This window comes from Lissotriton vulgaris, chromosome 10 (genome assembly GCF_964263255.1).
Source record: "Lissotriton vulgaris chromosome 10, aLisVul1.2, whole genome shotgun sequence".
Taxonomy (NCBI): Eukaryota; Metazoa; Chordata; class Amphibia; order Caudata; family Salamandridae; genus Lissotriton; species Lissotriton vulgaris.
In genome coordinates this window covers 1,048,975,362-1,049,119,540 of record NC_141698.1, presented here as the reverse complement: position 1 = coordinate 1,049,119,540, position 144,179 = coordinate 1,048,975,362, and the positions used below count along the sequence as shown (strand labels likewise).

The window sequence follows — 144,179 nt, the reverse complement described above, 5'->3', positions numbered from 1 at the left end:
GTGACTTTGTCATTGTCACCTCCTAGAATTCAGTGTTCTCATCATCAATATTACATTTTGCATACCCGCCCCTTGGGTTCACGTTCCCAGGCATAGGAATATAGAAGACAATGCAAGTGCACAGTATATAGCAACAATGTAGCGCGGTCAAGGTAGACTGCAGCATCTTCGAGATGGGTTCCCGGGCGCATCGTGCTTCCGGAGCCAGCTGGCTTGTTTTAGCTTTTGCGCAGTGGGGTTTCTCCCATGTCCCGTGACAGGGTTCAAAAGAGCTTCAAGTATGGCGTAGCTCCCGTTCCCCCCGGCCCACAGATACGCGGTACATGAAAAGTAAGCGAAAACAAATTAGAATCATACGTAAAAAAATGATCACACTGTATACCGTTATAGACTTCACTGCACCCCTTACTTTATAATATCTATAGCATTAAAGTTTAGTGCAAAAAGTCAGATAGGCAGAAGCAGCGGTGGCAAGCAAAGAGCGTGGTGAGAGACAAGCGGCCATGTTTGCAACAGTGCGCATGAGCAACAAAATCCCTCCAGAATGCGAGTGCGTCACATCACGTGAGTATGACCGATGCATGCGCAGACTGGATTTCTGCAAAGCAGCCATTTCCGTAGTGCAAGCATTGTTATGATGAAAAGACACACAGGCAAGCCTCCTGGGGACACCCGCGTGTTGGGGAAATTGCTAAATAAATGACGGACAGGTTGAATTAATATGATTACAAGTTAGGCGAGGTTCTTGAATCAGAGCAAGTCGCTTTACGTGCGAATCCTTGCTCCATCAATCCCCTCTTTGATGATATTTACTATCATCACTATAAAGGAAACAGATGCCAACTTTCATTCTTCCATATCATGCATTTCGATTTCAACAAACTTATTGTTGAGTTTTCTTTCGGCTTCTCTATGAGAGTGGTGATTCTTTGCCTTTTTGTAGATTTGATTCCTCAATTCTTCTAATTCTAACTCATCAATATTTCTCTTCACTCCTCTCTTATTCACAGAGTACTTTTTGCATTTTTGACATTTACAGCAGATGAATATGATTAGTGCAACCACACCTATTCCAGCTATTGGCATCAGTATTTTCCACAGAAGACTTTTACCTAAGTTAGAAAACCAACTACCTATAGAGGAGAGACCTCCAGTCAGTCTCGTCCAGGCACTGTCAACCTCTAATGGTTTGAGCTCCTTTTCCAAATTAGTTATATTTTTTACATATCTCTTAAGTTCGATACTTTTGTCAGGTATGTAGGTGCAACAATGTTGCGCCTTCAGCATTCTACAGACTCCGCCCTCTTTTGCCAATAAGGTGTCAAGAGCAAGGCGATTCTGCAAAACCATTGATCTGATCGCAACCATCTCAGTATTGACCAGCAGGAATCCAGCAGCAGTGTCAGTTGATAACCGGTCCACTACTGTAGACAATTTGCAGATTCTGTGAGTATTCAGAACTACCCCCATTCCAGGTATCAGTGCACTAAAAATATCACCTATAATTTCGCCTACGCTTTCACGTTTTCTACGCGCTAAGCCATTAGTCTCTTCATTGCTTCCAGCAGCATTATTCACATGGTATACTTTCGGGAAAACAATGCCAAAGTAGCAGCTTCCATACCAGTGATCTGGCAATTTGAAATAAGCCTTGTTCCCACATATATAATAAATTCCAGGAAACACAGGTTCTGACCCATTTTTGAAACCCCAACCTCCAATTACCTTGTAATTATGTTCACACTCGCTGGAACCAATGAATACATTGTTATAATATTCTGTCCTTTCTCTATGGAGACAAAGTTTCCCTTTCCGCTCAAAATCCAGCAACAAAGCAGGAGTAGCTTCGCTTTGCGAGGTGTTGTCCATGTGTTCTGCCCACCTAGGGACTCTATCTTTTTCGTCATTTGCCTTTTTCTGAAACTTTTCCCTCCTTCTGTCTGCCATTTTTATAAACATCTTTTCCTGCTCTTGTAAGGAACAGGTCAGATTAGCTTGTCTTGCTTCATTTAAGTCTATGTCACCTATTGTCAGGAAATATTCTCCCATATAACGGGTTACCTCGCTTCTAACATGTACAAGGTTCAGGTGTCCTCTAATAGGAAGTTCAGAAAAGATTACGTCAGCATTTGAATAGTAGTACTGTAAAGAGCTTCTATAAAACAAGCTTGCCAATATACTACAGGAAATTCCGTAGGTTAGGGGTAAATGGTGATATGTCACACCTTCAGCTACAGAAGTGGGTAGCTTCATGCAGACATAACAATCTTCTATTTCCATAGCCTCTACATAATGCACTAAAAGGTTAGCGAAAACATTTAAATGTGTCCGGTTTCTCATCTTGTGAAAATGTAGTCCACCCTCATCTGATGCTTCTAATTTTGGTCGTGTGTGTCTCAGACTAACTGTATTGTCACGTCGTTCTAAACTTCGTGGTGTTTCTACAGTTTGTACAACGTCTGTGTCTAGCGTTTCAGGTTCTGTAGGGGACAAGTTAGGATCTTTACTTATCATAAAAGGTATAAAGACTGTTAATCCTATCCATATCACTATCAACATAGCTATACTACATAAGCATATTTTACAGCAAGTTTTGCAACACCTAAATCTGGATCTTCCAGTTACGCTTGAATCAGACATTATAGCTTACAGGTGGCTTTTGCAACCCCTCTTTGTCTTCTTACACCAAGGGTTCACTCGGTTTGGTCTCAAGGAGGGTCTTCGTCAGAACTCTGATCAGCACTGGACTCTTCGTCACTATTGCCACTGTGGTTGGGCTCATCAATTTCTTCCAACACCAAGTATGTCCACTCAGGGCTCCGATACAGCCTGTTCTGTTTCTTTACTCTGTCGCTCTTTCTCAGAGACTTGCCTCGGGCTGCTTTTCTTTCACTTTCAGCCCTTTTTCGGTCTTTTAGGTTTTTTTCAACTGTCTTTATTCGGAGTCTCAGCCTTTTGACGTATCGGGGTTCACCCTTGCCTCTGTGGCTTTCAGTGGTCGAGGAAACTTGGCCTTCCTCGTGCCCTCTTTTTATTTCACTTTGTTTTTGTTCTTTGGGTTTGACAGTGTCTATTTCCCTTCCTGTCTGACTAGTTCCAGGTCTTTCATCTATTTCTTCTGCCTGGTTTCTAGGCTGGCCTTGTTCAGGTTGGCTTTGTATGTGTTCTTTGCTTTCAGGTGATCTGGATTCTGTCTCCTGAACACGTTCATCTATCTCTATCTGCTCCTGTTCATGCACTTCATTCCCTTCTTTTTCTTCTGCATGAACTTCAACTTTGACCACTATCTGTCCCTTTCCAGACTCCGGAGTTTCAGGAGGAGTGTTGATGGCTTGATCTGTCCCTATTTGGCCTACTCCCTGATCAGGTGTGATGTGAGTCTCGCTGACCTGACCTTCGTCCTCTAGTTCTGTCTCACCTGGACTATCCCACTCACTGTCTAGGTAGGAATATTTTCTGGTTCGTATTGGATCAAGAACCTGGTTGTCGGCAGGGAACCAATCAACGTCTCGACTTGTGCTCGGCAGTTCGATGTCAGCGAGATCCGGACCCTCTTCGGGAGTCTCCTCAGCTGGGCTGCCTTCAGCTTCAGTCGCGTTTTCTCCAGTTACCCGCTTCGTGTGGCTGGCATGGATCCACTTCGGTACACCAGCACACTTTACAGCAGTCGTAGTGACAAGGATCACTTGTCTTGGCTTTCCCCACTTTGGTCCAAGGCAACTCTTCCGGGTGTGTTTCTTTAACACCACCCAATCACCTGGTTGCAGTTTATGTGCTGGAGTCTTGGGCCAGTCGTCCGCTGTCTCTCCAATCTGGTGAGAGATAGAACGCACTTGGTCACCCAGCTGCTTGCAGTATTCTAGTACCAAATCATCAGAAATACTTAGCAGTTTGTGTCCAGGTACCCATGCCTGTCGCATCACTCTCCCCATTAGCACTTCATGGGGGCTCAGGCCTGTTTTTCGATTCGGAATACTTCTCAAACTCATCAGCACAGGGGGCAAAGCTTCTATCCAATTCATTTTTGTGGAATCACACATCTTCGCCAGTCTGGACTTGATCGTGCCATTTATCTGCTCAACTACCCCAGAAGCCTCTGGATGGTACGCACAGTGCAGCCTTTGCTTCATCTTAAAGGCTGTACAGAGTTCGTCTAAGACATCGTTGGCAAAATGCCCACCTTGGTCTGTTTCAATCGTCTCAGGAATTCCATACCTAGGTATCAACTCCCTGAGCAACAGTTTGGCTACGGTTAGGGCATCATTTTTCTTTGCTGGGTAGGCCTCCACCCACCTGGAAAACAGGCAAACTATGACCAGGACATATCTATATCCTTTGCACCTGGGCATAGTTATAAAGTCCGCCTGCATCCTGACAAAGGGACCTACTGCCTTTCCAATGGTACTCTGTTCTACTACAGTCCTCTTTCCTGCATTGAATTGCTGACACACTAGGCACCTTTGGCAAAGCCTTTCCGCTTGGTTCCTGAACTTTGAATTATAGAACACTTTGTCAAATACACAACACATTGCGTCCCTTCCCATATGTGTTGGTTCATGTATCATCCTGACCATGGGATCTATCAGGCTGTCGGGCAGTACAGGCACCCCAGTTGAGTTTACCACCACACCATCATTCCTCATTCTGCATTCATTCGCCTTCCATCTGCCTTTTTGTTCCCTGTCTGTTGCCTGTTGTAAGTCTCTCAATTCTTCCCACGTTGACATATTTTCAAACAACATCAGTTGGCAGCTGTTTCCACCACCCCATAACCCAATTTGGAGGGACATTTGGTGTCGGGCACAAAACTGGGCGATTTGGTCAGCGTATCTGTTTCCGGCTGTCACATCATCATTTCCGGATCTGTGAGCCGCACACTTGACCACAGCCAATTCTTTGGGCAATTGAATAGCGTCCAGTAAGTCTTGTACCACCTTTCCATTCCTGATAGGGGTACCTGAGGAAGTCATGAATTCTCTTTGTAACCATAGTTGGCCGAAGTCATGAACAACCCCATAACAGTACTGGCTGTCGGTATAAACAGTTATTCTTTTGTTTTTACCCCTCTTACATGCTCTTGTCAACGCGATGAGTTCTGCTACTTGCGCAGATTTCACTTCGCATAGGTAAGATGCTTCCAGGGTGTTCGTCAATGTGACTACAGCATAGGCAGCACACAGACCTCCACTCTCATGTCTCAAACACGAGCCATCCACAAAGATTGTAAGATCCCCATCAAGTAAAGCTATTTCTCGGATGTCAGGACGGGGCTTAGTGCTGAACTCTGTTAAATCGATGCAGTTATGCTCCATTTCATCCTCGGCTTCTACATCCAGAGGAACAGGTAATAGTGTTGCAGGGTTTAAGACATTGCACCGGGAAATTATTACATTTTCAGCCCCAATTAAAATTCTCTCATACTTAGTCAGCCGACTAGGTGTGAGATACTGGGTCTTGGTTCTCGTCAGTAGGATTACAACAGAATGTGGAACATATACGGTGACAGGATGTCCCATGACAATATTCTCACTCTGTTCTAGACTGATGCAAGTGGCAGCCACTGCCTTCAGGCATCCGGGTAATCCAGCAGCCACTGGATCTAAAGTGGCCGAAAAATAGGCCACGGGACGCCTGACCAGCCCATGCTCCTGGGTCAGGACTGAGAGTGCACAATTTTCTCTTGTGTCACAGAACAGTTCGAAGTTCTTGGAATAGTCAGGCATACCTAATGCAGGAGCAGTACATAAACAATTTCGCAATTTTACCCAAGCGGACATGCTTTCACTGTCCCAACTGACTGGGTCTTCTACTCCTTTCTTGGTCATTTTTATCAAAGGTTTGGCTAGAGCTGCGAATCCTACAATCCACTGCCTGCAGTAACCCACAACTCCTAGGAACATTCTTACCTCTTTCTGAGTTCGGGGTAGGTCCATTGTTTTAATTATCTTGATCCTCTCTGTAGTCACCTTTCGGATCCCTTTCTCTATCTGGTGCCCCAGATATTTTACTGAGTTTCTGCAGAATTGTAATTTGTCTGGTGATACTTTATGTCCTCCCTTTCCTAGGTGATTCAGTAGGGCAATGGTGTCTGTGACACAGTCTGTTTGAGTTTTAGATGCCACTAACAGGTCATCTATGTACTGCACCAAAACGGACTCTCTTGGCAGTACTAAAGATTCAAGGCATTTCTTTAGGATCTGGTTGAAAATCGATGGACTTTCAGTGTACCCTTGAGGGACACGATTCCAGACATAGACATGGCTGTCAAATTCAAAACTAAAAAGGAACTTGCTTTCTGGATGCAATGGGATGGAAAAGAATGCATGGCACAGGTCAATGACAGTGAACCATTCCGCATTCCAAGGAATTTGATATAGTATCACTGCAGGGTTGGGCACAATAGGACAGCAAGGTACAACAATTTGGTTTACCTTGCGTAGGTCCTGCACTACCCGGTACTTTCCACTAGGCTTTTTAATCCCAATGATGGGCGAATTGCAGGGACTGCTCATTACTTCCTGTATAATGTCTGCTTCGAGCAACCTGTTAATTTCAATTGCGACTCCTGCTTTTACTTCTGCACTCATTTTGTATTGTCTTGTTCTGGGGTATACGGCATTTGTTTTTATTGCTATTTTAACCGGGTCTACATTTGCCATTAAGCCTACATCTTTTCCCGTGAAATCCCATACTTCGGGTACCACTCTTAACTGGAGCTCTTCAGGTAAGTCTTCAACAGACAAGGGTCTAATATCAGTGTCAGGTCTCACTAACATCAGTTTGTACAAACCATCTTCATCGGGGGTCTGAATTTCGACACCTTTTGGTGTGCAAAAGATGGTGCAGTTCATTTTGCACAACAAATCGCGTCCTAACAGGTTCACAGGACTGGAATCACAGACCACAAATCTGTGCATTTCTTTAAAATTTCCTATAGAGATTTCCATGGGTTCAGTTACGGGCGTACTGATTATTTGATTGGAGACACCCACTACTTGGATTGCTTCTCCCGAGAGGGGTAGGTTAGGAACTGTGGAAAATTAGAGAAATTGATGTACATAGACAGCGTTCATTTCCCTTTTTCCCACTCCCCTCTCTGTAAGCACCATGAATACCATAAAATATTGACCGCATCACTCCGCCAGTAAAAGCCCGTACCCATATGTACATGACAGCCATTCTAGGCACCATGGCCTTTTTGCCCATTGGAATCCCTGGCTTCCCTCCTGCGCGTATCTTAAACCCCCTCCCACATGCATAGACCATGCAACCCTCTCCCTCTGCGCGACCCTGCTATGAAAAGCAATCCTCTTGCTTGACCCACGCAAAGTCCCCCATTTCCTCTTGAAAAAGCATCCCTCGCCTCGGCTGACATAACCCCCCCCAGCTGTATCTGACTGCCCCCGTTCTCTCATGTGCAGGGCACAAGACCTCTCTCTCTGTGCGACTCTGTCCCTGTGAGCACCCTGGCTCTCCCCTCCTCCCTCACATGGGCAAGTCATAAACCTCCTTCTTCTGCAAGACCCCGTCCTTGGGAGTCACAGCCGCACCTGACCAGCACCTCCTTTCCTTTCATGAATAACCCCTCTGTTAGTAAGCCCTCCCTCCGCGATGAACTGTCCACACATGTCCGAGGCCATCGCCTAAGCCGGAAGATACTGTTTATTGCCCCCTTATTGTATGGAGTCACTCCTCTTCAAAGAACCCACTATTGATCCTGGCTTCCCCACCCCTTGGGATACGATCAGGCGCACATACCCTAATAATTAGCAGAACACCCAGCTGCGTCACGGCCACTTCTCTTATCGACAGTCCAAGGGTCTTTATTGTAAGCATATGTGGGGTAGGATTGACACGAGGATTATGGGGATGTCTTTTCTTTGTGTCACAATGTCCTGATTGTAATGCCAAGTGTTTTGTAAGGTATAAAAGATGAAGTCTCAGCTCACTTGTTAGAGCACCTCCTGACAGACACTGTGTTTCGTGTCCGAAATGACAGGCTCTCCTCATGAGTAATAAATCCTGTTCTTGTGATTCCTACTTCCAGCGCCCGTCTCTTTATTTGGTAACTATTCAGAATGGGAACTAAGAGGCGGCCTGCGCCAGCAGCCCGGGCATCGATAGTAATGCGGGCCCACCTTTTACAATTGGCGCCCCACGTGGGGCCCATCAGTGACATAAGGTCCAGTAAGAGAGATCCAGACGAAGAAGTGAACATCGAAATGATTGGAGTATACCTGCCTTGAGAGGGCCCTCGTCCGGCTGCCGATCTAAAGAACTTCACCGATTCTGAACGGACCTCTCTCGAGTGACCTATTGTCCTGACTGGAATCCCACAGGAATGCTACACGGAGTAAGAGCCGGTCCGGGTAAGATTAAGTAGGGCGTTTTCACGCCTGATTGGTAGGATGGTTTTATCCATCTGATTGTTTGATTGATTATATTGGAATCGGTATTTGAATACTGATATTGTTTGGTTATTGGTTCATTTAGCTTTGGATGCTACTTGAAATATTGGTTCTCTTCTTGAGAACGAGACATTCTCTGTTTGCAAACAGCGGCGAATAGGAACGTTCGTCTCTCTTTGCAGATAGAGAAGGGTAGGTAATGCAGACTTTTGTCCCCGTTGTAATCCGTCATGCCTACCTTTCTCCCCACTGATTGTTTGAAATCGATTAATAATCGATTGTTGCTCTTTGAGATCTTCCCTGTCCGCAAACAGAGACGAATAGAAATATTCTGTCTCCCTTTACCGATAGCGAAGGGCAGGTAATGCAGACGTTTGTCCCCGTTGTAATCCGTCATGCCTGTTTTTCTCCCCACTGATTGATTGATTGACTGGACATTGTTGTTCCAGGAATTGTTTGTTTGAGGTATTTTCTGTTTGCAAACAACGTGGAATAGAAATATTCTGTCTAGTCTTTGCAGATAGAAAAGGGTAGGTGATGCAGACTTTTGTCCCCGTTGTAATCCGTCAGTCCTACCCACTCCCCACTGATTGTGGGGTAGCTCACCTGGTCCGTCCAGGAGGCTACCCTTATGGAGGACACATGCCCCCACTTGTTGGCCATTTATTGGAAGTAACCCATCTGGTCCGTCCAGGAAGCTACCCTAGTAAGTGGAGGTACATCATTTGGTCCGACCAGGATGATACCCTAACGAAGGATATGTGTTCCCCTCTGATTGATAATCTAGTTCCAACCCGGACCATTTATTGGAGGTAACTCACCTGGTCCGTCCAGGAGTACCCCTAGTGAAAGGACATATAAAAATGAAGTGATCACCGTACCCTACTAACAGAAAACTTTAGCTCGAAACGCGCTAAGGAAAAGAGGAAAAATAAAAAGAAATCGGGCTAAGTCAGTAACCCCCTGATGAGCTTTCGACTTCACTAAAAATAAGAAACATTAGAAACAGTTCGTAATAAGAAATATAAAATGGCGAAAAGTTTGACAGCAAAAATAGCCACGAGGTAGCTAGGCTCCGCTGCCTATTCCTGCTCCCAACATGTCTGCCTCATTGTTTGCCACACCCAAATAACGGTAACATGAAATAGATACAAATCAATAAGACACCTACCCCCATTCCGGAAACTCCCGAAGTGCAACAGGTCCGCGGTTACGCCCATCCGGAAGGCGAGGCCTCGATGCGCGCAGGGCTCGGCTGTAGGGCGGACGGCCCGAGGAATCATGAAGGTCTCCCCTTTCCCTCTTCTGCTGTCCTGCAGGCCACGGGGGGGGGGGAGCTGTCTTGCCTCAGCCACCGACCACTCCCCACCCCCTCTCTTGCCTGATCTGGCCATCGACGAGGATCGGAGCCAAGGCGATGTCGGACAACCCTGAGAGTTGCAGATAGTCCCGCCACATGTCAACGCCTGAGAGTGACAGGTAGTCCAGCCACACGGCAACGCCTGGACAGTTGCAGGTAGTCCCGCCACATGTCAAAAGGGGGGGATGTCTTGCCTCAGCCACCGACCCCCCCCCCATCTTCATCAGCCGGCACGGCCAATACCGAAGTGCTGGAGCCGAAGAACGGCGCGGGGTCGCTGGAAGGGGGAGGCGGCGCGAACGACCCTCCCCCACCTCCCTCCAGGTGGAGGCTTCCAGCGACACCCCAACGCTCTTGCTTAAAGAGGGTCAACATCGAAAAACGGTCTTTTGCCCAGGACGGGCACACGCCCCATGCCTTCTCTCCTCAACTTTGAAGATTCTATGAGAGCCGGGGGGCACCCCGATCCCTCCGCATGGGCGCCCCCGTCCCCCTCACTGGGAACCGCGACATCGGCGCACTCCTGCCAGTGCCAGCCTCAGTTTGGAAATGGCTAAAATACAGCCAAGGCACAGACTTGTTCAGTTCCGGAGGAACACCAGAATGACCCGGTAGGAAAAATTGTTACCGCCCTCCCCACTCTTTGACTGATGGTCCATATTGCTAAACTGTTAACCCATTGCGAAAAACTTTTGAAACCACCAACGGAAGGTTCTGGTCCTACTACGAGTCAGTGGAGGCAATCTGACTATGCAGGGACTTGCCTGACCTCGCTCAAAATGGCGCCGACACAAAATGAAACTTTTTAAATAAACCTTGTTGCACCCTGATTGCGCAGCTTTGATGCCCCGAGATATGTATGCAGTTTTTGGACAATGAAAGTAGATAAGAAGGATATTGAGTATGTGCTTGGAACAGAAAGCGATATAAGATGGATATTGATTATGTGCTGGGACGATGAACTGATTTAGAGTCGGTACTAATTATGTGTTGGAAGAAATGAACTTGTATGAAATAGGCACTGATCGGGCATTTGAACAATGAATTGATATCCGTTAGGTATTGAGTAAATAGTAGAATAATGAGATGATATTATTGAACGCTTGACACGCATTATACTTGCCGCTTAAGAAAGTTCGATATGATTTTCATTGTACTGCTGCACTTTATGAAATAAATGGCCACCGACTTCGCTCCTCATGCCCAGTTCCAGTCTGCTCCGTAGCCGGCCCACTGGGTTGTAGGCCCGTATTTGTGCGCCAACCTTTTCATTAAAGTTTTTTAACATGCAAATATTATCGTAGCGTTTGTATTTATGAATGTTATTGAAATGTATGGCTACAGTCACCGACATAAAATACGTGCAGTATGGCTGAGGTTGAAGGTTAAAGGGGCCCGGTGCTTAGCAACAACATTCTGTGTCATAGACAGCCGGAAAAGTGTTTCAGACGCCCTTAAAACGATACCGAAGAAATGCCCCCCTGACCACCACCCTTGCACATGACCTAAAAAGCCACGATCAGGTGATTCATGTAGAAACGCAGACCATCAACAATTATCTATCTGACGCTACTGGTCCCTCTGGGCTTAAACGCCAAGATGGTAGAGAATGCACCCTGTGGAGATAGGTCGAGTATGTGGTAGGTAAAAATATTTTCGGATTTATGCAAGTTGATGTATTTTGAATGCTGCCCCCACCCCCTTCTTCTCCTCCCTTCTGCAGGTCGCGTCGGAACGTCGGCTGAAGAATGGAAGAGCGATGATCGAACGACCGACGATAAAGGAAGGAGGAGCTTTTGAACATAGTACTGATGCTAGACTTAGATATGACTGTTCCTCCATTAGAGCATAGCGACTCGGAGAATGGACTGACATGGAAAATTGACGGGTACTGTATGACGGAAATTGACTCGAAATTAGCACATTAGGACAACTGGGAGGATGGACTGACGTAGAAACTTGACGGGTACTGTATGACGGAAATTGACTCGAAATTAGCACGCTAGACAACGCGATTATGACGTTTAATTAGATAGGGAAAGGACTGGGAAAAAGTCCTGAGGTAAGGGTACCCAGGCATCACCCGTCTGGGAAGGTAGGAATGTTGCTGATGTTCGAAATGTACCACCTCCTTCTCACCCTCTTATAGATATAACGAAATTGCCCGACTGTTCTCCTGATCAATACCCTCTGTTGCCTCAGCCTGGAGAACATCCAACCAAAGGAAGAAAATCAAAAGGGGTTTAAGATCCACCTATGGACAATAGCCTGACCAGGTTAATTTCTGACCGGCTGCACGAGGTGAAAGTATTGGCAATTGGGGGGCGCTCGCAAAAGTAGTAAACGAGAAGAAAAGGAGGAAAGCTAAAAAGAACTCAGCCCATGGATAAATAGGATATTAAAAATGCGCAGCATGCGCAAGGAGATTTTTGTTTGGCCAACAACTGTTTTATGTTTTGTCGTGAATGTCCTCTATATTAAGCATGGGTGGAAAATCCGTTTCGCTCGCGGATTTTGCGGATTTTCGGGAAATTCGCAATCCGCGAGATTCGCGAATCTCCCGCAAAATCCGCAAATCCGCGAGCAGCGGATTTTGCTCGCACTGCTCGCACTGTTCGCGTGAGTTCGCGGCTTCCCAGTACAACTTCGCGCCCCGCGAATAAGTGCTAAATTGCAGAAATACGATCTTAGCAAAACTGAAACTACTTACCAGGTTCAAAAGTTCAGGCTTATCATTAGTAGCCATTTCCTGTAGTGCTTCCTGAGGGGCCCCTCCAGAGTTCAGTTGCCAGTTGCAACTATTATGTGACCCTGCTCTGAACCTCAGAATAGTTACACATATGCCACAAAGGTCCTGAATTACAGCTAAGGGAGACAAGCAGGAGCCAGGCTGGAAGTTAAAATCCATTAATCAGCCCCTAATTCATTATTGTCAGTTGGGGCAGGGCAGGTGTTGTAACTAATTTTGCAACAATGAAAGCACTTAGCAAGTGCAAAAGATCACTAATCAGGGCGCACTAAGGAAGCAGGTGCCAGCTAAAAAAATATTCAGTGACACATTAATCAGCCCCAAATTAATTCAGGTCACTTGAGGCAGGGAAGGTGTGCTTTGCTTTGCCGAAAATAATGTACACTGGACAACCAGAGGGTGTGGTGATGAAACAGAGGGTGGCATGGGTGGGCCAGAGGGTGGCATGAGTAGTCAGAGAGTGGCAGTGGTGACAGAGAGTGGCAGTGATGAAGAAGAGTGTCCCAAACAGGCTGGACACGTAGAAACAACAAGTTCGCAAAACTTGCGACCCGACAGGTAAGTTCGCAAATTGCGAAATTGTAAAAACCCTCGCGAACTGGCAGAAACACGGGCGAACACAAAAAAATCCGCAAATTCGCGGGAATTCGCGGATTTTGCGGATTGCGAGTTCGCAAATCCGCAAAATTCGCGAACGCGAGATTCGCAAAATTCGCCCATGCTTACTCTATATGTAATACATGAACTGTCTTCCTTTGTCGGAGTTTGTGTGTGTGTACTGTAGGGATTTATGTCCTCCCTCTGTTTGCGTCTCTCCGTTACCTGACCCCCCTGCTGTTCTGTGTTGTGAGCGCACTAAATGACCTATTTTCGTACACGTCTCTCTCTCTCTCTCTCTCTCTCTCTCTCTCTCTCTCTCTCTACATGTCATACGTGTACCGAATGGCTCGTTTGGATTGCGGACGACTCTCACTCTCTATGAGAGTCTCCCTATTTCCTCTCCCTCTTTGTGGTAAAATTGTGCCCCACCAGCACCAGTCTGATTGGATATTTATTGAACGCGAAGGTGTTCAGCGAAATTGACCGAAACTAAAATGATCGTATCTCGCCATATTACTACCTCTCCTTTCTGCAAAATGAATGAACTCGAATTGGCTGAGAAGGAAAGGACAGGTAAGACGACTAAAGTCCCCCAATCTGGCCTTTTATAGGGGAACTGTATGTCAATGGCACCTTATTTTTTTGCTCATCAGAGACGAACGCCAACGTCTAGGTTGACCTCCAATGCCCAGATTGCCTCACCCCCTTTTGCACCCAAGCGCGAATGCCCGAAGCGTCCCCGCCCCACTTGATTGACCCCAGCTGCTGTCCCGGATAAACATGATGACCATGAGTAACTGTCGTCCCTCGAGAAAAACCTGCTTTACCCTGACTCTCGATGATAGCGCCCCCGCCCAGTTTGAAAAGGTTAAGCCAGCCTTGAAGGGAAACGTTAGACTGTTAAGGCTCAGGTTAGAAAGACGAGTCTCCCTGGAGGTTCCGAAATGTTGAGTTTGATGAAATGCGCAGTTGATAAAGAGTCTGACTTTCCTCCATATGTGACATGTGTAGACGATGAATAAAACTTGGCATGAACTCAGTAGGAATGCTGACATATGCACTGCTTGGTAATGAACCTCTGACTGTGACCAATGAGCGTATCTCCCAAGTGCGTAGGATTGAGGGAAGAATTCACGTGCATAAATGTCTTCCCCTGACCAGTTCTCTAAAGCTTGTTTTTTACCTATTTCAAAGATATACGATCACCGGAGGAGGAGGGTCGGACGTGACACACAGCCTGGCCGCAGATCATGGGACACATGTGACACCGACCAAAGGTGGAGCCCCAGCACGACAGGAATACGGGACGAGACAGCACTCTCCAATGTGGGAAAACGAAAGGATGAAGGGCTGTCCTGAAGCCTTTTGTCCGCCTACCCACACGTGCCTGAAGCTTCCGTCCCCCTCTTCAAGCCCGGTTGATGGGCTTGCTTGCTTGTTATCATTTGCTCCCTTGGTCCCTTTGGTGTGTCCCAGGAAAATCTGCCCCCACTCCGCCCTCTCACTCCCATCGACTATCGAAACCACACACCCTCTTTTCCACATGACTTCTTGTCGAAAGGAAAAACAGCATCCAGGTGGAAATGGGGTACGCCGCAGGAATATGGGTGCCGAGCATAAGGCGCCACTAAAAGGATTGGTTAGGGAACAGGACTGTGGTCTAACAGCAGAGGACTGACCGCACCCTGCAACGCGTAAGGATGGACCCGAGCTGGACCTATAGCTCCACCGCCGGTGCTCAACAGCGCCAACGAAAGGACACGGACTAGAGCCTACCAGTGATGGCTCACTGCTAAAAAGACACTGTGACGAAGAGATCTTGTGTATTGAACTGAATTCCGCCCTCAACTACTTGGTCAAAATGTTCATTGGTCACATTTTTAAGTCAGAAGCATTTATGCTATGTAGTGCTTTTGAAACAATAGGAACTCGACAACTGCAATTTCCTATGTGCTGCCTTCTGCCCATCACATCAACTGTCCATGATTATATGCCAAATGTTAGTATCGACAAGTGCTAATTCTTCAACCACGCCTGTTTATTTGTACCCCCATCAAGTACAAAAATGAACTCTGTAATGTAAAAAGGGGCGACTGTGGAAAATTAGAGAAATTGATGTACATAGACAGCGTTCATTTCCCTTTTTCCCACTCCCCTCTCTGTAAGCACCATGAATACCATAAAATATTGACCGCATCACTCCGCCAGTAAAAGCCCGTACCCATATGTACATGACAGCCATTCTAGGCACCATGGCCTTTTTGCCCATTGGAATCCCTGGCTTCCCTCCTGCGCGTATCTTAAACCCCCTCCCACATGCATAGACCATGCAACCCTCTCCCTCTGCGCGACCCTGCTATGAAAAGCAATCCTCTTGCTTGACCCACGCAAAGTCCCCCATTTCCTCTTGAAAAAGCATCCCTCGCCTCGGCTGACATAACCCCCCCCAGCTGTATCTGACTGCCCCCGTTCTCTCATGTGCAGGGCACAAGACCTCTCTCTCTGTGCGACTCTGTCCCTGTGAGCACCCTGGCTCTCCCCTCCTCCCTCACATGGGCAAGTCATAAACCTCCTTCTTCTGCAAGACCCCGTCCTTGGGAGTCACAGCCGCACCTGACCAGCACCTCCTTTCCTTTCATGAATAACCCCTCTGTTAGTAAACCCTCCCTCCGCGATGAACTGTCCACACATGTCCGAGGCCATCGCCTAAGCCGGAAGATACTGTTTATTGCCCCCTTATTGTATGGAGTCACTCCTCTTCAAAGAACCCACTATTGATCCTGGCTTCCCCACCCCTTGGGATACGATCAGGCGCACATACCCTAATAATTAGCAGAACACCCAGCTGCGTCACGGCCACTTCTCTTATCGACAGTCCAAGGGTCTCTATTGTAAGCATATGTGGGGTAGGATTGACACGAGGATTATGGGGATGTCTTTTCTTTGTGTCACAATGTCCTGATTGTAATGCCAAGTGTTTTGTAAGGTATAAAAGACGAAGTCTCAGCTCACTTGTTAGAGCACCTCCTGACAGACACTGTGTTTCGTGTCCGAAATGACAGGCTCTCCTCATGAGTAATAAATCCTGTTCTTGTGATTCCTACTTCCAGCGCCCGTCTCTTTATTTGGTAACTATTCAGAATGGGAACTAAGAGGCGGCCTGCGCCAGCAGCCCGGGCATCGATAGTAATGCGGGCCCACCTTTTACAGAACATCCACTGTTCTCACAGTGGACCGGGTAGCACCAGTGTCCAACAGAAAGGTGACGTCTTTTCCCTCAACCTTTCCTTCAATGTATGGTCCAGTCTGGTCTACCGGTAAGGAGGCGCCAAGCACGCACTCCTTGTCCTCCCCCCTCAGGCCCCGTCAATCTTGATCATCACAGAGGAAGGAATCTTTTAACAAGTACTGTGGAATTGCTGCATTTCTCTCATTCTCTCCTTCCCATACCTCGGCCCTTTCATTCTGCTGACCCTGATTCTTATAATTCTGTCTAGGAGCGCGAGGTACTGGAGGTAGCTTTACCTGTTGCTGGTTCTTTCTTGTCCCCTCTTTCTGCACCTGTGGATTTAAACCATTTATAGGGGCATTACCGGCCTGTAGGTGTGGACACTCGTCTCTCCAATGCCCTATCTGGCCGCACCCGTGGCAGGGGAACTTCTTCATAGCCTCTTCCCGACTCATTTTTACCCGGGGCTTTCCTCCTCCCCCAGCATTGGTATTCTGGGCATTATTATTAGAATTCAATTTACTTAACTGTTTTTCTTGCTGTTCAGCCACTTTCACTTGTGCCCACATAACTTTCTCCTTGAGGGCTTTCTTTTTATTTTCTATTTCATCCTCGCAGTACTTGGCGTACTTAAGGACATCGTCTATGGGCTTTCCCTGCCAACTTATTTTATTGTCTCGAATCCATTGGGATATTTCAGGCCTTAATCCTAGCATGAATCTGTAACTGAAATGGGTCATGTCCTTCATGTCCACATTATCGATTCCACTGTAAGTTTTGAATACTTGCAGCAACCTTTCATAAAAGGAGTGGACAGTTTCATCACGCTCTTGGGTAGTTCTATCTATCCGGGTCCAATCGGTTTCTTTTGCGGGCACCTTTTTCTTGAGGTATTGTATGACTTGATCATACTTCCTCATTACTTCGGGTGAGGGAGCCCCGGTTCTGGGGTCTCTCGCATACTCGTCATTGGGCCAATCAATTTCAATTTTGCACTCGGTCCACAAATCTACCGGTACTACAATGTCGAAAAACCCATCCAGGTCTTTTAGGAGACATTTCTGAACCTTTATGAAGCGTTCGACCTGTCGGTACCAGTCGACTGGTTTCTCCCGTAATTTTGGAAAGTCATTTGTAAATGACACAATATCCTGTCGAGACCAAGGAACATGGACGTATTTTCCCCCCGGGACTTCTCTCATGGGACACAATTTCTCTGCGGGACCTACTTCTTTAAGCACGTATTCTGAAGCTTGGGATTTTTCCCTGCTGTCTTCCTTTTTCTTTGCCCACCGGGTTCTCCATTTTCCTACATCCCCCCATTTCTGTAAGAGTTTCAGTAATTCTTTTATCTGGATCTGTTTTCCTACCACATTCAAGCTCTCTAAGTCTTTGTCTGAAAAATCTACTCTGTAGGGTTTCTGAAGGATTTTGGAGCGACTGACATCGATTCCCATTTCTGCGGCAGTGTCCATCAATCTCTCATGGAGTAATCTAGCGTTCCGGGTAAGGTTTTTGCTGATGAACAGTAACTCTTCTTCGCTAAAGGAGTTTAATCGGTCTAATCCTACATTTCCAGCCATTAGCTCCTCTATTTCTATCCTTAATTTATAGATTTCTAAGTGTTTGGGTTGGGGTGTGGTCTCTTTTTCTAACTCTTTGGTCCATCTGTCCAATTCTTCTGGAGATACTACTGTGGCACTCCTAACCCCTGAGGTGCTTTCAATCAGAACTTCTTTTGCCCTACTCTGACTTCTTGCCCCTGGCATGCTTGTTCTAGGTTCCCTAATGGGCATATCCATTAAGACCACTGATTCGCATTCGCTTTCTTGATCATCATCTATGAGCACTTCTTTTCTCAGGAGTGGAATGCTAGGAGTTGGCATATTTGGGGTCATAACAGGAGGTCGTGGACTAGCCAGTCTATCTCCGTAAAGAGGTATAGCCGGGCCAATAGTTACTGGGATAGTCAGTGAATCTGGATGGGGATGTATCTGGGCTATGGCCCGAACTAAATCATCCCGCTGTCTAGCTAGAGCTTCCTTCTCTCGCTCTCGTAAAGCCTTTTCTGCAGAATTGTCATGCAACACTTGGGGTACCAAGGGAGGGTAAATACTTGGGGCTGTCGGAGTAACCAACCGAGGTGGGTCTTCTCCAAACGGGCGGTAATTCGGGACCGTAGAACTAGGTTTGCAAAACCCATCCCCATCACTGGTTTTACTATCCGTTCCCGTTCCATCTGTCTCACTATCCCTCCGACATCTAGGATATCTGGAAAACGGGTTTGGTGAACTCAGAGGCTCTGACTCTGCAACATAGGGAGGGGGGTTTTTCATCAACAAATCCTCTAGGTGTTCATCTTCAGAGTCCCCCACAGCCATTAAGTGATGGGTCTTCTCTTTACATTTCCCTTTCCTTTGTTCTAGTACCCCCATCATTGGAAACAATCCCTCTACCATCATATTTTGTCTCCACTGTTTCATTTTCTGCTCTTTGGTTTCTCTATGGACCCTCGGATACCATTTGCTTACCCCCTTGTCCATCCGGGGTCTATCTCTTTCCAGAGCCTCAATTTCCCATTCTTCTAGGGCTTCGTACTGGGTTAATCTAGGTCTGGGATGTAATTCGTTCATGTGGGTCCTTAAGTTAAACAGGATCCTGCCATTAAACGTACCATCAATAGGAAATGCTAGAACTCCGTCATTTGCAGTATACTTTGCCCAATTCTCTAGCCATACACAGGTATGATACCCTTTTTCAAACATCATGAAAGATGCAGGAGTATTTGGTGGAGGAATGATCACACCCTCCCTTGTTTTAATGGGCTTGTCCGTTTTAAAAAAGTTCTTTATTTTATCGGCAAATGACATTTTTCTTTTTACTCCATACATTATGTGCGGTCTACCTCGTAAAATCTGTTCCTTATAGAAGCCTAAGTTTTGTGGATTAGGTAAGAACTCAGGATATCACATACACCTTTCCAGACCCCTCTCAAACTCCTGTTGATTAATTTTGTTTACCTTTGTGCTTCCAATGCTAATGCGACTTTTATTTCGTGCAACCAATCAACACTGGGATTACAAAAATCCTTGTCCAATGGGTGCGCGGCCCTTTCGCGAGACGAGGTCTCACGCTCTGGCGCTCACCCCTCCCTTGCAATTTCAGCTTCACTACACACCCGCTGTCTCGACCAATACCAGCGCGGCACGGAGTGACGTCAGAGCAGTCTTCCGACCGACTCCCTCCTTCACAAGGTAACGGAAACTTTTAACTTTTCCTAAAGTGCGAGTGCAAATTTTAGTCAACAACACGCAACGTTTGCCACTGTGTCTGAGTGTTCTAAACAGATAGAAAAATGTCTTCTCACTACAAGTAAACCACTTCTGCCTACTTTTCATTCACTCCGGATAGACTTCTCTGCCTAACCTCCCACTCGAGCAATATAGAACCTGTTACTCCTCTGACTCATCCACTTCTTTCCGGGATATATACTAAGTCAGAATTTCACCAGCGGACTATTCTACTTACCATTCAAGCCTCGGAGACCCTACTACTCCTTCCGTATGTGACCCTTACTAGGTGATATCACAATGGAAGTTTTATACAAAAGGACTCGTAGCTATCATTTATTCAGATGCAAGAAGATCCTAATTAGTGCTTCCAGGTATTCCTAACCCTGCACTAATGACTCACGACAAGTGACCTTACCAGCTAACCGGATTCTGCTCACCTGTTAGCTATATACTTCCCCGGGGATTCGGACTACACTGAACACTTACAAACAATTTCTGTTAATGTAACATGTAACACTTATAGCAGCAATGCAAAATCATATACATATACATATAAATCCTTTAAACAATTGCGCAATATTTGAAACAAATGCAATCAATATAGCAGCATAAAAACTTCAGCAGCACATTTTATTTTCACGGTTTGTTTATCAACTACCCTGTCTACCTATCTTAACTAGTCCTAACCATAACTCTGCTACCAGAAAATTACTGATAGAGCGCGCAGGTCACCTGGGTCACTGAGTTTACCAAATCTCCACGCACTGGGCCCTGGCGTGACTTGTGATGACAAATGACTTGCATGAACCGGGTGAAATCCTTAGCACGCTACTATGAGTAATTCGGGGGGTGACTTTTACACCACTTACTGTTCATGTACCTGACTTACCACAGGCACATTACTCCTGACGGATCAGGAGCTAGCAGTGGATAGGTGACAAGATTCCTAAAGGGAGTAGAACGCTTATATACCAAGTACATTTATCCACACTTTATACTGTAAATGACCACAGACACCTGATGAGTTTTAAAGATTTATCAAGAAATTTCAGAATGAATATGCCAAGATAATGAGGCAAATACAAATCAACACATCAATTATTAAAACCAATGCCACAATGTGACTATGGATTAGGGCAAGTACCATTAGAGTAATTGAGAACACTACAAGGTAATGAGCTATTCACCACAAGTTTAAGCTAGGGCATGGGACATGAACGGGACCTAAAATGAGTACTTAAACTAGGCTACTCATGCTATTCTTACTAAATTCACTGCAACCCTGCTAAAGGGAAGGGGAAAAATGGAACACACTAGTATAATATGACAATTCAATAATATCCTACAGGTAGGGAGAGAAGTGGAACATTTCTAATAAACAATTGCATATAATTTGCTTTCAAAAGGTGATAGGGCAATATCACAGGCAAGAGTGCTTTATTAAGAAGAGAAGAAAGAGAGATAGGAAGACGTAAACCCACAGTTTAATAATTACCTAGATAGGAATGAGGACTAACCCTGGCCACGGGTCAGTTTGGAAAGACGGGGACAAGGACCCTCAAGGATTGGAATACCAAGCAGGTACAGCTCATGGACAGTCAGGACAGGATACCCCTCAGGATTTGGGTCAGGACTGGGCTCACCAAGGTACGACCAACACCCACAGCTTCGGATGCCACGCCTGCGTTACCCCTCTCTGCAAGTAATCCGCCAGTAACCCCGATTGGGTTTTCGAATTTCCCCAGCAAAGTGCTTCGCCAGCGCTTAGGACTATTTCCACCCCTAGGAGTTTGTGGAAAGTATGGACAGAGTGCTCCGCAGCACTCTAGATTGATCACCTATATAGTTCGTAGGGTCAGTGACAAGTCTGCTACTCGGACAAGTCGGACAATTTCTCTAAGCTACACTAGGCCAGTTATACGGTTTTGGGGACCCTTAGACCACCCACAAATGTTGCAAGTGACAGTTTCCCACATTATGATTGGTCAGGAGAGGTGACTTTGTCATTGTCACCTCCTAGAATTCAGTGTTCTCATCATCAATATTAAATTTTGCATACCCGCCCCTTGGGTTCACGTTCCCAGGCATAGGAATATAGAAGACAATGCAAGTGCACAGTATATAGCAACAATGTAGCGCGGTCAAGGTAGACTGCAGCATCTTCGAGATGGGTTCCCAGGCGCATCGTGCTTCCGGAGCCAGCTGGCTTGTTTTAGCTTTTGCGCAGTGGGGTTTCTCCCATGTCACGTGACAGGGTTCAGAAGAGCTTCAAGTATGGCGCAGCTCCCGTTCCCCCGGCCCACAGATACGCTGTACATGAAAAGTAAGCGAAAACAAATTAGAATCATACGTAAAAAAATGATCACACTGTATACCGTTATAGACTTCACTGCACCCCTTACTTTATAATATCTATAGCATTAAAGTTTAGTGCAAAAAGTCAGATAGGCAGAAGCAGCGGTGGCAAGCAGAGAGCGTGGTGAGAGACAAGCGGCCATGTTTGCAACAGTGCGCATGAGCAACAAAATCCCTCCAGAATGCGAGTGCGTCAGATCACGTGAGTATGACCGACGCATGCGCAGACTGGATTTCTGCAAAGTCAAGTCAAGTCAAGTCAAAGAATTTATATAGCGCGCTACATACCCAGAGGGTCTCAAGGCGCTTGAGGAGGGGTGGGAAATTACTTGTCAAATATCCACGTTTTAAGTTGTTTTCTGAATGCTAGGTGGTTCTGGGTAAGGCGAAGGTAAGTGGGAAGTGAGTTCCAGGTTTTAGCTGCCAGAAGGATCTGCCTCCCATGGTGGTTTTGTTGATGCGAGGTACCGTGGCGAGGGCTTGGTTGGATGATCGTAGCTGGCGGGAGGGGGTGTATAAGGACAGTCGTGTGTTGAGGCATTCTGGTCCGATTTCGTAGAGTGATTTGTGTGCGTGGGTTAGGAGTCGGAAAGTGATCCTCTTATTGACGGGAAGCCAGTGGAGGTTTTTCAGGTGACCAGAGATATGTTCTTTGCGTGGGATGTCTAATATGAGCCTGGCTGAGGCGTTCTGGATTCGTTGGAGTTTTTTCATGAGTTTAGCGGTAGTACCGGCGTAGAGGGTGTTTCCATAGTCCAGTCGGCTCGTGACCAGAGCGTGGGTGACCGTTTTCCTGGTTTCGGTGGGGATCCAACGAAATGTTTTTTTGAGCATGCGAAGAATGTTGAAGCAGGATGAGGAGACGGCATTGACTTGTCTGTTCATCGAAAGTGAGGAATCCAGGATGACGCCCAGGTTCCGTGCGTGGTCTGTCGGGATGGGTGCTTTTCCAAGGGCTTCTGGCCACCACGAGTCGTCCCATGCAGAGGGGGAAGTACCTAAGATGAGGACTTCTGTTTTATCTGAGTTCAGTTTCAGACGGCTGTGTTTCATCCATTCGGCTACTTCTTTCATTCCTTCATGTAGGTTAGTTTTGGCGGTGCTAGGGTCATTGGTGAGTGAGAGGATCAGTTGAGTGTCAACCGCGTAGGAGATGATGTTGAGGTTGTGTTGGCGTGCGATGGCCGCGAGGGGGCTCATGTATACGTTGAAAAGGGTGGGGCTGAGTGAAGATCCTTGTGGTACGCCGCAGATGACTTCAGTGGCCTCTGACTTGAATGGTGGAAGGCGGACTCTCTGGGTTCTTCCGGTGAGGAACGAGGTGATCCATTCTAGTGCTTTTCCTTGGATTCCGATGTTTCTGAGACGCCGTAGGAGGGTACTATGGCAGACTGTGTCGAAGGCTGCGGAGAGGTCGAGGAGGATGAGGGCGACTGTGTCTCCATTGTCCAGTAGAGTTCGAATGTCGTCTGTTGCTGCGATGAGTGCGGTCTCAGTGCTGTGTTTTGCTCGGAAGCCGGACTGTGAGGAGTCGAGGGATTTGTTGGCTTCGAGGAAGGCAGCGAGCTGGTTGTTGACAGCTTTCTCGATGACTTTGGCCGGGAATGGAAGGAGCGAGATGGGACGGTAGTTTTTGAGTTCGGTGGGGTCCGCTGTGGGTTTTTTCAGAAGGGCGCTGAGTTCAGCGTGTTTCCAGCTTTCCGGGAAGGTGGCGAAGTTGAGGGAGCAGTTGATGCCATTTCCGTAGTGCAAGCATTGTTATGATGAAAAGACACACAGGCAAGCCTCCTGGGGACACCCGCGTGTTGGGGAAATTGCCAAATAAATGACGGACAGGTTGAATTAATATGATTACAAGTTAGGCGAGGTTCTTGAATCAGAGCAAGTCGCTTTACGTGCGAATCCTTGCTCCATCATTTGCTCTTACAGACCTTAAACATGGCAGGAGCTGAGGTCCAGAAGGGAAGAATAATATGATATAGGATTTTACTGGGGGAAACAACATTTACATCGCAGTCATTACATCGCACTACACTTACAAGGCAGTCATTACACCGCAACATCCATTACAACGCATATCACTACAACGCAGCCATTACAACGCATACTATTACAACGCATGACTCTACATCGCATGTCACTACAACGCAGACATTACAATGCATACCATTACAACGCATACCATTACAATGCATAGTACCCCTATCCAACACTTACCCTACTGTTGCACCCCCTGGAGTTAGAATAGTAATTTTTAACCCCTACACTATCCAACACTTACCCTACTGTTGCACCCCCTGGAGTTAGAATAGTAATTTTTACCCCTATACTATCCAATACTTACCTTAAATGCAATGTAATTGTATGCATTTTTAATAGTATGCGTTGTAAAGGTAGTATGTGATATAATGGAATGCGTTGTAAAGGTAGTTTTTTTAAATGCGATGTAGGGTCATGCGATGTAATGGAGTGCGTTGTAGAGGATGTTGCGATGTAAAAACTGCGTTGTAAGTGCATGTGTTGTAAATGTATACGTTGTAACGTCATACATTCTTTTCTGGGACCCATGACTAGGTACTAACATTCGAAGTGCAAATCCATTACGTTCATGAAAATATAAAGTGAAAGGTGTGGCATAATCAGGGAGTCCTAATGCAGGTGTGGAGGCTAGTGCCTGCTTAGTTTTCACAAATGCATTTTCGGCTTAAATGGACCACTGCAAGGATTCAGGTGTGCTTGTATGACAGAAGCCAGCAGGCTCCACTTTTTCAGCATAGTCGAGGATCCATTATCTGCAAACCCAACCATGCCAAGGTAGGTAGGCTCCTGGACGACAATTACATCTAGATGCCAAAAGCAAGTTGTTGACATATTGGGTGAAAATGGTACCAAGGGGAGAAATCAACATATCTAGATTAATCTGAAACGACCTGGGAAATGTCTGAAGTAGACCCTGTAAATCCTTGAGGAATTCGGGTCCATGAAATGTGAGACACATGGAATGTGAACGAGAAGAGATACTTGTTCACTTCATGTGTTGAGAAGGGCAAGAGGAGGGGAGGGAAGGAGAGTTGAGCTGAGTTGAGTTGAGTCTAAATGTGTTTCCTGCTGATCCAGAGGCCTAAAGGAATCATGGTTAGTCAAGTGACTTGCTCCATTGGAGCTTCCCTGTTGTGAAGCTGAGGACAAAAGGTAATGAGAGAGTTTCCTGCCTGAACTAATTCCCAGGGGCCAACTGGAACAATCTCACCTTGCTAGCCCTTTATAAATTCACTCCTGTAGAAGGAAGCATCCTTTTGCGCCAGAAGATCCAGAGAACATAGAAAGCATGGCCTGTGTGGTGGAATACTAGTGGAACAGTTGGATATGGGCTTTTTCTTGTGGACCTGAAAGCAGAGATGTGGGAGGCCTGCTGCAAGTTGGAAGTTTGAACTGGGATTTGAGGAATCAGTATTAAATATCAGAAGATTTTTCTTCATGGTCGCAGTGTTACCTGAACTTGCACAAAATGTGTAATCATACAAAAATGTTCAACTCTGAAGTCCTAGAACAACCTGTCAAATAGGACATAAAGAGACTCCATTTCAGCCCTTTTTTTAATCCGAGGGATGCTAATTTTCTTGATGGTGTAGCGTTCTGCGGCTGTACCACTAACAAAACTCTGTTCACTAATTCCAGGCTCATAATCTGAGCCTTAATCAGGAAAAGTGTATTTTTTGTAGAAGGTTTTCATCGCTAAGTGAACATCCTATTCACAAAGGTATTTTGTAGTACAAAAAGCAACACTTCTGAAGTACTGCTTAAATTACTTTCAGAAGCTTTCATAAATTGGTCCTAAAACATCTAAAATTGGAATCAAATGACTCAATTCAATTCAAATGATCTTTATTCGGATTTAATACATCCATAAAAGTACATACAGAATGAAACATTTAAGAACATTTTAAAAACACGCATTTAAAAAGTTAAAAACAAATTATGCAAGTTGGTTAAGCAGCATGTATGGCTTAAAGTGCATGATATATAAAGTGCAAAAATGCATAATACATAATACAGGTGTAGCATTAGTCCGTTGATGTCCATAGTTTCAAAATATAGTTGTATTCTCCCACAAGGATTGGTTCAAACGAAACACATGTGCAATGGAATCACTATTTAGTAACTGGTACAATGGTAAAGTACATAAAATATAGGATGACATAGTACTACTGTCCATTAGCCGTGTTCCATACTTGCCCTCGATTTCACACAGGCTTTTATAAAACAACTAACAGAATAAATGACATCATCAGTATGCAACATTTGCAAAAATTGCAGAGCGAGAATGGAGTCTCGTAATTTATATTTGCGAAGGATTGGTCTTAAATATTGACAGGTGTACAATTTATAATGGCCGCAAAAGAAGAAATAGTGTAATAAATTTTGTTTTCCACCTTGAAAACAGGGGCAATCCAGTTCTTCTAATTTTTTGTTGTAGCCAATAGGAAAGCTAAGCAAATAGACTATGCTTCCCTCTCGGAACCTGAATAAGAGACTTCGATTCCATCTTCCTATAGGCATAGATAAGTATCTTATAGAGTTATAGGAATTATCAACACCTAAATCAATAGTGCGCAGATATATACTGACCACTGGTTTAATAGATTCTGATCTCATCCTTTCCTCAGTATATAGGTCCATGAATGCCCGTTTAATACTATTCTTGTGAGCGGGTACAATAGAATCAGGGGAGCTAAATAGAGATCCTTGTCCCACACACTGCAGACTGTTTTTAACTGCATTTAGCCAGGGTATATGATGAGATCTATCACTAGACAAACAGTCAGATATGATACTGCGCGTTAATGTTGCTGCTGGATTTAGCCATATTTTAATCCAAAAAAGGGCAGGCCTCGACTTAATAAAATCGACAATATATGGCAGCCTTAGTTAATTGTGGCAAATCAGAGTGGGAGCACAAGGAACTCCCCCTAGCACCCTCCTACAGAATCTATTTTCCTCCACCTAGAGGGCCGAGCTGTTACAATAGCCCCATACTTCAGCTCCATAAGTCCCAGTTGGTCGGCATTGGGTACGATAGATAGTAAGAAGGGGGGTGACGACGTCAGCCAATTTTGGTTGACGAAGGGATAAGATCGAATTAATTGACTAGCCAATTTTGTTACTCGCAAGGGCAGCATGTTGCTGCCATGAGCCTGAGTCAGAAAATAACAACGCTAGATAAGGGAAAGTGCTGGTGCATTTTAGCGTGTTGTTGCCAGATTTAATGGATGTGATGTTATACTTCTTTGGTCCGCAATTCATTATAAAAGATTTTTTTAAATTGGTATTTAGACCAAGGTCTGACATGAAGGTAACAAACCCGGAAATTAAAATGCGTAAAGCATTCGGTGTGCGCCCCATTAATACAGCGTCATCCGCATAGAGTAGGGTAGTAATGGGGGAACCGTTTATTATTGGAACATCCTTAATGATCTCACCCAAAGTGCTACTTAACCTATTGATTTATAAAATAAAAAGCAGTGGGGCGAGTACGCAGCCCTGTCTAACTCCTCTGCTAATAGGGATATCGTCAGATAAATCGCCATCATTATTAATTCGCACTTGCGCTTTTAAATCCCTGTGTAAATAAGAAAGAAATAACACCAGTGAGTCGTCTAAACCATAATCAAGCAAAAGTGACCACAACCTAGAACGGTTAACAAAATCAAACGCAGAACTCAAGTCCATAAAACCTAAATAAAGAGGGGATTTTTTGACAATGATATATTTAGCCATAATCAGATTTAAATTTAAACATTGTTCAACAGTACCTACTTTACTTCTGAATCCCAGTTGACTACAATGGAGGACGTTGTTATCTTCAGCCCAGTTCCTTATCCGTTTAAAAATTATCCTTCCCAGGACTTTTAATGTATTATCGATCAGTGAGATCGGACGGTAACAGGCGGGATCAGACCTGTCACCTTTCTTAAATATAGGGACGATGACACTGTTCGACCAGGATTCGGGGATTGAGCTGTCATTCAGGTTATTAAATAGGTTGCATAATAGAGGGGCCCAGAAATTAATTTCTGATTTTATCTGATCAATAGAAAGACCATCGGGGCCTGGGGCTTTATTACTAGCACTATCAATGATTGCATCCTCGACCTCAGATAATGAAAAAGTCAAAGGTTCAGCACTATAGGGTAGAGAGACAGTATCTAGAGGGGTAGCTGATATGGCGTAGATTTGGGAGAAATGCTCTACCCACGCCTCGCCTGTTATATTACTATTAATTGGGTTGATGTTAGAACCAAATGATCTTAGGGACTTAACTTCTTTCCAGAAACCCATTGTGTCCTTCAGTTTAGCGGTACGCGTAAGGGATTCCCAGTGATTAATTACTAGGGCTTCAGGTCTAATTCGTAAGGCATTTTTATATTTTGATCTTAATACTCTCACAAGTTGAGAGTCCCTTGGGTTGGTGTTAAGTGCTGCCCTCAAATCCCTATTGGCCCTAGAGCAAGAGGAATCAAACCAGCGGGGTCCCTGGGAGATGTTCTGCCTAGCGGGTTTGGAAGATTCAGTTTTAATGGCCCTGCATAAGTCACCAAAAGCGACAACCATCTCATTACTAGGACTTGTATAAGACAGGCAAATCTCGACTGTCTAGGGATGTTTTTTAATTACTCTGGAGAGAATCCCTTTGTTATCAGCTCCCTTCCATACTAATCTCAATCTGTCCGTTGATAATGCTAGATTTTGAGGCCCTACCTCTTGCTTCACTGCAGCCCTTGAGGTCTGGGGATTGTGTAAATTAATTCTAAGCGGGTAGTGGTCGCTATAAGCGGAACAGACGACTTCTGCTTTTAGGCTTATTTCACCTAATTTTGGGCATGTGAAAATATAGTCTATCGTGGAAGCACAGCCCTGACCTATGAAAGTGGGGGTTGTTATATTATTTGCACTTGTACCTGCAATCTCCATAGCATTAACCAGGTCACAGGAAGCTATATGATTTTTCAGTTCTTCCCCATTTTTACATATTGGACTTTGGCGATACATATGTGCATTAAAATCCCCTCCGATGCAAATACCATCAAAGGGTCCGTACTTTTGCCCCCCCCCCATGATTTCATCTATAAAATTAAACAATAATGTAAAATTACCATTTGGGCGGCTAACAAAATCATTATTATAAAAATTAATAATACATAATTTCAATCTGTTAATGTACTTCATAGCCATAAAACAACAATTACCCGGTGTAGGGATCAACTTAGTATGAACCCCGCATTTTATTTTGGACCAAATAGATAAACCCCCGCTAGGTCGACCCATATGAGACGGGGAAGCCTTAAGATTATAACAGCAGAAACCCTCAATTGTTGGTGACGTTGTACTCCACGTTTCTTGTAGCAACAATATATCACAGTTATTATCGACCCAATTGAGCCACTCTATGATTTTCAGTTTAGATTTTAAGCCTGCTATATTCCAGCTAACAAGAGACAGTTCTGAGTCCAAAGGCAAATGAGTAAGGGTCTGAGGAGGTTCACTCAGGGTACTTTGAGGCAAGGATTCAGGAACAGTCAGGAATTCAGATATCGGAGTCAAAGATAGTTCGACAGAGGTGGTTGAAGATGGTCAGTCTTGCATATCCAGATCCGAAAGAGGTGCAAATCTATTATACGTTTGGAATGGGAAATAAGGTTGTTGAAATTGCATAGGTGGTGGCCGAAAATGCATAGGTGGTGGTGGTTGGAAATGCATAGGTGGTGGTTGGAAATGCATTGATGGCAATGGGAATTGCATAAATGGTGGGCGAGGTTGAGTGGCCATTTGTCTATAAAAGTAACTCAAGGGCAACATAGTTGCAACAGTAGAAATGGTTGAATAGTTGTAGTTTCTGTTGAGGAGGTTTCTTACGGTACCCGGGTTTTTAAAGTTAAGAACTATACAGTCACCTTCCTTGTTCTTGAGTAAAGGGCCGACCCACGATACCCTACGTGCAGATATAATCTCTCTTGAGATGTCAAATCCAACACCTTTGTGTTTGGTCAGCCAGTCTATGCTCTTATTTCGCAATTGCACCCATGATTCCCCCTGGTCCTCCCTCAATGGCGGAACACCTGCTAGAACCAAAACAAAAGGACAAGCATCCGGTGGCAAATGTAGGGCTGGACCTTGGTGTTTAAAAGGCTTAATAGACCCTTGAGAGCCCGTTCCCACGTTGTTATTGTCAGCAGTCGGTTTTGGAACTGCAGTTGGTTTAATTAGGCCATTATTGCTGTTTGGAACAGGAATGTTAGAAGTAGATGGAATAACAACTTTCCTGGGAGCAGGTATGGGAGTCGGTTTTATGGATAGGTTAACTTTATTCGTAGTTGGCCCTTTTTTAGTAGTTGTGGGTTTGGTTATTGGTGGCACAGTAGATGGAGATGATGTCCTGTTTCTTTGATGACAGTATATTGTTTCCAGTTTCCAATTCCTTCAAGAGGCGATCTGCTCTAAGTTGGTCCAAGATAATTGACCCCTTCCTTTTTGTTTCTCCAGTCTTGACCAGGTTGTCTAATCTATCCAGTCTTTTAAAAACGTTATTAAACTGACTGATCATTTGCTTTTCAATCCGGTTAAAAATAGTATCGACTATGGTTTCTATTATGTTCCCATTCTGTCTGGATAGATTGTAATTATCACCCATTAATGCAGTTTGGGTCCACATGGTTTTAGAATTCCCGCAAAGGTGGGTGGTAGATGTATCGGAAATACTGTCCATATCAGCGGAGTCTTTATCCTCTGTAAGGACAATTTGTGCCCCCGAAGATTTATTTTTATTCCACAAACTTTGCGGTGTGGGCTGATTTTTGTGGAATAGGGGCTGTTTCCTTTTGTTTGCACTTTGCTTAGTTATGCCTCTTTTACGTTTTTCCCTTCCCGGTTTGTTACTACTAGAATCAGTAATGTCCAGATTAATGACATCATCCTGCGAGGCAGTTGTAATTGTACAAACACTCTCTGTCTGGGGGGATACTGGGGATGTCACTGTCAGTGTTGGCTTAGGCATTACTGCCGCTGATGTTGTAGAAGCGGAATCTTGTGCAATGTAGGTGACAGTATTTTCATCATCCAAAATAGCGGGCACGTCAACAAAGGGATGTGACGATTTTACCACAATTATTTCCGGGTTTATGTGTACATCTCCGTTGGCACAGCTTGTACTACTTGTACGAGTCATTTTATTGTTAATGGAAAGGGAACCCATAGAAAACCTTCTCTCAGTCTCCACTATTTCATTAAAAGCGGAGTCTATCATTGACTCAAAGGAAGTGATGAGGGAGACAGAAGTGTCAACAGCCTTGTTTTCGACATCAATGTTATTGCTGTCACCCATTTTGTACTCCAAAGTAAGTGCTCACCTTTGATACAGATGTTAGAGGGGTGGCCCGCCCGTCCACTGCAGTCCACTGACGGCCAAAGACGGCCCGCCCTTTGCCCGGGCTTTGCCCCGGGCGTCCCGCGACGCGGGGGTTCCCGATCTTTATGGCAGCGTTGGCGCTCTCTGGGCGCGAGCCGCGTCACTCAGCACGCGCCGCCGCGAGGCCTGCCGGGATTTGTAGTCTCCCGGAGCGGCGGCGCGGAGTCCGGTGCCTTTGGACTCTTGGCGGTGGCGGCGATGTTCGCTGGAGCTCCCTGGTGCTCCCTGGTGCAGTGTCAGCCCTCGTCTGACTCTCGGCGGTGGCGGCAAAGGTCAGTGCTTCCCCCCGCTCTGCCGGGGTTCCCGATCTTTATGGCAGCGTTGGCGCTCTCTGGGCGCGAGCCGCGTCACTCAGCACGCGCCGCCGCGAGGCCTGCCGGGATTTGTAGTCTCCCGGAGCGGTGGCGCAGAGTCCGGTGCCTTTGGACTCTTGGCGGTGGCGGCGATGTTCGCTGGAGCTCCCTGGTGCTCCCTGGTGCAGTGTCAGCCCTCGTCTGACTCTCGGCGGTGGCGGCAAAGGTCAGTGCTTCCCCAATCAAATGACTCATTTATTTTTATTTTCATGAAGAAAGACAGATGAGATGGACAGATATTGGTCTACGTCGCTTTTCCTATATGTCATAGTTAATATGCTGGCAAGTTTGAAGACTTGTATTGTTCAATGGGAAGAGTTGTTGCCATACATTTTATTTTTAACTGTAATGTTTGTTGTACATCAGCCTTTTGTTTGTATAGAAGATGGTTAAAATCATGTGCTTCATTTCTTTTAAATAATTAATCTCCTGATGAAGGGCCGCAAGCGGTCTGAAACTAATTGGAATTGAGATTGATACATGATGAGATTTATATATGATGTCAACAAAGTTTGACGCTATCAAAAAGAATAAAGAAATTGCTAAGTTTATTGGAAATTTCTGACTTTCATTGGAAGGACAAATATTATAGGCTTGAGAGATTCTTGACTACGGGATAAGCTTCATGATAGCCACAATGTGATTTTTATCAAGTTCATGTACAGGGGAACCCCTTATTTGAGGGAACATTTGTAGTGCAGAGAGAGACACTACTGACGAGGACAGCGCAGTTCTTACATATTCATTCACACCCAAGATCAGGAGGTGGTACCTGTTTGCACACATAGCCCTCAACAAAGATTTGAATTAATCATTGTGAAAAAGGAGTGCGATGCCATTTACATTATTGTGGCTGTAGGTGTGTGCCAGTTGTTGTGTTATGTATCTGGATACAATAAGATAAAGTTTACAGAGGAAAGAAAATACTGTTCGCGCGACGCACTATGGGAGTCACGGAAATTAGTTTGCATGTTTACGCCACACTCTTAATTACATAGGCCACACCCCTTTTAAAGATCCCTTGTTTTATTCATCCCACTTAAAGCCTTTTGTATCCGTACTGATTACTGATAGTCCTTGTGATCTCTTTTCCAGGGTTGCGTTCACACATGGTGTAAAACAACGGGTGCAGGTCTCCTTGAGTTCCCTCTTGTGCACAAGACCTGTTTTAGGGAAGTGCAACTGGTGCAGCCACACCAGACGCTGAGCGCAGGGCGCTGTACTTAGAAATAACTTGAGGGTTTAAAAGAACCTGCGGCAGAGTTCCTTGTGTGTCCAGCAGTTTTCAGGCATCAGCACAAATGTCAAGATAACTCTGGTGATTAAAGTTCCTGCTGGAGGGGAGATTGGTCTAGTGGCAGTTCTGACTCATCATGAAGTAGTGCAGTGGGTTAATATGCCTGCTGCAAAGAACGTGTACCATACAGATCACAGAACGGTTTTTTATGTGGATAGCTCAGTTGGTTACTGCTTTTGTCAGAGATTGTTTTTCTACTTGCAATTCTCAAGTGAGGACCCTAATATAGCACAGTGACCTATGAACTGTCATCAAAAAGCTGCATGCAAACTGCATGGTATAGGTTCAGGGGCGTAACAAAGGCCCCCCGCAGCCCCTGCTGTGCGGGCGGAGGTGGGGTGGGGGGGTGGGCAGGCTTACGCTTACTGGAGGGGCCCCCTCAGCCCTGAGGGGTCCCATTCTGCATATCTTGCTGGGGGACCCCTCATTTTTTTGTTACATCACTGTATAGGTTGAAACATTATGTTTATTCCTCCAGCTCTTCATTAACCTAATGTTGGTAAAAAAGAGTTTGTTTGTATAGAAATACATAATTAGTAAAGCCAACCCCAACCTCTGTGGTACCTTTTAAATCCTGACTTAGTGCTTCTCCACTCTTAAAATATACGACTTATTTATATGGATGACGTGATTCCTACACCTTGTCATTCTCATTGCCTGAGTAATATTTCCTATAGACTGATTTATTATACAGGAATTATTTATTGTCTCTGTGTAATGCATGTGATGTAAAGTACTCTGACACCCTACACTGGTATGAACAGTACTATAAAGCAAATGAAATGCGTGTGAGAGATGGCGTTGGGGAGACGAGGGCACTGGTGGAGGGTGGTAGTGAGGGAATCCGTGGGGGACGGAAGTCATTGGTGGGGCGTCCAAAAAGATTTTCGCACCGACCGCCACCAGTGCTAAAGACGGCCCTGCGAGTGCCTGGGTGTGCAAATGAACTATTGGATATGAGAGGGGGGTCAAGGTGTGCTTCCACAGTCGGTCTGGATGGGACACTTGCCCAATACGTTGGACCAACAAAAAGACGCTGAGGCGTGTGTATTTGAGGTGAGGGCGTGGGGGCATCCGGTCGTCCTGCCCCTCGGGCGGCGTCTGCGTCATGTGAATTGAGAGGGAACACGAAGGAAGGGCTTTCGTGGGTCGTCTGACCCCAATCCACATCTGACACAGGTACTTCTCCAGACCACCGACCCCTCCCAACTCACTCCCCTCACTGTCACAACAATATGCACCATTGTGCCGCCTTTTCCAAAGCATTTTAAGACAAAATGTCGGCGCTTTTTCAGTATTACGCAGTAGCGCTTCGAAGTCCAGAGTAAGTGGATTTTGTAAATAATATCCAGTTCGTTATGTTTATTACGATATTTTTTTGTGCGCAAACTTGAACCCAAAAGACATCGATTGCACCACGTGCACGTGTACAGGAAATCGCAAGCTCATTGGCATTAATTGGGCATCCAAGTGACACTACAAAGAAATTCCAGAACTCAGATGGCACACAGTGACGTCTCGAAAAAGAAGTTTTTCATGGTGAGATGGGAGTCTTTTCATTCCAGATAGATGTACAGATCGTGATGGATTTCCTTATGGGTAGAGTTGTGGAATGTGGGTGACTATCAGGAAAAGTCTAGCTAACCTTGTGAATACAGGCCTCGAGGCTAACCTTGTGAATACAGGCCTCGAGGCTAACCTTGTGAATACAGGCCTCGAGGCTAACCTTGTGAATACAGGCCTCCAGACAACAAGTCAATCATAATACTATTACAGATCATTGATCCCGCCCCTTTAACTGTATCATCTAGATTGGTGGTGAACAGTGGAGGGTTAGTAGAATGGTGTTCACGTGATCAGCCTCAGAAGGATTAAATGCCAAGTGTCACCTGCAGTACTATTTTTATCGACCTCGGAAAGATGGCATGCCAGATTTGAATTATGATATGTATTATCGCCTCGGCTACTCGAATGACGCAAAAAGGGAGGACCAAAAGAAGGCAAATAATGCAGTATGATGAGGCACAATTTTTCTAATGTTGTTGGCTCATTCTTTTGAGTTTTTACACTTGCCAACACTTTCTGAGCAAAGATTTTAACTCATTGGTGCCATTTTAACAACCACATATGGTCATAAACAACTGTAGGATGACCAAACTTTGCGGATGGCATTCCATTGCGCGGAAACAGGTGTCGCCACATATTCAGTAACTTTTGATCCGATTTAGCTAGACACATGTTTTGGTTATAATCTGCAGATACAGCAGATGATGGATTAAGTGGCAAAACGTTATAATTAAGCGGAAAACGCTGCGGCTGCAGAATCGTATAATTCAATTGGCCCTGATTATATCGACCTTCGAAGGATAACAGGTTGAGTTTCACATAGGGCTGTAAATATATCGACCTCGTAAGGATTGCGGCCTGTATCTGCCCAATCAGGACAGCCTGGGTTTAACGGTACTCTTTGCAGTAGGGTCCCAACACACTGAGCTGTCTTCAGCAGGTTGACCTATAGCGCCTTGCCCAGCACACGAGGGCACTGTGGGAGGTGCCAAGACTTGCAGGTTGGCCACCGCAGCGCCTCATGAATAAGGCACGTCCTCCCAGCCTGGCAGAGTCTGGCGGCTCTTAAATTGCATCAGACGCTTGTTAGCAAACAATAGAGCGCACGAGGGGCCGGGAGGGGCCGCGGGGGGGGGGGGGGGGGGGTGGAAATGGCGCTGTAATTGGATAGGGCGGATGCACTGTACTTAAAGGTAGGGGGGAGGATCCGTGTCAAGCACCGGTCCTGTGCCATAGCAGAGAGCTTAACTGCAGGGGAAGAAGGGGGCACCTGTGGCACCCCACACACTCACCTCGCCCTCCCAGCCGGACCCGCGAGGAGCGGGCAGTGCCCCCGGGGGTGCCAGGGCACCGCGCCCACTCTCCAGAGGACCCTTCGTTTGCCACCCGCTGCCGCTGAGGGTGCACAGAGGAGGCAAGGGCGCACTAGGAGAGGCGCGGGAGGGACCGACCCTGGGACCTCCTTTTTGCAGCTCTGCCCGCACCGAGGACATCCCGGGGTGCGGGGGACCCCGACAGTGCGGCCCCAGTGCAGGAGGGTGCAGGCATGCAGTCTTCCAAGATAAGGCTTAATACTGGAGCATAGACCTTTCCGGGGAATCCGCAACTTTGTACCAGGAGTTAAAGTGGTTTGCGCAAGATCACACGCTTGGTGCCAAGTGGAGAAACCAGGATCTAAACGTGTTATTGTTTGTGACTTGAGCTGGAAACGTAAACATCGGATCACACCTCGCCACAAGCTCCAGGTTGCAGTGACTGTAAGACCTGCCAGTGACCTCCCAGGCTTCTCAGAGTCTGCTCCCGGGTAGGGGGCGCTGTGAACACCCCCAGGAACTCATAGCGCACTGCCCTGCAGCGCGGACTCTGGACACCGTGCAGTGTGAGCGTCTCTCTAGTGCTTGAGGCCAGTGGCCCCCTGCAGCGCCACTGCTTCATCGCCCACTTACACCTGCCGCAAGACGAGAATGGGGGACCCGGAACAGCCGCGCCCCAACACCGTGAGCACCACGTCCAGCACCCCGAGTGACAGCTTCTCCACCACCGCCAGCCTCGCTTACGACCGGGGCTTCTTGAAGACGCCCCAGGGCATCCTCCTGATCGCCGAAATAGTGAGTACCACACACACCGCTCCTGCACGCGCCTGTCTTTATAGCGCTGCGACGAGAACTTCTGTTACAGTGCTTGCAAACCATGTCGCTTCGTACCGTTGTAAAAAGCATGTGTGTGTTCCCAGTCCGAAAGGGAAGATGAAAGGAGGAGTCAACCTGCCGGGTTTGAATTGTGACTTGTTGATTACACACTGATGTTTGCAGCAGCTGCACCAGTTATAGAGCTTTGAAGCCTGACATCACAGGCACAAACACACTGAAAGACGCGCGCGCGCGCACACACACACACACACACACACACACACACACATATATATATATATATATATATATATATATATATATATATATATATATATATATAGATAGATAGATAGATAGATAGTTATATCTATATGTAGATAGATCGATAGATAGATTTTTGCGCACAAGCTTAATTTGGGTAAAACACGAGGGAGAGGGGTTCTCTAAAAGGTGCGTGTAATTAAGGGCATGGTTTAAACATGTAAACTATATTTCTGTGATTGCAATGCAGCGTCACCACCCAGTATTTTTGTTCCTCTCTGAGCTTTCCATTATCACATCAAGCTATAAAACACATCTGGAATATACCTAACACCTGATAGGACTATTTGCTTTGTCAGTGGCTGCTAACTGTTTCAGAGAAATGAGTAGCAACAAGGATTTTGCTGTAAATCATATTGAACATGTTTAAATTGTGATTTTGAGACTGTGACCTAAAAACGAGTGAGGCCTGTGGAAGGGAGAGTGGTCTTCAGAGTATCTCAGTCACTCCCTCCTGTTATGATCACTCTGTGTCAGACATGTAAGCCCTGCTCTCCTCACATCTCATCCACATATCTTGCAACACACCTCTTTCCTTTTTTGGCCTCTCTTTTCAGTCTCTCCTGAATGCACTTCCTCGCATCCCCTCTTACACCACCACCAAACACACAACACACCCACTCACCTGTAAACACATTTTCTTCGACTTTTACCTTGTCAATATTTTGACACTGTGTACCCCCTTAACACACATTTTATCAGAATCCCAAATGCAACCGGAATAATTGACTATTGCTCTATAGACGGGCCCAGGATTGAATGACCATCTAGTCTGAAACCCTTTATGACCCACTCACAGGCACGGGGAGAACCTCGCACTGCCTTTGGGCATGACTCGAGAGCCCTTCATTGCGGCCCGTTATAAGCACCAGGGGCCATTTTACATATAGGCAGGGCCGCTGCAATTATGCGATGGTGGGCCGCAGCGATTTTCGCATAGTTATGGATTTGCCACATAATCCATCATCTGCTGCATTATCTGCAGATTTTAACAAAAAAAATGTTTTCTAGCTCAAACAGTTCACTGTTACTAAGCAAAGCTTGACTGGTCACCTTTCTGTTGCTTATTGTTATATTTGGGTGTTAAACTGGTACTAATGAGGTGCACCCAATACCCAGACAGCAGGGCCGCCTTTAGCGCTGGTGCCGCCCTATGCGACCATTTTTGTTGGTGCCACCCCCCCCCCCCCCCCCCCCCCCCCCATGACCACCACTGCCACGGATTCCCTCACTACCGCCCTTTGACAGTGCCTCTCAAGTCTCTATATCCACTGGGTCTCAGATTCATTTAGTTTTATAGCGCCACTCATACCAGTGTGAGGTGTCAGAGCACTTTACATCACACACACATTGCACAGAGACAACCATGGGTGTGTAAATCAGTGTATAGGAAATGTTACATCAAACAGGACTGCAAGGTGTAGTGTAGGAGTAACATGCCATCGACACTAGTAGGCAATATAGTTTAAGAGACCTTATTCTGGGAAAGCACAAATTCAGAATTTAAAATATAACACCATTGTTAGGGGTTCTCTTTAATAACAAGAATTGTTTTCCACCCAAATGAACACTTTTGGCAAGATTAGGATAATGGAAGCCTGGGATAAAAAATATAGCTCTAACATATACCTTGCAGTTTACACACAGCTCTTTTTAATGACACTAAATAGCTCAATGTTTTATATTACGATTTTGACTTAGAAATGACAAGTAACAAAAGGACCTCTCTTACAGAACCAATAACCCACTGACCTATTTACATTACATGCACTTTGTTATCTGCATGGTACACGCTCTTAGCAACAGGCATTTTAACCCTCTGTGCTACCTTAGGATGAGTCAAAACTTCCACTAGACCACAGGTACTCACAAACATTTTCCCAGGGGCCCCAAAGTATGGTCTGCTGTGTGACTGAAGGCCGCAATGATGCCGGCAGGGTGGTGGTAGGGGGTCTGGGTGGGTCAGGGATTGTGTAAGGAGGTCTAAAACATGTTAAATAAAAGGGCAAGCATTTATTTGCAGTTTAATAAATGCTTGTCCATTTATTTAACATTTTCTTCTGAATATTAGTGCTCAGCAGCTATTGCTGCTGTTCACCAGGGGGACCGCATGTAGAGGTCAAGATGGCCGCAAGCGCCCCCCCCCCCCCCGGCCATGCTTTGAGTATCACTGCACTAGACAAACCTCCAGTCTCTTTCCAGATACACAATAAATCACCTGAGTTATCATGACGTTTTAATTAATGCCTGCAAAAATTTCCAGAGGTCAGGAACGCACCAGCAGGTTGGTGCTTTTAAAATAATAATATTACTTGTAAAAATGACGCCCCCCATCCCAAGTCAGCTCCCGCTGCGGTGGCACCGATCGCACCGCCCTAGAGCCGGCCCTGCCAGACGTGTTCACAAATGCGAAAAGTACAAAGTAATGAAGCAATACTTTAAAAAAATGAGCCACATTACGCCGCATAATTTGGCTTTTCTTGACACATAATTTACTCAACCCTGCCACATAATTTGGTTCTCCCCTGCCACATAATTCCAATGGCCCTGCATATAGGACCCACAGTCCATTGCATCAATGGGGCACTATGTGCAATACGGCCCTTAGAGGTAAAATAAATGCCCTCCTTCTGCAATCAGAAGCCTTTCCCTCCGCCTGGAAGGAAGCGATTGTTACTTGACTGCTGAAAAAACTGAATGCGGACCCGGAGGATCGTAAAAACTTCCGTCCTATTTCCTGTCTTCCTTCATCGGACAAGATTCTTGAAAAATGTGTTACCCAAGAACTTGTCAAACTCACTGAGGTTCATGATATACTCATTCCTTCCAGAATGGCTTCAGGAGCGGCCACAGGCTCTTCTAATGGCTGCCGACAGCACTCGTGAGCAGGTAGATCGGAGTGGGGCGGCCATTCATGTGCTGCTTGATTAATCAGCAGTATTCGATACCGTTTCTCCCTTACGGGTGATTGAACGGCTGCAGCAAATCACCGTTGACGCCGGGTCTGCTCTCAAGCTCCTCCACTCTTTTCTCACCAACAGAGTTCAACTGGTTGGCTTGCTGTGGAGGCTTCAAGGCGGAGCTTTCAGCCTCCCTTGCTGAGTCCCTCAGGACTCATCCCTGCGTCTGACTCTGTTTACTCTTTATATTGACCCTTTGGCTGATTTGGTGCGCTCTTTTGGGTTCCAAGTGCTATCGGTCGTGGATGACACCCAGATCATCGTGTCTAAACTCCTCCCAGGGGGCGAGTCACCCCCCCCCCCTCCCTTGCTTCCAAAACTGAGTCTCTAATGTCCCTCAAATCAAACCACTGACAACGTGCTCTGGTGCCTTAAAAGGTCGCAGTTTATTCAACATAACATGTTTATACATTTGCAAAATCATGGTTATCCTATTGCTCTCTTAATATCCATGCCAACATCATTCATTGCCTTTGCAATTATTTTTTGTGGCTGTGTGGACCCAGTCTTCTCAATTTCCAGGGAAGGGAGGGGCCTCTGATTTACCAGTCAAGGCTTCAACTTGCTTCTGATTTGGAAGGTGTCCGTCGGGACCTACCTGGGGTGCAAGTGCCGCCCGTTTGCCCTGGGCCCTTTCATGGGCCCTCCCTGCTCCCAGGGGTCCTTGCCGTGTGGCATCCCAAGGACCTTGCTTGAGCATCTACTCTGTCTATCCTGAGGCTGAGTCCTTCCATTTTTGCTCCCTCGGTACCCCTGCCGTGAGGCATCCCAAGGGTCCTGTGGGAGCATCACATCTACTCTTTCTATGGCGTTGAGCCGACCATGGCTCTCTCAGTGCCCCTGCTGTGAGCCTTCCATCTACCTTTTAGTAATTCTCTCTTTTTTCTACCTTTCTTGTGTTCCTTTTGCCTCACCTCTACCCTCGTGGCTGTGAAGCCTGTTCCTTCTGGTGTGGGTGGGTGGGATTCCTTCTTCTTCACTACGAGGGGGAGGGGTTGTGCCTAATTGGGCCTGTTGTCCCTAATTTATCCCCCCTAGCTTTCTCAGCTCGCCCCCGGATTGGGGAGGTTCGAGCTTGCCCTTGGGCGACCAATCCTGGCACTCAGGAGTCTGTTTTGTCTAACATCTGGTGGCCAAAGGATTGTGGACCACTTCCCACCCCGGTCAAATCCTCCAAAAACCTGGGTGTCTTGTCTGCCATTACCCTGAGCTTTAAGTCTCAGCTCAGTCGTACCACGAGTACTTGCATTCTCATTATAAGGGCTCTGAGAAAGATTTTCCCCTACATTCCAATGGACTTGCGCCAATCAGCCATTATCGCACTTATCACCTTGCGATTGGATTATTCCAACTCTTTGTATCTCCATATCAATGTTTATTGTGTAAACAAACTGCAAGTTGCTCAGAACGATGTAGTCTGACTTATCTCGGACATTGAGTGGCAGCATTCGATAAGAGAAGGGATTCAGTCCAATCACTAGCTTCCAGTTAAAAAAAATGGGGAACATCACTTACAATGCATTTTTTACAACGCACTACCATTACATCGCAACCATTACAACGCATACCATTACAACGCATTGCGCTGGGGGGCGCTCTAGGATAGGGAATAGATTTAATTTACTATCCAACACCTTCCCTGCTATCCACGGGGACTGGAGTTGGAATAGTAAATTAAATAATTCACTATCCAGCGCCTAAAAGCATTATGCGTTGTAATGGACTGCGTGGTAAAAACCGCGTTGTAAAGGCATGCGATGTAAAAGCATGCGTTGTAGTGACACCAATCCAAAAAAAATGGATTATGTTTAAGTGTCTCAGTGTTTTTTTTGTTTGTTTTATATAGCGCAAACTAGACCCAAAGGTATCAGAGCGCTTTACATGCGCACCAGTTGCATTACAGACGGATACATTCATCTTGTTAGGCATGGGAGATTCCATGATTTGCCCAGAACCACAGGATGTTGAGCATCCCTGCTGAGACTCGAATCCTGTTCCCCAGCTTCGAGGTCGACCGCTCTAGCCGTTAGGCCACATCTTCTCACTTTGCATCAGAAAGGCTCTTGCCAGCTTAATTCCCTTTTTCAGTGGTATTCCCAGAGTAGGTTTCTCAGACCTTCCTCTCGCAGGCAGGTGCTTCTTCCCAGTTCCACAAGGCCTGATGGGGAGGTTAGTCCTTCTGAGGGGCTGCTGCTGCCAAAACTGTGGAATACCCTGCCCACCTACATCCCAGAAGCTCATATTTTTGTCGCATTTAAAAAACTGCTGAAAACTTGGCTTGTCTCTCTCCATCTTCCTTAGTCATGGGTGCTTTTCTTACAGTTTGGTACTGGGTGCTCTCCGCTAGCGCGTTGACACCTTAGGGTATAGGGCGCTCTATAAGTGCCCATAACATAACAAATGCACTAAATAAGAGTAGTATACTATACGGGGAAAAACACAAAACACAGCATCCTGAAAATAGTGAGCGCTCTTAGCGAATGCAAGAATAAATAAAACGTGAAATAGGATCAGGAACTAAATTGCTGACACAGATTAATTTAACTTATGTTTTACATTCATTGCTCAGAAATCGATCAGTGTTTTTTGACAGTAGAGTTAAGCACATGCATAAAGGGCCCAATGGAGACCCGTTTCATTGTCCATTTTCAAGTTACTACCCAGTCTGACATCCGGGGAGGGCGGCCCTCTTTAAGCACTATGGGCCTCATTTATGAGGCCTTGCGTCATTTTTGCCTTTCCGATGTGTCACTTTTTGTGACGCATCGGCGGCGTAAAACATGCCTCCTGTTGCTCACTATTTACAAAGTGACGCATCTAAGCAGATGCGTCACTTTGTAAACCCCTGCGCTACATTATACCTGCCTCAGGTATGATGTACGATTCAGAAAAGGGGGTGGTGATGAACAGAGTGTCTGAATTAAGCAGACCACTCTTACCCAGTCCAAAGATCAGGGCTTGATCCATCACCGTTATTTATCTCACTGCACCACCCCAGCTCAGAACCTGGCTATATCCAAATCAGTCTGTCCCTGGCCCAGTGCATCATGGGAACAGGGCAGACTAAACTACCAAGCCAATTCTTCACCAGAAAGGAGACAAGCTACCGGGGGCCGGTTTCTGGCATTTCAGCCGTCTTCGGCCCGGCTTGCTTGAATCCTGATGGTGCAGTGAGAAAGGGACTCATGTCTGAGTATACCCTGCCACACCTATAGTGGCCAAAAACGATTCAGAAAAGGGGATATGATGTATGCAGGGTGGGCGTTCCCCCGCAAAAAGCCTCGTAGAAGTGACGCAGTGAAATCTATGAGATTTCACTGTGTCACTTCTAGGATGCCGTTGTGTCAAAATCTTGCACCTGACTCATAGCAGGCGTAAGACTGGCGCAGACCCTTTCACCTGGGGCTTGCCCCAGGTGAAAGGATGCATTGCTGGAATTGCGTCACTTTTGTGACACACTCAAGCAATGCGTCACTTTTGCGCTAACAGATCCGTCAGAAATTCTGATGTATCTGTAACTCCTTGTGACATGATGCGTCATACATTAAATATGACGCATCAGGTATGTCACAAGGAGTGCGCACTGAAAAGTGACGCATCGCTGCTTCCACGCAGCGATGCGTCATTTCTCATAAATGAGGCCCTATATTCAAAGTCGGGTTTAGCAACTTTTTAGTTAAGGGCACCACTATTCTACAGAATGATGACTAGGACCAGGCAGACGGATAGCCAGACAGACGGTCGGTGAGACAGATGGACACATAACAGTCCACACGCTGGTAAAATATTAGCAGCAGGTCTAGGGAGAGCCATACAACACTTGTGTAAACGTTGTTTGGGGCAAAACTGTTCTTGTGTAAATCTTGCCCAGTGAAAAGTGGAGGAAAAGTGTCTGCTGTGAGTGTGCAAAGCTGGCTCACTTCATTAATGGGACACTGAGGTGTGCCTTGTAGCTCTTGCACCGTTTAAAAGCAGGGGAGGAGTTGGTGTGCAAACACTGCCCTGTGTGCAGGCGGAACATGCTGATGTGTTTGTTGTTCGTCGGCTTCTTACGAAGGCTAGTTGGGTAAACAGAGCACTGTTTGCACACACCTAAGAAGTTAAAAAGGGGGGCTGTCTTTGGCTCCTCTGCCCTGCGTTCTAACAGGTATTTAAAATGTTCTGCATCAGCTCAATGAGGTATAAATGTGAATGAGTGTGATAGCGGGTGTGTGAGTGTGTGTTGGCTCCTGGAGTGTGGGTGAGAGAGTATGTAGACTATGTGGGTGAGTGCATACGTGGACTGTGTGGGACAGTGGGCTCGTGGAGTGTAGGTCAATGGGTGTGTGGGCTCGTGGGTTTGTGGACTGTGTGGGTGACACAGTACGTCGAATGTGTGGGCTCGTGGGTTTGTGGACTGTGTGGGTGACACAGTACGTCGAATGTGTGGGCTCGTGGGTTTGTGGACTGTGTGGGTGACACAGTACGTCGAATGTGTGGGTGAGTGGGTTTGTGGACTGTGTGGGTGAGAGAGAACTTGACTGTGTGGGTCAGAGGGCTTGTGGAGTATGTGAGTGAGAGAGTATGTGGGCTGTGTGGGCTCGCGGAGTTCCCGCACTTGGAGACCGATTCCGAAGCTGGAGTAAGCTTCTACACGGGCTGAACACGGCCTGATTACCACTATTTGGATACTTGCAATTTTGATACTTATCAATTAAGCATTTGCTGACGGCAACCGGACATACCAACTGGTGCCGTTTTTCTTTTGAACGCGAATATACCACCCGATAAGGACCGGGTTGGAATTATCACCGGTTCCCCGACCAAGCGCCTCGATCTTTTAGATCAGCCCTGAAGATTCACAGCCACATGCTGTGATGAAACACGTGTAGGCTAAAGTGATAAGCACAGTGACTCCCAAGTGGGGAACGCTGATGACAATAAAAAACTTTTTGAAAATAACACATTTGGGTGATCTATCCTAAAGGAATGAAGAGTTGAACATATGATCGATATCTAATTGTGTATAGTGTGCTCTGGATCCTTGCCCAGGGCTCGCGGAGTGTGCAGGTGAGAGGGTATGTGGACAGTGTGGGTGAGTGGGCTCACGGAGTATGCAGGTGAGAGGGTACGTGGACAGTGTGGGCGAGTGGGCTCATGGAGTGTGCGGTTGAGAGGGTACGTGGACAGTGTGGGTGAGTGAGCTCATGGAGTATGCGGTTGAGAGGGTATGTGGACAGTGTGGGTGAGTGGGCTCATGGAGTGTGCGGGTGAGAGGGTGCGTGGACAGTGTGGGTGAGTGGGCTCATGGAGTAGGCGGGTGAAAGGGTGCGTTCACAGTGTGGGTGAGTGGGCTCATGGAGTGTGTGGGTGAGAGGGTACGTGGACAGTGTGGGTGAGTGGGCTCATGGAGTGTGCGGGTGAGAGGGTACGTGGACAGTGTGGGTGAGTGGGCTCATGGAGTGTGTGGGTGAAAGGGTATGTTCACAGTGTGGGTGAGTGGACTCATGGAGTGTGCGGGTGAGAGGGTACGTGGACAGTGTGGGTGAGTGGGCTCATGGAGTGTGCGGGTGAGAGGGTACGTGGACAGTGTGGGTGAGTGGGTGCATGGAGTGTGCGGGTGAGAGGGTACGTGGACAGTGTGGGTGAGTGGACTCATGGAGTGTGCGGGTGAGAGGGTACGTGGACAGTGTGGGTGAGTGGGCTCATGGAGTGTGCGGTTGAGAGGGTACGTGGACAGTGTGGGTCAGTGGGCTCATGGAGTGTGCGGTTAAGAGGGTACGTGGACAGTGTGGGTGAGTGGGCTCATGGAGTGTGCAGTTGAGAGGGTACGTGGACAGTGTGGGTCAGTGGGCTCATGGAGTGTGCGGTTAAGAGGGTACGTGGACAGTGTGGGTGAGTGGGCTCATGGAGTGTGCGGTTAAGAGGGTACGTGGACAGTGTGGGTGAGTGGGCTCATGGAGTGTGCAGTTGAGAGGGTAGGTGGACAGTGTGGGTGAGTGGGCTCATGAAGTGTGTGGGTGAGAGGGTGCGTGGACAGTGTGGGTGAGTGGGCTCATGGAGTGTGCGGGTGAGAGGGTGCGTGGACAGTGTGGGTGAGTGGGGTCATGGAGTGTGCGGTTGAGAGGGTACGTGGACAGTGTGGGTGAGTGGGCTCATGGAGGGTGTGGGTGAGTGGCTTTGTGAAATGTGTTGGGTGATACATGGCATGTATGAGTGAAGGAGTTACATGGAGTGTGTGACTGAAGGGTACATGTGGGGTGAGTGAGTCAATATGTTTTCTGTGTGAGCGGGTGAGTGAAAATCCTCTTAAAACTAACCATCATCCTTCCCAAATCCCCAATTTAATAATAATCCTCAAAGTAGCCCAAATGCAACTCTACCTCTGATTCTAAGCATATTCATGACCGAACTCTGACCCTAACCCGCCCCATACGATAAGAATAAACCTAACATTCAAACTAGCACAGCCAGCCTAAGGCTAACCCTAAATATAGTCATGGCCCTAACGCACAAACTAACAGACCCGTAATCCTTTAATGTAAATATAACCCTTAACACAAACTGAGCACAAACTCTAATTGTAAGACCCACAAACTAACGTAAACTTAACATTAACTCAGACCAAATGCATACCTATGACCATAAACCTACCCAAACCCCAACCCTAACCTGGAGGTAACACAAACTTAATACTAACACTGACCCGAAACCTAATCACAAAGCTATGCGCAAACCTAACTCTGATGCTGAGCCCAACCCTACATGAACCTCAACTTTCAGCATAACCCTAACAGACAAACAAAACCTTAAATTTAAGCATAACCTAAGCGCAAAGTTAAAACTAACTCTCACTCCAGATGAAATCATGACCCTAAAAGGCTAAATCAAACCCTAACTTTACAGGTAACACTAAGCACAAACTTCAATGTCGCCCTAATCCTACACTGAAAACAACCTAAGCACTTTGAAATACTAACTCTTAATGAAAATAAAAGCCTAAATACAATCCTAATTCTAAATCCAACTTTAAATAAAATACAAAGCACAAGTCTAACTCTAAAGCTAAACGTAAACAATACACCAAACACACACATAACACTAACCTTAAGCTCATGCATAACGATAATGCTTAAACTTAACCCTAAACTCATGCATATCACCAATACTAGTTGTAAATATACCCTAGGGGAAAGCAGAATGCTAATGCTGGCCTAAATTAAGCCATCAACGCAAGCCTAACACTACCTTTATCTCTAAAGATAACCTTAAACTTAATGCTAAACACAAGCCTAAATCTAACTCAACCCCTATCTTTAATTTTGGTACTAAACTAAAGCCTAATACAAACTCTAACCCTACACTTAAGCACAAGCCTAAACCTAATCCCAACTTTAAAGATGTCACTGGGCACAAACTCAGTGCTAACTTCAACCTTAGTGCTAAATGTAAACATAACCCTAAATACACTTCTGATGGAAACTATATCTGAACATTTGAGCAAACCCATAACAGTAATCCCAGAGTGCTGTGATACCAGTGGTAGAAGGGTACAATACAAGCATCAAGCTACTTAATATAACATAATGTGGAAAAATGCAATCATTTCAAGTAAGCATCTCATTGGTCTTATATGACAAGTTAGCACAGCCTTGCCAGCTCCCTAACTTATTGCAGTTTTCCTTAAGCCCAGTTAGCACTTTGTCAAATTCCCTTGGATCCAATATTTATAATTTCTCTTCCCCTTTCTCCATTGTTGTACTTCACTCCTTTTCCAGCCATCGACTCTCATCTCTTCACTCCTCTGAGGCTTGTGAGATTGTGTCTGATCACCTGGAGACAGAAGAGTGCCCACACAGCAGTAATCAGACTTTTGTGTGCAACCCATCAGCTTTGCCAATGAAGACCTAGGTCTTTTTGCTGAAGCTGTTCACCATCAGCAAAAAAGTGAGAGACATATGTACCATCGTGCATGCACACGTGTGCTACGACACTAGTGCCCATTGTAGTTCCTAAGGAGGAAGTTTACTACACCACTGAGTGATAGTTCTGGCCTCACAAAGCTATCACCGCCTGTTGCTCCGAGTCAGCTGAAAGATCACTGGAGCTTACAGAACAGGGCGCAGCTTGGCAGCCATTTCTCTTTGGTGCGCACACAGCAGAGTGCTTGTGTGGTCAAGCAGGGCTGGAACAGGATCATCCAGGACATTTTTGTGAGGTAGTTTTGTTTTTGTGTTACTATTTATTACACAAAGTGTTTGTAGTACTCCACAATGGCTGGCTCCAAAAAGGTAATTGAGCTGCACAATGGATACATTTACAAAAAAACTTTTCAGAACACACTATTTGCAGGCACGGCTGGCACATCTAAGAGCGGTGGGCGGGGCAGGGAGGGATGGAGAGGGGTGGGGGGAAGTTGACAGACAACGGGATGAGTAAAATTAAATTAAAAAATCACTTACCATGCGCTCGCCGCATCACCAACTCTGTGATGTGGCGAGCGCAAGTTAAGTGGTTAAAAAATGTTTTTAATTTAATTTTACCTATCCCATCGTCTGTCAACTTCCCCTCCCCCACCCCCCTTGCTCACTGCTCTTACCTCTGTCTGTTTGCCCTGTTGACGTGTTTCAGCCTTAAAGAGTGTTAGTCTGCAGACTTCTGAGGGTTAGAATGAAAAACACTCATGGTGACCACATGAGCTGAGGTGTCTGAAGCTCAAATATTTATCTTAGAGACTCAGAGGTCTTTTTTCTTCAGAAGTTTGTATTCATTATATATGTCGCAAACTTAGTGCTCTAATCAAACCCGCAAAAGTGGACTTTTGGTGAAAAAATCTCAGCAACAAACTGCTGTTTTTATATGTTTATTGAATTTGATCATATACATAACAATTCTCAACAAGTATTGGAAAAGCCAATCAGTATCGCCTTTTGGCTTCACCAGTGTAGGCCTATCAGCTTTGGCAAAGCTTTTTGCTGAAGCTGTTCACTATCAGCAAAAAAGGCGGAATGATGCATGCAGACACATGTTCTATCATGCATGCGCACATATGCAGCATGATACCACGACATCAGCACACATGCATACACTTATTATGCACCATGATGCTGCAGCCTTTTTATTTTTATTAATCAGTCCAAGATGGCAGACACCCATCTCAGTGCCAGGACACCCTAGGGTAACCGTGAGCTATATAAGCTTAAATAACATAATATAACATATTGCAAAGGCAAACTAATAAACCTTTTAAAAGTGTGCCCTAACACTTATTTTTTTGTTTAGAAAGAGGCAACCTAGCAAGAAATTGCCCATCAAAAAAGATAGTATGATACAGGAAGCGTGGAGAAACAGTGGAGTGGGGGAGGGTTGTTAGTGCGATAAAGTGAGAGCTGACGAGTTGTAGGGGCAGCGGGGACGGAAACAATAGAGAAGCAGGATAGCAAGTGCAAAAAAAACTAAATAGAACAAGCCTTGACAATGCCAATAGGTCTGACTTTAAAGGAATGCTGTATGGTAATATGAGTCATTGCAAGCAAATAGCATCGGAATGGATATGTTTTTGCATCCAAACAAAGAACTGTAGAATAATGTTGCTGTAGGTTAAAAGGTCAGGTGACAGTTGTACTGTCAAGCCAGAGATAAAGATCCATGTAGGTTAATGACTTTCCCCCTCTTATCTGTGCTGCTGCCAGATTAAAACACCATACACTATCTAATTTCCCAAGAGGCTTTATTAGCATTATCATGTGATGTGTGTGACCCTGAAAGTTCAGGCAGCTGCATAAATAAACAAATTGATCACAGCAGTGTGATAGGCAAGAACCTTTTTTTGTGGAAGCGCACACCTTCTGTCCAATCAAAAATTGTGCTGCCTCCCAACATGTGGGCCGATCCAAAGGCCATCTCTAATGATGCTCACATAATTGTCTGGCAACAGGTGTGCTGTCAAGCCAGACTATAAATACTGAGCATGATGAGGCAGGCAGGGGAAAATCAGTGGAGCAACATAAGCCCCCGCCGCCTCCGTGGTGGGGGGGCCGAGTTCCCGGGGGATCCCTCGGCAAAAGCGTTAAGTGGTTGGCAAGGGAGGGGAGGGGCATGCACTTTGCAGACGGGCCCCCACAAGTTTTGTTATGTCACTGGAGAAAAGCAATGGCAGACATTGGTGAAAATGTAAAATGTTTGAAAGCACACTAAACCATGTGGCATGGGCAAGAGCAGGGGAATCAACAGATGAGCTAGAGAGGAGGGGTGAGTAATCCAGAAGTGCAGTGTCTGTGTAGGGAATGGTAAGCAATTGGCTGAACCAAAGCAGACTTAAGCACTGGTATTGTTCCACAAGAGGGCTTTGTCAACAGGTTGCTCATCATTAAAACATGTTGTAGCTAACACAAGAATAAAGCTGATGGAGCTAGAGAAGGGGAAACAAAGGCGGGAGTGCAGACAAGAAAGTGAGGTGATTAAAAACAACGCATCAGACAAGTACAATTTCCTTCTCTGTGGCGACTTGAAGAAAAACTGCACAACATTTTTGCAAGAAAGCAAAAATTTGCAAATTTGAAAAACTTCACAGTATTTGTTTGCAGTTAGTACATTTTGCAGTTTTCACTGACAACATAGTTATTGTGTGCACAAAACCTGTGACATAGCACAAAGCTGCCTGCTGTGTTTCGTTAATATCTCTCTAAACCCTGGTTTTGCAACACAGGAGCCTCATATTTACCAAAAACAACCCATCCTCTAATACTCTCGACATGTTTCCCCCATTTCATCACTTTCTTTGCTTATACTCACTTTTAGCAATCTACCTCTATGGTGATCCATCATTTAACGTGACAGGGTTCATATCCACCTTGCATTTTTCCATAAACATCCTGAATATAGAGGTTCCATTGCACACACACTTCAGACCTTTTCTTTTTCTCCCACATGATATACATCTCCCAAAGCCATTCAATGATCACAATTCACGTTGTAGTTACTGTTTTCTCACCCACTTTCTCACTGCTTCCATGTTTTCCCCCGCGTCTTTCTCCTTCCTTGGACCTGATGTTTTTGTCCCAGTTGAGCACAAACGACTCCTCCCTCTGCTGTTGAATAGGTCGATAATATCTCTTCCAGTATCTCTTTTCATGGCAACCGACTGGTGTTAATTTGTTCCAAGCCACCCTCCATGACTGTTTGTTCTCTCCGGTAATCCATTACTTTGCGGGTTATACATTCAAGTACATCTCTCTAAAATACTTGTGCATCTCATCTGAGTATAATGGCTCATCATTACCCCCACAATTTGCGCTGGATTACCTATTTTCGAAAGACCTTGTACAACAACTCATCTACTCTAGATGTTGCCTAAACCAGTGGCGCTGGAAGTAAGAGTGTGGCGGGTGCTGTAGAAACTCCCAGATAAACTGCAGACAGCTTTGCAGGAGAATAGCCAATAAAAATCTGTTTAATGTATCTTTTTCTTTAAGCAAGTAGAATACTTCTAAATGCAGTCACAGGTTCGATTTAATTAAGACAGGCTACAACAGTTGGCCACAAACTGATACATTATTCAGATTTATGTGTACAATTGTCTGCCTGCAAGCTAAGTGTTTTCTACTTAAATTCATACATGTTCATTGAGATATTAGGTATGAAAACATTTATATGAAATCATAATTAGGGCTCCCGGTTGTATGGTATTTATTTTTTGAACATTTCCGTCTGTATTTATCCATATTTATTTTTTCATAATTTTATCTGTATTTATCCACATTTATTTTTGCCGCAAACAAAAGAAAATGCTGCAGCTAGTATTTTTTCACATGTATTTAAATAGACACTGCACACTTGCACTCAGTTGTTATAGGTTTTATATATATATATATATATATATATATATATATATATATATATATATATATATATATATATATATATATATATATAGCTAAAATTAAATAAACACAATATATTCATCTGAAAACTATGCAAAATAATTTAAAGAGAACATAGGACTAAACAGACCTTGAGTAACTTCCATTAAGAAACCTTTACTGTGGGTCTGTACACTAGGGACCAGAGGGAGCATAGAACTAGCTTTTTGTAAACAGCTTTAAATCCTGTCATCTTGTCACATTTGCTGTGCATTCAAAGACAGAGGTCAAATGACAAGCTGTGTCGTCTATGAGGAAGCAACCCATTCTTTTTTCTCATTGCAGAATAACTTGTCTGGGATTATTTAGACCTACATAAGAAGTCTTTTGGCACATCTTTCTACTATTTTGTTTTAAAGGGAGGAGATAATAATTTTCCAGTGTACACTATTTATGCCTTGCTAAAACGCAAGGTGACTGTTCATATTTTTGAGGGCAAGTGTGAGAGAAATGCTTTTTTTCAAAATCGGAAATATTCTTCCCCTGGAGCAAACACGGATGCACCACCCTAGATCACTCAATGAAAGTATTTAAATTGATTAACTGGCCAAAAGTGTTTCACCCTGCAACAAAAGGGCCGCAAAATTGCATACACAATAAAGCTATGTACTGCTCGCCCCTACCCCCTTCCCCTCTGAAGCAAACCTAAAGACAAGGGGCTGCTGAAAGCGCCGACCAAGGTAAAGTACTGCACATTCAATAGGGGAAGGCACTCAGAGGCAGGAGCAACAGGCTCTAACACTGCCCAGCTCTCCTGAATACAGCGAAGCACTCTCAGATTACGAGACATAGCACACATCCAGAAGTGACACAGGGAGAGCATGCTGGATGGGGATGACTACCCCTGGCTCCCCCCAGGGGTCCTGATGAATGACCTGCGAAAGGAGAGTGTCAAAGGTGTCTTCCCTCTTAGTAGGACGCCTTTCATATGCAGATAGATGGCGGGGGCATTTCCCTTTGCATTAGATTAGGCAACCCTGGGGTGAAACACTGCCCGAGCTCAACTGAATGAAGTACTCTCAGACTACGAGACGTGGCACACGCTGAGTGCAGCTGCATTCCTTTGTGCACTAAATTAGACAATCTTGGGCTGAAGCACTTTGTCGAAATCGTGTTTGTTAGTATTTTTCCGTTTATATTTATAAATACAGACAAAGGAAAAAAAGTTTTCCGTCTGCATTTATATGTGAAAATCTGTTTAAACGGAAAACCGGGAGCCTTAATCATAATTAAGATATTTTTGCAATCATATATTACATTATGTGCTGATTTAAAAACTCGGTCCTCATGTACAGTGATTTGGCATCCAGCAGCGCGGCAAGTCTTTTTGCTGTGCTGCCCGACGCCATATTGAGAGGGCACAAATGCACCGTAAATACGAGATGCAGTGCATCCCTATCCTTTCAGCCGGTGTACAATTTGGTGGCTAGTGCCAATGTCGGCACCCTTGTATCATGGTGCAAAGGTGTCTGCATTGTTGGCAGGATTCACAGAAACAATCCATGACGGTGTTTCCACTTTCTATGTGTGCTGCAGAACACAGCACACATAGAAAGAGGGGAAAACATGGAGAAATAAAGATATTTTTCATAGTGACGCCTGCCCGTGGGAGGCGTACAGTTTTGACACATTCCCAGGTTAACAGATCCTTGTAAATCTGGGAATGCGTCAAACCCGATGGATGTTGGGTCAGAATACCCACCGCAACACCCATAGAACGCCTCCCTGACGCAGTGTAGGGCAATGCAGAGATTTGCGCTGCGTTGCCTTACACCATATCTACGAAGCCATGAAAAGCCAAGTGGGTTTGCGTGGTCTCATAGCTATGGGTCTGAACTCTGCGCCGCCGGAGTATCATAAAAAGTGATGCACCGACGGCACATGGAGCTTGTAAATATGCCCCTCAATATATTACCACTAGCAGATCATGGGAGACAGCGCCACTCAATGCTCCATTTTGTTGCAGCAAGAGTGCCTCAAACATGAGATCCTGGACATGGGATAGTGTGCTGTTTTACCCAAATCTTTAAGAAAAATATCATTCGAAATGCACTGCTGGGCCCCATGCTATGATAAACGTCTTTGGAGAACCCTCCACATTCAAGATGGGGCTAGTATGGACTATTCGCTACTCCCCACAAGAGGAAGCAACTTCTAACTGAGTTTCGGAGGAAGATGTGAGTTCTTTCCAGACTCCCAAAATATATTTTGAGATAATATGTTGCAGAAATAATACTCTTAATATAATAATTGGCGTCTAAGTAGCTGGTGGTAGAGCTTTACACCAATAGGATCATACTAGCGCCTTCACTGGGTTCAGTAGAAACCATTTGTAATTGGTCAACTGGAACTTCCTCAGGAGTCAGCAAAGATTGATTGGAGTCCTCTTGGCTGCTGTGAGCCCGCCTCTGTTCTATGCACACTGACGCAGACACGCCTGTAGCCACGCACAGGTACGCAGCACGCCACAGATCAGGCGTTGCGTCACCTCCGGTAACAATGGCTGACGCTCTGCAGCTCCTCGGCTCTCTTTGTTTAGGTGAAGAGCTCAGGTCTTCTCTCCTGGGATTACTGTCGCGGGCCGCGGGGTCACATTTCTGAAGATATTTACTGTACACAGCTGAGACGTGTATAGTTTTAGTGAGGGGCGTGTCCTAGGCCTCACCTTCATGACATGGCGCGCGCTTCAGGAGAATCAAGGGCCCTGTTTACACCAACATAACATGCATGCTTAGAGAGACACTGCTGGGGCTGCTTACCAACTGAGGTCAGGCGTGATTAAATATGGAATTTCATCTGAGGAAAGAAAATCATATTTCCAAGAGGTGAGCCTATAAGTTCTCCGATTTCACAGCGTGCATGTATAATTTAGCAGAAGGCCACGCAGGACTTTGAAAGCCTGTATTTAAATATTGGAAACATGCCGGGGCAAGGGAGGTTGGGGCCGACGTGTCTGTAGTCACGTGTAATCCACGTGCGTACCTATACAGCTCCTGTCACTAATACTAAAGCCACAGGACCAGATAACACAATTTTGCACCTGTAAAGGGCAGTGTAAAAAAAATTGCATTTTCACCAACTGGCCAGTGAAAAAATATGTTTTTGCGTTAGCGCTCTGTGCAAATAAATGTTATTGTGCCTGTATGTCAGTGCAAAAATACCTTTGCACTGTGTACATTTATGTTATTTGTATGTTGGCGTTCACGAACGTCACGGGTTAGCCTGTGAATTTTCCGTGTTACCTAGATTTTGCAGTAACATTTTTTTTTCTATTTTTTAAAAAACAATAAAACTTTCATATTCGTCCCATTTATTCAGTTCATAATAATATATATGTCGCAAAGCTTCAGATGGAATAAAACACTCCTCACGTCGGTGGCCTTGGTGAGCAGCACACACAACACTGTGAGGCTTATTTACAAGCCCCTTGTGCGGCCGGGGCGTCACTTTTAACCCGTTGGCTGCGGCGAACGTTCAGCTCCAGTGCTGAACGTTCGAAAAACGGGTGGGGCAGCGTCGGCCAACAGACGTGTGCAGCACTACCAAGGTAGTGCTCGCGACGACTGTTGGCCAGGCAGCAGCCAACGGGTTAATATAGGAAAAAGTGACGTACCGGCGGCGCAAGGGGCTTCTACATAGGTCCCTGTGTGTTTTTGGCCTCCTTCAGCCATCTTACCTTTCCAAATGACACACACACGTGGACAAACCCGGAAGCAGTCTGTAAGCAACAGAACACACACCTATCTGGAAACAAAACAATGACATTGGAGCGTCTCTTCCTCCTTTCATAAGATGCCGTTTCTCCTCCGTGCCTTCCCTGTTACGGCTGTTCGTCCGTCCGTCCGTCCGTCCTCTCTTTCTCCTCCCGTTGGTTTTACCCTCTCTGCTCTTCTCCAGGCCGGGAGATTTGAATCACAAATTTCAAAGCGAGAGACTATCATTCACACAATATCCTGGGAAAAATATCTTAGGTGCAGTGTCGCCTTCCGTAAAAAAAATGACTAAATCTGAGACGCAATTGCACCCAATCTCACTCACTACCTGTCACTGACTCTCACTTACACATAGAGACACACACGCTCACACATATATACACCAGGCCCGGATTGGCCGTTGCTGGAACTGGGCATTCCCCCGGTGGACCGCATGGGTGGGGGCCAGTTTTGGGCCCCTGGGGGCCGTTTTTGTTTCAAGGCCGTTTTTGCCTGTAACAAAATCGGCCGATAACCGGCCCTGGCAAAGAGCGTGGTCGCCCCACCCCCCATTTACATTTTTTTTTACATACCACAGCCGAAAGGTCCCTTTTCAGTCAAGTGAGCTTCCTTTTTTTTATTGCACAGTAGCAATAATAGAATTGTATTCGCTATTAGTGTACTGAAAAACGGGCAGAAATGTGGGACCTCCCTTGTTCTTGGCACTGAGTTTGCTACCTCTGATGCCAGGAGTCGCTAAGACAGTTCTTGGGGTCGCAAGGCGCTAGCAAGGGGGTCGCAGCTGCGGCCACAGGTGATCCCTAAATGAGGTCCGTGATTCCATTGGAGTGAATTTCTTCTAATGTTTAACTTTAAAGTTTGTCTCACAGGTGAGATGAATTGGGATACCCTTTGGTTTAGCATGGCACAGGATGGCAGTGAGAACAGTGGAGGTGCCGTGCAACCATTCCTGTGGCTGCAGGGAGGAGACCCAGAGGCTGGCAGGAGGAGGGAAATACAGGGCTAGCTTTAGAAATGTCCATACTTCGTTATGCCCATGTTGCAGGTGCTCCAGTTTGGAGCCAGTTCCATTATTTGCTACAGTGAAACATCGCTTAACACAGGTTATTTAGAGGTCACCAGGGGTTGCAGCTGCGACCTCTGGCTTAGCCTTGTAACCCCTGCCACTGACTGTGCGACCCCTGGCCTCAGAGGTGGCAAATTCGATGCCAGGAACACAGGGATGTACCATGTTACAACGCATACCGTTACAACTACCTACTATTACAACGCGACCATTACAACGAATACCATTACAACGCATAGCGCTTTGAGGTGCTGGATAGTGGTAAGTATAATTTACTATTCTAACTCCAGTCCCTGTGGACCCCAGGGAAGGTGTTGGATAGTAAATTATACTTATTCCCTATCCTAGAGCGCCCCCCAGCGCAATGCGTTGTAATGGTATGCATTGTAAAAGTCGCGTTGTAATGGTAGTGCGTTGTAACAAATGCGTTGTAACAGGTGTATACCGGAACACAGGGACAGCTGGGGATCCACTCTATTTATTTTCTATCCAGTTTTTATTACACTAATAGTGAATAAATAAAATATATAATTCACTAATATAAGTACAATAAACTGGATTAAGCCCTTACATAGCAGCGGAGATAAGATGTATGTTGTGTGTGTGCTTGCGGATGAGAGTGTGTTTAAGTGTGAGAGAGTGAATATGCGTGGATTTGTGTGTGAAACCCCAGGCATTTTGGTGAATTGACACCCATGAGAAAGGCTGTATCTTCGATGTGGCCTCAGGGAGTCACTTGAAAGAGAATCCCACCACCCCAGTGTGCGTTTGACAAGGATAAAATATGGAATCAACACTCACACAAGGAAAAACACAACCCTGCTTGAGAGGAAACAAATATCACAGGCACAGGTTTGCACAGAAAACAGCCATCCTAAGCACCACCTTTATCAGACAGCAGGTCCAGTATCTGCTAAGTGCAGCTATTATCAACATATTGATTATTTCTTAATTTGTATAGTACCAGAATCCTATAGCCATAATATCGTCTGACAGAAATATGGAGCCCTAAATATAGTGTACACAAATATTGCCCCATTGAAGTTAATAATAGAAAATCTACACCCAATTGAACAGTATGTTTGTAAATGATATTTGAAATGCAATATTTCTGTCAGATAATATATTTGCTAGCAACATTGTGATAGCAACCTCTTGATTGTCACCTTGTATAAAACTGGTAGTAAAAGCACTTAGGGGCCCATTAGGATGGCAGGCGGATTGCCCCCATACATGAAAGTGCACAGCATGCCTTCCTGCCATTGTGGCGGGCGATACTGAGTGCACCGCCTGCCACAATGGTAGGAATGCAGGATGCGCCCACCACTGCGGTGGGCGCATCCTAATGCTGGCCACAGACCCCCACCCTTATGGCAGGCAGTCCCATTCACCGGTAGGATGACGGGCGGACTTTTTCCGCCCGTCATCCTAATGGCCCCCTTAGTGAATCATATCCCCGACCATGTTCAATTTTGTGAAGTTCATGAATAAAATTAAATCTCTCTTTAGTCAGCCCAAACACGGCATGACTATTGTTACAGCCATACGTCAAACTGAAAAGAAATCACAGCTCCTGTGCTCCGCAGAGGCCAGCTAAATCCTCCAATCCCAGTCGCTTTTTGATGAAAAATCAGTTCCTTCCAGGAACTCTCCTGGTGCCCTGAATTTTCATTATTAAAATACTTCCATCTGTATGATCTATTATTTTACTTGATTCTTTTGTTGTTGGTAGTTATACCACATTTTAAGGTCTGCCATGACAGAACAGCCACCTATTGTTATCAATTCCTTAAAACATTCAGAGTGGGCTTCTGCTCCGCCAGGAAGGGCATAACTCTCTCACCTCGTGCTGTTGAATGTTTGGTGTATCATTCCGCCTCTAAGAAGTGCTTCTGTTGGAAGGCACAAGGGGCTATTTTACATCAGAAAAATAAACACACTCATCGCACACTTCTTGGCACATCTAATTTTGTATCTCCTTTCTGCATTCTATACAGAGTACAAACCTATGCAGAGTGGAAACCTGGTTACAATGGTGGAACGTAAAATGATGGGGCCCCTTACAGAATGTAATGAGGCCCCTGAATCTCCCAAGTCTCACAGATAATCATTAGCCTAGAGCTGAATGGAGGCCTTCTGGTGGTTGAGTATCCACTAAAGGGTTGGTGGCTCCCATGCGCTGCAGAGCTGCAGGTTCCTACGTTACGCTCCTGCCTCGTTATTACTTTTTTCCGCCGCATTGGCAAATCACATGAAATTCATGCAAACAGCATTTGTGAATCCCCCATGCCTGCATTATCACATCAACGCCACAGCTATTGACCAAGCTAATGCCTGTTATATTAGAACCCTGTGCTTAATATGGACAGTCAGCAAAAGCAAGAAACAGAGACATTTTCTATTTCTGCAGCAAAAAGAAGAAACTCAAGTTGTTGTTTGAACCAGCCAGGTGGAATAAGTTTCACCTAGACTCTGTGTACATTGCTGCCTTAGAGTAAATATTTGCAGGTGAGGAATATGTGGATCAAATATTTGTAAGGGCTTTAGAGCAAAAGATAAGTTTGTTTCCACATACATTCATGAGGAATTCATGGTTGGCGTAGATCCAATATAAGCTGAGTACCCACTCGCGGCAGTGGTCCACTTCTAAAAGTGTGTACCAAAGTTTGCCACTCAGAGGGCCACATACTTCTGTTGCTTGACTGATACAGCTCGTGTCACAGCTACACTGCAGGTCACCCGTACATTTAGAGGTACAGGCAACAACCCACTTATTGTGAGAAAGCTTCCACACTATTGCTTCGTCCACCATGTCTGGATCTCCGTTAGACACTCTCCCTCCCAGAGTGGAAAAAGGGGGCAGATGAGTTAATGCCACCAATGCTGCAACTGTGTACCCAATCCTTGAAATCTAGTTTGGTACCTTGAAGTTGGTAAAAGGCTAGTTATGCCTTTGTTAAAAAAAGCCGCCAGCAGATGCAGTTCTGGGTAACTATAGGCCAATTTCTCTCCTCCCTCTCATGGGGAAAATACTGGAACGCCATTTCATCAGGATTTTATCTCAATATTTGGAGTTTCATTCCCTGCTAGAGGAGGAACAATTTAGATTTAGACCTGGTCATGCCACAGAGGCGGCTGCTGCAAGATATGCTGAAAGGGCCCCTCACATTCGCATCAGTAGGGGCTGAGGAGGGGCCTTTTTCCAGTATGGGTAAGCCTCAGGAGCTGCGGGGCCCTTGTTACACCCCTGGAGACAGCTCCATTGATTGCTGAGGACGAGATTCGTATGAGGGTAGAAAGCGCCCCATCCACAGTGTTAATTTTGCTTGATTTGTCGGCTGCCTTTGATACGGTCAACCACCCCACCCTGCTAGCAAGACTAGCATCCTACAGTTTTGAAGTGGATGGAATTCTATCTGCAGGATCGCTGCCCGGCGGTGGTTTACCTTTTTACTGCTCAGACTTTAGATGCATTCACCATGGAGTGCCACAAGGCTCTGCACTTAGTCCGATCTTGATTAACATCCGTATGAAGCCACTAATCTCTCTAATAAAAACCCACAACATCACTTTAATTAATTATGCAGATGACACACCGGTAATCCTGTCAATTAACAAGAGTCAGCAGGATTCTTAAAAACCTTTCAGACCTGTTTAGTAGATTGCGTAAAATGGATGATTGCAAGCTCCCATAAATTAAATGGAGATAGAACAGAATTTCTCTGCTGCTCGGTGAACAAGATTCCGATGCCTTCACCCCCCAAATGTTTGGCCATTACCTACAGAGACTGGACTGCGTCCATCGGAGACTGTAAGCAGTCTTGGAGTTTTTGATGAGCATCTTTCTTTAAAGGACCATTAATAAACTGGCTGGTGTTAGCTTTGCATTGCCTCGTGGACTTAGAAAGCTGTTCCCAGTCCTACCTGTACATGCTAAGATCGTAATTGCACGGAATGTTATACTCAGCAGACTTGATTATTGTAATGCCCTCCTCCTTGGAGCCCCTGACCACCTGCTTAGAAGACTGCAAAGAGTCCAGGTAGCTGCAGCTAAACTGATGCTAAACAGATCTCGTAGATTCTCTGCATCTAAAGTCCTTACGGAGCTCCATCGGCTTCCCGTGGAGCAGAGGATCCTTTTCAGGTCTATGTGCATTGTGTTCAAGGCCCTTCGGAATAGGGGCCCTGTATTGCTGCGATGTAGGTTGAAAAGATATGCCTGAGAAGGTCTTTACGTTCTGTTACGTTCTGTTACTGTCAATCCCATTCAGGAACACAGGTTCCGAAAGGTCCGACAAGGTGGACGAACCTTTTCAGTCAAAGCTGCTCAGATATGGAATAGGCTTCCGCCTACTCTGAGAGTGCATACAAACCTGCTGAAATTTAGGCAAGCTTCAAAGACATGCTTGTTCTCGGAAGAGTGGATGCCTGTACTGGTGTATCTCGCCCTACCATTACCTTCCTCTTAACAATGAAGGCTCTGAGCGCCAGGATACCAGTCTGGTCACAGTGCGCTCTACAAACGCAACAAAAAATAAACAAGCACTGGCTTTGCCAATAGGTCTCGCAGTAGGAAAGTTGGAGCTATTACAATTGCAAATACCAATGCCTTTTATTTTTGTTTTCATTTTAAAAACATAAAGGGCTTTGTCATTTAAAAAACCAATAGCTCCAACTTTCCTACTGCGAGACCTATTGTGCACTGCACAGTGTGGGTGAAAGTGGCACTGCGTGGGTGTGAGTGGCTTTGAGTGAGTTGCGTTGCGTGGGTGAGTGGCGTTGCATGTGTGAGTGTTGTGGTGTTGCGTGTGTAAGTGGCGTTGCGTGGGTGAGTGGCGTTGCGTGGGTGAGTGGCGTTGCGTGTGTGAGCGGCGTTGCGTGTGTGACTGGCGCTGAGTGTGTGAGTGGCGCTGCGTGTGTGAGTGGCGCTGCGTGTGTGAGTGGCGCTCCGTGTGTGAGTGGCGCTCCGTGTGTGTGTGGCGCTGCGTGTGTTAGTGGCGTTGCATGTGTGAGTGGCGTTGCGTGTGTGAGTGGCGTTGCATGTGTGAGTGGCGTTGCGTGTGTGAGTGGCGTTGCATGTGTGATTGGCGCTGTGTGTGTGAGTGGCCATGCGTGTGTGAGTGGCGCTGCATGTGTGAGTGGCGTTGCATGTGTGAGTGGCGTTGCATGTGTGAGTGGCGTTGCATGGATGAGTGGCGAGCGTGGATGAGTGGGGTTGCGTGGATGAGTTGCATTGCGTGTGCGAGTGGCGTTGCTTGGGTGAGTGGCGTTGCGTGGGTGAATGTGGTGTTGCGTGGGTGATAGTGGGCTTGCGTGGGTGTGAGTGGCGTTGCGTGTCTGTAAGTGGTGCTGTGTGGGTGAAAGTGGCACAGAGCCTTTGATGTGGCCTGGCGCAGGAGAAATGCTGCTGCTGCTAATTAAATATAAAAAGTGTTTAGTGGGTGATAGTGGGCTTGCGTGGGTGTGAGTGGCGTTGCGCGTCTGTAAGTGGTGCTGTGTGGGTGAAAGTGGCACAGAGCCTTTGATGTGGCCTGGCGCAGGAGAAATGCTGCTGCTGCTAATTAAATATAAAAATGTGCTGCTGCTGCTAATTAAATATAGAAAGTGTTTAGGGACTCACGGCTGCAGAGAGTAACAAGGCAGTGCTGGGAGGGGGGCTGCGCACCAACTGAAGTGCTCTGGTTGCACGGCCTGCGGCCGTGTGAAGTGATAAGCCTTTGAAGTACACAGGCATGCTGTGAGGGAGGTGTGAGAGGTCTGGCAGGGAACAGATGGCCTGGCTGTGAAGCAGGGGCGGGGCAGCGCTGGGGAAGCCTGTGGGAGGGTGATTGATGCCTTTGATGTGGGGAGGGAGGAGAGCCTTTTGCAAGCCTTGTGAAGGAGAAATGCTGCCGATGCGCGTGCATGTTTAATCATGTGATTCACGTGAACTTAAAGAAAACCGCGGCTGAAAGCCCGTGGTTTGAAGAGGATTTTGCCGACATGAATTCTCGCTCCGCTCAATGCGCTTGCGCGCATTGATAGGTCGCGAGACCTAAAAATAAATGAATGTGTATTGTATCATCCACTGGAATACAGTATGTAGCAACCAGAGCAGGGGGGCGCGGGGTTGGCTGAGTCCCAGCAATCCCCAGCTCAAAAAAAGCACCACAGAGAGTTTAATTTGTGTCCAGCAATCTTTCCAAAATACAGAATCTGCAGCTCTTTCAACATGAAATGATCATGGAATTCAGAAGAGGGGTCAGATGTTGGAGGGGCAGATACAGAGAGATAAAATGATGATTTTAACGACTCCCCATTATAAAAACAAATGTCCCACAGCATTGTTTTTATTTTAACATGCACCAGATTGGGACCCAATATGACATTATTGCTTGCTCTAAACCAAGAGAAGGGACATTCTTTGTTTTGGGGAGTTATGGGAATCCCTTATAGGAAATATGAGAGTCTATGATTCTAAGGCGCTGTGGAGTCACCAGGTAGACATGGTGATGGAGAACCGATATTAGAAGCTGAGAGAATGTTAACCATTCTAGGAGACACCCTTGCATCAGGGGAGATCTGGGCTGTTTCAAGGAAGTCAGTATCACTGGGCAACTGACTGACCCATCCCCCCCCCCCCCTCCCTCCACCCCCCATCCGTGGGGCCGTTTCTGCATGCACTGCGGTTTCGATGTGCAGAAAAAAGAAAAAGCTGAATTCTGAGAAAGCTGCAACTGATGTTGCTTCAAAGTGTATGACGTCAGTGGACCACTCCTGTCTCAAGGAAGTGGGGAATGAAAGCCCTTTTGTTCGGACGAGTTACTGAGCATCTTATTAAAAAGTCTTTGAACTTTGGGAACTAACGCGTGGAGCCAAGAGCAATAGCGAGATTGCAATCCTGGCTGGATACCTCTAGCCACTGGAGCGTTCAGGGCTCCCTCTAGACAGCCAGGACAGGAAAGTGGCCTTTCTGAGCAGAGCTTTCCAGGACATGCTTTATGAAGAGAAGTGCACATATAGTGGGTAGTAGGAAAGCAGTTTATTGTAAAAGGTATCACACGTCCTAACAATACATGAATCACACATTACAAATCTGATGGAAGTTTGGAAAGATTAATAAAAATAGAAAATTGCTTCAAAGATTCTCCCATCATACCGGCTCTTTTTTTTACAGAAAGTAAAATATCCATTAATCATGGCAAGGTGATTTGAATTACTAATGGAGGTGTTCAATAAAACTGTTGTGAAAACATGCAAAATGTAGTCTTTTCCATCCCCAGTGATGAATGAACAATTCTCATAAATGTAATTATTGTCCCTCAAGTTATTGTAACTCTAATAACTGCACCTACACCTGGCGTCCATGATATTGGCCTCACATATTTTTGCGAAGCTAAGATAACTAGAGAGCAGACGTGTTCCAATATATCCTGATAAATATCAGATAGTCGACATCAGCAGATATTCGGGAACCGGTGCCGGTGCGCAGTGGAAGACCCTTCGCAAAGGTTAATTGGTCATTCTGTTGCTTATTGCTGTTTTTGGGTGTCCGACAAGTACTTAGCGGATTAAACTTTTGTCCAGATAGTGTTAATACTTGTAAAAATGACAAAATAAGGAGGCAATACCATCACAAAATGTGCAGCATTATGCAGCATAATTTGGCTTTTCTTACCGCATAATTTAGTGAATACTGATGCATAATCTGTTCCTCCCTGCCGCATAATTCCAGTAGCCCTGGTAATATTTTACAACAGCATGCCAAGAGTCCTCAAACTGCGTGTCACTGGTGCAATTTGCGTGTTCTGGCCACAGCTCGGCTGGTTTGATAACAGGATCAAAGCGTTTTTTTTATGCGACTAGGCACTTGGTTCACATTTCCATAAGAACATCCACCTACAAGATCAAGGGCTGGACATATTGACGACAGTGAGGGCGGCTGTCCGGAGCCGGGTACCATAAATGCACACCGATTGGTGATATGAAGCCAGGGGAGTTAAAACTAAGATTTACACTAGACTGGATCACTTTTAACCTAAGCTAGATCTCAAGAGAACCTTCAAATCAAAGCAGTGCAGACACAAATAAATAATCACTGGAGAAGCAGAGGAAACAATCATTGGGGAAGCAGAGGGCTGGAAATAGAATTCTGCCAAATCTGGGCTATATAGACTGACCAAAACTCATGTGGACATTTAAAAATATGGAAAATCTGTTTGAGTCATGAAGTAGAAACTAGATGTGTACATATGTGTCTCGATGATGTGCAGTTTGTACCAGTAGTTAGAGCTTGTACTTTTGGTGCCTGAAATAGTTAACCGTAATTGAACGAATAGATGAGCGTGCAAATATTTTGCTTTGGAAATACAGAGCAAGTCATTTCCAAAGTCACTTCGCTTGGGAGTGTCAATATCTTTCCAAATTCAAACGCTGCTCTGGCTAAGACTTGTCTATAAGTGAGAGCTGTAGCAGGTCGCAGGGCCAGGGCTCTGATGTATTAACACAAGGCCCCTTAGACACACATGGGTAAACCCTTTCATACCTCAGGCCCCAAGTAGGCCCACCAGGCTCAGCTCAATGTCAGTGCCAGGTTCTCCGAGAGTGAATATGTGCTACTTCTGAGGGAATAGTTACAGCACTGCCCATGTCTGCCTGGAAACTATCAGCTACCTTGAATGTTTAAAATCAGCATTTCTAGGCTCATAGCCCAGAAATCCACCATATAAAAAAGTGAAGTATTTCAATTCTAAACTTAATAATAATGATACCATGTAATGTTAATAACACCAACGTTTTTGCCATTTTAAGCAGTGCATATCATATGTTACTGCTACTCAGATTAATGGTATGGGTCTCAAATTATCAACTATTGAAGGATGAAAGGCTGGCTTGGGACTGGTGACCTACAGGTCACACTTTAAGCTTCAAAATGTATCACTTTTGTATATCAGGCATGGAGAATATATACGTGACTACATTTGTACCAGAGCAATTTGAAAAATCACTTTGCCATCTAGGGCCTTTCCTTTTACATATGACACATTAACCATACAGGAATACAATCCCCCCCACTGTGTGGGAAGCGCAAGACCTACGTGCTGGAGTCGCACCGAAGCACATCTGACCACTGCTTGAACTGGACGCGTATTCTCAGGAGAGAGCTGCGTACAACCAGCTACCAGCACAGATCCAGAGCAGTGTGAGGGTCTGTGGTCGCGGTAATCTCTAGGAACAGGGGCGGCCTTAGGGATGTGTAAGCTGTGCACCTGAACAGGGCCACCAAACCCCAGGGGCCACCAGGCCAATGTATGTCCTTAATATAATAATCCTCTGAGGATGGATTCATATTTGCGTGGCGGCCCCTGGCAGGGTTTTGGCGGCCTCCGACTCTGTTCCGCTTCCAAACACCCGAACCCCCCCCCCCCTCTTCACTGGCTTCTGCGCTCCGCCCCGCCAGGACCCCCTCTTCCGGGGCCCCCTACCTACGCTCCCTGCCCAGGGCCACCATGAGCGTAGAGCCAACCCTGCTGGGAAATTGTCAGCCTCGTTGCTGCTGAAGTGGGTATGGCTTGTTACGGAACTATCAAGCCCAGAGGGAACCCGCTGCTGAGGGCACTGTGGCATCAAGATACTTTTAACTATTTTATGAAGAGTCGGAGTTGACTCTTGAGTTAAGGCCTACCAGTGAGCATTCCCTGGATGAGGCCACGAGTGAATGGGGAATAACCCCTACCACATCACAAAGAGTTGGTGGGAGAGGGATTTGCTAGCCAAACACTAGAGCCTCGACCTCAAGGGGAAATGTGTTTTTGTACACATATGTCGTAAAATTGCTTTCAATGCGTAGAGTTACAACTAAAATAGTTCTTTTTATTATAAAAAATAGGTATTTGACTGTACATTTATTTATTGACATTGTTGTACGCACTTTATGAGTCATGTCCAAAGATGAGTATTCACATTACCCTTCCCCCTCCCCCCCCAAGGAAGCCTTGCTCTGCTAGACCACAGCTACCACTGAGAGTCACGAAGGGGTATATGGCCCAGTTACTTACTATCCATAGTAGGTCAGGCCCCGGAACATCAGGAGTAAAAGGCCTCGACCCCCATGGTTGAGTCCAGTGGTCCTCTGAAAGGGGTTCCTGATGACATACACCTAAACTGTAAGCCAACTCCCATCTCTCCTGTTGTGTCAATTCCCCCAACATATATCTTTCAATCATGTATACATTCATTCTTCAAATGCAAAAACAACAGTTGATGGACAGAATGCAGAACAATGTCATGCATTGCTTTTGCATTTGTCACCACGAGTGGGATGGGTATGCTCAGTTGTGAGTCCCATGCTCTCCACACCACTGGAGTCAAGCTATCCTGGCGGAAGATGGCTGATAGCCAGAAACCGGTCCTAGGATGCTTGATTCCAGTCCAAGAAAGACATGGCTTGGCAGTTCGGGCTGGACTGTTCCCATGAGACACATGGTCAAGGCTGATTTGCATATGGCCATGTCTGAACTGGGGTGGTGTGGAGTGCAAAAAAGCGATGGATTTAGGCCCAGATCCCTGTACTGGGGTGAATGTATGACATTGTTCTGCATTCTGTCCATCAACCGTTGTTTTTACATTCATTCTTCACACATTTTTCATAGAGGTACCATCTACACCATTGTTTACTTTTTTTTGGACCTAAACTTTGGTTCTCCCACCTTCTGTTTTTGATGCTTGATCCTGATATTTGTTTGGTTTTGGGGGCGCTTTAAACCAGAGGGGATAGTGAACTCATTCAAATATCAATTTTTATTTATTTATTTAATGTGATTTTCTATAGCGCGAACATTACCCGAAGGTGTTAGAGCCCTTTACAAAAGAACCAGTTGCAATACATAAGGATTTAGGATTACATGAGTTACATAAAAGATACAAACAGGGAAAAAAGTTGCAAAGTCACACAGGTAATAGATAGAAATAGAAAAAATTGCAACTGTACAAGTTGTAAAGTCACTCAAGGAAGAGATACAAATGGATAAACTCTAAGAATCACATAGGAATGGTAGTGAGTACAAAGGTCTACTACATATACTAGTGGTTAGAGTTATCTCTATATACATATATATACAAATAGTAGATTTTCTCAGGATTCAATTTTACCAGCGATTCGGCTTGGACAAGTATATATCACATATTTACAGAGTGAAAAGAAAAAAAATTAAAATAAGAAGGGGGAGAGAGCGGTATGTGAGGGAGAAGAGTTGGAGGCTGAGATTGGTGAGAGGACAGAGGGGGACCTGAGGGGAGAAAGAGATAAGGCAGTCCAGCGTAAGAGAAATGTCTGAAGGTCAGCAGGATGGAATCCAAGGGACCAAAGGAAAGGACAAGAATAAACAAAATGGCGGACCCGGGTCGTGGGCATCGATGGAAACCACCTCATCATGGCAAGATGCACCCAGGGCAAGAGCGACAACAGGATAGGGTCCCAAAATGGCGGGGCGCACACGAGTTCCAGTCCAAAAGTTACGAGGGCGAAGTCCAAAGAAAACCAGGGAGCCGACCCAACAGAGGAAGAACAAGAGGGGAAAAGGAGCCAGGCAGTCAAAAGGAGGAGCATCTTCAGTATTTGCACCTCCTTTCACCACTGCCGCACACACATGATCCCTGGTCTAAATGCTCCCAGGCTCCTGTACTGGGCACCACAGTCCACCCGTGTCATTAGCTGGAGCGGTGTTAAAACAAATCCCCAGATCTCCACCCAGCTTTCATGCTCGACAAAAAGCTGATGTCTATCTTGGCACTCCCAGGGGGGCGTTAGCAGCTTCCTCATATGTAGGGGGTGAGCAATGTCATTAAAATCCTCTCCTGGTCGTGTAACCTGTCCCGCCCGCCCGCTGTGGCCACGGGTCCCCATCCACACTGCGGTCGGGCCACACTGGTGGATGGAGGCTGCAGATCCGGCGATCACGGGCTACACCAGCTGCGGGCGCCCGCCGGGGAAGATGAAAGAGCAGCAGGGGGCCCGCTCTTGATGTCGCGGCCCCCGCATTGTTACCTCATAACGTGGGTCCGTTTCATCGCGGCCCCCAACTCCTACCTCCGTTTCACCTCGGTTGCCATCTTGAGGTGTTATCGCCAGGGGTGGATATTGCCGATATCACGGCGGAGCAGCCGCTGGAAGTATCGGAGGCCCCAGCAGCAAACGCTCCAGATCGTCCGATTTTGGCATTTGGCCCTTACAGATAATTTAGTGGGGCTTGGAGGGCCGTGATAGGATGTTGTGCACAGGGTTTCCACGGAGCTGAAGCTCCGGGCAGCCATGTTGGCACCCCCGGCTGCTCCTCTCCCGGTGTGTGCTTGCTGCCGCACAGGAAGCCCACCCCCGGCCTCTCTTAGTCCTGCGGGGTCCGGTCCCAACCGGGACCCCCACATTGCTGCCTCGTTGCGGGGCAGCCGGAGAGCACACCCCTGGCTGCCCCTGCCAGCTCCCCGATGGGCCAGCACTCTCTTGTGCTGCCACGGGAGCCGGCCGCTCTGACCTGGTCTGCCCGCTCCACGCCGGATCCTGCAGTTTGGGCAGGGCCACGGGGGAGCGTGAGAGCCCTCAGTCATTCGTATAAGACATTATTACCATATTCTGGTTTGATTTGACGCTAATTTTTACTAGTTCTCTATACGTGTCTGTACTTTATATGTTTAGAGTTTTTTTAGGGCAACATGTCACCTGCTAGACTCTTTAGAGTGCTCTAAGATGCACCCCCTTGTATCTCGAGTCTGTGCTCTACGGTTATAGCTCCTAGGCTAGTTGTACCTTTTCACTATTTATTTCTTGTGAACAATGCCAGAGCTTGTTGGTTGGCCTTGTTCAGTGACTTAGTTACTTCAACTCTTTTGTGAAACGATATTCGTAGAGAAACACAAAGACAACAGTACTTATCATCGGAAGAGTATTGCTTACAGCTGGCGTCACTCTTTCAAAGGACGCTTAACTCACCTGTACCTGGAAAAGCACCTATAACAAGGAAGTGGAACTTGTCAAACTTTGTAAAACTCCTGTGTGTCAGGGCTATAGGACAGTAAACAGTGTACACAAAATGCAGCTACAGTCATCTAATAATGGGAGATGCACAAGGTCAAACAATATCACCTTTTCAAATTACATTGTGGTGAAATAATGAGATGTTGAATTGGGAATGAGGTGTTGTAGATAGATAAAGTCAGCCTCCAGTTTATGGCACTAGAAAAAAAGGTTGTGAGTAAACAATGTCTTGTTGAATGCCAGAAAATGATAATCCCTGTCAGAAAGACGTCGGCAGTTAAGGTAACATAATAACACTTTCTGACTTTAAATGAAAGACAAGAGACCACAAATATAAAAGTACTCAAAAATATTAAAGGCGATGACGGCCTCTTTTTTATTTTATGATAGATGTTCTTTTTCTTTCTTTTACTCCTTTTTATCATTTCTTGCTTCCCGATTAAATGAGGATTATATAGACGAAGGCTAGACTCAGAGGCTGGTTATGATGTGGTTTGGAAGGTCTCCTAACGGCATTTGAAATGAAATGAAATTTGATTTGTAGAGCGCATGGCTGCCCGAAAGCGTCCCAGTGCTTGCTTAGGGAACCCGTCTTGGTATTCCCCTGCGAGATAACCCATTACTGGGCATCCCCAAGGTGAAAGCCAGGCATCCCGCTGCGAGGGGCCGTTGTGGAGATTAAGCAAGCTATTGCCCAGAGTTACAGAGTGGGACTCCATGATTGGAATAGACACTGAGGCGAGAATTGTCAGGTCCGGGGAAATTTCGAGCCCAAGACCCGCCGAGGCGGGGAATTGAACCCTGGTCCAGGCCAGACCTCTGCATCAGGGTCTGCCGTTCCAACCACTTGAGCCACACTTCTCCATCGGGAACGTGGCTGAATCTTAAAGGTTTCTGACCGACCAATTACAATGCGAGTTAGGCATTAGGAATATCCTAATCCGAACCAGACAGCATTTGGAATGACCGAGCCGTACGGAGCAGACTCGTTTGTCTTTATGGGCCACGTTTCCCAATGACCGATTACGAAGCTGGATTTGGACAGCCTCTCCGAATGGTGCTGTCTGACTCGAATCGGCAGTCAGAATCAGACTTTGGGTGCCTGTAGCCGGCTCTCCTGCACCTGTAGCCTTCCCAATAGGGCCTGTGGGGGTACCATTGGGTCCCCCTTACCAGCCATGCACAGTGTGGTAGGCACCAGGAGGTGCCCACCACAGGGAGCCCAACTTCCCCCAGCCACCCCTTACTTTGATGGGAGCCTATGCATTCGGTCGGAACATAGGCTCCCATTGAAGTCAACGGGAGTCCGACTGAATCGTATCTGGAAGCATCCAGATGCATCGTAATCGGTCGGTCGGACTCTCCCGATCCTAGTGAGTCGGAAACCATTCTCAAACCGATCTGGTCGGAATGATTTCCGAACCGCCTCGGAAATGGCCCTCAGTTGTAACTTCACCTCTTCAACGGTTAGGCAGGGTGACTGGTGGATGGCAAAACTATAATGGCAATGCCATTATACCGCTGAGAAAATATTGCAATTCACATAGAGATTGTCAAGTTTTTTTTCTCTTAATTTAACATCTTGGCTGCTAGGCGTTTTCCCCTCCTGTGCTGGAAAATGCTTCAGTACATCATTCATGACGAGCTCAGCTCGTCATCAGCACAGCTCAACTGTGCATCATGACGAGCTGAGCTCGTCATGAGCATGGAAGGGGTTAAAGGAACGGAAACGTGTACTGACCCAATCTCCTTAATTGTTTACAGTTTATGTTAATATTACTTCTGGTTACATTGTGTTGTTGTTTTTTACGTACCCTACACAAATTAATTTTTGCTTGATACTCAATTTTGTTTGAATATACACACCTGTGTTCTCTCTCTCTTTTTTACTTGTCTCATGTTCTTTGATGATTGACTCAATGACGTTATCCCTTTTGAGTGAATTTTTGATTCATCTTATTGTAAGCTACTAGAATAAGAACTTACCTGCCTTGTAGGCATACCTACTTGCTTATTGCCAATCTTATTAAGGCACAACCAGAATAAACAGACATTCCAACCCTGCTAAACAGGGTGATGAAAAAGTGGTTGGGTGTGGAATGGAACCAATTTTGGTAATTCGTTGATGGACAAGAAAAGAATGATCTTAACCTGGTAATGAAAACCTAATGGAAATTCATAAACGAGCACTGTCAAAAGTAGAACACAGTAAGTAGGAGAGGCACTGCAATAGAACTAAAAAAATAAAACTGGGCACATTTTGTATGTGAAAAATTGCCAGAGTCATAGGGAACATCCTGTCTGGAGGAATTGGGGTTCAATGACTATACAAATTATTTTATTAGCATTAAATATATTTTTGTATATCCTGCTGATACCTCTATTGAAAAAATACTGCGCCGTGATGGAAGATAAGCAAAAAAAGATCACAAGTTGGTCAAGGTAAAGCACCAGGGGCAAAAAAGGGACAGTTTATCACCCAAGATTGGAAATATGTTGTTACAATCACATATTGTGCGTGTGGTCACACAGCAGTTGGGAACTCATGGTATTGCTAGTCTCCTTGTTGAGTTTATTTAATTTTTATATAACTGGAGGACTAAACTTTTAGCTGTGGGGGATGTGGAAAATATGACAAAGTAAATATATTGATTCAAGAAATTGAGGCATTTCATGGAATAGCTAGTGTACATGTAACATTTTTGGTCCTGCAAATCAGAGCTGGAGACCTGCTTGCAGTAATATAGACGTACCAATTTCAATATTACGACCACTATGTTTTCTAGCCACCCCTCTTTTCCTTCTGTCTCGCGTGACTAACGTGCCACAGTTTTTTGTAAGCCGGCCTGTTCGCATGGACATTTTTAGTACCCAGATAAGCCATAAGACAGTTCTGCTGTCGGCTACAACCAAGCCACACAGATACCCTTTGGAAACGCTTCACATCTTACGGCCACCGGTGGCTGTTCTTGGATCTGATAAAAGTCAGCCATAGAGAGATGCCACCTGCGACACCCATCGAAGTTAGTTGAGCTCTGCCCACTCACAGTGGTAGCCATGACCAACTCCCTACCCTCTCAGATAAGGACCCCATAATATTGTGCCAGGATTTTGGTGAAGTAATGTACTAGTAAATATTATTAAAGTAACAGAAAGTACAAAATGAGCTGCTTTGCACTAATTTGAGGTGCTCTGTGGTTGCTACATGGGTTTACCCATGCAACCACCTATGGTTTTTGATGCAAAACTCTTTCTACCAACATTTGTAGTCAATGCCTTGTGCCAAAAAATGATGTCTCCTTGAAGCAAGCCTAATGTTGGAGAAAATGTTTAACAGCTTTCTCCAAACTTTTCAAACTGCATGTGTGCTGTTACAGTACACATACAAGGATGGCAACGTTTTAAAATATGTCTAAACATAGTTTTTTGTACAACACCTATGCTAGACATTACGCACACACTCCTGCATTAGGGTTTGGGTGTGTCACACAGCAGCCTAAAGTGAGCCACTGCTGCGGTAAAAAGGTAAAAAAGCCTTATCTTAACTCCTTAACCGCGGCGCGAATTCCGCCGTGGTGCAGGAGTTCTAATAAGTGGGCGGGGCTGCGTCAGCCATCGGACGTGCGCAGCACTAACGAGGTAGTGCTCGTGATGGCCATTAGCCAACGGGAGCACAGAAAGGGTTAATAAACATGGCGCTGTCCTGCTCTCTTCCTTTTAACAATGCAGTGCTGCACCTTAAGTGCAGACTTGGGGCCAGATTTAAATATGGTTTACCTTGTTACCCTGCTGCAGGAAACTTGATCATGTAATGATTTGAGACCTCCTCTCGCATAGATCTCATCTTTTCCATCCAGCAGGGACAAACTGTTGTGATTGGCGTGTTTTTGGAGCTGATATGTAAGGTGCGATATTTACGTTAGATGATATTCTGACAGCGATATTCTTCTGGTACCATACCTACTCATGGTTCACTAAGATCCTTTCTTTATTATTATGTTTCTTATATAGCGCCTGAATCGACCCCCGAAGGGGTATCTCTGCGCTTGCCTTGGGAACCCATCCTGGCTTTTCCCTGTGAGATAGCCCCTACAGGGCATCCCCAAGGTGAAAGCTAGGCATCCCGTCGCAGGGGGCCGTTGTGGAGATTAAGCAAGCTTAATGCCCAGAGTTGCAGAGTGTGAACCCATGATTAGGTCAGGCACCGAAGCGAGAATTATCGAGTCCATGGACATTTGAGCTCAAGACCCTGCCGCGTCAGGAATTGAGCCCTGGTCCCGGGTCTGACCTCTGCTTCAGGGTCTGCCTGCTCTAACCAGTGAGCCACACTTTCCCGCATCTCTTTCACATGTATCTTTCCCTTCAATAGAATTGTTTATCTTATACTTGTACACCTATGCAGGCGATAAACAACGTCTGCTGAAGCTAAAGCCTTGTTCTCCTGAATTTGGACACTGTTGGCAAATGGTAACTGGCACGTGTTGATAAAAACAGCCAGGGGACAGGTCATTGTGTGATGTGTGAAACACAAAGGGTCAGATCGCCCTTCTGGCATCATTTTTACTATTAGCAATTATTATTCAGGGCATGGATGAAGTGCAGACCTGGCTCCAAGGAGCAGGAGGGTGATTTCCCAACAACGGGGCATATCATCAAGGGCTGGCGATATAATTATCGCCGCTTTAGCATCCATTTTTGGGCGAAAAGCGGCGATAATTATATTGCATTATTTACAAGGACAAGCTAGCGCGTGTTTCCTTGATTCAGCGCCCGTTTTGTTCACACCTCGCTTTGCATATCTAATGAGATGCAAAGTAGGCGTTCCCTGCGAAAACAGATTGAAAATGATCGCTAACAGTCCTTCTCCGTATTTACCCATAGCGATATTTAAACCTGCGCTAACGGCGGTTATGGCCGTTATTCTATGTCTGCATTTTTTCTGACTAACCTATCTTTGACATGGGAGGTGGATTCAGTGGCTGAATCCACATCTCCCTATCAGCAAGGATTCCCCTATCGCTGAAGGATTATCGCTGGATTCCTAGCTATAATCCTGCATTTCGCGGCTATCGCCGGATTTCACATCGTCGTGGAGATAAGCGTTGTAAATAACGCGATATCTCATCGATCTGATCCGGCGATAGCCGGCGTTAAGCTAAATCACACTTAGCGCCCCCTGCGTTCTTTATCGCAGTTCGTTGCTAATATGCCCCAACATTCTTATTTTAGCAGGAGTATCTCCAACATGAAATATTTTTGTGTTTAGAGGCGCCACTTGAGACCAGAGTTGGCGGGTGTGACTGGCAGCCAAAGAATCCTTTACAGTCTCAGTGGACAGGAGGGAGAGAGAGAGAGAGAGAGAGAGAGAGAGAGAGAGAGAGAGAGAGGGGGGAGGGAGGTAGGGAAGGAGAGAGAGAGAGAGAGAGAGAGAGAGAGAGAGAGAGAGAGAGAGAGGGAGAGAGAGGGAGGGGAGAGGGAGGGAGGTATGGAAGGAGAGAGAGAGAGAATGTGTAGCTTCCTTAGGTGCAGCAGGTGCAGTGCGCCGACGCCCAGAGGTCTGAGGGGCCCACTGACCCATGATCATCGCTGCATTATACACTTCAAACAGCAGCGGGGGGGGGGGGGCATTTCCATCCTTGCTCTAGGGTCCATCTAGGGTCCATGGCACACTGGCTACGCTACTGTGTGAGGCCGACAGATAATAAAAGTCATACTAGAAATATATATGTATTTAAATGTGTCTCAAAAAATGGAGGGTGCAGAGGTCCAAACATTGGTAGCAGCATGAGGGAAAAGGCTTTAGGGCTGACTTAAAGTAAAAAGCATAGCGTTGTCCCTCTTTGTTTACTTCCAGCGCCGACTTCCGGTGACTGTAGTTATAATTAGCCACTTTGTTTATGCCTTCCAGCTGCGGATGGAGTTTTAATAATACCAGCGCAGGGGGCGTCGCCCACAATTGTTTGTTGCAGGACTCTTCCGCAGTGACCACACAATGCAATCAAAGCTGGCTTTCTACACAGACCCACACAGCATCGGTGTCCCCCCAGCCTCGAAAGCAGGCGGGGCGGGCGCAGAGTACGGTTTAGTTTTAGTCAGCGGCGGTGACCTGGGGCTTGTACGTGAACTCTCAAAGAGTTTAGGGTCAGCTGAAGTCCTATTATTTTGAGTCTCACTCGCTGTGTCTGTGGGGATTTTGGATTCAGTGACTCAGTTATATACATTTGAAAGGATGTCACTAATATGGCAGAAATGTACATAAGGACCACATATACCAACCCAGGGCAAGGTCCACTGGCCCCTGAGTGTTGCAGAGATGAAGCAGGAATGGGTTTCATTGCTCCAGGCAAAATAAAATACTCCTCCTCCACACACACAAAGAATAGCAATTTTTCAGGTATGCAGTAATTTCACACCACCAATTGGTGGCGCCCTAAATCTGCTGCTTTAAATCGGCTTAAGAAAGCGTTGATCCTGAGATTAAATGTAAAGGTCCTTACATCAGGCACAAGACGTGCAATGGGCAAAGGACTTTGATACCAGCAGGAACTAGCACCCAGAGCCACTGGAAGTATGTGAGGGGGGGGGCACCAAATTGTGAGTAGGGTTAACTAAATTATGCGTCAAGAAAGGCAAATTATGCAGCATAATGCGTCACATTTAAAAAAAAAAAGTATTTTATCATTTTTAGGTTGAGCCTGGGCAGCGCAGGCGCTGCTCTGACTGCCATGCTGTATTGGAGTATGGAATAGAAGCCCCACCCACTCTCCGCCCATATTTGTCATTGGCTTGTGTCATTGTCCTTCGTAAATGCTGGCTTCTGATTTCTTAATAGGCTTGTTAGTCCCTCCTTAGTACCACCTTGTCTTCATTCGTAACCTCCTATGAGGACTGGCCCTTTTACTTTGGTTGTTACACAGTGAGTCTTTTTTAGTCTAGTCTGTAAGCACTAGTTTCTTTAAATAGTTTCTCCACTGCAGGCACGACATGCTTTACTGCAACATTCAGCTCGCCATGTGTGCTTTCACTTTCTAAGCAGCCCGGCAAAATGGCGGCCACTTCTTTGAATAGGTCTCGCATTTAAAGTACACAACACACCACATACATCCAATCCACACCACAGAATTCCACATCATGCCACAAAATTCAACAGCACACACATAATACAACTCCACTGCATACCACTCCATAATACACAATATCAGTCCACATAATTCCACTCCCTAACACAATCCCTCTCAAAACAGTTCCAGTACACTCAATACCACATAAATACTCTCCACATAATTCCACTGCACTCCATGCCACATAATTCCACTACACAAATCCACTCTAAACCACACAATTACATGCCACATAATTCCACATTACCAATTCCGATTCAACCCACAAAATCCCACTACACACTACATACATATACTCCATAACACATGGCTAAAAGACATTGTCATTTACAATGCCTATAGCTCTAACTCAAGCAAATGTGAGACCAATTGCATTTCCAATGCCTCCTTCCCTGTCAACCACTCAGAGCAACTCAAAATGGGGGCGTTTCTGGACAAGCTTTGTCGAGTCACATATGGTAACCCCTTTTTTAGCGTTTTTTGGTCAGGGTTGTCTCTTTGTAGTTTATTTGGTCCCTCAAGGGCCGACTCTGTCACATGTACTCTTCACTAGCTTTCTGTGACCCCGGCTTAAGGTCATCAAAAAACACAGCCTACTCACCACTCCGATGATGGTTCTACTTACCTATCACCAACGATCAAAACCAATGCAAACTCAATACAACTGTCCCTCCACATCAGACCATGGGTGACAGGAGCTTACTCGGAGAAAACATCTCGAAAACAACTGTCTGTCCTACAAATCTAGAGAAACCTCAGGCCCCTTCGCCATCTTTCTGAACATAGGAGAGACCATCATCAGGAGCTCAAAGCAAATGATCCCTCCAGCCAGTGCTTAATTTGTAAAATAATAAGTGCCAGGGCCCTGACCAGCAGGCCACTGCAGCTTTCACCACTCATTGTACCTGACATTGCTGCCAATGGGGGTACCAAAACAACTACAAACCATCTCTCTCGCCTACAAAAGCAACAGTTCAAATTAATCCAGGCCCCCGAAGCTAAAGGAAAGGTTGTGGAGGCGGGTATTATTTATTTTTTTATGTATATTGTATTCATAAACAAATCTCTAAATTAGATGAGCAGTGCCACCATGTGGCAGACTGTCATAAGTGTGGTGTTGACAATTAACGTGCCAAGCACTGGAAACCAATTAAGTGCTGGTGCCCAGCACCGGAAACCACCGGCTCAAATTTAGCACTGCCTCCAACAGGGGTCATGAGAAGACTTAAAAATCAAAAAAAAAGAAGTAGAGCCTGGGATCATGGCAAGACACTTAGACCTTGCCGTACTGTCCCCTAGCAAACCACCAGGGTCCTCTCCGAGGAACCGCGCTTCCTGGTAGGTACCCTGATACAACAAGCCCCTGTTGCACATGGGAAGTCAGGCATCTCTGTGTCTATTCTGAATTTTAGAATGCATGTAAGTCCCATGGTGAAAGATGTTTAAGGGGATTCGGATCTTTTTCAAGGTCCTCCTTGGAAAGACGTTTTCTACTGTTGGGTCAAAGGACAGAATGAGAAAAGAGAAGTGTCTTCTGCATGAACTTAATGCTGGTTGTTGCATGGACATCATATTGTTCTACAGAAGAGGGCTGCGGCCCTGTGCAAAGCGTTTATTATACAAGAATCAGGTTGGAATCTGAATCTTGCTCAGCACCAGGTATGCTGGAACAATGCCTGTCTACTGGGTGTCCTCTCACTAGTTAATGATTTTTCTACTTATTCCAGGTAATTTCATAGGGCCATCATGCCACCTCCAAAAGACAAGTGAGATAATGTAAAGATGCAGACTACACAAACAACTGCGGAATTTGTAAAGCACAAGGCAGTCACATTTAGCAGAGGGCTCATTGGTCAGGAAGGGTCTCAGCGAGATGGTCAGCAGAGGGCGTGTAGCACCGAGGGCACAGATGCACTCCTGTTCCACATACATTTGTAGGGAGTAAGGTCAAGAGAGCGCTGGCCTCTTCGGGCTGCCCATGGAAGCGAAAGAAGTGTCTGGGCTCCATAGTCACTTGATGAAATCCAACTACGAGCTTCCCTCACATGGTATCCCAACCAGGGCTACACACAAGCTTCATGGAGAACATAGCTATGTTACTGCATTGATACGCTGTGGCCAATTCGCATGTATGTAAGAGTACTTAAAGAGTCCTCCAGCAGTACTCCTTTCCATACTCTTGCATGCCTTTGTAAAAAGGCCCCAAAACATTTAAAATAGGAATAAGGTGTGAATATTCATGGAATATTCATATACAGTTAGTACAACTAGAAAGCACAGTGCCATCTTTGCCCTGTTTACTGATATAGAGCTAGTTGTTTCGGATGGATGCACAAGGGCATGTAAGAGCACATAAACTACTACTCCTGCAGCACTACTTCCCGGACTCCTAGTTCTGTGATTCAGCCCATAGTGTTCACTCCGCCTGTCGTCATTGATGAGCGTCATCGCTCCTCTGTAGGCACCTACAGACTATGCCCTGTCGTACTTCAGAGCTCTCACCGATGTGCTCTTTCTTCGTCACCCCAAGGCACTGGCACCGCACTTCTCTGCGTTGCAGCACTTCGACGAGCTCTTGCCTATCCGTCCTTTCATTGCTGGTAGTGAGGCGCGGTGGGCGGCGGGCATGAGACACATGAGGATATAAAGGTGCATCTCTGGAAGTGTTCAGGGAAGTGCCAGATCAACATGTGGTATGTGTCATTTATTGCATGGGTCCTGGAATGGAGAGGTAATTACCAAATTCAAAAATGTAATCCCTCTTAGAGACTAAAGGTACTGCCTGCTCCAAGTGATAAGATGTCCCTCCACAGACACGTCAGGTCTGAATAAGTGCTGGCAAAGCCTACTGGTCAGAGTTTAATGTGTTAAAGCATGAAGAGCGAGCCCGCTGGAGAAACAGAGCAGGGTATGGTGGTAAAGTCGTCCCTCATGCAAGATACCAAGTGGAAGCAGGATAGACTCAAGCAGCAAATGACAATAGGTGGGAGATGACTTCTTCACGGGTCTAAGCCAATATGTGACTGACAAAGACTGAAGCCAATGGCGGAAAGAGACTGGTCTAAGAAAGCCAATGGTTGAAAGGGGCTGACCCTGAGCCCTCTCTGTATATCGTTAGCAATAGGTCATTTGGAAACTGTGCTATCAAACCCACTCCTAGAACGCATCAGTTTTCAAGCTAGAGCATTGTCAAGCCAGCTAGCTTATGCTAAAATGGATGCTGATAAGGCAGTCTACCATCCCTGCCAAAATGGGGGTCTTCACATAGGAAGGCTATCTTTGAAGACCTTTTGGTGGTCTCTATAGAAATAATTCGGAAAATTCTGAACATTAGACTGAAAATTCCTTGGAGCGCGCTAAGCACAAGGCTGGGTATTTTTTTAGATGCCTTCCCTTCTGTTTTCAAACATCAGAGCACAGATCTTTAACCTAAACTAGTTTGTCCACAATGGAGACCAAGGCATTGTTTGCTGTACAATAACTAACCCTCTGGCGAGGGAGAGGGCAGACAAAGGCGGTCCTTCTTCTGTTTCAGATCTGCAGCCTTACATCCGGGTGCTGAAGAAAGCTATCCAACTCATTAAAAGCTCACAGACGTTGATTTAAGGCAGGGGAAGAGCAAGCTGAGCACGGCATGTAACACATAAATAAACTATAGTTTCCTATCATAAAATAAACATGCACATGGACAAGCTGCAAAACAAGAAACAGTATTCTGTCCTGAGACGCCCCCCACTTTGTTTTGTTCATTATTATTAGGGCTTCCGGTTTTATGGTATTTATTTGTTTAACATTCCGTCTGTATTTATTCATATTTATTTTTTGGGCCATTTTATCTGTATTTATCCTTATGTATTTTCTGTTTTGTGTATAAATGAAGTTGTAAAACAGTACATTTCCATATTTATTTAACTGATAGACGGACTCATACGTAGATGTCTGTTGTGATTTAGCTATTTAAGCGGCCAAATATTTCATAACAATAAATCCACTAAATATTAGCTTTGTACCACAAATGTGGTTAACAGCCATTAAAATGCGGCTGTTTCCCCGCATACCATTACAACGCAAGTGTTACCACACGTGCGTTGTAACAAAGCATAGTCATTACTACGCATTTTTTTACAATGCTTGTGCTTTTACCATGCATGTCTTTACAACAAATTTCGTTGTAAAGGTATTTGTGGTAAACGCACATACCTTGTAAAAAAATATAGGCAATCCACATCGTTGTGGGGAAACAGAGGCTCTTCGGTTTGCTCACAACAACAGGCAGCACCCCATAGACGACCAGAGGGAACCAGGAAGTGCGAGGAAAGAGGAACCACGAGGAGAGAGCAGTAAGGGGGATAGGGCCTGGGTTGGGGGTTACTTTTTTAGGGTAAAAGGGGGTCAGGTGGGGTGTGTGTGTTGTGCAGAGTACTATTTTAAGGTTTAGGGTAGGGTAGGGGGGTAGTGCAGAGTAGTGTTTTAGGGTAGGGAGAGGATTGGGATCAAAACGAGGGTCCTGCAGGGTTGTGTTTTAGGGTAGAGAGAGGACTGGGGATCTGGGGGTGACGAGCTGGGTAGTGTTTTAGGGTTTAGGGTGGGGTCAGGGTCGTGCAGGGTAGTGTTTTTGGGTAGGGAAAGGGACTGGGGGTCCAGGGGAGGGTGGTGCATGGGGTAGTGTTTTAGGGTTTAGGGTAGAGTCAGGGGGTCGTGCATGGTAGTGTTTTAGTGTAAAGAGAGGACTGGGGGTCAGGGGAGAGTTGTGCAGGGGTGGTTTTGTAGGGTTCAGGGTAGGGTCGGGGATCATGCAGGGTAGTGTTTTAGGGAAGGGAGAGGACTGGGAGTCGGGAGAGGGTCGTGCAGGGATAGTGTATAAGGGTTTAGGATAGGGTCGGTGGGGTCAAGCAGGGTAGTGTTTTAGTGTAAGGAGAAGACGGGGTCAAGGGAGGGCCGTGCGGGATAGTGTTTTAGGGTTGAGAGAGAACTGGGCATTGGGGGTGTCGTGCAGGGTAGTGTTTTAGGGTTTAGGGTAGGGTCGGGGGTCGTGCAGGTTAGTGTTTTAGGGTAGGGAGAGGACTGGGGGTTGGGAGAAGGGTCGTGGAGGGGTGGAGTTTTAAGGTGGGTAATGGATTGGGGGTTGGGCGGTCATGCAGGGGTAGTGATTTAGGGTTTAGGCTAGGGAAAGGATTGGGACTCAGGGGGGTCATGCCGGAGTACTAAATCATGGTTCAGGGTACGGCAGGGTAGTGTAACTTACCTTAGATACTTTTACCAAGAGCATACCTTTACCACGCATGCCTTTGTGTTGTAATGGCATACGTGGTAAAGGCATATTTGTGGTAAAAGTATGCGTTGTAAGGGTAGGTTGTGATGAATGACTACGCATGGTAATACCCACATTGTAATGATACGCGTAGTATTAGTACACGTTGTAACGTGTCACATTCCACAAATGTATGTTTACATATGCCATTATTTAAAGACATTGCATACTGTTTTTTAATTTCCCATGCTGTTCATTTGCTCAGCTATTGGGCTACAGTTCATGAAAGACAACACAGAGAGTCACTTAAAAGAAGCCCAATTTTCTGGATTTATCCACTTTTACAAATAAATGCAGACAGAAAATACGTTGTTGCTTGGTTTAATCTGTTATCTGTACACATCCTTAATTATTATCCACTGCAATTAAGTTGTTCTCAGTGTAATCTCACTGAGCCAGCAAACCACGTAGAATAATATTTAGGTCTGGTTCAACAGAGCTTCAGATCTCTTAGGACTTGGCCTTTTGTTACTAGAAGCAGGGGCGTAGCTTGGTCAGTAAGAATGGGGGTGAGCTCCAGATTTTCCCAACAATCACGCTGGCATATAATGTTAAAATACATTATAGGACAAGCAGGGTGCATGGGAGGGGCTAAAGGGGGCAGTGGAAAGGGAGAGGAATGCGGATTGGTAGGGGCATAAGTGAAAAAAAACACATGATTCCATGGCCAATACTACGACCGCGGCGCTCTTTCTATTGTGCCGGCTGGGTCAAGTGGTGTCTTTCAGGGCGGAGTCAATGCTGGCAGAAGAGAGAGAGAGAAATTGATATGGTCAATGCATCTACAGTGCGCATGTCTGGTTGAATGTCTGTTTTGCGCTGTCCAACCTAATAACGCACTTGAAGCCTCTCAAATACACGCTGTATTAGGAGCCGGGGAGAACACAGATGTAGCTCACCAGTCTTCTATGGAGCACTGGAGTTGTCTGACCAAACCAATCCTGGTGTTGCTCTCAAACAGTATCAGAGTAGCATTTAGATTGATTGTAGAGATTGGCTTGTATTCCCAATGGCCAGGGCTCAAGATGCAAAGTGGGGCAGGAGAATTGCACAACATGACCAATCACTGTGTGCCTTTGTTTTGAAGCCACACAGTGATTGGCCATTCACCCCAGACAGCTGTAGCGACCAACATTATAGGCCGCACAGTACTCTGCATACCTAATGAAGACCACGCAGTATCCGATAGTGGGTGGAGTGACCTCGAGCAGCAATCCCCCGATTTATTTATAACCTTGGGCCACGCCTTGTCCGAGGGTGTGGGGTTCAACATTTCCAGCTTCATGCCGGGCACAACAACAGGACTGCTGACCTGGTACATCCCATCTCAAATCAGTCTCTTTGTTCTTCTTGTTGGGGCACAGCTCACTCGGTGGCATGCAAAGTCTCTGAGCTGAGCCGAGAGCTCGGGGGAGGATTTTCACGCAGGTGGTACCTAGGGTGGTGCCTGTGTCCCCCTCGTTCCACATCTGTCATTGGGAATGGCGTGGTTGATGCCGGGAAGGTTTCGGCCAAAGGGGTGGGTGTGTCGTCCTCCTGGTCAGCTGGTCCAACAGCCCCTTCACTCCCGGGCCCCTCGTCCTCCGCTTTTGCCCGGTCTTCACTGAGGGATAGGGGTGACTCTTCCTCCACTCCTTTGAATCAGGATATGTTTCTAGTCACCGTCTCTCCGTTCTTCTCTGCTGTTACCATGGTGTTTTTCACTTCTGTTATGCACCAGGGGCCTGGCTCATATGGTGTCCTGAACTTCTTGCCGGGTCTCCGATCCTTTAGTATCACCAGATCCCCTGGTTGTAGGTCCCGGTGCTAGGTCCTTCTCTTGCGGCTGGCAGCCATATCCCGGTGTTTCCGCTTGGCTTGGGCTTCTTCCTCTCGGTACACGAGTGGTGTCCTCCCCGGGTCGGTCGGAATTGTATACTGGCGTGGTCCATTGAGCATCCGTGTCCACGGTGCCTGCAGCATAGTGCTGTGGGGGGTGCTTCGATAGTCTCGGAGGAATAGTTGTAGTTGGCGTTCAGGGTCTGAGCCTTCCACTACTGCGATCCTCAGGACTTTATTGAGTGTTCTCATAAACCTTTCAATCTCGCCGATGGCTTGGGGCCACTGTGGGGTGATCCGGCTGTGTCATACTCTGTGGAGTCTCATGAACTCATGGAACTCTATTTCTTGGTACAGTGGTCCATTGTAATTGTTGATCTCTTGAGGGCAACAAACATGGCAAACCCTTTTTCAAGTACTAAAGCTACCCGTAAGAAGGCGTTAGAGCAGATCATTCCTACCACTGGGATTTTTGAGTAGTTGTCCATCATGACCAGTGTTGTTTTCCCATCTGGGATGCTCCCTAAATCCATGCTCACCTTTTTCCAGGGGCTTCACCTGGGATGGGGGCAGGGCGTTCTGGTGCACAGGTCAATTGGCAGGTGGGGCACCTTCTCACTGTCTCCTCTAATCACACTTCCAAGCCGGTAAACCAGACCTTCTCCCGCATTTTTGCTTTCATTTCCATTGACCCTTGGTGTCCCCCGTGGGTCAGCTAGGTGATTTGGTGGTGTAGAGCTGCTGGGATCACAATCCTGGAGCCTCGCAGTAAGACACCTTCCTGGGTCATGCTCAATTCATCCCTAATCTCCACATTTGTGTGAGATATTCGCAATCTTGTCCTGACCAGCTGTTGGCGTCTTGCAGGAACCGCTGCCATTCCCCTCCTTGGACAGCGCTGCAAACTTTGGTGAAGATGGGGTCCAGTTTGTCAGCTCCTATGATGTCGGCCAATGTCAGCGCTCTGGGACACGCAGCTATAGATATTATATTGATGTGGGCTTCCAACACTTTGACCTCCTGGGAGTCCTCCTGTGATTCTCTTGGCACTGGGTGACAAGAGAGAAAATCCTCTGGGTTATTCACACCTGGGCGATATACTACATCCATTTGATATTGTGGTAGCCCAAGGGCCCATCGTTCAATCCAGGGAGGTGGGTGCGGTGCTGACCCTTTGAAGAAGGGCACGAGGGGTTGGTGATAGGTGGTTACCTTGAATGGCTGCCCACTGACATATAGGCGGAAGTGTCGGCATGCCCACTTTATCGCTAGGGCCTCCCGCTCAATTTGGACTTATTGTGCTACAGTGGGCGATAGTGAATGCTAGGCCAGCCCACCTTCTTTGCTCTTCTTCTTGGGTCAATACCGCCCGAGGCCCACGGGACTGGCATTCATGATGAGCTCAGTGTGTTTTGCCGGGTGGAAGTACACCATGGTGATGTCATCCAGGAGGGTGTTCTTGATGTGCTGGAAGGTGCATGCTGAACGTTGTTATGTACCTGCTTTCCTCCGCCACTAGTTGGTGGTATCCTGCGTTCAGGTCCAATTTGGAGAACCAGCGAGACCCATTGACGTCCGCAACTATGTCGTCCATTGTTGGTGTTAGGAGTCGCTAGCGGCGGATAGCCTTATTCAGGATCTTGCTGGGTTGTCAGGGTTTTTCAGCGATGACCATGGGAGACACCCATCGATTCTTGATGACCCCTTGATCACCCCTTGATCCTCTAGTTCTGCAGTTCCTTCTCCACCAGCGGTCGGAGGTGAAAAGGCATCCGCCGGTGGCTCCGCGCTGTGGGCGTCACTGAGGGGTCGATGTGTAGCTTGACATGGTCTTGTTTGATGCATCCTAGTCCCTCAAACAGGCTGGCAAATTGTTCTAGCAGCTCGTTGGTTTGGTTGGATCGGACGCTCCATGCGAACGTTACCAGGCCCAGATCCTCCGCAGCATGGCTGCTGGGCAGCGTGTCTGCTTCTTGGTTGATGACATGGATGGTTGTGGTGATTTCATTGTTCTCTGACTAGATGGGCACGTTCATTCGACCTCACAGGGGCCAGGGCGTCTCACTGCCGTAGGCGAATATTTTCGTTTTTTAGGGTATCAGCATGGGGCTAGGTCGCAACCGGTTGTAGGGTTGGATCCCCATGACAATCTCCGATGCTCCTGTATCGATGATGGCCTTTACTTCTAACCCAGCTATCCTCACGGTGCACATCAGTTGTGGTCTCCTTCGTTTCTTCAACTCCTGCATGAAAGAGACCAAAAACATCTCCATGTCTCCCTCATCTTCTGTCGAGTAGCCATCCACTTGGTAAGTTGATTACATGGTGCTTTTTTCTCCGCTCGCTGTCACGATGGAGGCATTCGACAGTTGGCGCACCATCCTTCTCATTGGCTTACCACCTCTGGTATCCCTTCTTTGGGTCTTCCTGCAGCATACTACTGTGAAGTGGTTTGGTATCCCACATTTTGAACATGTCTGGCCTTGAGCGGTGCACGACTTGATGGGGTGCTCCTCCCTCCCACAGTATCAGCATTTGCTCTTCGGGTGTTGGGGTGGGCAGCTTCGGGCTCCTTTTCCTCTTTCCCCTGTTCTCACTGCGTCAGCTCGCTCGGTTCTGATGACCATGCTCTGCTCTGGCGCTCGGCTTAGTGCCAGGTCCATCTCATCAGCCATTGCTGCGGAAAGGTCGTGTTTTCTGGCAAATATCAGAATCTCTTCTAGGGCTATGTTTGGTTGTCTCAGGATCAGCCCCCGCAGAACCTTGCTATGGCAGGCTTGGATGAGCTGCGCATGTATCTCCTTAGGTTGGTCATCAGCGAGCTTGCGTAACCTTGCATAAAACGTGTCAATGGATTCACCTTCTCTTTGTCTGGCTCGGCGGAGCTTGAATCGGTTGAAATCCAGGTTGAGCTGCGGGTCGAAGTGTGCGTTTAGATCACAGCAGTGTCGTAGTCAGCAGCTGCTCCGGTATTCGGCAGGTCTCTCTTGTCGCCACAAAATAATTTTCTAGGCGCCCCAGCCACGTCTTCCACCTTGGGGATGTGGTGGCTGGGTCTGCTAGTTCGCTGAATGGGGTAAGACCCCTGTTGGGAGGTGTTGCACGATGGTGCGTGCCTGTTGCTGAGCGGCATCTCCTCCATGTTGCCTGTTTGCGCACTGGTTTTCTGTGTGGTCTTTGTATTTTCCTCTCTTTTCTTTCAAGTGTTATTATCTAAGCAGTGTGTCCTGTCCTCTGCTCTTCTGCTTGTGCAGGGTATCATTCCCCTGTTTCTGTTTTATTTAGTCTCTTTTTTTTTCTTTCCTCCTTTATTTTTCGTATTTCCTGTCTGTTGGAGGGGAGGGGGCCCAGCTGTCTTTCCTGTGTTCGCTTTTGTTGTTGTTTCTTTTTCCTTTTTCCCTTCACTCAATATTGATATTGATCAGGCTGGAGCGCGAGCTCCGCGTGTTACATTTGCAGGACTCGTGTCGGCTGCAGAGCAGACCCACGCATCCCACGCTTACCCTGATGTTTACTGGATGGCGGGGCCTGGGGACACTGTCGTCAGGCTGTGTCAGGTTACTTTGGGGGCACGAACTAGGCCCCGCATACCGTTGCGCCTGAGTGGACGCAGGATGGCGTCTCGTACCACTGCTGGTTGCCCCGTGCAGGGGCTGGGCACCACTGGAGTTGTGCTGTGCTGATGCTGGTTGCCCCGTTCAGGGGCTGGATGCCACCGGACGCATGCAGGTGAGTGGGCGTGTCACCTTCCTCGTCGCCAGTGTAGCGACCAACGTTATAGGCCGCACAGTACTCTGCAAACCTAAGACACAGGACTATGCAGTATCAGATAGTGGGTGGAGTGACCTTGAACAGCCATCCCCCGATTTATTTATAACCTCGGGCCACGCCTGGCCCGAGTGTGTTGTAAAGTTGGGCTTCAGGCCCGCATGACCGGAAATGATGGACACAGGCACATGGGTACGTAGTGTAGTAACTGGCCACGAGTACGTGCACCCGGGCCCTTTTATTAGCGGGGTCACATCACTCGTGACACTCCAGATTGATGGGTGTGTGGGTGTAGTGTGTCCAGCCCTCAAGGGAGTGGCTGGAAGTCTAGCTTCCTCAGGAACACTAGAACGTGTCCCGCAGGACATTACAGGAGTGGGGTGCGACATTTCCGGCTTCATGCCGGGCACAACAACAAGACCGCTGACCTGTTACAACAGCCTCTCTTCCTCTCTCTGGCAGCTCGCTCCCTCCCTTTGCGCTGCACAGCTGACAACCCTGTACGAGGGAGTGAAAAGGAGAGCACTGCCGCCGAGAGAGCTGTCTGTTGGCGCTGTGTGAGCGGGGGAGGCCCTACTATAGGCCCTCAGCATGCCCGTATGCAGCACGTCAGTTTCTATAGGCAACTTCAGCATCTGTTATATAGGACATTAAAACACGTGAAGCGTTGATTGAATAGTATTCCTTCCAGAGTGAATTGATGAGTTTTGGACTTCTGAAAGGCGGTTTTGTTTTTTAACATGCCTGCATTAGTACAGACCGTGCTTTGCATCCGAAGCAGATTCCGTTGTTTGTTTTCCTCGGGCAGCCTTTCTGCCTCCTATTTTAATCTTGCTCAGCTGCTGGCCCTTGTGTAAACAGTATTAATATTTCAAACACACCTTTCCCTTTCTTTCTTGACTTCTAATGATAGCAGATTTGTTTGCTTTATTTTGCTTTGTTGATGAGAGCCAGTTATCTCCACTTTATATATCCTCAGCTTGGACAGATTCCTTTTTGTGAGGTCTTCTGCACATGAACTAGACTTGGTTGTGCAGGGCATACAGGCTGGCACACTAATGCAGTAGTTATTGGTTTCTGAAGACCAGCGCGCCTACTTCTTTACGCTACCTGATTTTACAAATGTTTATTGAAAAATTAGCCACTCACAATTGGTTGGGCTTTTTAACCAAATATCTTTACAACATTTATTGGAAAATGCATCATTTTGTCCTCATTAATCCCCCAATTGACAAAAGGACTTTGGTTTGTTCCATTGACTGCCACGTTTACACCTCACCACTTTCTTAAGTCACCATCCGCCACTTTACAGAGCTAACAAGAAATGAATAGCTGAGAAGGGCCGCCAGACTCCTGCAGTCTGGTATGCACTATCTGGAATCCAGCCACAATCTGTCTTTAAGAGGAGCACACCAACAGACAAAAAATTCATTCAATAGACATTAAAATTTAAATAATACTAGCTTTTCCAGGCCTGGCTGGAGCAGTGGGCGGGGCAAACTGTAGTCTCCTCTGGTTAAATACCTTGAGCTCTGGAGCTTGTGTTTTTAAAAATTAAGCACAGGGCATTTCTCAGTTTTGCTTATTAAACTGAAGTGTTTTCTGATGAGTAACCAGTTTTAATAAAATAATAAATTAAAAAGACTACCATTGTCAGAGTGATTAGGTGTCCCCTGTCACAACCAATAGCAAGAGAATTGTTCCTGCCCCGTCTCTGTTACACACACAATATATCTTTGACAGTACTGTTTTATGCAAGTGATTACGTTGCACAACTGTAATCTGGCACAAACAAAACACAAACACATATTCGTGTCCAACCCACAAAGCTGTGCACTATAAGAGCAGTCCCAGGGATATTGTTGGCTCTGATGATCTCTGTTTTGATTTGTGGTGAGATTTATTCGTAGACAACGAGAGGCTTGAACCCCTGCCAAAGGCAACCAAGGGCAAAGCAGGTAATTCCTTGCCGTCCTCGCCCACGTCGACCACATAGGCTCAGAAAGGTGCACCACAAGGGTTTCTGACACTTCATAATGCTGCAGGGTTTGAAAACGGTTCTCACGACCTGGAATTTGCAGGGATTAGCACATATCTTGCTACCAGACCAAATATGCAAAGTGCATAGGGCACAGTTATGTCTAGCGAGGAGGCTGCAGCAAGTGTGGAACATGTTATGTTATGTTATGTTATCCGGGGTTTTATAAAGCGCACAGCTACACTACTGAGTGTCCCGGCACTGGGTGAGTGTGACTGAACTGGACAGAAAAACAAGTGTGCAGAGTGCAGAGTATTTCGTTATTGCTGAAACAGCCATGTTTTTAGGGCTTTTCCTGGAGAAGTCTCACAGCAAGTGGCAAATCATTCTATAGCTTTGCCACTTTGAGCTGGAAGAAGCGGCCTCCAATTCGAGAATATTTCACCACCGGAGTACAAACTAGGGCCAATGAGGCAGAGTGAAGAGAGCGCTGTGGATGATAAAATTGCCCTCTCTTTCTCAAGTAAGGGGCACCATACCCATGTAACGCCTTAAAAGCCAGCACCAGGGCCTTAAACTGTATCCGCTTACGGATCGGCAGCCAATGGAGGGACTTCAAATGAGCAGACATCCAGGTCCTGGGGCCAAGAGAAAGAATGGCTCTGGCTGCCGGATTTTGCACTACTTCAAGGCGGGTAAGCAGATACTCAGTAAGCCCTAGATAAAGAATGTTTACGTAGTCCAGCCTCGAGCCAATCAAGGCCTGGACCACAATTTTCCTGCAGGGGATCGAAAGTAATGGAAGAAACTGTTTAAGCATTTTCAGAAAAACAAAGCACTGGCCAGCCACTGTCTGAACCTGTGGCTTCCTACTCAGAGAGTCATCCAATTTTACACCGAGGTTTTTTGCAGACGATACTGGGTTAACAGGAGGGTGCAAAAGTTGTTAGAAGGACAACCAAAGAAAGTGATCTCCGACTTATCGGAATTACATTTAAGTTCATTCAGCTGTAGCCAGGAGAACACTGCCGACAAGCAGGCCTTAATAGCTTCCCCCTTAAACTCCGAAACCTTCTCGCATGTAAAAAGGAGTTGGGTGTCGTCAGCATACAACACTATTTTGGCTCCATGAGACTCAACACGACTGGCCAATGGGGACATGTACAGATTGAATAAAGTAGGACTAAGCACCGAGCCCTGAGGTACACCTACCTCCAAAGGGGAGATTAAGGCAAAAAAAGGAGGAGCCCACACAGTTTGTTGGCGCCCTGACAGAAAAGAGGCACTCCATTTGAGAACCGTCCCTCTAAAGCCGGCCTCCTGGAGTCTCATTAGGAGTCGGCTGTGAGGGACGGTGTCAAAGGCTGCTGAAGGATCTAACAATATCAGCACAGCCTTGCCACCTTTATCCAAGACGTCCTTAATGGATTCCGAGATTTCCAAAAGTGCTTCGGTTTCGGTGCTGAAATTCGGACGGAACCCAGATTGGCTCTGATGCAAAATGTTGTTCGTCTCTAGAAAGGCAGAGGTGACTGAGTGAACATATTTTTGCAGTACTTTGGAAAAGAAAGGCAAAAGGGAAATTGACCTATAGTTAACGGGAAACTCTGGATCCATATTGGGTTTTTTCAGAAGGGGAAGAATGTGTGCTTCCTTCCACTTGCCAGGAACCAGCTCCTGCTGCAGGGAGGTATTCCAAATATGGTTCACATAGGAATTAATGGAGGGAGCTATTGATGCCAAAATAGACGCAGGGCAAGGGTCAGAAGGAGCCCCTGATTTCAGGTTCTTCAAGATACCCAATGAGGTTGCCAATGTAAGAGGAGGAAACTCCGTGATGCGAGGGCAGCTCTCCGTAGGGTCAGGATGGGAGGGGACGTTATCCTGAATATTAGCCTCATGGGAGCTAGGGAAAGTGTCCTGGATCTTTCTAATTTTGTCAGCAAGAAATAGAGCCATCTGATCCACCCATAGTGCTGAGGGGGAAAAAGACCTAGTTACAGCATTCGGGGATGCAAATTCCTTTACTATTTTAGAAATCTCTTTATTTGTATTCCCGGCAGCCTCTATTCTAGATGAGAAAAAGCATTTTTTCTCTTTGAAGATAAGTTTGTGGTGCAGTTTAATTGCTTGTTTATACGCAGTTTTCTCCCTGCTCTCAAAAGTTTTTCCGCCACGCTCTCTTGAGTCTTTTGCAGGTCCTCCTGCTTTCTTTAAGAGCAGGTGTAAACCAAGGAGCCAAGACTCGAGAGGTCAAGGCAGGGCGAGAAGAGGGCGGGGCGAGCTCTGCTGCCCGAAGCAGAAGCCAGTTGTCCAGACAGTAACATCGTCTTCCACATTACCACCCAAAGCGAGTGGATGGGATTCAAGGGTGCCATCATCGCTTCAGGTGTAATACAATGGTAGGGTCTAAAAACTACCCATACGAGGCTTACTCTGAGTGTTAGAGGGTGCGGTCTCACGATGGACTCTAAACTCTAATGGAAAATGGTCAGACCACACCAGAGGCCGAGGGGGAGAGACATCTAAGTTCCATGTAGAGAGCAGAGGCAGTGTGCAACAAGGACAATAAGTTTAAAAAGTTAAAAGAAAGCGAGATTTAGACTTTCATGTGTGCAAATAAGTTAAGCAGCAGTTGTGACCCGTAAAAAAAATGCAGCCAGCCGCAGCGTGTCACGCACCGACATGCCATCTAGAATGCTTAATACAGTCTTGATTCAAGTGTATCACCCCCACGACTCCACTGTCATTGGTTCGCCCTGGCTGCCACAGTATTTCATAAACAGACACAAGATGGCTGCCATCTTGATTGAAGTGTATTACCCTCACTGCTCCACTGACATTGGTCTGCCCTGGCTGCTAGTGTATTTCAGAATCAGATGCAAGATGGCTGCCATCTTGATTCAAGTGTATCACCCCCAAACTCCACTGTCATTGGTCCGCCCTGGCTGCCAGTGTATTTCAGAATCAGATGCAAGATGGCTGCCATCTTGATTCACGTGTATCACCCCCACAACTCCTCTATAATTCGTCAGTAGTGGTTGCCAGTGTATTTCAGAATCAGATGCGGAGAGTTTCTGTCACCCATTAAATATTTTTTTAAATGATGCCAAATAATTGTATTTATGGTACAATATTCAAGCTATCTTGGCTAAAAAGCTATATATTTTGCAGCCATTTCTGAGAGAAATGTATGCGTTATTCGGGTTCTTTGGTGCCTGCCACACTGCCTGTGACCCTATCTCTCTGTAGCAGTAGTGAATCATGCATGTGTACATAAAGAAAGTGTGGGCTGCTCCCACATGACTGCTTTTGTGGCTGGGCAGGCAGGGCACGCTCAAGCACACTTTGCCCACAGCCAGCAAGGACATTTTCTGAACTTCATGCGACCAGTCCAACTCTGAAAAGAGGTCTGCCCCTATGGCCTGTCCAAAATTGAACTTCTCATTTTGAAAGTATTGGCATTCTGGAGGGCATGTCCTGGTGTGAGTGAGACCTGCCCTTCCTTTCTGGTACTTATCAGCACTGGGCTTGTTCCATATTTATTGTAAGTGTACAGCCCAACAGGGCAGTGCCAGGAGCTGTGAGTCATAGTGATCCACTGGCTTTCCGTTAGTACTGGTCGCAGCAGGTCAGGGGGTTAACACCCTTTTATTTCTTTCCTGACCAGGAGAAGTAGCCCTTTCCAGATCCACAAAGCATCCTCCTTTTGCCTTTTACAAACACGAAAGGCAGTAAGAGTGCTCACTGGGTTAGAAATAGAGTTAGGATCATTGAGGCACCAACCAGTAAAATTCAATCATGTTTTCAGAATATCAGCAATGAATATGAATGGAGCGAATTTACATGCAATTACTCTTAGTTAAGATTATTTTTATGTTTGTGGGTCACACTGGAAACTGGGTTGGCTGATAATATTATTTATTCATCTGATACCCAAAGGTTGTCCTAATGCTTAAAACAGATTATCACTAACGTACATAAACAGAGAACAGGAAAAACAAGTTGAAATCTTTGGTGAAGCCATGTCTTAGGGCAGTGATACTCAAAGCACGGTTCGGGTGCCGCATGCGGCCCTCCTGACCTCTCTGGGCAGCAGCAGCACTGGGCTGTTGTTTACTCCACTCAGAACTAACAAGAAAAAATTAAATATACACCAAGCACTTATTTAGAGGTTAATTTCATTTAGGGAAAGGAAGTAAGTAGGCCATTGACTTTAAGAATACCTTGATTTTTAGGTCTCGCTAGGGCCAGCGCATGCGCTCGTCTGGCGAGACATTTAGTAACTGGCTTTTTGAAGTGCTACCAAAGGCTTTCTCTGGTCACCAGCGAGCGGTTACGCGCTCGGGCGCACGCTTACGAGCACAGGCGCCATCTCGCGGGCACCCTTACAGCCGCGATTACTTTCACTGTCGCAGCGCCGCCATCTGCCTTTCCTCGTTCCGTTTCTCCCACACCACAGAACGCGTCCCCTTTCACGGCTGCGCAGCACGTTACTTTTATGGCTGCGCGGACCGTTACTTTTATGGCTGCGTGGCCAATGCTTGGTAATACTAAAAAGTGGTGGCTATTTTCAGTCACGACTCTCGGAAAAGCATGATAATATTCATGGACACTTTTTTGTTTTAGATCAAAACATTGCGGTGACTCAAGTGAGTAAATGTTTGCCTGCAAACAAAAACGCAATTCAAATTCCAATTTCACATGCATTGAATGCGTCTGCCATCTAATGGTTTGGTTGGAAAACTGCAAGGGGCTGTTTAGTAAATTGTTTTCCTAGTGAAAGTAGACAATGAATGTTTTGAAATGAAAAATGTGTAACAAACACGTCGCCTACTGCTTACTCCACAACACCTCAACCTGCCAATAGCCATGGTCCGAATGCTCAAAGGCTCGTGGAGGATAGCTGCGTGCCAAAATACAATCTATAACTTCAATCTGCTAAATTATTGTTGCAGGTAAGTGGTTGTTTTACTGGGAAGTAACATAGTAATATGCTTGTATAACTTATAAGAGCAGTGAGAATTACGTTAGTTAGTTCCCAAGATCAGCGGCAGCAGATGAAGCAAATCCAAAACACCTCTAAACCAATCACACTGCAGTGTCCAACAGGACTCGAAGATTCTAGTGTCTACCAGGAAACCAAGCACCCCCACAAAGGCCGACAGCCTTCTAGAAATAAAACTGGATGAGGCTAAATGCAGATCATCTGCGTAATTGAAGATAGTGACAGAAGAGTGACGAAGAGAAGCTAGAAGGGGCTGCATGTACAGGTTGAACAAGAGAGGGGACAAGGCGGAACCCTAGGGGACACCACAGGAAAGTGAGATTTGGGGGGCAGAAAAGGTGGACAACTGAACCGATTGGGAGCGGTGTTGATGGAAGGACCCAATCCATGACAAGGCCAGGCCCTGGATGCCCGCATTTCTGGCACGGTCGATCAAGATAACATGATCGACCGTGTCAAAAGCGGCCGAGAGATCTAATAACACCAGGGCCTGGGCCAAGTTCTTGTCCGCCCCCTGTCTCAGCGCATCCATGACCGCTACCACCACTGCCTCCGTTGAATGGGCCGGTCTGAAACCTGCCTGCTGGTCATCAAGAAAGTGAGTTTTCTCGATGAAGGCGCTCAGGCAACGGGTGACATAGGTCTCCAGTACCTTCCCCAAGTAAGGGAGAAGGGAGATAGGTCGATAATTACCTAAGACAGCAGGGTCAGAACCGGGTACTACCACTGCTTTCATCAGACAGATGCATTAATATGCCAATGAAACGTCTTCCCCACGCTGACAAGGAGCATTCCAAACTACTAATTCTGCTCCTGGCGATGTCTAGAATACAATACTGTATTGTTCTATATTTAAGTATCATTTTATTTTCAATTATTTGAGCACAAATGATAATGTGAAATCCATCACCATCAGTTGTATTGGAGGACTCTGGATTTCTGGTCAAACAAAGGGCCGGAGTCAGATTCTGCAACCTCGATAGCAAACACCCAAGGTACATGGCAACCCTCTTTCACCTTCAGCAGCCAGGCAGACTCCTGTTCGGATACGAAACAAGCATTGGCATAGCCAATAGGTCTCGCCTTTGGGACCTTATAAGTGTTTAGCCATGCAACACTTGATGTTGTTGCACAAAGGATATTGTGCTGGATAACTAAACACGTATAAGGTCCCAAAGGCGAGACCTATTGGCTATGCAAATGCTTGTTAAAGACAGCAAATGTGTACAAATATGGTAGTCTTTTCAAAAAGTGTATTTCATTGTCCTACAGAACCATTTAACTTTAGTCAATCACATTATGGCAGTGCATTCAGAAGTAATATTTTTAAGTGATGGTTTTCAAACATGCATTTAAAAACGTTCATACTTCCCACCACTACCCCCCCCTCCCTCAACAACAATGCAATTAGTGATTACATCCAAGCACAGGAGATAGTTTTGTACACCACACATCCTGAAGTCATGGATTTTGAGGTCCTCTAATGTGATATTGAACAAAAAGGAGGGAAATTGAAGTAAAACAATTGCTCAGTGTCACACAATTCGGTCAAGTGGAGCAGCCGAGATTCATCTCAGGTTTTTGGGCTTCACATTGCGCAATTGAGTTCAGCCTCTAGACATACATGCTTCACTTCCCCTACACCCACTCTACACCACCTACCCCCACTGGCATCAGTGCGTCCTTCGGTCACACCAAAGACCAAACTCTGCGGCCCCCGGGAAAATGTTTGTGAGTACCCATATCTTAGGGGCTGTTCTAAATGTTAAATGATCTGACGTCATTTTAAGAGATTCTGGTAGAGGCTCCTGCTCCTTAGTACTTACCAGCCAAGCCCAGTGCTTAATTTGAGCCGCTGGTTTCCAGTGCTCCGTACAGGCACTTAATTGTCAACACCCGCGCTTGTAGCAGTTTGCCAAAATGTGGTGCTGTCTGGCTAATTTAAAGATGACCACAACAACAGCAAATTATTAATTCAATATACATAAAAATGTACTATTACATGCATGAAACCATAGACAGACCCATTCTTGCTTCCTTCCAGATCACAAGAGTACGGCAGAAAAATGTCAACCATATACATCATGGGTAGAAGAGTCGTAATACACCCATTCCCCATTCTTAGTGTTTTTGATCTTGTATAAGTACGGAGGCTTATAAAATAGACAAATGCTTCCCCTTTACTGAATACAACCTGCATCACTTGGGCATGAGTCTCAGATTTAAAGAAATGGCTGTCCACAGAAATCAATATGTTGTCTCTGGTACAGACTGCAGGAAGGGGTGACACAGTGATTAATTTGTAAAAAAATAAAATAGGTGCCAGTGCCCTTGTCAGGAGGCCACTGCAGCTAGCAGCACCCATTGGCGCTGCCGGTAACAGTACAAGCACACCTCGTAACCATCACACCTACAAGTGGGACAATTCAGGTTATTCAAGGGCCCAAAGCTATGAGAATGGCTTGGGTGGCAGGTATTCATCATTTTAGATGTATGTTAAATTAATAAACAACTGATGTTCTGCTCATCTCTAAGAAAAAGAAGCAGTGCCACCATGTGGCTGACTGTCACAAGAGCTGGTGTTGGCAATTAAGTGTTGGTACCAAGCACTGGAAACCACCGGCTCATGACCAGAGGTACAGGAAATGGGACGGGGACGCTGACCTGCAAAAACTTGAGGGAAAGTCGGATGATAGACCACCTTTAAAACCTGCGTCGTCTGTACAGGTTGCTGCAATGCTTATTGGAGGGAGCGGATGCCGAGATATATAGCACAGAACTATCCTGTGGATGTGGTTTGTCCTCATGTCCTGTTGATTGGCTGCATCAATTTGTTATCTTTTTCATTTTGTTGTATATTTGATTCACCATTTACTTTATAGTGAAATTGCACTGGACCCATGCAAACACATTTCCCTGTTTAAGAACTTTGCAATGTTGATCAATCCTCACAATACACTACAGTGCCTGCCAACTTGCAAAATATTTTCATAGAGTGAAGAGAGGCGGGCATGGCCTGGTGCCGAGAGCTATCTAAGAGGCACTCTGCCCCTACTAAGCGCTCCACCACCTTCCGAAAAAAACAAAAGGGTCATGGGGCTGTCGCTGATGTTTTTGGGTGTTGCCATATCTTTGTGTGGACATCAGCTGCTTACAGGCTCCGAAAACGAGCTGGAAAGCCACTATTTGCAGTGGTTTTCATATTGTTTCTCCTGCCACCCTGTGATTTTGGCTCCTCACGTGTGAAGGGAGCCAAATTCGAGTGAGACACAGTGGCACCCCCTCGCCTAGGTTGGCAGATCTGTGCTTGTTTTGTAAACGAAATGTTGACAGAGTATGCATTTTTTGTTTGTAAGGCCAACACAAAAAGACGATAAAGAAACATTGAGAGGAAAAATATTAGACGCTGGGGAAGGAGTTCCTCTATGAGCCAGGTCAGGTGGCTCAGTGGACTAATGCTCAACTGCAGGGGCCTGTGTTCGACCTCATGGTCACAGGTTCAAATCCCAGCAGGTACACTCAGCCTTTCATCCATCTGAGGTCGATAAAATGAGTACCATTGAGTTGTTTAACAATAAACATCTGTTATTCATAGTCAAGATACCCTTGGGTGAATGTGCGCTTTACAAGTACTTATGTTATGATATGATGAAGAATGCCACATGCTGTGTGAACTGGCTGGCGACCATTTCTATAACATAATTTATCCAAAGGCAGGGAAATCTTATTAACTCTTGAGGCCTTATAGTCTAGTCTAACTCTTGACTTTCCTTAAAGTCAAACAATAAAGTATTTTAAAGCAACTTTCCTGACTCCCCTTTGGCCAGTTTGTCACTTGACCCCATGCAGCACCAGCACCAGCACCAGCCCCGGAGCCTGCAGAAGCACCCACCCACCCACCCGGCCAGTCTGGAACTCCGGCGAGCTGGCATCCGTGCCAAGATAAGAAGCATCCGCTGGGAGACAATGCCAAGGGCATGTTTACCAAGAGAGCTATTAAAAGCCAACAATACACACAAAGGTCAGGCAGGGCCAGCACTGCCAGATTTAGCTCCGCGAAGACAGGAGAAAGGCGCTGCATTGTTCTTCTGATTACATCTGATGTTATCTCCACCCACCGATCTCAGGAGTGGATCAGGGTTCAAAGTGGGCCGCCCCCCCCCCCCCGCGTCCCCTTTGTCCATCTACATCTTGTGTCTTGAAACAGAAATGAAGTCTATCCCTTTAAGTCATTTTATGTCTGACTAAGGAGGGCTTTAACTTTCCTGGCAGTGATCAGTTCTACCTGAGCATGTGAGGCTGCACCTGAGAACAGTAGCAGGACATATGGGCCTGGAGTTGATGTCAATCCTAGGCATGTGTCCTTGTTGGACCACTGGGTCACTCTGATGCAACCATCCCAACGAAGGCAAAATGAGGCCACGTGGGAAATCCATCATTAGAACTCCTATGTCTTTGAGCCACTTTTGAAAACATAACCACTGGAATATGAAATGGTCGCGCGGCCCGCCCACCATGGACGTCATTTGGAGGTAGTCAGGGGTCGCAGCTGTGATCTCAAACTTAGCTCCTGCTACTCCTGCCACTGCTTTTGCGAGCCCTGGTCTCTGAGGGGACAAAGTTGTGCCTCCTATGAGGCCCGGGGTCTCAAAGGAAGTGCCAGGAGTAGCAGGGCGCAAGGTAGAGGTCGCAGCTGCGACCCCTGACTACCTTCAAATGACTTCAAGCTGACTGTTTCATTCCTGGATCTGGAATCGGGATCTAAACTCAGGGCCAGAGACAGTATTTCTTAGTTTACCCCACACATTTCCAAGTCATGAGCATTTTTTGGAGTTCTGAATGCGTTGATATGTAGTTAATGTGTTGCATAGTGCAGCATTGCCCCCAGAGACGTTTTAAGGCATGGGCAAAGTGGGCTCCTACCCAGGACCCCAGCCTGTCAGGGGCCCCCGAGATAGTCTTTCCATGGTGACCTTGAATAATTCTTAATAGTTGTTGTATATAGCGTTTTCCTTTACTTTATTTTTAATGTAGATAGTATGTCGGAGTTGATTACAGACATTATGTCTGGCAACTGTTGTGTTTATGTTTCATGCAACATCCATTAAAAAAGTTTCTTTTAGTTCAAAACCGGACCTCAAATATGAGAGCTGGGAGGGTGTCACAGAGATTGTTTGCAGTAATTTTATTGAGCTGCAACTGTTTGACAATACTGAAAAAACACGTCACTGTCCATGAATATTACATGTAAACACATTTACAGTTTGTACCAGGGTGTCAGTGCAGTGTCAGTGGCCTGGCCAAAGAGGGCATGAACCAGCTGAAACAGGATCATAAATTCAAAGCTGTTCTTAACAAGGGCCCCCAAAATACGTTTGGCCCCGGGCCCCCAGAATCCTTAAGACGTCCCTGATTACCTTGTTATAGAGCATCCACCTAACACATCGGTCCTTTATGCCTAAAAAAGAGTTGACATTGCCGTCGAGGTCAAAGATTGCGAATTGCGTGTCCTATGAAGGATGAAAGACACTCAGACCGGTGTATGTAGGTCTCCGATATACGTCTACAACAAGCACTCAACCCATTCAGCCACTTTATTGACATCTGACTCTGGTAAGAATGGATACACAATATATTTTTCTAGGCACTGCCTAGGTACCTTTCCCCACCTCCTGGCCCATCTGAGGCCAAACTCTTTAAGCGATTCTCTGCGTAGAACACGCACTTAACCCTGCGGTGCACCCGGAGAAAGGCGACTTAACATCTCAAGGTGGGGAACCCTGAATCTCCCCGGCTTCCTGCATTGGCTTGTCTTGTTGATTCTCCTGTGGAACACTCGTAAGAACTTATAACGTGTTTCAGCACTTTAGCCACCATCATTAGACGCACTCAGGTTTCCATGTTTTTCTTGTGTGGGCGGCAGAACTCTACATGATTCAATCCATTGTTTGTTTTCGCAAGGCTAAAGCATTGTTTCTTTTCTGGCGCTTGCAGCGCAGGTCACGCATGTGGGAAGCAGCAGGGCACATCCATGTGTTGTAGCTCAGGTCAGAGGGTGCCTGAATGCAGGAAGCCTTTAGAGGTCACATGGCATCCACTGCCAGACACTGGGCACCCCTCTGACTGTGGGCACATGCCCAGTTCATGATCCCTAACACATTAGGTACATGCAGGCCAGCTAGAACTTGGAAAATATGAATTGGTCATGTGAATCGGAATCAAATGATTGCTATAGTGAAGGTGGCTCATGCCTGCTACACTGCCTGCACCCCCTTCTCGATGATACCACTCATTGGGGGGAGAGGGACAGGCCTTCACCTGATGGCAGTCAAGAGGGCCTTCTGCATCCTTCCTGGCTGGACAACCACGGCGCCATGGGCCCTGTGCAGGCAATGAAAAGGGGGCCCCGTACACTGGCTGGACCCTTAAATAGAGCCACAAATTGGGTATATTGAGCCTTGGTGCCACTGCAACTGCTGCACTATTCAATCAATCAATCAATCAATCATTTCATTTGTAAAGCGTGCTACATACCCGTGAGGGTCTCAAGGCGCTGGAGGGGGGGGGGGGGGGCTGCTACATCTTCATCTGGGACATCTACTTCTGTGGTCCATAGGTCTGCTCTTGGTTCCACCCTCCGAGGCAGGGGAAGATGGGAACTCTGACTATTCTGCTTTGTGGTACTTCTGTGAGCAAAAAAAACAACTCTAATTGACCCCGTTTTCTTTTGAGACACAGACGTGCGGTGACTTCCGGCAGTGCCCAGATTTTTAGTTTAATACCAAAAATAATTTTCATTTAAATTAATCTGGGCAATACTTTTTAGCCAATCCCATAGGGTGGTGTTCAATTACCTTACATCTGCTTCCTCTTCTCAGAGCAGGTTCATGGGGTAGCTTTACACATTTCTGTTAATATCAAGGTATCAATGTAGACCATTCCTTCTGTTGCCATGTGTTTATAACCCATTCTTTGCCATATTTATGTCCATCTATGCAATAGTGAGCCATCAGCTTGTCCAAGCATACACTGGCACAATATTTTCCCTCTATTTCTTTATGGTGATAAACTCTCAGATTCCAAGTTTCCCATAAGCCTTTCTTTATGCAATTTATTAGCTTCCGGAGCGTAGTTTATTTTCCATATTTGTATCTTCGCTAAATGCCATTCGTAATTATTTCGTAATTCAGATTTTCTAGGCAATAAACACGTTTAATAGCAGGAGACATACATTTTTCTGTTCCAAAGTGCAGCCTCGGGACCAAGAAAAAAATGTTTGCATAATACGAAAAATAAATAAATAAATAAAACATTACCAAATGGTCGTAAAGTGGCCAGATTGCTTTTATTCTCACCCAAACACATTAGTGCCACTTTACCGAGTTTGTCAGTGAAGCGACACTTTCTGTTTCTCGTCTTTCTTTGAACCACATTGTTGTTCCCGGGTGTGGAAGTGCACAATTCCTGAAGGTTCTGCAATACCTGGTTGTTGACTGGAGTGGAAAACTTTTAATGTGATCCTTATGGTGGAAGAGGTGTGGCGCAGCAGCCAGAGCGACTGACCCTGGACACTAGGGATCACAGTTCGATCCCTGGTTCTGGCGGCAGGGGTCTGCCCAGCACCATGTGACTCTGGGCAACAGCTCGCTTAATCTTCCTGACAGCTCCAGTGCCCTGACACCTTCGGGTAATTGTTTGCGCTTTACAAATACTGACATTTACATTTATCAGCTCTTTTACTTATTTTAGTTTATTAAATGTGTACTGCTGCTCTTTGTTCAGGGATGTTGTCTTTTTAAACTATACTACGTATGTTTTGTAAGGATTTAAGCAATGGACATTGAAACGGGTCCCCTATGGGCCCTGTAGTCATGTGCTTAACGTTTCAGGCAAAAACATTTATTGATTTCTGAATAATGAGTGTAAAAGTGTTAGGATAATCATGTTCTGCTTACATTTCACATGCTTTAATTAATCTTGCATTCTCTGTGGGGGTTGGCGTTTTCCAGGATGTTGTTACTTATTTTTTCAGGCAGCATATTACTCTTGTCATGTACACAATTTGAATTGAGTCGCATCCAGGTGTTTATAGCGGGCACAATTGGGTTGTACCTGAAGGCAGTGCGAGTTTCTCTCAGTGGGGCAGTATGGTGTTCAGTGAGGGAGAGGATGTGGCACTATGGCCTGAGCTGCCAAATTTGGAACTGGGGAACCAGGTTCTGCCTTCATGACCAGTCCACCAGACCACTCTCCTGAGGGTGCACATTCCCATGCTAGACCTTAGAAGCCCTGGCTAGACCTTAGAAGCCCTGGTGTCTTAGCACCTTGAAGGTCTGTCCACCACAATCCATACTGAAGTTCACTTCCAGTCTTGCGGGCAGGCCTACAAAGCAACACACCTTAGAGCGACATTGACTCTGTCACTGAGGTCACAGGTCCCTTGAGGGCAGTCTGCCTCACTCATTGGTATCTCCATTGAGCTATTTTCAACAGTAGTAGTGCAACTCACCAGGAATCAGCAATGCAGGATTTGCACGCACACCAAACTAAGTTTGCAAGCATAACATTCCCTCTGCTTCATGCACAAGCACTTTCAAAATGGGAGTGAGAATGGAGTGGAATGGAACATGAACAGTATGACAGTATCAGTAGAGTTGTGGGAGGGTCGGTGTTGAGTGTCATTTTCCTTTCTGCTCCAACAGCCTTGCATTCATCCGTACCCCAAACAAACCCATCTGCTGCTTGCCAAGACTAGGAGCTTTAGTCAAGCGCTTGCTGCAACACAATGAAAACAACAATGTCCTCTATACTTTTTAGTGCCAGAATAAGTGGTCATTGGGCAGAACTTTGGAACGGAGGGCAGGGAATCAGTCAGTGTGCGCGACGGTATCTCTTTTCTGTCCTCACCTTACATTTTAACTGAAAAAGTGTGGCACTCTCGTCTTACTGTAGCAACCCTCAGTTTTCACACTGTTGCTTCACATTTATGTACACTTGATTTGCATGAAAACTGCTTCAGATTTGTCTGCTGCGGTTTATTTTTGCCGTTGTCCCAAACTGTCATTGTGAAGGAGTTTTTTGTTGTGAAATATCTTCAGACAAGTGCATAGAATGTCAAGCCGTGCCAAACAAGATGTGCTGCAATTACTTTCATACAGGTGGATGTTCCTTAATATGTAGATCATTGTGTGGTGTTAATTCTGCATAACCTTTCCAGTATTCTTTTTTGAAGCCACATTGTTGAAATAGCATTGAAATTCCTATTCATAGACGTAAAGTGGTTTATAATCTGCTTTTGTAGAGGTAATTCACGAATTCAAGGTTCCGGTTTGGTTGTGTGGCACTGGTGACAGAACTTCAAGATGAAAAGTCAAAGCAGTGACTGGTCCTGAAAATGAGTAGATATTAACACAGGTGCCCAGTTAACTTCCTCCCACTAACTGTATATCGAATAGAATTTAGATTCATCCTTAAAATGTTTTCTGAAGACTACTTTTGCAAAATTTGAGAGTTTTGACTTTGGGCTGGCACTGGTCTGCGTTGGGCTGTATTTGGGCTTATCCTTGAACGTCTTTGGGCTTGGAACGGGTCTAAAAATCTGGCAACAGCAGACGAGCAATGGTGACAAAGACAAACAGGCATATGTACACAGAATCAGGAAATGACAGCTAAGCAAAGCTCAGACACACCCGTGTAATATCCATATTATATTTGGTGTTCTAGCACAATATCAGGATTTTAGTATCGACCTGCAAACATATCAACCCCAGATTTAAGGTAAGTATATTTAGGTCAAGTACAGATTTACTGTTCAAAACTCCACATCTACGTGTCTTGATATCTCTTCCCACATCCATAGGTAGGTACCTTAAGGATATAGATATGTCTTTAAGATACACATGTATGTATTTAAGGTACATAGCATAGAAGTTGAGTTAAGAATATTTAATCTGTACTTACCTTTATGTACTTGCCCTGAGAAAATACAAGTCGTCGATATTGTGACGTCAGTATGTTGTACCTCAGTATTGTGGGCCTCACCTCGTATTGAACTGTGTAATTGGCTAGTCATTCATGTGTATGCTTATGTGTGGACCCAATGTGTGTGCGCGTGTATTAATGTGTGTGATTGTACATGTGACTGTGTGTGTGTGCCTCTCCATTCCCCACCAACGCATCCTCAGCACTTTTTGCATAGTATATGGATAACAAATTGGGCCCTGGTTATGTCCACGTTACACATGCATTAAGACCAAACATTTCACAGATAGAGTCAGTAAACAGTGAACAAGAACTATCTGGGGTATTCTTGTTAATTCCCTTCCCACTGTTTCTTTTGTTCTTCGACTATCTGCACGGAACCGGACTGCGTCTCGCGGATATATATCGAATGACACAAATAATACATAAGCTTTTCCCATGAAAATCTGCACTCACAACTCTCATTCAGTCAGACTAGCTTTCAGATGTTGCCATCTCCTTTACGTTACCTGCTGTGTACACTCCTTTGTCCAAATCTGGCACTGGTAGTCAGCCAGGAGAAGGAAGTGTTCAGTGAATGTTTACATACTCTGCTGCCCTGATTTCATAGCAGCTCTGGTTGCTTAGTGTCCCTGTTTTGCCTGGCACAGGGTTCGACTTCTGACAGCACCAGTATGAAAGCAGCCGCATTCATCGCCCTCATTTGTGGTTCAAGGAACTAGATCACGGGATCCATGAGCCGGACTGTTCTATTTCATGGAGTCCTTGCCCTGCCCTGAACTCACATCTAGTGAGATTCCTAGTAATTGAGGTGTTTTATCAAAACGCTCAGGGCTCAATTCACAAAGGTAAACTTAGATCTGAAGTCGGAGTTTAGACTTGAAGTCTAACTTTAAACCTGAAGTCTAACTTTAAACCTGAAGTCTAACTTTAAACCTGAAGTCCAAGGTCACAATGTGCAAAGGTAACCTTAGACTTCAGGTCTGAGTTTACCTTAGTGAATTGGGCCCTTAGACTTCCAAGGCTTATACGCTTCTAAGGCCCTTAACAGGAGTGACCCAACGATTGGTGTGAAATTCAGCACAAATGATGAATAACAAGACTGTTGGGTGCATTATTTATCGAGTATGATAAACAGCACATACAGGGATTTCGTTTCCCTTAAATGAGGCATAACATTCTGGAACTTACCACACAAAAATGTGCATCCTGCTTTTTTCTGGGCCTTTTCTCTCTTTAAACTGTGGCAGGCTTTATTTGCTGACATTTTAACGGGGATGCAGTTTTTAACACACGCAGTATGTACTGAGTGCAATAAAAAAATGCAAAACCCAATATATCAATATGTGGAGTAACAGAAGCTCCTGCACATACTGGAAGTAAGCAGACCACTCTTAATGAGGGTCTAAGTCGTCAGTTTAATTGCACCAAAAAGGTTCCTTCTTCTTGATGCTTTACGTCTGGTCCCACAGCCCATCATCCTCTTGAATTCAGATCCAGGGGATACCCCACAACTGGTGCAGGTCTCTGATCTTCTCACACCAGGTAACTGGGATAGAGTGAATTAGCCAGCAGCCTCACGTAGATCTGCTGCTTACCAATGCACCAGTCGCACAGCTAGGAGTGCCGCCAGACAAGCAGCTGTTCCCAGTGGGCATCGCTCTAAATCTGCTTAAGGACCAGGTCAGCAGGCTGTCTTTCCTAGTTCTTTCAAGCAGATCTTGGGATGAGAGTCTGGAGCCAGAAGGGACAGTTCACACCGGTTCGAATTAGTGGTGGGTGGAATTATTATGTTTGCCGTTGGACTTAGAGGAATTGAGGGGCATATTATCAAGTAACGGCGTTAAAATTATCGCCGCTTTAGCGGCAGGAAAATGCCAGTAAAACTGCGATAATGGGCTTAATAATATGCCATAGAGAATTCCAATAGAAGCCCAGGTTAACAGCAGAACATGGGCTTCCATTGGAACTCTCAAGGGCATATTTAGCACTTTAGCTAAAGCGGCGATAATTTTAACGCTGCTCCTTGTTAATATGCCCCTGACCAAGCCGAAGGGGTTGGCACAGCAGAGCATATCCGACCTTGCTCGGCCCCCTTGCATACTCTGCACTGATTACTGCAAAGTATGTAAGGCCGCTGAGGGGTATGCACAACAGTGCCAAATATCAAACCCTGCCAACTTTGCCCACCCCTAGTTCCACCTTTACAAACCGTTCAGCGCTGGGATGCCTTCGCGTAGCTACGCGCTTTAGAAGTGCTATTTCTTTCATTCATTCATTCAATCCCATCCTCGTTGCAAGGGATAACATTAAAAATAAGAAATTAACATAATGTGAAGAGTATTTACTACCATCTATCTCCAGGCTCGCCTCTGCAGGGTCTGAGGTACAGCATGAACATTCTAAACTGTCAAAACCCTGTGGAACATTCAGTGAGCAGGGCAGGGCTGTCAGAGAGAGGGATAAACCATTAAGGCACATATCTACATGCAGTTGAAATAAAGAAAACACTCATGAATGACACCACCTCCCATTGTCGCTCTGTCAGTCAGCGTGGGTTCTTGTTTCGCAGCAGGCAGGAGCCTTCTGAAGAGTTAGTGGGCTAAGTGTGAAGTTTTGAAGGAACTTTCTCTTTTTCCATTGGCCGGTGGCTGTAGTAAAGTCCCTAGTCGACAATAAAAGAAACGGCTGGAATTTTCACCACCATTACCTACTGCAGCCATCTTTTAAGTTAGGACAATGGTACCAATGTTTCAGATGATCACAGAATAAAAATTCGAAATATTTCCCTCCTAGTCAAAGCTCTTCTAAAAGCAGTAATAAAGTTCTGTTCAAAAGACCACACCGTGCTACTTAATTGAGGGAGGCAGTATCTATGAAAGGACTGCTGCTCGAACACTCACTGCCAAAACCAATAGGTCTGGCCTTGGCTAGCTGGTTTGAGGTGTGTCTTTTTTTTACAGATCTGGCATAGAAATTGTTTTAACTGTGCTTGCCAGCGTAATATAATAAACAAAATATAAAAGAAATAATACAAACATCCATATATAGATACATGACAGGACTTTGGTTGAGCTCTCGTCATCAATTGCTCTATTCAGTTGTCATTCATACTTTACTTCTGACAGCCACAACATACAGGAAAAGGGTCAACCTACTTCAGTCACTGGCTCTCTTGCACTGAGTGGCAGTATCATTACATGTGCACATTGATCTAAAAAAATCACTTTAATGCTAGGGATTGTAATCACAATCTTTACTGACCTTGCCAATGCTTTTTTTTCTTTCCATTCTTTATCCATTTATAGGTCTGCTAGCCCTCTTTAGCCATTGATCTGTTGTTGTGCCAGTCACATTTTTGTTCCACCAATCACAGAATACAACATGGGCAACGGGGCAGCCCAATTTAGCCATTGGCTAATTTTACTGTGAGTGATGGCAATCTACTCTTTCACAATAAAGCAGTTCCCTTCAGTGTAAAGGACTACCACGGGAATGTGTGCTTTTTAAGATCAAAAAAAATATTCTGGCTTTTGCTAATACTTTCTTTATATTGACAAGCAGCTAGCAGCTCACCAACAATAAAGTACAAATATCATGACAAAAATAAAAAGCATAGAGAAAGCCAAAAGTGCCATATCTATTGGCTTTCCCAATGCTTGTTTCTTTTTTGTCATCCTTGTGTGTTTAAACTTTGTCTTCAGGTTCTACAGTAGTTCAAAGGCAATGCTACCTTTTCTTTGCACCATATGAATCATATTATCTTGTGGTATTTATCTGTCTGGTACATTTCAATACTGTAGCGCGAAGAGACAAGAGTGTATTGTAGCGCTTCATGAATATCCTACGTAACATGACATCAACTAAGAGGAGTTTTTATACCTATTCTAAACACATCTGCCCAATGAGAAGAGTCTGAACTCTTCCAGTAAAATTAAATGTGCTGATTATGTTTTTTAAAATAAAGTTAATCTTTTATTGCAATGTTATAACCAATAGGTTTGGGTGGCATCTTTCTTTTTTTCCATTGTCTTGCTAGCAGTAACAAAATAAAAAATTAACCATCGCTCCACCTAGCCACGGTCAGACCGATTGGCTTTGCTGGTGTAGTGCCTGTTTTTTAATTGCAACAATATGACACAACATTATAAAGAAGAAAAAATGAAACATGCCACCGCTGAAACAACAGTTTAAAAGATCAATGAATGAAGAGGGCTGATCTTCTGTGTGCATTGCTTAAAAGATCAATGAATGAAGAGGGCTGATCTTCTGTGTGCATCTATGTATGCATTTTTTATGTATTTTTTTTATTATCAAGAGGTCGACAAAACAGCTAAGGCTGTTTCTACTGAACCTAAAAAGACGAATGCAATGTTGGCATCTGTCAACCGATCTTTGGGCTCCCTCTAGAGTTTTGATCGGAAATGTCACTCCCTGAAATAAATACCATTGAGATTATTATACAAAATAAGTGACTATCCAGGGGTGACCCCTTACTGGGCTGACTCACACCCATGAGAACTAAATCAGGATAGTTTAAAGGGGGAGGGGTAGAGCGAGGCAGACCTTTTGATTGTCACCCCACCACCCCTGGAAGCAAACACTCGTCCATCTTACCCGAGAGTCTGACCTGGGAACCGACAGGTGCAAATATTTGCCCCCCTCCCAGCAGATTCTATTTGGAAACAGCGAGGATTACCTTATGTTTACTGAGCAAGGCTGAAATCCCAGTGGGTTCCACGGTGGACCAGCCCGACTCTCACCCGGGCAGTCTTGGCCTAGCTGTAAGGAGAGCGTGGGATCCGAGGGGCAGGAACAGGGTGGGGGCACCTGGGGTCAGGGTTCAAGAGGACCGAAAACAGGCTTGTCGGAAATTCCGACCGCTCCTGAGCATCCTGGCACTTCAGTGGCGAGTGCCTGTCTGAACACTGTGCACCCTGGGCATCAGGCAGACACAGGGGCACCTCTGAGGCAAGTGGCTGTGTGAGTGCCAGCTACACAGATGCGCAGGCACCTCCGTGGCAAGGGCCTGCTTCAGTCTGTACCATACTCTGAACTACATAAAGTGGCTGAGTGAGTAAAGTGTACTTTGAGTGCCAGACAGGCAGACGCATAGATATCTCAGTGGCAAGTGACTGAGGGGCAAATGCATGAAAGAGGAGTGCAGCCAGCCACTTCACTGAGCTGCTCTGCCTCACTGGGAAAGGGGAGGAATGTGCTGGATGAAAGGTATATGTGGCCTTCTGAATTCCTGCCCTGCGCTGGTGCTCAATGGACTGCCGAGCACCAACGCAGGCATCCTTGCACCACGGTGCAAGGATGCCTGCGCTGCATGCATGATTGTTTTGTGGAGAAGTGTGGCTCAATGATTAGAGCGGCAGACCCTGATGCAGAGGTCTAGCCCGGGACCAGGGTTCAATTCCCCGCCTCGGCGGGTCTTGGACTCAAAGTTCCACGGACCTGATAATTCTCACCTCTGTACCTATTCCAATCATTGAGTCCCACTCTGCAACTCTGGGCAATAGCTTGCTTAATCTCCACAACGGCCCCCACAACGCTAAGGATGCCTGGCCTCCACCTTGGGGTGCCCAGGAGTGGACGCCTCACAGGGAAAGCCAGGATGGGTTCCACAGTGGTATTTGTACAAGCGCCTTAAGACCCTTGCGGGTGAGTAGTGTGCTATACAAGTATCAATTTACATTTACAGGAAGGGGCACCTTCCTGCACAGAAACAATCTTGAGAGGAATATTTAGAAGAGGAAGAAACAGGAAGAAATAAAGTTATTTCTCCTAGTTACACCTCTCATGGGGGGACGTATGTTTTTGGCGTATTCCCAGGTTTACACCCACGCAATGCCCATGGAACGCCTTCCCTGGGCAGAGTAACACAACACAGTGATTTGCCCTGCATTCCATTAGCCTAGATGTTTTGGAGCCATTCAAACCTATGCAGTGGCTTTGTGTGGCTTCAAAAATCTGACTTAGACGTTTATAGCGCACATGTACCATGTTGTGTGGTGCAACCATGACGCAACCCATCTCATAAGTATGCCCCTGAGTGAGGAAAGTGCACTGTGAGTAGCAGCCAGATACACAGGCACCTCAGTGGCAAGTGCCTGAGTGAGTAAAGTGCACTGTGAGTACCAGCCAGACAGACACCAAGGCACCTTGGTGACAAGTGCCTGTGTGAGTACAGTGACCTGTCAGCAGCAGCCAGATACACAGGCACCTCCGTGGCAAGTGCCTGTGTGAGTGCAGTGACCTGTCAGCAGCAGACACACAGGACCTCAGTACCATTCACTGTGAACAGCAGCCAGACACACAGACAACACACTGGCAAGTGAGGCAAGAAGTATTTCCTCATTTTAGGGATTTGGAACATAATGTCCCTAAAGACCGTCCATGACAGCTATTGGTTTTTTTTTGCCCTACAAAGAAACAATACAATGGGGAAACATATATTTGTGCAGTGCCATGTTATCTTATGCATTTTCTGTTCTGAGTCTCGTCACTTTGCGTGGCGGTATGTTATGGTATGTCATTTAAAAAAAATGAATTGTGCCTAGTGTCATGTTGCCGTATTGCATGGGATAACGTTTTCTTATCTCATTTTGTCTCATTTTATGGGATCATACTGTTGAACATTGTCTTATGTCCTGCACTTGTGTCCTGTTCTCATATGACGCTGTTGTATGACATTTATATGTGCCGTTCTTATGTAATGTTGTCATGACAAACTACCACACAGGCTTGTACTTATGTCCTTACATAATATATATTGTGGTCTTATATATATCACACTGTGAACTGTGCCGTTCACCTTCTTTTATATCACACTTCCATGTTGTGATATCCTGTGGTACACTATGATCAGGGCTGCTGGGATTATGGAATGTTGCAGCTGCATCAGTTTCCACATACTTATGAAAAAGGCAAATTATATGGCATAAAACAGAACATTTTGTGGTAGTATCACTTCATAACTTTGTCATTTTTACCCATGTTAACACTGTCTAGACAAAGATTTCTCCTTACTGGTATCAGTTTAACACACACATGGAGTAATAAACAACTGAAAATTATCAGTCAACCTATGGAAACTACCTTCCACTTTGCAGAAACGCGTGTTGCCACGTTTTTAGTAGCTTTTGATCCATTTTCGTTATCAACAAGTTTTTGTTAACATCTGCAGATTATGCAGAAGATGACTGATTATGCGGCAAATGTGGCAAATCCATCAATAAGCAGAAAACACTGCAGTCGTAGATTCACATAATTCCAGTGTCCCTGACAATATTAGAGCAGGAGTACTGACTCCGTGGCATGACTTGCTCATTTCAGAATCCTACAGCCAAACGTGCTGTTTCCTTGCTCTTAGCTGTGAATCAATTTCTGGAATCTGCGGGGTGTGTTGGGGTTTCATGCTGTCTGTTATTATATGTACCTATGGTTGGCTTCATTTGGCCAACTGCAAGGATTGGATCTTCTTTCATGTCTTACATTGAAAATATAAATGAAAAGTGTCTCTCCCAGGAAAGGAAGTCTTTGCAAATGCCTGTTTCCTCTTCTCTCCTCCAGGTGCTGGGCATGCTGGTGTGGGCACTGATCGCGGGCACAGAATATTTCCGCTTTCCTGGCTTCGGTTGGGTGATGTTTGTAGCTGTCTGTTACTGGGTCCTGACCGTTTTCTTCCTCATCCTTTACATCACCATGGCTTACACCCGGATTTCACACGTGCCGTGGGCTACAGTGGTGAGTACAGTATGAGCACAGTCCCTCTCATCATTATTTACTTATTTATTAATTATATTTGTATATCACACATTTACATGAAGTCGTCTTGGCTCTGACCAGACCTAAAACCACAGATACAAGCACAGTGACTAGCAGAGGAAGCGAGGCTGCAAATAGAGACCTTTTAACTGCTTCCAAAAAGTTAGAGGGCCCAATGGCAGGTGAAGGCTGAGAGGACCGGAGTCAAAAAGTTGAGCAGTTTCGACCCACTTTCTACTGCCATTGATTGCTTCAGGTCGGGCTGATTAGATGCCTAAAACAAACCCATCCCCTTTATGTGTATCCCGTGTTCTATCAATTCTAATACTTTATATCTACTTACCGGTGTTTCAGCACGTTGAGGCTATTTTGCTCTTGTAGAACTATATGTGTCTTCTAAATAAATAAATAAGTGCCCTTGCCTTAGTGTGCACCCTGTCCAAGGCTGGAGTTTGCAAGAGTGTGGGAACAAAAGCTCCATTTAGGAGAGTTATAATGGAATCTATAGGCCCATAACTATGGCATCAGCGTTTATGACATATTGGAACATTGGAATATCGAGCACTCCATTGAAGACAATGGAGTGCTCCGTGCTTCTACGGGCCGGTGAAGGCCCGCAGAGCAACATTCCAATGTTGTTTTCACAAAGGCCTCTCCGAGCCCGAGGGGATTTAAACCCCCTCGGGCTTCAAGAGGCTTTTGTTTTATTTGTTAGAACATTCTGCTCTGTAGTGGCAGAATTTTCTAATAAGCTTACAGCCCTTCGTAGCAGGCTATACTGGCTACTAAAGTCCAGCTCCCTTGTTAAAGGCCTTCGGCTCGGGCCTTTAACGCTGGAGCGGGCCTTTAATAGCCAGTATAGCCCGCTACGGTGGGTTTTAAGGCTATACTAGAACATTGGAATGTTGAGAGCTCCATTGAAGACAATAGAATAGCTCTGGGCTTTCAATAGCTGGTATAAGCCTGAAGCCCCAACATTATAATGTTTGTCTTCATATAGTTTTCCCATTTTTAATTTAGAACATTCTACCTCTAGTGGGTGAAATGTTTAAATAGCCCTTCTGCCACGGGCTATACCAGTTGTTAAAGGCCCTCTCCCTCGTTATAGACCCTCACCTGTGGCTTTGGGGCCTTTAACAACGGGTATATAGCCTTATAACCCTCGGCAGCGGGGTATAAGGATATAATAAGAAACCCAACACACCTTGTACGGGGCCTACGGGGCTAAGAGATGAGTACGATGCAGAAGAAATACGTTTGGATTTCTGTCCTGAAACACATTATCGGCCTTATTTAGAGTTTGGTTGGAAACTAACATTCTCCAGTTTTAGGAGTAGAATTTACTGGCTGAATTTTCTTCACCATAGGTTGATTTCTACTCTAAATGTAGAGTTCTCTTCAAAAATGAGGCCCCAATTTTCCTAAGTTCACTAATGGAATCAGGTAGCTATTTCCCAAGCTGAGGATCTGAAAAAGAAAAATTAAACAACCATCAGCTCAGGATTAAGTTTTCCAAGAGCCTCTGTAAGTAAAGGTTTCATGTCAGACTCAACCACAAAAATGTTGCGTATGATATTTAGAAGTCAATATTTCGGAAATACGCCGAAAGTAAATTGTTTCCAAGGCCTGTAGTTCTTTTGGAACTTTAAATCTTAAAATGATAATTTCTGTTTTAGGTGAGAATAAATATTCAGACCAAGTCAATGTCTTAAGACAATGTCTTCTGCAATCCCTTCACAGTGCAGTTTGACAGTGAAATATAGCACTGCCATAATTTCACTGCGAGACTGCACCCAGGCAGTTTATGACAAGTTCTGGTGTAGCAGGGTTTAAAGAACTGTGGTAATACTTTGACAAACCCTTAAAATAAAAATGGATTTGTTGTATTGCCAATTTGAAATGTGCAGCAGTCGAAGCAATATATCACAATCCAGACTGAGGCTTTAGGGCCAAATGTATTAAGGCTTTGTACCGGTGCTGTAATGTTGTTACGCAAAGTGGCACATGCTATTTAATATCTGGTGCAACAGGAGATTTGTGCTGGATAGGGGCCCTTTGCACTGCAGGAAAAACACTTTGCATCACCATATGTCAAGGGAGCTTTACAGGGCTCATCAGCATGCACACCCATAGGTTTTGATGCAAGTCCAATCTACAAAGATAGTCAGACCTGACTTTGCATCAAAAATGTAATGGCTACTTGAGGCAGATGCAAACAAGGGTAAATGTGTTCATTTCTCAAACAAACAATGCATTGCATCTGGGCTGCAGTGCACAGCACATACACAATGCGTGGGAACCTTCGGAGTTTGCCTAAGCATAGGAATGTGTACTGGAAAGGTATACTTCCAGTATAAATTCCATGGCAGCCAGTGCACACTCACCGCTGATTGTGCAAAGGAGCCCTGTTTGAACGACAGCGCGTGGTATGACACTAGCAGTAGGCTAGCCTTAGTGGATACGGCTCTGCACTGTATTTTCATTTGCGCACCGCAGCAGAGCAAATGCTCTTCTGCGCTGCCTGAACAATACGTAAATCTGGGTCTTAGTTTCTGCTGATTTATTACATAGTTTTGCATTTAGAAAAGGTCAGGTTCATTCCAGAAATACCACTATGTATTAATTGCTTTGGCACAACCAGTAATCGTGATATTATTGCTTTAGTGCCCATTTTGCATTAAATGGGAGATAACATGCAAAGACACATTTCCTGCATTTAAAGTGGCGAATTTAGCACTAGCCTTTTGCTGGGACTAACATCAGATATTCTATGCTTGGAAGTAGTGTTTCTCCATTGTTCGATGCATTAGATGCTACTTTAATTATAATTGAAATGACATACTAAATTCACAGAAATCCACCCACTCCACATTTAACATGTTCTTTTTCCACTTTCCCACATTCTCTGAGTGAGGGTCTCAGCTACTTCTGCTTTCTACTCTACATGAGCTGCTCCGTGCCAGGCACTCCATGTCAGCCTTCAGTCTCTCAGGGTCAGCTACCCTGGATCATCTAGCCACTCCTGCCTAGTGCTGTCCAGGCACTGAGTGTGTGTGTCAGCCACCTGGTGTCAGCCATTGTAGCAACTCGCTAATGTAGCCTGATGCTCACTTAGCTACTCTCAGCCAGCCCTTTCTGCCATTCACTCTGGGCCTGATTCACAAAGGTAAACTTACACTTTTGTGTAAGTTTACAATTGTGTTGGTATTCACACACTATGAGTTTAATGTTACTAATAGCAATTTTACAACTGCTTAGGCTCCGCTCTCGTGGCGGAGACTCTACACATAGATAGGTCTGCATGCAGAGCTCTCATCCCCGACAGCAGAGTCCCCACAGTCATAGAATTACTGTTAGTAAAATTAAACTTGTAGTTTGTGAATGCCAAAAAAAGGAAAAAGGAAACTTACAGAAAAGTGTAAGTGTACCTTTGTGAATCAGCCCTCTGTGTCAACCACTCAGCGCTAGCTGCACGGTGTCAGTATAGCTACTCTAGCCTGCTCCTGTTTGTTAACTACTTTGTGTCAGGCACTCAGTGTCCTTTTAACACCGTACTAATGCATAAAAAGGCTCCGTGCCAGGCACCTTTCTTGGTCATTCAGTACTCCATTCTGTGTCAGCCACTCTGTGTGATTTTAGCCCATCATTGCCTGCAAGCTCTTCTGTCAGGCACTCTGAAAACACCTTTAGCATCAGCCACTCCATGCCAGTCACCGTTAGCCCCGCCCCCATGCACCCCTATAGATTAACTTCTCTCTCTGAAGACACCTCACCAGGGCCGGACTGGCTGTAGCAGGCATCGGGCATTTCCCCAGGAGGCTGGCAGGGTGGGGGCGGGCTTTGCAGTGGTGGAGGCCGGTTTTGATACTGCGGGTCGGTTTTGAAGGGAAGCTTCAATATCGGTCCCCAGTAAAAAAAAAAAAGCAGCAGTGCTTCACACTTGCGCCCACCCCTCCCCCGGGGGCTGGTCTGACAAAATTGCCAGGGCTGCTTTGGGCTCCCAGTCCGGCCCTGCACCTCACTGTCTTCTTTCACTCACCACTCAGAAATGTGTCATGGGGTCACAGAGCCTGAGATCCATGGAAATCAACTTAAAATTACATTTCCCAGACTTCAGAATGACTCTACATGAAGTGCTGCAGCTTTAGAGCGGATGCGGGGTACACGGACCGGGGTGCGTGGTCTCCAGTGTCGCGTGCACGGTGTGATCCATTCTGCTCTTCTCTCCTCCATTTCTCCCAGGATCTGTGCTTCAACGGCAGCGCCTTCGTTTTATACCTCATCGCGGCCATAGTGAACGCGTTTTCTGTCACTAGGGGGAAGTCGCACGGACCCCACAACTACAACAGCTGGGCGGCATCTACGGTGAGTAGCTATAAGAGTTGTATGTTTACATCTGTTTTTACAGACTCCACCATGGCAACATACCTTAAAGGGGCAGCTCCTCTTTGAAGTGACTACAGCAGGCACATAAGGCTGAGGATGTCCTGATCTTATCCTACACATTAGAACAAGTCAGCAATTTCTAGCTGTGTTAATAATCAGAAATATAGTGCCTAGAAGAAAATATAGCTTTAAGGTGTCTAGCCACGTCCACTGCCCTGTTACAATTGCTAATGTCTCTAATGGATCCTACCCTTATCTATTCCTCTAAATGCACCTAAATGCAGCTGGCTGGGGAAGAGGTTAGGATTTTCTGTATAGTTTAAATATAATTGGCTGTAAACAATTATGTAAAAAGCCTTTCACAAATACATATATCGTTTTTAAAAGGCAAGAAGTCCACCCTGCTACTTGTGCATGCATTGCAAAGGCTGGAGTTGGGTCTGTTCTGAGACTGCGATTTGGAAAGCGGCTGTGTATTGAAATGACAAGGAGTTGATATCCTCATGCACTATTCGTGTCTCCACAATGAAGTATATTTCTGATTTTGACCATAGCTCTAAAGCAAATAAAAGCAATAAAAAATGTGGCTTATAAAGACGTCGGGCACAAATCCTGCGACCAGATGTTGGAGGCTTTCCACCCTACATCGTAGGTTTCAGTCCAACCGGTGTATTAGGATGACAGCGTTCGGAGTGAAACGGGGCGTCCGAAGCCACCATAATCCCCTAATGATGGTGGAGCCAGGCTCGGCTCACCATCAGGATCATAATGGCACTTTCCAACAGCCTATTCATGTTGGCCTTTCCGATATGGGATGGCTGTCGGAAAGTGTCTTTAGGGACCCTAGCAGGGCCCCCTTCCCCCTGGCCCTCTGCTATGGTGCCTGGGGGGCACCTATGATTCCCCTCTAAACATCCCTGCACTGTGTGTCAGGCACCTTATGGTTCAGGGATGTTTAAAAACATCCATTTTACAATGGCAGCTTGTACTTGTGGGTGCCTCCTCTGAGGTTTGTAGTGTTATTCTACAGGGCTGAGGCAGTTGCCTCATCTGAGTTGTGTAGGGTTATACGATTACCAGGGCTAGGATGATTGCCTTCTCTGAGTTATATGCGATTATACTATAAACAGGGCTGGGGTGGTTGTCTCTTCTGGGTTGTGTAAGGTTGTACTATAAGCAGGACTGGGGTGGTTGTCTCTTCCGGGTTGTGTAAGGTTGTACTATAAGCAGGGCTGGGGGGTTGTCTCTTCTGAGTTGTGTAAGGTTGTACTATAAGCAGGGCTGGGGTGGTTGTCTCTTCTGGGTTGTGTAAGGTCGTATTATAAGCAGGGCTGGGTGGTTGTCTCTTCTGGGTTGTGTAAGGTTGTACTATAAGCAGGGCTGGGGGGTTGTCTCTTCTGGGTTTTATAAGGTTGTATTATAAGCAGGGCTGAGGCAGTTGCCTCATCTGAGTTGTGTAGGGTTATACGATTACCAGGGCTAGGATGATTGCCTTCTCTGAGTTATATGCGATTATACTATAAACAGGGCTGGGGTGGTTGTCTCTTCTGGGTTGTGTAAGGTTGTACTATAAGCAGGGCTGGGGGGTTGTCTCTTCTGAGTTGTGTAAGGTTGTACTATAAGCAGGGCTAGGGGGGTTGTCTCTTCCGGGTTGTGTAAGGTTGTACTATAAGCAGGGCTGGGGTGGTTGTCTCTTCTGGGTTGTGTAAGGTCGTATTATAAGCAGGGCTGGGTGGTTGTCTCTTCTGGGTTGTGTAAGGTCGTATTATAAGCAGGGCTGGGTGGTTGTCTCTTCTGGGTTGTGTAAGGTTGTACTATAAGCAGGGCTGGGGGGTTGTCTCTTCTGGGTTGTGTAAGGTTGTACTATAAGCAGGGCTGGGGGGTTGTCTCTTCTGGGTTTTATAAGGTTGTATTATAAGCAGGGCTGGGGTGGTTGTCTCTTCTGGGTTGTGTAAGGTCGTATTATAAGCAGGGCTGGGTGGTTGTCTCTTCTGGGTTGTGTAAGGTTGTACTATAAGCAGGGCTGGGGGGTTGTCTCTTCTGGGTTTTATAAGGTTGTATTATAAGCAGGGCTGGGGGGTTGTCTCTTCTGGGTTGTGTAAGGTTGTACTAAATGCAGGGCTGTCTCTTCTGGCTTGTGTAAGGTTGTACTATAAGCAGGGCTGGGGTGGTTGTCTCTTCTGTGTTGTGTAAGGTTGTACTGTTAGCAGGGCTGGGGTGGTTGTCTCTTCTGTGTTGTGTAAGGTTGTACTATAAACAGGACTGGGGTGGTTGTCTCTTCTGGGTTGTGTAAGGGTGTACTATAAACAGGGCTGGAGTGGTTGTCTCTTCTGGGTTGTGTAAGGTTGTACTGTAAGCAGGGCTGGGGTGGTTGTCTCTTCTGTGCTGTGTAAGGTTGTACTATAAACAGGACTGGGGTGGTTGTCTCTTCTGGGTTGTGTAAGGTTGTACTATAAACAGGACTGGGGTGGTTGTCTCTTCTGGGTTGTGTAAGGGTGTACTATAAGCAGGGCTGTGGTGGTTGTCTCTTCTGGACTGTGTAAGGTTGTACTATAATCAGGGCTGGGGTGGTTGTCTCTTCTGGGTTGTGTAAGGTTGTACTATAAACAGGGCTGGGGTGGTTGGCTTCTCTGAGTTATGTAGCGTTCTATTTTATAACAAAGCTGGAATGGTCGCATTCTAAATTGTGTAGATTTGTACTATAAACAAGGCTGCAGTTTTTGCCATCTTTGAATTATGTAGGGTATACTATAAAAACGGCTTAGGTATTTGCCTCCTGAATTATGTAGTATTTTACTATAAGCTGGACTGGGTGGTTGCTTCCTCTGAGTGATGTAGTGTTATACACAAGTCCATTGGAATTATGCGAATCAGCAGTCATGGAATTTCCACATAAGTGTGCTTTTCCTCATTTGCCACAGAATCCACCGAACGCATACTTTCAGATTTTAGCAAAAGTAATATTTAGCTTAAAAGGTTCAAAAGTTACTAAAATAATATGCTGTACATGGTGCCACGCCCCAGCAGACCCCTTACAGAGGTGAGCAGGTCACCCTTTCGTTGTAGAATATTGTATTCTCTGCTAAACTTGTACTACTGATGGAAAACCTTTTCTCAGACCACATTAGGAGTCTTGAGATGAGGGTGGGTTGATTCTCACGTAATACTGGTATTAGGACTGAGGGGTTGTCACACTTGAGCTGTGCGACGGATGAATGCAAGGAAGAACTTACAAAATGTGTGCTCTGACAAGCCCTTCTTTCATTTATTCTTCGCTTTTCTTTTCAGTTCTTTGCCTTCGTGGTCACCCTCTGCTACGCTGGACATTCATATTTTTGTTTCATGGCTTGGAAATCAAGGACTTGAGGAGCCAGCGAAAATCATTTCAGATCATAATCTCTCCACCAGTGAGACCACATCAAAGAGGGAAGCAGATGTTTTAAAAAGGAACGCTGCTATGCCGCATTTTAGTTTTCTTATATTTTTTGAGTGTGTTCCTGTTCAGGGACAATGTTGTGACTTGATCAATTTCGAATGATCATGTTGCTGCCACCGAGTGCAAGACTGAAAATGATGTTGTTGTTTGAGGGCCATGCGGCTTGAAGCATCCAGAAACGGCGTCTTTGGACAGAATGTGCTCAACGTTGAAACATAGGATGGAAGATCCTTTGAAAGACAGAAGGTGCTAGAAGGTGTGGTGAGCGAACTGCTTCTGAGTAGGTCTGGTGCCGGTAGCGCACTCTCGCACAAGTTTTTTAAACTTTCAGATGGCGCTCTCTATGACCCGGAGCTCCACTGTAAGAATACTTAATTATGAGGATAAGACAATGATGGGATGCTTCTGAGGTTGTGCCTAGAGGACACATGCGCACTTTTGCAAACACCACAAGGCCTATAAAGAGGAATCACATTCAGATGCTGCACGAGTGATCATTGTGTTACAGGTTTTGGGTTCGTAGGATCTTTATTCCACCAATTTCCTACGACTATGAATGTTGGGTGGTGGCGATGGGTCAAAACACAAGGTCTTCAAAATGTAATTGCTTATGCTAAGATCTTATCTTTTGGTAATGTTTTCTGGAGAACTGTGGTTACTGCTCGTATCCAGGAACTCTTTTGAGACTGACACAACTCAACCGAGGGCTGATTAAGCACCACAGAAGGTGGTATGCTTCTATTGAGGTGTGTCCGTCTCAACAGAACTTCATGTTGAATTACTCAATGTGTCCTTAGGAAAGTTGCATCCGCATCAACAGGCATGTAGACAGAGACCGGGATCATTATGAACAAGAATGTGCAACATGCAACATTTAACAACTAGATAAGATGTCTCACGAACAGGGTCATCGACATGCAATTGAACACTGGCAAGTAGACAACTTCTATTTGCCTGGTAATTACTGCCCCTCTATAAGGACCTACCTCTGGAAACCTTTACAGATCTCTGCCGAATAGGTTGAACACGGCAATGCCGCCCATCCCTCTCCTGCCAGGATTAAACCTCCTCCTCAGCAAACATGAATAACAGGTTAAAATATTCCTGCTCATCCTACCTGGGGTCACCACAGTCAATGCGGTGATATCAACACCAAAGATGAGCGTTTCAAACCCTATGACCAGGGAACTGCTGCAAACCGGTGTGATAAACCTGCTTGGACTAGAAGCAGGCCTGGTCTCAGTCCCGCGATGCCCTGCTAGCTCCACGCCTGAAGTAAGGAGGCTGCACCTTTGCCTGATGCTTACTGCATGCTACCCTACTAGCATATGAGTAGCAGAAAAACAACTAACCTTCTTCTGGGTCTCCTGGGAACAGTAAATCAATATCTTATAGTTGGTCCCCAGGCCTGGCCTTCCCACAGTCCTAGCCTGGTCCATGTACTATACATTTTCAGTATAAGCAAATCTCACCAGTACGGCTGTCACTGAGACCCACGCTCCAGGCTGGAAATTGCCAATCAATGTGGTTTTGGTTAACTGGGAGTCCTCACAGTTGCGCAGTTGGCCCTATAACTCTAGAGCCCCCTTACCTTGTGTCCTCAGCCCTAAACACTGCCACCTATTCTTCATTTAAGACAGTGTTGCAGGAGCCGAATATCCTCGGAATACAGTCTGTCCTTTCTTTCCTGTTAGATAGAAGACCCTTTGTTAAATATTCAACATTGCCACCGTTTGCCACTGAGTCTGCCTTTTATGTCCATGGGTAGTTGGGAATCGTGACATAGTTTCCTCACTGTTTATCGCCTCAAACACAGTCTTTCTTTCATGTTCATGCATCCACATTAGCAAGAAGATTCTTCACGTTTTTATCAGGTGAACAGTAGGTCTGATTGTAGGTCGAGATAAAACGTCCAACAGATATGAAAACCAAGAGATAACAGGCGATAACTGTTCACAAGTTCAAAGAAAACGTTCGGATCTAGAACACTCTTCAGTAAATGTTCCACAGTGAAAATTACATGAGACCAAACAAGGGCCTATCTAGCATGTTGTCAACTGCTAATCATGTCTTCACATTTTGCTGTTCTTACACAACACTTTATATGTGGGTGAACATTCCAGGAAGGTTGCATCTAGTTTATAATCATGTCATGTATACATGCCAATGTGAATGCATGAACATGAAAGAAAGACTGTGTTTGATGCCATAAACTGTCATGTATGGTGTAACTCAAATTCACAGATGGCTCGCCGAAGGAAGGTCTCTTGTCTTTGGCGCAGTCTGATGACACAGGTACTGCACTACGAACACATATCAGCAAGCAAGCAGAGTTGCTACTGCTGCTGGTGTAAGGTGATTGGTCACATACAGAAGCTACCGCTATATGGCGAAGTATAGTTGCCGAAAATATCCTGTGTGGTGACACACAGATTCGACTGCCAGCAACAAGATGTAATAGCTGATCAAACACTGAAAAAGTGCTGTCCCTAGAGGTGGAGTAGGTATAGGCCAAAAGAGCAAATCACATAAGTTGTTTTATGTGCAGGCATGGTGGAGTTTGCCCTTGGAGCTCACCCTGGTGAGAAGACAAAAAGAGCAGACAGATGAGGGTGTTGAGCTACACCTGGGAAAGGTAATGCTATGAACATAGCAGCAGGCAGAGCCTTTTACAACAGAAAAGCATAACGGCCAGATACAAAGAGGCAGTTGCGGGTGGGAGTGGGTTTGAAGCTAATCTTGGTAGTAACATGGACCCAGTCAGTAAAATTCCTACAGAAGTACATTAAGAATATTTCACACAAGAAAACAATGCATACTTTCTTTAAAATCATATTATTTGTTTTTAATGTCATGATTGTAATATTTAAATTTTTGTTGTAGAAAAGAAATCCATGTCGCACAAAATTGGTCTGATTCTTGTGTCAAAAGGGGTTCATGCAATGCCGGGAAAACATTTCAATAGAAGAATATAAAACTCTGCAATGCACAACTCATTTCAAATGCGCTCATAAAATGACTACCATCGCCAAAACAGCGTTTCCTTTTGTTGATTTAAATGTTTCTGATGCATGGTGAATATTTTCTTTTGTGTTCTGTAATCCTCTATTGTTTGGCCTCTGCGGGCTCCAGCTGGTGCATGTACAGGTATTCCCTGCCCACAGCAGAGTTTAGATGGCACAGGAGTATATGCGACATCATTATACTTCATATATTGCAGGCCTGGATCTAGAAGACGTGAAATCTCCACCTTGACTTTCTTTGGACGGATTTCACTTTTTCATTTTTTCTTTTATTTTTTTATTTTATTAGCACTGGGGTATATTTTAGTTAGGTGGCAATATATATATATATATATATATATAACCTCCTGTTATCTCCAGTAAGTCCCACACAGTGGAAATGCTAAGAGGTCTTCAGAGGCCACGCCCCCTTCCTCCACCACTCTGCAAACGCGCTTCCTGGCGCACTACTGGTTAGGGGATGAAATCTACTTTACTCCTGTGGGACCTAGGGGGCCAAGAAGCCGTCCAGGTACCTCCTGTAAACCCTATGCTGCAGAATTCTTGAGAGCTGGTTGGAGGCCCAGCCCTCTTTCTCCATCACTCTGCAAATTTGACTGCTAGTTAAAAAACCTCAGAAATTTACTAAAGAAAACAAAGGTTACATGGACGTTATAGTTAGGAATTAGCATTTTTTTAAAACCTTTAAAATTCACTGAAAAAGCCAAAGGTTACAAGGACATTATAGTTAGCTAATAGAATTTAAAAAAACGTAGAAATTCACGCAAAAAAATAAAGGTTACAGGGACGTTTTAGTTAAGGTCAGATTTTACTCATACAAAACCAGAGAAATTCAGCCGTTAAAGTTAGCTGAGTTAACTATAACTCACGCCCCCGCAATGCACTTCTTATGACCTCACATATTACATTAATCATGGCATGGTCAGTGACATCACAAATGACATCACTTGTGACATCATTGATGACATCATCCAGTGACTATGAGTCGTGAATTCAGGAACTCCATCCTACCAAGGAGAATGACATGCTTGAATACAACAGAAAGACACTGACCCTACTAAGGTAAAGCACTACAAACTCACCTAAAGAACTGCAAATACCAGCATGCAATACGACAGGATACCAACAGAGTCACACCCACTAAAGGCGGTTTCATTTGATTGAAGAAATAAAGAACAAATAGGTGATGCAACGACTGTGCCTTGATGTTCAGTTCATGAAGAAGAGGTGCGAATGCCTCGAAACGCGGCGAGCATGTAAGAAATGAGGAGGACTGATAACGAGCTGCGACAAGGCAGAGAACACTGTTTATTGCAGGACAACGTCGTGTGCCCGCCTGAGCGCTAGGGCTTACAGGTGATTTCTATATTTCGGCTGATGCGTTTCGAGCGAAAGCTCTTTGTCACAATATATATATGAAGCCAAATTTCGTCTCCTGCACCTCCGCGCTTTCAGGCAAGCATAAAGATGACGCAAATCCAACGTCTCTGGCACACAATTTTTTATTTAATGGAGCCGCTGAATCTGACGCGTTTCTGGCGTCCGCACTTGTTCACAGATTATCAGTAAAGAGCTTACAATTTCCTTTTATTCTTTCCTTAACACCACATGTGATCATAGACATGGAAAATATACTGTCAGCAGTTTCCTGCACACTTTCTTTCTTTCTTTTCACTTTTTTTTGCTTGTTTGAATAAACTTTAAGCAAATCTATCAAGTGTCATTCGACAAAAAAATCCTTATGTACGAACATTTAAAAATATCACTGCATAAATGCACATTGATTTGACTACAAATTTGTTTGATTCTTATATCTTAATACCACATGCAAATAAATTAACAACTATACAATTTGTACATTTAATTAAACCTTTCCATAAATAGAGCTTGTAACTGTTGAATCTATTTTTTTCTCCTCATATGAGCATTTAGTGCAAAATAGCACAATAAATATGTGCAAAAAACGCAATAAAGTGCTTTTTTGTAAACATATGACTCTTATGCAAACTATCGCAAGAATTTATACTCTCATATGTGCAAATAATGCTATTTGTAGAGAAAAAAAAACAGTTTCATCATATGACCGAGCTCATTGAATGGCCCACAGTCAATATTTTCAAACCAAGTGGTTTGGCTACCACACCATCTGTCTGCATAAATGCATTGTTTGAAATTAGTGAGCCAAAACTGTATTGCATGTGGAAATAAAAGAAGCCAACAGAAAACACATATACTGAGTCAAAGATACAATCTATCCAATAGACAAAGTGGCTGAACTATATGTCGTACATTAGAAGGTGTGATAAAGGATCTCGATGCTGTATTCTCCATGTCCAAAAACAAATTACCCAAGAAAAATTGATAAAAATAATTATATAAAAATAAAAAGAAGAAAATAGAAATATCATATTTAAACTTAACAGCAGGGAGGCAATCTCAAAGATGTTCTGATCTGTATCAAATATTTGAATAAAAGTAACATTCATGAAAAGTAATGCATATCCTCTGTAGTATTTAGTCCATTAGGGAATTTACTGTCCATTTCAAGGATCATTTGTGACTCCAGTCTCCTTAACATTTTGTCCCTATCCCCTCCCCTCCTTGGCTTAGGGATGGATGCTATAACAAAATATTTGAGGCACTGCAAGTCTTTGTTGTGCATTGACATAAACTGTCTGGCCACCGGATAAGCAGTATCATTGTTAACGATGGCACGCAGGTGCAGGAGAAAACAGAACCCACCCCTAACTCCCCCCAACCCGCCTCCCCAAACTACCCCTCCCCCCAAGGTGGTGGCGCCAACAGACATGCAGTCTCAGTCGCACTATCACACAACCTACTTAAATCTGGAAAAGATGAAGGGCTCGTAGGGCCGATGGGCAGACCGCTGATGGCAAACCTCGCGATAAATATCGGACCAAAGGGCCCCACCGAAACATAAAGTTCTTAAAGTTGCCCAGAAAGATGTCCGCCATTCTCTCCATGCTCATCAACCTCCACAACTTCGCGTGCCACAAGGACATAGCCGGTGCCGTTGGTTTCTTCCAGGCCTCAGCCAACGTAAGTTTAGCCGCTCCCAGGCAGAGCCACAAAATCTGTTTGTCCGCCTTCGTTTGGGGCTCCAATAACGGGTCCCTCAGGCCCAAGATGACAAAGGCCAAGGAATCAGGGATCGGATACCCCGACATATCTTTGATATGTGACAAGATCTCGGTCCAGAAGGGTCGTATAATCGGACAGTCCCACCAGATGTGGCTAAAGTCTCCCAACAGACCACAGCCCCTCCAACAGCGGTCCAAAGAAGCCGGGAAGATGCGATGCAGTTTCGAGGGGTACAGGTACCAGTCGAACATAGTTTTAAAATGGGCGTCCCGTAAGTCCACTGAGTGATTATGAGTTCTAATGTCACGCCAGAGACCCTTCCATTCTCTCTCCGCTATGTCCCTACCCAGCAGACCCTCCCAATGATCCATGCAGCGTGGACGGGGGGAAATTGTCGTACGAAGCAAAAGTTTATATAGAAAGGAAATCGTTCCCTTCATTGTGGCAGTTCGTAAAAGAAAGGCCTCGAAAAGTGAGGGCGGTCTAGTCGCCGCTTCTCGCAGTCCCGTGGAGGTAGCCCAATGGATCAGTTGGGTATATCTAAAATGTTCCGTGGAAGGAAGGCCATAGTCACGCATGCAGTTAGGAAAGGAAAGTGGCTCCATACCGTGAAACAGGTGCGTAAGGGCTCTGCAACCCCCCTCTCTCCAGAGTCGAAACGGCCCCTCTAGCAGCGCCGGCGGAAAGGCCGGGTTAAAATGCAGAGGAGTAAAGGGAGAGGGGAACGTCGTCCAGCGCTCATCCCCCGTCACTGTGTCCCACACCTTCAGGACGGTGCTCGTGGGCGTGCTGATGTAGGCGTTTCTGGGCCTGTCAACTTTAGGTTTCCAGGCCAGATCCAAGATCGACCGACCTGCCACACTCCTGTCCATGTGCAGCCAGTGTTTCTCAGATTCTTGCTGTGACCATTCCACCAGCACCCGCAACTGTGCAGCTTTATAGTACAAGTGCATATCAGGGAGTCCAACCCCTCCTTCCTCCCTCGGGCGCCGCAGAGTTGCATAGGAAAGTCGTGCCCGGCCTCCCTGCCAGATTAATTTCAGCAAGAGAGTCTTAAGGCGCCAGAAGAAGTCCATCTCTATAGGAATAGGGAGCGCCTGGAAGAGGTATAAGAACCTGGGAAGGAGAACCATCTTGAAGGCATGAATCCTACCCAGCCAGGAGATGTATTTCGGCTTCCAGCGGTCCAGTTCCCCATGCACAGCTGACAGCATAGAAGAGAAATTTGCCGTGAACAGGGACCCAATGGTAGGTGTCAAACGTACACCCAAATACAGCAGGGAGTCGGGCGCCCACGCCAATGGTGTAAGCGGCCGGAGTCGCTCCACCTCGGCTGGTGGAAGTGTCAGATTCAAAATATACGATTTGGCGAAATTAACCTTGAATCCAGCCACTTCCTCATAGTCAGTGAGCAATGACTGAATGTGCGGCAGAGATTGAGCTGGGTCCACCACTGAAAGCAGCACATCGTCTGCGAAAAGGGAGATTTTATGCTGTTCACCCGAAAAGGGAATTCCCTCTATTTGCTCCCTTCCACGCACCACCAGGGCCAGTGGTTCAATGCTTAAAGCAAAAAGGAGGGGTGATAGAGGGCAACCCTGCTGAGTTCCTCGGGAATGAGCGAAGCTGGCGGAGCGATGGCCATTAATTACCACTCTGGAACTGGGAGTGCTGTCGTTCGCACGGACCATGGTGATAACCTGGGGCGAGAAGCCAAAGGCCTCCAGAGTGCGGAATAGGAATCCCCAATCCACCCGATCAAAGGCCTTCTCAGCATCCAACCCCACCAGTACTGCTGGAATACGGAACTGAGAGGCTTTCTCTATGAGATGTACAACTCTTCTCAAATTATCATGCGTCTGGCGGCCCTTAATAAATCCCGACTGATCCGGATGTATGATCGCCGGCATCAGGTCCTGGAGCCTATGGGCTATGATGGTGGAATATAATTTAGCATCAATATTGAGAAGAGCAATCGGGCGGTATGATGAGCACTGAGATAGATCTTTACCTGGCTTGGGAATCACCGTGATCACAGCTTCCACCATGGAGCCCGAGGTTTGTCCCGTGGCTGCCATTTCATTGAAAAGAGGCACCAAGATGTCACAAAGTTCCGATGCAAATGATTTATAGAACAGCGCCGTGTATCCATCGGGTCCCGGTGCCTTGTGGAGCTTCAGATCTCTGATAGCATCCAACACCTCTGATCTGGAGATGGGGGCAGCAAGAAGCTCATTCCACTCCCTCGACACCCGCGGGATGGGGAGGTCAGCCAAGAAACGATCCTGAGCTTCTTGATTGAGGGAGTCACCCCTATATAGTGTCTCATAAAAACGGCCAAAAACATTGGCCTTGTCCACATCCTTGTGGTGTAGCGACCCAGTGGGGTCCTGAATGCCTCCAATATAATCTCTCTCCCTCTTGTCCCGCAGTTGACGAGCCAAGTGCCTGCCAATTTTATTCCCCTGTGAGTAGGAAATACGCCGCAGCCAAAGGAGGGTGAACTCTGCGCGGTTGTTATAATGGGTTTTTAATTTGCCCCTTACGGCAGTCAGAGGTCTACGGGTCAATCTAGATGGATTGGTTTTGTGGGCTTGTTCTAAAACAGCCAGCTCCGCTTCCAGATCTTCCCGCTCTTTTCTCCTCAGCCTATTGAGGTTGGCATTGAGACTGAGGCAGGTGCCCCGCAGGGAGGCCTTACATGCATCCCAAGTGTTAAAGAGGGAAGTGTCCGAGGCCGGGTTAAGAGCCAGGAAGTCCCCTATCGCCTTACGCAGCTCTTTACAGGAGGTATCGTCCCGAACAAGGGCGGGCGGAAAATACCACTTTCTCGTCCCATCTCCTCCAGTCGGCCAGTGGAGCCCAAGCACCAGTAGGCTATGATCAGACACCGAAAGAGGGAATATGCTAGAATCACGGACATCCCCCCTGAGGGCCTGACTTATGAAGATATGATCAAGTCGGGAATAGGTACTATGTACATGAGAATAGAATGTGTAGTCTCGTGTGTGTGGGTGCAGGAATCGCCAGCTATCAATCAAACCAAGGTCACCAACCATGCTCTGAGTATCGGCAGAAAAAACCCCAGTGCCCGCCCTCTGAGCTCTAGAACTGTCCAAGTCCCTGTCCCATATCGTGTTAAAATCCCCCATCATAATCACATGCCCTTCAACAAAATCCCCCGCTCTGTCCAACAGATCTCGGAAAAATGCATTCTGCCCTGAATTGGGGACATACACCACCACAAACGTACAGCTCGTGCCATGAAGCACCCCCTTGACCATCAGCCAACGCCCCTCCTTGTCGCAGCTAATCCCCATAGGTTGGAAGTGTAGGGACGCTCGGAACATAAGTGCCACCCTTCTATGTTTAGTAGCTGCAGAGGATCTGTAAATGAGCGGGAAATGCCTGTGACGTAATCGAAGCTCATCTTTACGTGCCAAGTGGGTCTCCTGGAGCCCCACAATACCTAATTGGTGATCGGAGATATATTTCCAAATTTTTGGGCGCTTCTGGGGTGAGTTGAGGCCCTTCACATTCCAAGTCCCAACACTAATCGGCATGGGAATTAATCAGACCCCACCCCTGCCTGTGCGTCCCGACAACCTGCCCACGTTCCCATCCCCCCAAAGGTGACCAAGCAGACCCCCAAGCCCCAATCAGCATCAGGTGTTCACAGAACACCGTAATCCTCACAGATCCCGGTAACCCAGGGACAGCGACAGCTCCCATCCAGGTAGCCAGCCCTCCCAGAGGGCCGACAGACAAGATCACAGGCACCGCAAATGAAGAAAGAGCTAAGCATTCCACACACTCATACCAGACGCCACCACCTAGCAACCCAACTCCCCCCCAGTCTCCCACAAACCCCACCTCCAAAACCCCAAAGCGTCCTCCCGCCTCCCCCCAAGACCAAAACCAAACCCAAAAGCAAACAAATGTACTTAGCAGTCCCAGTGGAGGGTAGTTCGTAAAAATCTTCCTGGGCGGGGGCCGGGGGACCATAGTCGGAACCCCAAGAGACCACGGACCGGGGTGTCTTCCCCAAAAGTACAATCAACCCACGGTACCTGAAGTCATGTGCCCCTCCGGCACCTACCAGCTGGTGGCTGAGAAATCAAGCAGCTCCTGAGCTTTGCTGGGAGGACGCCAACGTCGCCGAAGCCACCGAGGCCAGCGCATCACCCCTCTCCAGCAAGCTAGTCGAACGGTCAGGCCGTCTGGTGTCCAAATCCGGGCCTATCCTCTGCCAAGAGGAGGAGCGCCTGCGCCTCCATGGCGGCGAGCCGCCTGCTTCCTGCGCGGGGTCCCGTCGTCTATGCCCAGAAGATCCTTCGCCACTTGGAGAGAGCGAATCTGTACTAGTCTGTTTTCCCATCGAAAGATGATGTGGAACGGGTGGCCCCATGAGTAGGAAATGCCTCGCTCCCAAAGGAAGGCAGTCACTGGGCGGAACTCCCGCCGTTTCTGCAGGGTCGATGCTGCCAAGTCTTGGTAGAGCTACGGCCTGTGTTCTCAAAATTGCAGGGAAGTGATAGTCCGCTCCTTCGGCAAAATGCGTTCTTTTAGTTGGAAATCATGAACACAAACTAGTATGTCCGGAGACGGCCCCCCTCTCCTCGGGAGCCCAACTCTATGCACCCTGTCCATTCTGATTTCCTGGACGTCATCGTCGCCCAACACCTGCAGGAAAAGGGCCTGAACATAGCCCCGCAAATCCCCCGCTTCTCCGTCCCACGGTACCGCGAGGATGCAGATGTTGTTTCTGCGGGAACGGTTCTCCAGATCTTCCGTGTGAGATTGGAGATCCAGGTTCTGCTCCGTAAGCCGAATGATGTCTTGTTGTAACTGATGGACATCGTTCGCCATACTTAAATCATGGTCCTCCAGGGTAGCCACCCGTTCCCCGATACCATCAACGTCTCTCCGCACCTCACGGAGGTCCGATGCAAGTTGGGCGCGAAGCTCCGAAATATCTTCCTTAATGGAGGCAAAAAGCTCTGTCATAAAGGCCTTAGTCGCCGGGGCCTCAGAGTCATCATCTGATTTCTTGGACGACGCGCTGGGTCCAGGGGACGCCGGTGGCTGAGTAGACTTCGCCGCACCATCTTTCCCAGGCTTCCCCTTGTTGCGGGAGGCCGTTGACATCGTGGCACTTCTCATGGGATGCCACGCCCCCCTAGCTCCAGGTGACGATTCCGGCACCCCAGTGATCCACCACCTCCCGTCGACGCCTAATGTAGGTGCACCATGCAGGCCTCGCAATCAAATCCCATGCGGTAGCTCATTCAGGGTGGGCCCAATGCCGCTCCACGCACCTTCTCCTGCAGTCACAGTGGGAGAGCGCGGCAGTCCCCACACTAGGCCTCCCTAGGTGCCTGCGGCTACCATTGTCGCGGTAGGGCAAGTTAGGGGCGAGGGGGAAAAGTCTATGCAGTCACCCACTCGAAATCCGTACCGGACCCCCAGCAATCGGTGAGGCCCAAAATCGGCCGGGGCCTCCTGTCAATGCTCCGCGACCGCCTCCGGCACTCTCCTTAGCAGCGCAGTAGAAACAGGCCCAGTCGCAACGCAAAGCCGGGGATCACAGGTCTGTGGGTCTCCAAAAGTTCTGGAAAATAGGTCGGCCCCGCCGGGACCTCACTCCTTGCCAAGGCACTCCGCACCACACCAGGGGAGAACGTCTCCCAGCGTTGCAACCCAACCGGGACGGCCAGCAGAGAGCGGGAGGAGGGGAGGCAAGATGTTGACACTCCGCCTGAACACCCTTCCGGAGGCCTCCCGGCGGCCGCGGTCTCCTACTCCAACGCCGTCTCACACCTCCAACTCCTTGCCAGGAGATTCAGTAGGCAACAAAGCTGGGGCCACGGGTGTCGATGCCGCCGCTGCCCCGCCTCAAAGTGCTCGCGTAGGATCCGCGCCAGGGATCAAGAAGTCCAGCCCCTCAACACGCTAGGCCGGGGATTTCAGGGCCGCGTGGCGCCGCCGCTCCAGAGACCTCGTTCCGACCTCCAAAGGCCCCGTGTGCGACTCCGGAGCTGGCCCCCCACTTCAGGGAGCCCAGTCAGTCCTAGTGGGACCGTAGAGCAAGCCGCTAAACGTGCTAAACAAGGCTAAGCTGGGCTCGGCGCCGGAGGGACTCAAAAAGACGTCTTACTCCGCCGCCATCTTGTCCATGCCCCCCCACATTTGGTTTTTGCTCAATTCAGGAAAACTTCTACATATGAGTGTGTGTGTATATATATGTGTGTGTATAGATATAGATATGTCTCAAACATTTAACAACTTTATTTTTCGGTTTTTAAGGGGAAGATGGGCAAAAGGGGACAAAGCACAGGTACACAATGTATTTGCAAATTCATGTTACAGAGGTAATCATGCACCTCAAGTGTGACTTGCAACAAAAAAGGCATTCCAAATGTATTCTAGTAGGCTGGCAGTGACCCAGTTATTATTTTGAGAACTGAGCAGTACTCAGAGCTCTAAGAATCGAATGTAGGGCATGTCTCTAGATCTCTATACACAAACAATTGTTTGCAATCATGTGATTTCTAACTAAGGAGCCTTTTATTTATTTATTTATTTTAGCAACTTGTAAAGCGCCTGGTGACCCGAGGGCATCCCCGCGCTATAAAGATTAAATCCTGCTGAGGGGGATAGGGGCGAAGGGTTTATTTAGGAAACAGAAGGGTTTTGAGTTTTTTCCTGAACGTCAGGTAACTGGGCTCCAGTCTGAGGGAGCGTGGGAGGGAGTTCCTCCGGTGCGTGTCCTCTTAAATTTGGGGATATTGTCCAGGTGCTCGTTCTCGGACCGTAGAGCTCTGGGTGCTTTGTAAGGAGTGACCAGGCCGCTGAGGATCGCAGGTCCCGAGCCATTGATTAGTTTATAGGCCGTGCACATGGCTTTAAATTCCACCCTTTGGCGGACTGGGAGCCAGTGCAGAGCCTTAATAGCGGGTTTGGCGGATACTCTTGGAGGTACGCTCATGATTAGACGAGCTGCTGCATTCTGGGCTCTTTGCAGTCTCGCTAAGGTAGCTTCCGGCGCACCCAGGTAGACCATATTGCTATAGTCTAGCCGTGACATTATAAGGCCCTGAACTAGTAGTTTCCTGGACACGGGCGGTAGAAGGGGGAAGATTCTGCGGATGGTCCGTAAGAGCCCAAGACAGGTCCCTGCCGTTTTGGCCGCTTGAGTCTTCATTGAGAGGTCGGGTTTTCGCCAAGGCATCTTCTATTACGTAAAATAGTACTCTTGAGGAACTCTTTTATGTACTATTACAAACATTTGTTAATTGTCCCCAAAATATTTAAAATGGGAATTTTCATATACGATTGGTACCATATTGGTACAGTATGCCCTCTTTACACTTTTACTAATATGGAGTTGGACGATTCGGGAATGATTGACAAAGCGAGTATGTAAGAGTCTATGTAAAAGAGTATTTCTGTAGCACTGCTTCCTGTACTCTTAAATACTTTTGTGAATTGGCCAAAACCTTCTTAATTTACATATGTTTGAAAGAGTCCAAATACTATTGTATTTCAATAGTATGTCATGAGCCACTGCTCGCAACCACTCCATTGCGCACAAACGCCACACCCTGATCCACCACAATGGGAGGGTTGTGGGATATCAATTGTGAACCTTGCAGCAAAACGTGTAAAAATATGAAGGACATTAAGTTGCAAATAGGCTCTATCTTAACTATGGGAGCTTGTGCTTAACGGAAAGACTTGTATATATTGCTGGGGTGGCTCTTCCGTTATGGCAGAGGAGCATCGCCCACTGCTGGAACCAGCAGACGGATGTAAAACAAAATGATAATACAGCAATTAACAAAAGTGCTTTATTATCACTTTATTTTACATCGGAGCAGCAGCCGAGTCTTGAGGGCGAGGCCATCCTCTGAGGGAGAGCAGAAGGAGGAGTGGTGGGCAGTGGGCACCGCAAGTGCCCTTGCCGGTTTGGCCGGCTGTCTTAGGACGACCAAACCGACATGTGCACTTGGATATCTCCAGGCTGTTGCTTGGAGATATTAGCAGGGCTCAGGTTCACAGGCTCCCAGTCCCTGCTGGAGCATGAAACCGTAAGCTTAAGTAAATAGTGACTACAAGGGATTTTATTTCACAATTGATTTAAAGAAACTTTAAGAAGTCTGAATCAAAGGCTCATAAGATAATTAGGCCAAATGTATCCACAGGATTACTTAGATATTGATTGCACAATTTCTTTAGAAAGAGTATATTCAATCTCTCAATTGATTAAGTACAAGAAAAGAGTAGAAGCACACAGCCAAGGGAAGTTATGTTTAAAATCAATTATATTTGAATAAATCACAAAGAACAAATCATGGGGACAAATAATAGAACAAAACTTTAAATCAAGGTCATGAAAAGCAGTGTGTTGATATTCACTCATCAATTCATAACATTTCATCAGCTCCTAAAGGAATTTTAAATGAAGAAAACCAAACACAACATATGTATAAAGGTGTCCTTCAGTGAATAAAAGCTGGGGAGTTGATGACTTTGGTCGACGTTTCGGTCTTTTCTCTTGAGTTTTATAAGACCATCTTCAGGACTTAGTATTTCATCAAGTAAAAAACCCCTTCAATGAAGTTGGTGTCTAGGACTGATCTTCCAAGTGGGTATAGACTTTGTAAAGAAGAATCTGCCAAAGATTAAATCAATAGTTGGAGATGTCTTAGTCCTGGTATCTTTATTTCCAGGTAAGCGATCGTATTTATTTTAGTATACGACAGAGAGCCTCGAATCGGTAATCACGCACTTCCTCGTAGTCTCCAGTTGATAAGACAACGTGCATGAAACCAGCTCACTCTGCCCAATCCCGGCACTTCTCTCTGGGTAATACCAGCATGAGAGCAGTGTCTGGATTGGCGCAGGGGAGTCTGGGAGCGTTTTTGTCCCACAAGCTGCCTCACCACTTTTCCCTGCTTGCGGCCGCCACTAGTATATTGTTCTTAAAACACTTTCAAGATCACCCATCCTTTGTTCCAACCAATAGGACTGGTTTGCATTTTGCTTGCTTCCAGTGCCTTACAGAGCATAACATAGCGTAGTATTACAAAGCCTGCTGTGATGGAATATAGCACAGGAAGACATCTTCCTTGTACAAAAGAAACTCAGAAACATCTGTAATAACAATACATATAATGTACAGTATTAGTTAATTTTCCTTTCAGGAAATATCAATTATTCAACTGGCTTCCAAATAAATAAAAGATGCTTGAATGTTGTTCATTTACCTCTAAACAACAGATATTTGTGATTGATTCTTTTGATGGAGAATGTATTTAACTAAAGAGGAAATTAAGCTTCTGAGCATTCCTAATTAATTAGAGTGGACGAACTTACCATCAGTGGAAGGAGATACCCATACCCGCACCCCTCGCGCACCGCTACAGCAGCACGCAGTGGGAGATGGACATTCAGACCTCCTGGAGCACTGGGGTAGTCCCTTTGAGCTCACTACTGCTGCTGTTGCTTGCTTGTCATGTGGAGGCAGTTGTGTAGAATGCCCCTGACTTCCCTAGACATCACCCTGGTAGCATGTGCCTCTGTCCTCTGTACCTAGATGAGGAAAAGTAACAAGAGAATTTGCTTAATACAGTGCTGGCCCAGGGTATACTTGGTCCTGAACCCTCCCCAACACAGGAGCTGGGAAATGTAGAACTGTATAGGATTACAGCCTGTAAATAATATAGGCAAAGCTTTGTAAAGGCTCCAGTGACCATGTACTCTTTCCGTAGGTTTTTAGTTTTATATATATTTGCATATGAGATTTGCGCGTGGGTACAACATGGTTAGTGGTCCAAAGTCCTAACTTTGGGCAATTTGCCAGCAGGTCCTTGTGATGTCCATCATGCTGAGAAACCTGGCAGTCTTTTACTATTCAATGGACTGAATTAAGGGTCACATAATCTAAGCAGAAGCGTGGAATCTGGTCAGTTATCCAGATCTTAGGAACCAGTACCACAAGGTGGTGTAGGGGCGCTAGCTAGCTTTGCTCAAGTATCTTGTTCTGCTGTCTTATGGTCATTTCTATAAACTTTGTACAACAATATGTACTCCATTTCATTTTGTTAGTTCAAAATAGATCATTACTTGTTTCAGAAAAAATATTAACCATGTGAACTCCTTTTGTGTAGAAATAAAGTAAATAAAAATAATGACACCAATCCATTGGATCTTTCAAAAACTTGCATTCATGAACCCACAACGGATCAATGTCTGAAAAAATATGTAATTTATCACCATCAGAAAATACCTTGCTTCTTTCAAAACAAACATCAATATATTAAATTTGCTTCACACTCAAAATGCTATATTGAAACAATACGCGGTATAGACTTGATGGCCAGATTTAGACAAAACCTGGCAAATCTTTTCCTATGGGTAAACATGGATTTCTGGAGTGGATTTAGAACTTTTTTTTAACTGACAAAATATTTCTGGAGATAGATTTAAGCTGCAACAATTGAAGGCTCCAAGTCACAGTTTCAAATTGTGTTTTTGTTAATTCATAGTTCCACCAATGCAGTAACAAGTTTACACCAAATCACAGGAGAGTTACGCAATATTGTTGAAAGGGACAGTGCAGAGTACACAAACAATCACATCTCCCTTTTGTGCACCCCAGTAATCCAGAACCCATTGAGTCTTCTAAAATCAATGTGGTTTTTAAAGATATTTAAAAATAAAATGAGCAAAAGGTTCAGACAAGAACAAGAATTAAACCCCAAGGAAGCGTACGATTCTGCAAAACATTAATTGGCTGGCTGTGACATCAAGTGTGATCTAATTGCCAACAAATTAACATAATGACTGGTTCATGGATGTCATTTAGGAGTCTCCAGGGGTCCCAGCTACAACCTCTGACTTGCCCTTTGTGACAGCTGGTATCAGAGGTGGCAAAATCAGTGCCCAGAACAAAAGCGTAGCTTGCTGTTTTGCTCGTTGGAGCTCTGCTTTCCTTGTTTGCTGCTCATTTTTTATAGTACACTAATAGTTAATCATTCTTTATCATTCACTGTGAGTGTAATAAAAAATGGAGCACCTGGTGCGGGAACTAGATTTTGCTGATAGCTAATATAAGTAGATTTTTAACTGCATGTTGTATGCATGTAGCGGGTGCAAGTTTATGTGTGAGAGACCGAGTGTGTATACGTGAGTATGCTGTTCTATGCGTGTAAGCATGTCTTGTGTGTGTGGGGAAGAGAAAGTGATTGGATGCAAGTCAGTGACAGGCAGTGAGTGACAATGACTTAGATTGTTTCTGAGTAAATAATTATGAGTGAGTCAGAATGAATGACAATGAGTGAGAGTAATAGTGACTGCAAGTCAGTCAGAGTGGATGAATGAGTAAGAATGAGTGTGAGGGAGAATGAGAGTGAGCAACAATGAGTGACAGCAACAGTGTGCACTAGTGATTGTAAGTGTGGGTGGGAGTGAGTTTGAATGAATGAGGACGAATGGGTAAGTGAAAGTGACAATAAGAGAGTAAGTGAGAATGAAGGAGTGAGTGTATGAGTAAGTGTGAGTGAGTAAGGAAGTATACATGGAAAAGTATCCCATGGCATATAGATAACATTAACCCTATGCTTGCTGGTGATGGAACCACTCCGTCACCAGCCACGGACGTGCTGTGATAATGACGGAGTGGTTCCGTCACGGCCCGGTTGCCGCAACTGCGCGGCATCAATTCCGCGCCTGCGGTGCGCGTTCTTTTGAGCGGGTAGGGCCGTGACGAAACCACTCCGTCGCAAGCACAGCGCGCCCGTGGCTCGTGACGGAGTGGTTCCGTCACAAGCATGGCGGTGCCGCGCGGCCCCCCTCCCCCCAGCGGCGCGGCAAAATTACTGCAGCGGCCAAGGGGTTAATGGAAAAATTATGACGCAGGCATATTGCATGTAGTTTTTGGCATTCGGGCACCTGTGGCTTCTGAGGGGCACCCATGGCAAAATGATGCTATGAAATATTTAAGGTATTTATTGACATATAGGGGCACCAAGAGCATGTTTTGAAAAATGGGTTCAACTCTGCAGGAGCGTCAGAATTCTTTGGCTCAACACACCATGAAAGGGCTTCAATACTTAATGAGAGCAATTCTCATTAAAACCTTTGATTCACATAAATGTAACACATTTATGTGAAAAATTATGCTTTTAAATGCACTGTTTTATGTCATGGTTTCCAAATGTTCTTAGGTAAAAAATAAACCTTGAGCCCTCCTAGAAGAGATCTGGTTCACTCGCTTCACTGTTTGCTACTGATCAGGACAAGTATTGCTCCCCACCACTTTCAAAGATCATGTCAGCACCCCAATATAGGTGATATCTGAAACTGACATGTGTCTATGGTGTGAAGCTGTATAATTATATAATTCATGCAGTTATTTTGCAACTTCAGTAATGTCGATTATCATGGTGTCATCAAGGTTAAGCAAACACAAGGAGATGATGGACGGAGCGCTGAAATGAATCCGTCGTCACTTCGCCACCTCAGTTCAGACCCAGCTATATGCAAATCAGTCTTGACCCTGTGCCTCATGGGAACAGTCCAGCCCGAACTTGACCCTGTTCCCATGAGGCACACGGTCAAGTCTGATTTGCATATAGCTGTGTGTGAACTGGGGTGGCGAAGTGAGCTAAAGAACAATGATGGATTCAACCCAGATCTGTGACTGGAGGTTGAGTGTCTGAAAAGTTTCAGTGCTCAGTCCATCATCTCCTTGTGTTTGCCTCATCAAGGTTAAGATCATGTGACATCACGTTCTGCAAGAAGTCAGGGTCATATGTAATATGTCACTTCCAATGATGTCATTCAGGTCAAAGGGTGTGGGATGTCATTTCTACTACCCCCGGCATTTTTGTGAATAGACGTCCATGGACTGGTTGCTTGTGAAAATTATTGCGATCCAATTACCTATAATTGAATGAAAAGACTGGATTAGAGGATACTTAGGGCCTGATTACGGGTTTGGTGGTCTTACCACCATACTGCCTCAACGGCGGCCCAAAGTGCACCGCCAAGAAGGTGGTCTCCCACCCTTCCATATTAGGAGGTTCCCACTGGCCCAACTGCGGTGTTTCGTATGGCGGATTTTTTTTTCCATTTATATCGATGCACCTGTGTACATTTTGACTGCACAATTGTTAATTGTATTCACATACATGTCACATGTGTAAAAAATACCTTGTACGTGTACCTTGCCATTGCTGGGGTCCTGACCATAGGTGCCCATTCTAGCAAATGGGTGACAAGTGTGAAAAAGACTTACCTATATTTTGGCACCGACAGTGTTTTTTTAGGGGTCAAGTTGCTGTTGTGTAAAGGGGCCCTGGAGGAACGATTCCATGTGAAAGACTTAAGAGAAAACAGGAAATCGGTTTGCATCACATTTCCTTCGATTCCGCTGATTCAAAGCAGGCAGTCTCCCTGTCAAGGTCAGCTTGACGGAAAGCCAACTTATAAACTAGACAGCGGCAACCTTGCCTACACCACCCTCTGACAGTTGCTTATCCTCTGCCACCGAAGCAGCAGTCTGTGAATGGCTGGTGGTGTAGGCGTTACTCCGGCGGTCTCCCCTCCAGTAACCCACCAACATCGTAATTCGCCGGGCAGACCACCAGCTAGGCAGGCGAGGAATCCGACACCACCACGACGGCTGGACCATCACCTCCAAACTAGTAATCAGGCCCTAAATGTGGTTATTTATTTATTTATTTATAAAGCGCAACACTCATCCCAAGGGATATCAAAATGCTAGTAACAAACAAGGCTTGGCTGCTGATAGGAGGAGACAAGTAAATATTCGTTTTTAGGGAATAAGTGAGTTTTTTGTTTTTTTCGGAACACCAGGTAGCTAGGAGTGAGCCGAAGGTCCAGGGGAAGTTCATTCCATTTCCTAGCTGCCAGATATGAGAAAGAGCGCCCTCCAGTCCTCACCTTCTTGATACGCTTTGTTCTGGCTAATGCTTGATATAGTGACCGTAGGCTCCTTGTGGGGACATAAAACTCAATTCTCTCCTGGAGTATTTTAAGGCCGCTTAAATACAGTGCTCTATGCTACAATCGAAGGATGTGGAAGTGGTGTAATTTTTAAACCAGTCATACTGGTTTTTCATGATTGTTGTGTCATAAAACTGTTTTGTACTTTTGTAATATGAGAATTAAATATATGTATCTTCATATACAATGTGAAAACAAGCACTTTTTTCCTCCTCTAAGTAACCCCTTTTCTTTTTGTTTGAATGCTCAAACCAGTTGAATGTGTGATATTCTTTGGCTGAAGATGCACAGGGCCAGGAATGATTAAAAAAAAGCCAAATTAATATGATGTTGAACGGTAGGGAAATAGGTGCTTTAGCAAAAGCCTTAGTCACACCTACCTCCTGGGTGAAATATAGGGCCCAGCTAGTGATCTGTGATGTGTGCTTTGGAAAAGGAACAAGGGAAAGTATAGAGCCACCCGAGTAGTATGTTCATTGTCCCCACATGAGTGTGTGAAGCATTCTAGGTATGGTACCTAAACATTGTGCACTAAAAATGGCATGACAATAATACCTTGTCCGAAATTTGGTTTACAAAAATATCTTCCTATTGGAGTAAAATGTGTTAATTCTACTCCTAATTTTAGGACAATTTTGTATACTGTATCTAAGAGACAATGGGGCACATGCATTAAGCTTTTTTCCGGTCGCAAATGGGACGATTCGCAGAATCGACCTGTTTGCGACTGGTAAAAAGGCCTTTCCGATGCATCAAACCAAAATGCATTGCAAAATAGGTAAATGCAATTTTTGCGATTACCTATTTTGAGAATGCACGTAGGGAATCGCAATTTGCGATTTCCTAAATGCAATGCATGAAGCATTTGAAAAATGCGACTTTGCATTAAGGATTCGCAAATTACCATCAACTTCAAGTTGATGGTATCTTGCAAATCCTTAGAAAAATGCACAAAATTGCATTTTTCAAAGTGCCATGTGGCGCACACACATGCCCTTAAGACATGTGTATGCGCCACATGTGTACACTTACCTGTTTTGGGGGTGCATCAGGGGGCCTTAGGCCCCCCCAGCACCCTTGAAATTGCATTCGCAATTTGCGATTACCAATTTGGTAATCGCAAATTGCGAATGCTTTCCCATTCATTCACATTCCCTAATAGCGAATCAAGGAATGTGTATGAATCACACATTTTTTGTGATTCCTACGTGCATAAGGAATTGCAACTAATAGTTATTCCTTAAAAATCTCTATTAAGGAATCACAAATCCTTATCTTGATGCATGTGCCCCAATATGCAAGTTTATTTTTGTCAATGGTATTATGCCTTGCAGCCACGTGAAGTGACCACACCTCCCTGCCATAGTAAGAGGAGTCTGTGGAGAAGTAAAAAGCTCTACAAGACCCCGGGCAGTGGATGGCCTTCGGAGAGACAGCACATTACAAACATCCACTTGATGGTGACAGAATTGCTGGAAGAGTTCAAAAATATATAACCAGTACCGTTTACTCCTCCTTGAACAGAAAGGAATGCATTGTATGTCAGGCACAGCCGACAGGCGCAGAGTGGATCTATGCAGCTCTCTGCCCTTGGTGTTGCTTAGAAATTCCTCACATAATGTTCGCAGAAGATGTATTTCCGGGGTGTACAGGTTTTGGGGTTCTTTGGTGGGGGGGATGTGCACTTCTAGAATGAGGGTCCGAGTATTGGTGCTGTTGAAGAGCAGCTGAGGTGACAAAGTTGGTAAAGGTAAAAAAGGGAATTAAATTATTTAACATGTGACTTTATGGCTTCAGTTCTGCAGATGTCCCTGTGCGCTTCCATCTTTATTCAAGCTGGCCTTCCGGGCACCACAACTCATAGTACAGAAAAAGATACCCTCCCACTACAATTCAAATGAACTGATGTACAGTTCTAATGAATCAGTCGTATCCTACACCTGAACTGTTAGAGTACCTTTTACTTTCAACAAAACTTAGGGTGATCGTTTTTCAAATAGCAGAACAAAGCATTTTGCACCATAATCAACAATACAAGTCTGAGTGCAGAATGTGTGTCCCCAATATAGCATTGTGCTGTGTATAGTGCAAATTCATCCAAAGTGAGTCACTGTGCGAGTGCATATGACATGTACAGTAATCAGTCTTGCTAAAATTAGTAACAAAGAATCAACACAACCAGAAATTCTTAAGAGAACTAAACCAGTTCATTGTCTTAGAGTCCAAGTTATCACAACCATTAAAAGTGAGACCATGAAACGAGACAGATTTTTATTCACTTGGCGGCACTGCGTAAGATTTGATTTCCGTGCAATGGGATTCTCCTGTTTGGCAAGGCCAGAAGCCTCTGGACTAACCGCAGTAGGCCACGTGACAGTCCTTCTCTCCCCGCCCCCCCCCCTTCAGTGGTAGCCTACAATCTGGGAGTAAAAATAGATGATAAGCTATCCATGGATATCCAGACTGGGCCTGTAGTTGACACTTGTTTTGGTCCGCTGTGATCAACAAGAGAATTTCTGGACCACCTACCAGTTGGTGCCGGCAGAACAGTGGTCCACGCTTTGATAACATTGAGGCTGGACTAGCCAAACTCCCTCTATATCAGAGTGCCTGGCTAGAAGATCAGGGAACTGCAGATAGTCCAAAATGTAGAGGCCGGCTCATTTTGGGCTTATCCAGGAGAGAATCGGTTGCGTCCCAATTGAGGGAACTTCATTGGTTATCCATCAAGAAGAGAGTTTTGTTCAAAGCGTTGACTATCATTCTTCGTGGCTTTGTTATGTTATGTTAAAATTGTTTATATAGCGCAACGTACACCGGGTAGGTTTCTTGGCGCTTGGGGGGCAGAACGCTACGGGAAGGGGTGAGTTAGTTGGAATAGGCAGACAAGAATAGCCAAGTTTTAAGCTGTTTCCTGAATTGAAGATGATTATCGATGAGTCGTATAAAAAGAGGGAGAGAGTTCCAAAATTGGGGAGCCAATGTTGAGAATCAAAAATTTGCTAGCATTCGCGCCAAGAATTTTCAATTCTATTAAGGACACGGAGGCGAGGATTATGCTTCTCAAACTTTACTGCATCAACACAGCAGCCAATGAAAATATATTATTTTCGCAACAAACAATAAATTACTACATTTCCCATGAACACCATGGTTATAGGCACGCCCCCATAGTCCATAAGAACCCTCTGCGTGCGTTACACATCCTCTTTCTTTGAGGCGAAAGTCCATTGCATGAACCAACACGAACTCCAGCATGGAAGAATAACTTCAGCTCAACAGCTTGACGGCCATCGTCTCTTAATCCAACTTTTTCTCAGCTCCTGGAAAAAAGGAGAACACCACCGTAATCACTGAAATAATGGGTGGGCAAGCGTATGATATACAGACATTAAGCCGGGTGGGATAATCCTCGCCTCCGTGTCCTTAATAGAATTGAAAATTCTTGGCGCGAATGCTAGCAAATTTTTGATTCTATTACAGGGCCGGAGGCTTCAGATTATGCTTGGTTTAAAGCTTGATTAAATACAACAGAAGTAATATCTCCCATCGGCTTATAGTAAAACGTTTTAAAAGTCGATTCAGACGACCAATCTGCACAACGCATGATATCTTGGATACTTGACCCCAACCCAAACGATTTTGACGCCATTGCGCCTCTCACAG

The 144,179-nt window shown here is 45.8% G+C and overlaps 1 protein-coding gene across 1 annotated transcript; it reads left to right on the top strand.

The window, feature by feature from the left end:
• Nucleotides 1–35,924: 35,924 nt before the first annotated feature.
• Nucleotides 35,925–123,382, top strand: CMTM8 (CKLF like MARVEL transmembrane domain containing 8). Its single transcript, XM_086942105.1, has 4 exons — nt 35,925–36,781; nt 112,338–112,511; nt 116,775–116,897; nt 120,207–123,382. Exons 1-4 carry the CDS (start codon nt 36,638–36,640, stop codon nt 120,282–120,284), a joined length of 519 nt encoding a protein of 172 aa, XP_086798231.1. The 5' UTR covers nt 35,925–36,637; the 3' UTR covers nt 120,285–123,382.
• The last annotated feature ends 20,797 nt before the right edge of the window (nt 123,383–144,179 follow it).

Coding starts and splice junctions, on each gene's coding strand:
- CMTM8 (XM_086942105.1), top strand. CDS start 36,638: ATGGGGGACCCGGAACAGCCGCGCCCCAACACCGTGAGCACCACGTCC. Junction 36,782..112,337: donor TCCTCCTGATCGCCGAAATA/GTGAGTACCACA, acceptor TCTCTCCTCCAG/GTGCTGGGCATGCTGGTGTG. Junction 112,512..116,774: donor ACGTGCCGTGGGCTACAGTG/GTGAGTACAGTA, acceptor CATTTCTCCCAG/GATCTGTGCTTCAACGGCAG.